Source organism: Trachypithecus francoisi, unplaced genomic scaffold, assembly GCF_009764315.1.
Source record: "Trachypithecus francoisi isolate TF-2019V2 unplaced genomic scaffold, Tfra_2.0 Contig01461, whole genome shotgun sequence".
Lineage (NCBI taxonomy): Eukaryota > Metazoa > Chordata > Mammalia > Primates > Cercopithecidae > Trachypithecus > Trachypithecus francoisi.
This window is the reverse complement of record NW_022681433.1, coordinates 14,549,505-14,693,683: the sequence shown is the minus strand read 5'-3', so window position 1 is coordinate 14,693,683 and position 144,179 is coordinate 14,549,505. Positions and strand designations below refer to the sequence as shown.

Genomic DNA, 144,179 nt, shown 5'->3' with positions numbered 1-144,179 from the left:
AATGAGCCCCAGGACAACCCAGTGAAGAGGGAAATTTATCTTTACAGAAGTATTTCAGCTAATACAGGAAGAAGGACTAAATTGGAATATCACATTTTTTGGAACCTCTGGTGAAATCATTGTTCTTGGCAATAATCACCAATAATGGCTAAAAAGACAACTGTAGAAAAAAGCGTAAGGGGAGAGCTTCACAATATTGGATTTATCAAGGATTTCCTCAGTATGATACCAAAAGAACAGTCAACAAAAGTAAAAATAGACAAATAGGACTACATCAAAATTAAAAGCTTCTGTGGATCAAAAGACAGTCGACAGAATGAAAAAGTAGCCCACAGAATGGTGGAACATATTTGCAATTCATACAAGGGTTATAAGGGGTTAGGATCGAGAATACATAAAGAATTCCTACAACTCAACAAAAACAAAAACAAAAAATTCAATTAAAAAAATGGGCAAAAGACTCAAACAGACATTTCTCTAAATATGATACACAAATGGCCAACAAGCATATGAAAGATGCTCAGCGTCACCGTCACTGATCATTAGGAAAATGCAAATCAAAACCACAATAAAATATAACCTCACACCCGTGAGGATGGCTAATCAAAAAACAAAAAATGCGTAGCAATTAAACAAAAATAAAACAAGTGTTGGAGCAGAGGCAGAGAAATTGGAACGCTTGCACGTTGTTAGTGGAATTGTAAAATGGTGCAGCTGCTGTGGAAAACAGTTCGAAATTTCCTCAAAATATGAGAAGTAGAATTACCTTAGGATCCAGTCATTTGATTTCTAGGTATATACCCACAAGAATTAAATGAACGATCTTGAAGCGATATTTGCACACCCATGTTTATAGCAGCATTATAGTCAAAAGGTGTAAACGGCCAAAGACTGGGCAGATTGACGGATGAATAAATAAAAAAACGTGCTACGCATACAATGGAGGCCCTGAAAGTGAAGGGAATTCTGACACATGCTACAACATGAACCCTGAGAACACTATGATAGTGAAACAAACCAGTCACCAAAAGACAAATATTGTGTGATTCCACTTACATGAGGTACCTAGAGTAGTCCAGTTCATAGAGACAGAAAGTAGAACGGTGATTGCCAGGTGTTGGAATGGGGGCAATGAGGAGCTTTTGTTTAATGAGTGCAGAGTTTTAGTTTTGCAGGTTGGAAAGGTTCTGGAGAGGGATGATGGTGGTGGTTGCACAACAGTGTGAAGATACTAATGCTACTGAACCGTACACTTAAAAATACTTAAGATTGTACATTTTAGGTATATGATTTTATTTTATTTTATTTTTGGCCATAATAAAAAGAAAAAGAGAGAGAAATAACCTGTAACATAATCTTGCCAAAAAAAAAAAAAATTAAATCTGATCAAGCCTCTCAATCTGAGTACCAGTTTATAGAAAATGTGGGACAGAGGAACATGTTACCAAGGTCACTTGGAAGCAATCAGCAAAACCCAGACTGTGGGAAACTCTACAGGAAAAACAACCAAATTTCTTTAATAAATTGTAAGAAAATAAAGTAGAAGGCAGAAGAAACCACAGATTAAAGGATTCTTTTTTTTTTTTTTTGAGATAGAGTCTTGCACTGTCGCCCAGGCTGGAGTGCAGTGGCGCGATCGCGGCTCACTGCAAGCTCCGCCTCCCGGGTTCACGCCATTCTCCTGCCTCAGTCTCCCGAGTCGCTGGGACCACAGGTGCCTGCCGCCATGCCTGGCTTTTTTTTTGTATTTTTAGTAGAGACGGGGTTTCACCATGTTAGCCAGGATGGTCTCGATCTCCTGACCTTGTGATCTGCCCACCTCGGCCTCCCAAAGTGCTGGAATTATAGGTGTGAGCCACCGCGCCCGGCCCACAGTTTCACTCTTGTTGCCCAGGCTGGAGTGCAATGGCACCATCTCAGCTCCCTGCAACCTCTGCCTCCTGGGTTCAAGCGATTCTCCCGCTTCAGCCTTCCTAGTAGCTGGGATTACAGGCATGCATCACCACACCTGGCTAATTTTGTATTTTTGGTAGAGACGGGATTTCTCCATGTTGGTCAGGCTGGTCTTGAACTCCCAACCTCAGGTGATGCACCCGCCTCAGCCTCCCAAAGTGCTAGGAGCCAAGGACTCTGAAAAAATATAAACAGCAAGTGCAATGTATAGAACTTATTTGGATTCCTAATCAAATTATAAAAAATTATGGTATAATCTGGGAACATCTGATAATATTCAGGAATATAATGGCTATTTTAAGTCCTTATCTTTTGGTGATATATATGAAAATATTTATGGTAAAATAGTCTGACATCTGAGACTTGTTTAAAAATAATTGGGATGGGGAAGTTGGAGGGTAAGTATGGATGAGCAAAACTGGCTGAATTGGTCATTATTGAAGGTTGGTGGCGGGAGTCACCACACTATTCTTTCTGTTTTGTGAAATAGAACCCCTCTTTTGGCTGGCTGTCTTACATCTTTCTCCACATCTGGGCGGCATCAGCCAATGTCCGCACAACTTTTAGACAGAAGACAGTCACAGCTGGGGACGGGGTTGAGGTCTGGTTGGGCACACCCACTCTGCAGCTGCTTATCTGGGAGTCTGTCCTTTCGTTTATTGAATGAATGAATGAATGAATGAATGAACGCTATATTTTAAAGCTGCACACTGTGTTTGAAATTCTCTATAATAAAAAGTTTTGTTTTTAAAATAGTAACCGGCTGGGCGCGGTGGCTCAAGCCTGTAATCCCAGCACTTTGGGAGGCTGAGACGGGCGGATCACGAGGTCAGGAGATCGAGACCATCCTGGCTAACATGGTGAAACCCCGTCTCTACTAAAAAATACAAAAATCTAGCCGGGCGAGGTGGCGGGCACCTGTAGTCCCAGCTACTCGGGAGGCTGAGGCAGGAGAATGGCGTGAACCCGGGAGGCGGGGCTTGCAGTGAGCTGAGATCTGGCCACTGCACTCCAGCCTGGGTGACAGAGCGAGACTCCGTCTCAAAAAAAAAAAAAAATAGTAACCTTAGATTCTACTTGAAGTCAGCCTCCTCTTCAAGGAGTATGTATCTCATACTCCTTGCTGTATATCTTGACAGCACCTTGACATAGGAGATAAAGGCATGGAGGGTACACACTTTGCCCCTCCAGCTCCCCTGGACCTACCCTCCTGGGTCGCAGCAGAAGGTGGAACAGAGTAGCGGGGACAGCTCCTTGTTGGGCTGCCCGGAGCAGGGAGGCAGTCTCCTCTCCCTGGATCGCTGTGGCCTTGTGGGCTACAGACACAAACAGTCTGACTATTTGTGAGGCAGGGGTCACATGCTGGGTCTCTCCTGGACCAATCTCTGGGTTTTCTAGATGTGCGTCAGATGCCCTTCCCTACTGCAGCTCTGCAGCATGAAAATCGGGCTCTGGCTGGCGTTAGAGCTCTCTCTGCCCACCTATGGCCTTCACCACAGCTCCTCAGTTGGCCCTGCCTGAAGGACGGTGGCCTTGGATGGCGTACCTAAGATAGCTTAAGTCCAGCCACCTCCCAGCTGTCTGAGAAATTCATGGGCCATTTCTGGGTCAAATGGAGGAAGTGTAGGCTGCCCAAGTGACACACCCTCTTTTGGCTGTCTCTCCTACACGTTTCTCCACATCCGGGCGGCATCAGACAATGTCCGTGCAACTTTTAGACACAAGACAATCAGAACTAGGGACAGGGTTTGAGGTCTGGTTGGGCATATCCACTCTGCAGTTGCTTATCTCGGAGTCTGTCCTTTCGTTTATTGAATGAATGAATAAATGATATGTTTTAAAGCTGCACCTAAAATATGGTCAAACTGAGCATACAATTAAGTTCTATTGGCCCAAGTATTCCAAAGACGGAGAGTCTGGACTTCATGAGATACACAGAATTGGCAACTGCAATAAGCCTATTTCTAATTTCTCTCTGTGTTCTCTTTTCTTTTCTTCTTTTCTCTTAAAGACAGGTTCTTGCCCCTTTGCCCAGGCTGGAGTGCAGAGGCAGTCATAGCTCACTGCAGCCTCTACTTCCTGGGCTCAAGCCATCTTCCTGCCATAGCCTCCTGAGTAGCTGGGACTACAGGTACACACCACCCTGCCTGGCTAATTTTTAAAATTTTTTTTAGAGATTGGGTCTTGCTATGTTGCCCAGACTGGTCTGAAACTCCTGGGGTCAAGCAATCCTCCTGCCTCGGCTTCCCAAATTGTTGTGATTACAGGCGTGAGCCATTGTGCCTGGCCTAAAGTTATTTTGTAAATTACTCAATGTTTTATTAAGAACTTCTAATAACTGATATTTCAACTTCTTTTGGGTTTATTTTATAGCTAGAAAGAACTATAATAGTTCCCAGGAGCATAAAGTTTATATGAGGCCATCAGGGCAATACTTTAATGAATCTTCCTACTATGAAAATGTGTTTCCTAGCACAAAACAAATGTGCCGCATGGAGGAGTCATAAAACGCATATGACACAGTGCCACAAAGAAGATAACAGTGGGTCTTGCTACTAGCACAAGTCTGTTGCATATGTGATATATAACATAGATATAAGTCCTTAATATACGTTACCTGTGGTAAGTCCCCTAACAACCCACACGATTTGCACCTTTATCTCCACGTAGAGATGAGGAAAGCAAAGCTCAGAGAAATTACTTTAGGAAATGATGGAGCCAGTGTTCAACCCAACACTGTATTGCTTAAATCTCAAATGACTCAACCGTATTTAATAAGAGCACACCACGTACCAAGCAGTAAAGAAGGGCTTAGGGGAATTCCCCAGGGAATCACCACCAGTTATGTTTTTTAAATATAGGATTTGTTTGAAGAAAATTTAGAAGTCTCCATGGACATGCTGTTCAGTCAAATTCCTTACCTCCCTGTATCTTAAAAATATTTAAAAATACCTCTCTTTTGCATAACAAACCAGCGAATGATTTGTTGCTTTTGTTTGCTGGAGGAAAGTATACATCTGATGATGCTGGATGTTTTTTGCACAAGATACAATGTTTTGCTATCCATTTATTTTTTAAATACTATTTATATAAAAGGCAAAACCTATTTCTCCTTAAGGGATAACACAGATTTGATGTCTAAGAAAAATAAATTTAATTTTTCTAGATAATCAAAATATCTCAGAAGTTAATTCAGATCTTCTATGTCTTGCCTAAATAAAGCTGGTAGGTAATTGTATGAATTACCTGCTGCTGCATAACAAGTTATTCCAAAACTTAGTGCCTAAAATAATAATAAACATTTATTATCTCGTGCTTTCTGTGAGTCAGGAATTTGGGAATGACTTAGCTGGTGGTTCTGGCTTGGAGTCTGTCACAGGACTGCAGTCATCTGAAGGCTTGACTGAGGCTGGGGCAATCTGCTTCTAAGATGGCACACTCATGTGTTAGGCAAGCCAGTACTGGCTGCTGGTAGGATGCCTCAATTTCTCATCACATGGACCTCTCTATACAGTTGAGCGAGTGTTCTCATGACAAAGTAGCTAATTTTTCCAAAGTAAGTGATCCAAACAAGTGAGGCAGAAGCTGCAAGGTCTTTTTATAACCTAACCTCTGAAGTCACACAGTCATTTCTTCAATATCTTATTAGCTACATGGATCACCAGGTGGTGAGAATCATTGGGGACCATCTTAGAGGCTGGTCATCACAGTAATCAATGTGCGTTAAGAACTAATTTGTTGCTAGTTTCTAAGGATCATGTCTGCGAGTCAGGATTCCTAATCCATAGACAATGGCCCTGATGGGATGAAGCCCGAAGGTGTCATCGAGAGTAACTGGAATGAGATTGTTGACAGCTTTGATGACATGAACCCCTCGGAGTCCCTTCATCATGGCGTCTACCATTAGATGCCATCTACCATTAGATACCAAGGTAGAGCAAGCCATCCTACCTTGTATCAAGGGTTATGATGTGATTGCTCAAGCCCAATCTGGCACTGAGAAAATGGCCACATTTTCCATATCAATTCTGCAGCAGATTGAATTAGATCTAAAAGCCACCCAGGCCTTGGTCGTTGCACCCACTCGAGAACTGGCTCAGCAGACATAGAAGGTGGTCATGGCACTAGGAGACTACATGGATGCCTCCTGTCACACCTGTATCGGGGGCACCAACGTTAGTGCTGAGGTGCAGAAACTGCAGATGGAAGCTCCCCATATCATCGTGGGTACCCCTGGCCGTGTGTTTGATATGCTTAACCGGAGATACCTGTCTCCCAAATACATCAAGATGTTTGTACTGGACAAAGCTGATGAAATGTTAAGCCGTGGATTCAAGGACCAGATCTATGACATATTCCAAAAGCTCCACAGCAACACCCAGGTAGTTTTGCCGTCAGCTACAATGCCTTCTGATGTGCTTGAGGTGACCAAGAAGTTCATGAGGGACCCCATTCGGATTCTTGTCAAGAAGGAAGAGTTGACCCTGGAGGGTGTCCGCCAATTCTACATCAACGTAGAACGAGAAGAGGGGAAGCTGGACACACTGGACTTGTATGAAACCCTGACCATCACCTAGACAGTCGTCTTCCTCAACACCCAAAGGAAGGTGGACTGGCTCACCGAGAAGATGCGTCCTCGAGATTTCACTGTCTCGGCCATGCATGGAGATATGGACCAAAAAGAACGAGACATGATCATGAGGGAGTTTGGTTCTGGCTCTAGCAGAGTTTTGATTACCACTGACCTGTTGGCCAGAGGCATTGATGTGTAGCAGGTTTCTTTAGTCATCAACTACGACCTTCCCAGCAACAGGGAAAACATTTCCACAGAATGAGCCCAGGTGGACAGTTTGGCCGTAAAGGTGTGGCTATTAACATGGTGACAGAAGAAGACAAGAGGAGTCTTCGAGACATCGAGACCTTCTACAGCACCTCCATTGAGGAAATGCCCCTCAATGTTGCTGACCTCTTCTGAGGGGCTGTCCTGTTTCCTAGCCCCAGCCAGAGTTCAGTCTTGGCGGGAGCTGAGGAGCAGCAGGGGTGGGGGAGGGAAGGAAGCCAAGGGATGGACATTTTGTCATTTTTTTTCTTTGAACAAATGTCACTTTTTGAGGCAAAAAAAAGAACGATTTTTTCCAAAAGAAAAAGTTGCTCATATGGAGAGCATAAAACACACTGTAACATATATTCTATAAAATATGGTATGGTAGATTGTTATACTGATGGTTCTCAATACATCACATCTCCCTGAACTCATCTCCTTGCATAGTTCCCTCTCACATTGATGCTCAGTTTGGCGGTGTGACTTGCTTCAATCAATGAGATATTGGCAAGACTGATGCAAGCAGAGGCTTGAAAAGCAACTTACAATGGGACCTACTCTCTCCAGCTGGTAGGGATTCTTCCTTCAATAGGTCAACAGCCCAAGCTAGCCTCCTAGAGGGCGAAAGAACACATGGAGGGAGACTCAGCCAGCCCAGCCATCCTAGCCAAGACCTGGCCACGTGATTGAGTGCTACCAACACCGCTCAGAGCACAGATCAGCTGTCCTAGCTTGGCACGGTCCAAATTACTAACCCATAAATTAGTGAGCAAATGAATAGCTGCTTCAAGCCACTGTGTTTTGAAATCAGGGGTAGGTAAATGGTGTTACTGTTGCTTTTGTTTCCCTCTCGATGACCCTCACCCTCACTGCTGCCTGCCAGGCCAGGTAGTGGTTGTGAGGGAGGAGGATCTGGGAGAAGACCTGGCCGATGACAGAAATAGCCTCATCAGGAATAAACTCACTCCATCTGTACATCCCGATGGTCCTATCAGTTGCTAATAATCAAAAGCCAAAAGCCTTTCACTGTGAACTTAATGGAATCTTCTCTAAAACCCTTTCCACGTACCTGAACACTACCTGGGTCACCGCTGTAGGGTATAAAAGAACTTTATGAGCCCAGCTATGTGCAGAGAAAGAGACCCTTTAAATACTTTTTAGTCCATACATGCTAGCCTGTTATCTTTCCTCAAAGCAATCCATTCTCACCCACATATAGGAAAGAATTGAGTCCCAAACTCATTCTTATGACCATATAATTTTTCTTTATGAAAATATTACTCAGCTCCTTCATGGGGTTGGGGGAGGGGAATGGGATGTCTCAACCCATTTCGTTGCACTTCCTATCGTTCTTGATAGATGAGCACCTAAATGAAAGCACTCACCTATTATCAATAGGGCATATGTATTGAGCTAGTGGTTTAATAGAAGTGATGGATTTTTGCTGCTATCCTCTCTCCTTTGTGATCAACACATGTATGTAGAGAAAGCTCTGAGGACTTTATTCTAAGCAAGTGTGGTGAACAGTAACACCTGCCACTTGGGCTTAGGGAGGCATCAAGAAACAGAAAATGAGATAGACATGATTTGCATAATGGTTCCGGAATTTAGGGTTTGATTTTGGGCAAGCTACTGAACCTCTCTGAGTCTCATCTAGAAAATGAGGTCGAAGCTATGTTCCTCACTGGGTTCAGGCAAGAATCCCTAAGGTGCTGTGTTTAAATCAGGGCCCATGATAAATGGTCTTAGTATCTGTTGGGCTCGCTCCACTTTCCCTTTAGTCACCATATGCATTGTGGGAGCTAAAGGCATCACTTCAGTTCTGATGTTTTGTGTGACCACAGGCCAGAACCCAAGAAAAAACAGAACATGATTATTGGTGGCTCTAATCAAGAATGAAAGGATCCCTTATTCTAGAAGTTTGCAGTGTCAGATGGAGCTCACTGATTCAGACTGACAGCTACAACTGGGCAAACCAGCCCGAGACAAATAGCAAATGTGTTAATTAGTGAAATGTAATGAATAAAGAAATGGTGCAAGAGTTTTTGGTGTGGTTGTGTGACGAATGACCCGTGCATGGCAGGTCCAGACAGGATGGGTTTTAGGGGTGGGGGAAGGAGAGAACCATCATCCTGGTCCCAGTTTACTGGGAAAGGTTCTGTGAGCGAAGTGTGATTTTAGAATTATTTGAATATTGGTAGGAGGGGGCTTTTGGAGTGAAGTGGGTGTTCCAGGTAGAGGGTGTGGCCTGAGACATATGTCAAGGGACAGTCAGAGTAGAAGGAAGCAAATGCCAAGCCACACACGATATAATTCAAAATCAGTAACGAAGGAGCAAATCACAGACGGGGTCTGTGACTTTCTGAAAAGTTGGCAAACTGAGTCTTTCAGAAATGCACAAATACGTTTCCTCTACCATGGGTATCAGTTCAGTTGAGGGCCCAGATTTAGAGTGAGGTGCAGGGGGCTTGGAGCCCTTACAAAGGGGACCAGCAGTTGAGGCCTGCATGAGGAAAAGAAAAAAGGATGGGGCTAGTTCACTGGGGACAGCACATGGTGTAGGAGAGACCTGGTGCCTTCTTATTTCTCGATGATGGCTCTGGAAAACATGGAGTTGCTTCTTCCGCTCCTGTGAATGGCAGAGTGGAAGAAGACTTCAGCGTCAGCAGAAGAATATAGAAGAGACAAGGAAAAATCAGTGTCTCATATGACATGCAGCAAAAGCACAGTTTAATCACAGGCCCACGAAATTTCAATCCTAGGAGTTCTTTCCAGACAGGAGAAATCCGCTCTGTCTTCATGCCTCATTTGTTCATAATCCCTCAGTGTATGACATTCAGTAAACGGACATTTATAAGATCCAAATTCATAAGACAGACTATCACCTTAGCATACTCAACACCCAAGGATTTGCCATGATATATTATTCAGGTCCCCTTGAGCTGAAACTTTCAGGAAACCGGCTCCCTCCCCCTGGAATTTTCTACTGGATTTCCCATAGACTCTGCTGCAGTTCTGCTCTCTCTTCCGCTCAGACAGATCTTTGCCTTTCTTCAAACCAGGAACTGCCTTCCAAGGGGACTCACACAAACTGCAACTGAGCTGCTGGAGAGACATGCCCCTGTCACAGAATGTGGAGGAGGGAGGTTGGAGGTGGACGGTGTCTGCAGCAGCTAGGAGCAAACATATTCACACTCACAATTTTGGGGATCAATTCTTAAAATAGATTCTATAGATGTTACGGCAGAGACTGCTGTATGTTCACCAAATTCTGTCTCTTTTTCCTCCCGGCATACAGTGAGTTGACGTTTTTCAGTTTATCTTGCAGCCAGTGGGAGCTGTATGGTGAATCTTGGGGATGCAGCCGGTGGGAGCTGTATGGTGAATCTTGGGGAAGTAGGAATGATGTGTGCTGCTTCCAAGCCTGGCTCTTAAAAAAACTCCTGCAAGATCCTCCATGTTCTCTCTCTTTCTTCCTTTGACTACTAGCCAGATCCAGAAGATCTAGTGAAGGACAGTAAGCCCTTGAGGACAGCAGACCTGACCATCTGGGTCTGGTCAGCAGCTAAGGGAAAAAAGAGGACTATAAAGCCCAAGGCAACAGAAGAGCCTCTAGCTGGAAGGATACTGAGACCTGAGTGCATGGAACACCCCTTCCCCCACCAACTCACACGGGACTACCATAAGAGAAAAATAAACTTTGATTGCGTAGGGCCACTGAGGTGTAGGAGGCTGTTTGTTATAGTACTTGGTCTACCCTGGCTAATCCACACGGAGATTAGAGACCGCCTCCTGTCTGGGCTCTATACACCAGTGTGTGTTAAAATGGGTGCCTTAGGGGAAGGCGTAGCCAAGCGGCCTGAGCTATGAGGCCAGACATGATTAATGGAAATGAATAGATGTTTAAAGAAATTAGGGGTAGCATCAGGTGAAAAAGTAAGGTAACGCTTCAAAATCTATTCCATGCCAAGATAATTCACTATGGAAATAATATTATTTTCAACAAATGGTGCTAGGACAACTGAATATCCACGCGCAAAAGAATAAAGTTGAATCTTTCCCTTACACTGTACATGAAAATTCCTCCAAATATATCATAGATCTAAATATAAAAGCTAAAACGACAAAACTCCTAGAAGAAAACAGGAGTAAGTCTTTGTGGACTTGGGTTAGGCAAAACCTTCTTAGATATATAATGCCGAAAGCACAACAACAAAAATAAACTGGACTTTCATCAAAATTAAAAATCTTTGTGATTCAAAGGACACAATCAAGAAAGTGAAGACAAGCCACACAATGGGAGAAAATAATTACAAATCATATATTTCATAAGCAACTTGAATCCAGAAGTGTTACAGCTCAACAATAAAAAAGACAACTCGATTTACAAATGAGCAAATAATTGGAATGAAAATTTCTCCGAAGAAGATACACAGATGGCCAACAAGCCCAGGAAAAGATGCTCTACATTACTAGTCATTAAGAAAATACAAATCAAAACTACAATGAAATACCATCTCACACCCACTAGGATGCCTAAAATAAAGAAATCAGATAACGAGTATTGGTGAGGGTGTAGAGAGATTGGAATCTTTGTACATTGCTGGTGGAAATGTAAAATGGTGCAGCCTCTTTGGAAAATATTTTGCAGTCCTTCAAATAGTTAAACACAGAGTTAGCATATTACCCCCGCAATTTCACTCCTAGATAGGTGAATACGCAACATAAATGAAAACTTACACCCACAAAAAATCTTGTACATGAATATTCATAGCAACATTTATTCATAATATTCAAAAAGTGGAAACAATCCAAATATCCATCAACTGATGAAAGGACAAAAAAAGGTAGTATATCCAACACAGGAATATTATGCAGCAGTAAAAAAGAATGAAGTATGTACTGACAAATGCTGCAACATGGATGAACCTTGAATACATTATGTTATGTGTAAGAAGTGGGTCAGAAAAGGCCATCTATTGTATGGTGCCATTTACATGAAATGTCCAGATAGACAAATCTCTGGAGACCAAAAGAAGACTAGTGGTTGCCTCATTCTTAGAAGGCAGAGGAGAGGAGAGGGAAGACTAGGGGGAAATGGGGAGTGACTGCTAATGGGCACAGGGTTTCTTTTTTTCTTTTTCTTTTTCCTTTTTTTTTTTTTTTGAGACAAGAGTCTCGCTGTGTTACCCAGGCTGCAGTGCGATGGCGCGATCTCAGCTCACTGCAACCTCTGCCACCCGGGTTCAAGCGATTCTCCTGCCTCAGACCCCAAGTAGCTGGGATTATAGGCATGAGCCACCATGCCTGGCTAATTTTTGTATTTTTAGTAGAAACAGGGTTTCACTGTGTTGGCCAGGCTGGTCTCCAACTCCCGACCTCAGGCGATCCGACTGCCTCAGCCTCCCAAAGTACTGGGATTACAGGTGTGAGCCACTGCGCCCAGTCCCAAAGTGCTGGGATTACAGGTGTGAGCCACCGCGCCCAGTCCCAGGGTTTCTTTTTAGGGTGTTGAGCATATCCTAAAATTGATTGTGGTGTCAGCTGCAGAATTCTGTGAATATACTAAAATTCATTGTACACTTTAAATGAGTGAATTATATGGTCTGTGAATTGTATCTTATTAAAGCCGTTAACAATCTTTTCTGAATTTTCTATTTCATTATATAATGAAATATTTCCAACTACAGAATGTCATAATGCCCCAGTACACAACAATTGTGCTGCAAATGAAGGGCCAATATTATGGTCCAGCACACATTGCTCAGGATAGCTGTCCTCAGAGGCCACCAAGCTGGACTGCCCACAGCACCCCAAGGCCCATGGAAACTTAAGCAAATCTATTCCTAAGAAACTTCTGAGGGTCTTTTGCAGTGATGTGCTGGTAACTGTTTAATTGCTGACTCTGGTGGGGGTGGGGGAAAAAAAAAAAAAAGGAAAGAAGCCAAAGCCCCTAACTGCAACATTTACGGATTTCCCTAATGCAAGCACTCCCACCCTGGCCAGTTTCAAGCTACCAACGTGAGGCCACTGAGCACAGGGTTGAGGAAGAGACGGCTGGTAAGATTCTATCTATAATATTGCCACCATACAGATTTAACAGATATAAGTAACCTCAAAAGCATAACAAATAGTAAAACAAGTAATAATTAGGAGTGTTGAGCATTGAACACTTCTATTTTTAATATGATTTATTTAATTGTAAGGTTGTATAATTTTTAGTAATGGATGTGTTTATCAGCCGCTTGGTAAATTTCCTGAAAACTTAACAATTGGCTCTCATGAGCTGCTCTCAGCAACCACTGGGCCTCTAAGTTTATTTCAGTCTGTGGCTGGTTACAGGAAGAGAAGGAACAAACGAGCAAAGTTGCTGTCTCTTCTTACACTCCCATGTCAAGCATGCCTTTCCCTTGAATCAACAGAACTCTGCTGCCTCCCTAATCCAGAACCAGGCAATTCGCAGAAGACTGTAAATTGATTGGGAGTTTCCTTTTTCTTCTTATTTAAATGAAATTTCTGGCTTTATGGTTCTACTCAGCATATTCACCTTCATCCCCTAATATTCTGCCCCATCCCAGGTCCATGCCCAAATAAAAATAACAAGGGAACAAGAAGAAGGTAGGCAGGGGCTCCAGCTCATTTAATACCCTCTGTATATTCTTCAGAAGGATGATGCTCAGGTCCCTTCGCTTCACAATCAATGAATTTTGAAGTTACAAGTAATTTGGCTTGAATCTATCACCTCCCCACCCAGAGTCAAACGAACCAAGAGTGGCAATTCCGTGCAAAAGGTCTGCAGACATTTTCAGGCTGTTGGCCCTAAAAGCTTGAGGTAATATGTTTAGAAGAGAATTCAGGTTTGTTTTGTTTGTCTCTTTGGTTTGTCAAAACAAATGGAACCTTTCAGTACAGAGCGAGGGCTGCTCAGGGCCTCCTAGGAAGACAAGGGTACAGAGGCCTCTCCCTTCTTCTCCTAGTGAGCTGGTGCCCATCCCGGACCCCCAGGGAGGATGAAGCAGTCCTACCTTGATGCCCCCAGAGCTCTTTGTTTACTTTTCCATTACTGCACTCAGTCAATAAATAACTTACTGAGAACCCAGTATGTGCTAGGTAGCTAGATATACTGTCATGACATGAACAAGTGTCCTCAGGGGCCCTGGAAGTCTATTGGGAGAGTTCATCACTTTGAAGCCTGGCTCCTCATGCACCTCACATACAGGTTGAAGTTGGCTACATGAGGAGTCCGTACCACACGCCATGATGAGTTTCCAGAGCACTATCGTGGGTACTCAGAAAAGTTTTTTGAATGAATGAAATGGATCTATAGAGGAGGCTATTCCTTGGGCCCAGGTCTCTGAAAGCTCTTAATGAAAGATCTACCCTAAAGGCACCTGAAAGTCTTTAATCTCCCAGAATCCAGACACAAATATCCCAACTGAAATCTTCCCCATGACTTACTCACGTATCCTTAAGCCACAGATTGACTTCATAGCCACAGATCCGTGAATGAATACGTGAATCAGTAACTTAAGAGCAGCTTAAATTTCTGGGTCAGAGACACCCTGAAGAGAGAGCAAAGTGATTGTTTAAAAGACATGTTAAGATTCCTGGAGGCTGCAGGAAGAAGGAGACTTCTGGGAGGGGGTCTATTTTCAACCAGCCATTGCATAAGAACTTAAGAAAAGGGTTTGTTGTTGTTGTTGTTGTTAATTGAAAGAAAAAAGGGGAACCAAAGAATAGATGGGTATTTTCCAAACCCTTTCAGCCATGCCCATATGTCATCTGCATCACTGTAAATATATGGGACACAAAGTCAAACACCCGTGAAGAGATGCGTAAACACTCAGAGCCCATGTACACACTCGCACATGTGCAGTCACCGATGACCTGGAGAACCACGGGGGTCTTTGGATTCTAACAAATGAGCTCTGGAAAAGAGAAAAGTATTTCATAGGCAACACTGAATAGCAATTTTACAGGCATAGTTAGTATAAACCCACTGGACTTTTATTAATTAGGTGCATTCTCTTGTAACACTTCAAATGATCTCCTTGATGTCTGATTTTGCACAAATCAAATGGGACCTGCCTATTTTGGAGCATAGGTTATCTGATGTAGTCTTTTTGTCTCCTTTTGTCTATACAAAAGACTTTTTGTCGCCTCCTTTTGTCTATAGAGAAATATTCTGGAAAGGTCATTGTATGTGTCCTGTCCAAAGTCACTTTAAATCTAATAGGAAAAAATTAGAAAACAAGAATCTATCCATATAATGCATCACATGACTCTACAAACCACTAGATGACTATAGCAATAGTAACTGCTTCACTTGTACAAGGAAGTACTATCTTCATGGTCATTCAAGAGATGGAGCTTTAGGTACTGCAGCTCTGCGTCCATGGGATCACAGAATGAGTTAGAAGGCATCTTACAGGTCTCTTTTAGAGACAGGAGGGCTTAGATTAGAGGAGAGTTGAATATAGGGGACACTTCACAAAGTAAGCAAGGAGACTGAGTATTATTGTATAGGCAAGGAAACTGAGGCCTGCAAAGATTTTGACACTCATATGGTGTCCATCAGGATCCTTAATTAAATTAAATAGGTGTTTGCCTTTGCAAACCTACTCTCCATTTTTCTTCTGCTGTTTGTTCTAGGAGGCCAATCTGCATGGGCTACGTCAGTGGTTCTCAAAGTGTGGTCCCCAGACCACCTCAGAACTTGTTAAAAACACACATTCTCAGGCCTCACCAGAACCTACTGAATCAGAAACATTGGGGTGGGGTCCAGCAATCTGTGTTGTACCATGCCTTCCGGGGAGTGCTGATGTGTGCTGATGTTAGAGAGCCCTGGATGACGTCAGACAGGCCGCTTAGCCACGGGCTTCCCTGTCGGCCTTGGCAGGTGAGGAACACTGGCAGGAGATCCCAGATAGGAGTGAGTTCAGGGTTGTTTTTTCTCCCAGGTTCGTTCCCTGTGGGATTGTCTAGGACTGGCTGCAGCAGGGCACCAGTGTCACTGTACTTCCCAAGGCAGCCACTGAACAATGTGGCCCCTTCCTTCCAGAGCCAGGACCCACTCCCTCTCCTCACCCTGTAGGTCTGGGGATGGCAACAGTCCCAGTTACTTGCTCCAGAACACTGCTCTCTTCCTCACGGTTCGCCTACACTCCACTCTCATCTTGGTAAAGTGTTCCTAGATTTGGCCCTCCTCTAATTCTAATTTAGATGTGCCATCTGGGATATTCACCTGGTTCACATCCAGATAGAAAGTTGCTTGTCTGGGTCATGGGAATGGAGCATGGCGTGGCCCCACAAGACTTCTCTCAGATGGAATAAGAATCTGTCTTATCCCAAATGGCCCTGGGATATTCTTAAATGCCATATTTATAGCAAAAACTCATAAAACGTATTGATAACAAATATGACCATGACATTTATTGTGTCATTGCCAAGACAAAATGTATTTCTCCCCATAGATGGCCTATCTTGAGTTTATTTTTTTCTTCCTCTCCCCTCTCATTGGCAGGTACCATGTGGCAAATAACTTGGCTTGCCCTAGCTCAAGACCCTCTCCAAGAGCCGTGATCGGTCTTTATCTCCTAAACCCTTGGCTCACAAACTCTTTTCTCTTAAATCCACCCTGCTTCTTCTTGTTTGTTTTCATATTGTGATAAAATACACATACTCTACAGTTTACCATCTTGATTATCTTCAAGTGTACAGTTCAGTAGCATTAAGTACATTCACATTGTTGTGTTATCATCCACCACCATCCACCCAGAGAACTCTTTTCCTCTCGTAAAACTGAAACTCTGTATCCATTCAACAACGCCTCACTTCCCCTCCCTAATCCCAGGCCCTGGGAACCACCATTCTACTTTCTGTCTCCATGTACTTGATGACTAAGTACCTCGATATGAGTGGAATCTACTGTATTTGTCTTTTGGTAACTGGCTAATTTAACTTTGCATCATATTCTCAAGGTTCATGCATGGTGTAGCAAGTGTCAGAATTTCCTTGTAAGGGTGAATAATGTTTCATTGCATGCGTGTATCCCCTTTTGTTTATTCATTCACTGTTGAGGGGTACTTGGGTTGGTCGCGTCATGTTTTAGCTATTATGAATAATGCTACTACAAACATGTGTGCACACATATCTCCCTGAGATTCTGCTTTCAATTATTTGGGGTATACACCTAGAAGCGGAATTGCTAGATCATATGGTATCTCTGTTTTCAATTTTTCGAGGAACCGTCATACTGTTTCCTATAGTGGCTGCATCATTTTACATTCCCACCAACAGTGCACATGAGTTCCAGTTGCTCCACATCCTCACCAACACATGTTAATTATTTTTTATAGTAGCCATCCTAATGAGTGTGAAATGGTATCTCACCGTGGTTCCATTTTTATAAATCTGACAGGTTACAACGCTATTTCCTCCACATAGGATGCCATCCCTATGTGCCTATTAAATATCTTGCCAGTTGAAATCAATCTCCTCCAGCTTCCTATTATTTTAACATGTTGTGCTTTTATTCTAACACCTACACCCCCTCCCTTATGCTCTCACTGTTTTTGTTTTTTTTTTTTCATTTGCCTGTCTGCTCAATTTGGATGCAAGTTTGAGGACAGATGTCTTGGATTGTTCATCTTTATATCTCCCAGTGTGTGTTTAGCCCAAGGCAGTACACAGTGTTGTCTCTAAAATCCCAACTGACTTGAAACACTGAAGGCCATCCACTTAGTGGAAAGCCCAAAACCAGACCCAGGTTTTGGGCCTCACTCTTAGTTCAGTGCTCTTTCTGCTGGTGAGGGACATTAGAACCACATTAAAAATAAACATGTGTCATGTTTGAAAAAGAGATGTGACTTCCTGATGTTGATTACTCACTTTCAATTTCTTCCTAAGGTATTCACACACACACACAAACACCAACATTGTGCTTTCAAGCCCACAAAGTTCATGCTGTGGTCCACGAAGATCAGAGTAACGGGCTTTCTGGCAATCAGCTCTAAATTGGTGCCACATCCTGCACTAATGGCCCTGCCTTTAGACCAGATGGAGGCAGATGTTTTGTGGTTTTCCTCATTGTCGCTTGCGCTGGTGTGTTTTGTTTCCATCCTGATGTGTTTCAGTGCACTTCCCCTCCTTTGAGGAATTAATGCGCATGTATCGTCTATCCTGATAAAGATGTCTGTGTTCTCACAGAAAATTCAGAAGCGAAATTAAAGGGCAGGAAGTCGATCTAGCCTGGTGCTAAAGTCTTCTGCGATAATGTGAGGAACTGGCCCAAGCATCTTCCATTCATCTCCCATTTTCCTTTAATCTGGGGAATGGGTTCATTCATTGTTTTGCATTCATGTTAACTCTTCAAGGTTTTATCCACAGGGCTTTCCCAGAGATTAGGATTCAGCCCCTGATCCAGTGGCCAACATCCTGCTGACAAGACTGCCATAAGCCCCAAAGGCCACTCAGATCTTGAAGAAAGCAGCTCTTCTTATCACATCAGGGAAGAGGCCCCTGTTTGGCACTAAAGCACCAAGTGGGGTGTGGTGAGATCACAGGATAAAGGCTACTTCCTGTCTTCAGTCTCTTTAATTTCTTTAAAGACTCTCCAGAGGGACGTAGATAGAGATGGAAAAGCCCACATTCTTCCTTTTAAAGGACTTCTCAGGGAACTCACCACTCTTAGCCGCTGTCCGGGTTTGAGTTAGTCATCTTACTGTTAGTTCCATACACCCTTTGAATAGGCCTGTGACTGTGTTAGAGGTCACACGGACAACCTAAAGAACTTGCATTCAACCATTTCCTTCCTAATTGACATTGCTGGGCCTCAGTGGCAGGGCCATGTGTCAACAGCCAAAACATCTCCATTGTGTTCTTACTTGTAAGTTAATGAATCAATGACTGTTGATTCTGGAGGCATATCTTGATCCTTTAGGTGGGTGCTCCTGCCCTCCCTGCCACCCTAATTTCCTGTCAGTGCTTGTCCCAGTGGGAATACCACACATCTCATCTCATCTGTGTCTTGGAGAGATAGGGCATGACAGGGATTTTCCAGGACTATGCTGCCATTTTCCATGAAAACTTCCAGGCGTTCCGTTATTAGGCATTACTTCCTTTGATCACCAGGCTCCCTCCTAGTCAGGGGTACTTTTCTCAGTCAATTTCAAGCCTCAAGGTCGTAGATTCCTTCATAAAGACTTGCCTCTCATTGTAGCTGCTTCTTGCCCTCATTTCTGAGGACTAGACCGCAAGCCAAAAGACAAACATGGGGGGCGGTTGCCATCATTTGATTCAAAAATACACTGAAGTGGGAGTCCAATCTGAGAGTTAAGGTTTATTCTCTGTACCTTCATTCACTGGTGTGCCCATACCACTATAATAAGACATGGGACAAGAAGAGGAGAGAGGCAATTATGGAACAGGGTTTAAGGGTAAAGGCTTTAGAATCACACTGCCCAGGCTCCCACACTACTTGTCTCTGCCATTGCTTGTGTGACCTCAGGCAAGTCTAAAAGTCAGTTTGTTCATCTGTAAAATGGAGATATCCCATTTAATCTCCATAACAATCATGTAAGCTAATTCAGCTAAAACATTTAGTGAAGTATTAGGCACAGAGTAAGTAGAGGATGTTGTTTTTATCTCCTGTGAAGTCATTAGTCACCTGAAAGAGTGCATATACATAACCTGCCATGGTTCTAAGAAGTCATTTCCAGAGCCCTCTTCCATAGGCAGCTTTGATCACTGGAGCATCAAGCAGTACCCGTCAGGTTTATTCTCAACCCCCCAAGTGTTTGCTGTTCTTGTTTTACACATCCAGTTCCTCTGTTGCCCAAACCTACCCTTGTCCAGAGGCTCCCTGTCCACCCCATTCAGAATCTGATGACTGAAACTGCATCAGTGGGGAAGCTATTCTAAGATGTGAATTAATTCTGTTAGAGCATGTGCTGGCCCCAGGGTGAGACATTAAGGGCACAACCTTGAGCCAGGCAGACATGGTCTCTGACCTCAAGGAGCTTACGGTTTGGATTAGAGAGTAGCATAGTTCCCTCTGCTTCAGCCATAGCAGCTTCTTTACCGTCTCCTGAATAGGTCAAGCACATTTCTGCCCCAGAGCCTTTGCAATAGCTGCTTCCACACTTGAACATTACGCTCCCAGACACCTTAAAGACGTGTTCCCTCCATTCCTTCAAACCTCGAATCAAATGTTCTCTTGTTGTCATTTGTGGGATCTCCATGTGATGAGCCCCTGGTCAGCTGTGGCAGTGTTCTGGCTAAGTCACCTCTGAGGCTACACCTGTGTCTGCACCAGCATTCCTCCCGCATACTTCAGAAATGTCTCCTTGGCCATTGAAACCACCTCCACAATCTTCCTGTCTTCCCTGGAATCTCTTCCGTAAGAAAGGTGATTTCCCTGTGACCCCACCCTGACTAAGTATGTTCCACCCACGATGCATTCCCTCAAATACACCTTCCTTGTGGCTGGCACCAAGTGAATTGTCTGCTGTTTGCCCTTGGTTCCTCCGCATGTCTGTGGGCTGATTTATCAGTATGCTTCCAGAGGTCAAGAACTATCTGTTTATTTATACAAATGTCATTACCAGGTAAATGCATAAATAAGCCAAATGAGAAAACACAGATAAACTTAGCGCCTATCCCAGAGAAGTGACAGTGGAGAGTAGTTACTGGTATTAAAGGACAGATTGTTTTCAGCGATGCAGTTTTTCTTTGAGAAGTACTGTGTGAATGTGGTATTCAAGGTGAATCCTCTCCCCAGCCACTTGTATCCCCATTTGCAGGTGGCCACTGTTGCCTGTTGCATGTGCTCTTTTTTTTTTTTTTTCCAGAGGTTTTATAATGAGCTTAAGTAGGGGTTTCACTATTGAAGACAAATTACTACAATCTGCTTCATAGTCACATGTGGAAATGACTCTCTTTCTTTCTCTCCTCATCCCAGCCGATGCCTTTCTTCACCTTACTGTTGAGTTATTTCAATCCAAAGGAGCAAATAAATCAATGTAACAAAAAGAGTTTAAACGAATGTACCCTCCCCACTGTGGACAACTTTATAAGGAATTGCACTTAGCTGAGAGCAGCAGGGTCCTCCTAGCTGCTGAGATGTTAGCCTGAAGCCAATTCCTCTATGAGACCATGTCTGCCTGGCTCAAAGTTGTGCCCCTAATGTCTCACCCTGGGGCCAGCACATGCTCTAACAGAATTAATTCACATCTTAGAATAGCTTCCCCACTGATGTAGGTTCAGTCATCAGATTCTGAATGGGGTGGACAGGGAGCCTCTGGAAAAGGGTAGGTTTGGGCAACAGAGGAACTGGATGTATAAAACAAGAACAGCAAACACTTGGGGGGTTGAGAATAAACCTGACGGGTACTGCTTGATGCTCCAGTGATCAAAGCTGCCTATGGAAGAGGGCTCTGGAAATGACTTCTTAGAACCATGGCAGGTTATATATATGCACTCTTGCAGTGCATATATATAATTTCTTCATTAATGAAGAGGTATATGGAATTATAATATTGGATATAATTATGTATTTTAAAGTCTATTATAGGCTGGGCATAGTGGCTCACATCTGTAATCCCAGCACTTTGGGAGGCCGAGGTGGGTGGATCACCCAAGGTCAGGAGTTCGAGACCAGCCAAGCCAGCATGGCAAAAGCCCATCTCTACCAAAAAATACAAAAATTAGCTGGGCATGGTGGGCACCTGTAATCCCATTTACTCGAGAGGCTGAGGCAGGAGAATCACCTGAACTCAAGAGGCAGAGGTTGCAGTGAGCCAAGATCGCACTACTGCGTTCCAGCCTGGGTGACAGAATGAGACTCCCTGTCTCAAAAATAAATAAATAAGTAAATAAGTAAGTAAATAAATAAATAAAGTCTATTGTAGGAAAAAATCCATCTACACTAGATACCAGTAAATAAATATATATATATATAAAAGATATATGAATATACATATGCTTATATATAAAGTATATGTATATTTTAAGGTAGTAGGACTATGATTTCTTTTGGCGGGGGTCAGGGATGCAGCCTTGCTCTGTTGCCCAGGCTGGAGTGCGGTGGTGCAATCTCAGCTCACTGCAACCTCCACCTCCTGGGTTGAAGCGATTCTCCCATCTCAGCCTCCCAAGTAGCTGGGACTACAGGTGCATACCACCATACCCAGCTAATTTCTGTATTTTTAGTAGAGGTGGGATTGGCCAGGCTGGTCTCGAACTCCTGACCTCAGGTGATCTGCCTCCCTTGGCCTCCCGAAGTGCTGGGATTACAGGCATGAGCCACCACGCCCAGCCTAATTTTTATATTTAAATTTCATTTTTTGTATTTTTATAATGAAAAATATAGAATATACTTTACAATTTATAATATTTTATTTGATTTAATTTATCTGGCTCTCCCTCTTCATGTGTATTTAAATATTAATTATACTGCATTAAGAAAAGAAAAGTAGGGCCGGGCGCGGTGGCTCAAGCCTGTAATCCCAGCACTTTGGGAGGCCGAGACGGGCAGATCACGAGGTCAGGAGATCGAGACCATCCTGGCTAACACTGTGAAACCCTGTCTCTACTAAAAAATACAAAAAACTAGCTGGGCGAGGTGGCAGGCGCCTGTAGTCCCAGCTACTAGGGAGGCTGAGGCAGGAGAATGGCGTAAACCCGGGAGGCGAAGCTTGCAGTGAGCTGAGATCCGGCCACTGCACTCCAGCCTGGGCGACAGAGCGAGACTCCGTCTCAAAAAAAAAAAAAAAAAGAAAAGAAAAGAAATAAACTCTTTGATTCAAATACATTCAGCAAATAAAATCCATTCCCTTCTCGTCTAGATGTCTGTTTCTTGGGAGCATGGAGGGTACCATACAAAGTGGTGATTCTCTTGCTTGCCTGAATATTGGGATCACCTGGAGAACTTTAGAAAAAGACTAATGTTTAAGTTCCAAGAGCAGAGATTTTGATGTAGTTGCTCTGCAGTGTGGCCTGGTTTGGGATTTTTTACAAACCTCCCAAGTAATTGTAATTTGCATTGAAGGTTGAAAACCTCTGATGTAAAAAACAAAACAGGAATGAACACCATTGAGAATTCATCAGAATAAAGCATCTAAGCGAGTATCTTTATTGAATACAACCCACCTTGTTTTGCAGTTCAAAAATGAAAAATGGCCCAGAATTAAACAGTTTATTGAAAATCCCCGCTACTTAATATGTGCCTGGCGATTTTACATCTGTCATCTGTAATCACCATAAGAACACTGAAAGGTAAGTAGCATGAGGCCCATCTTTTAAAATTAAATAGTTACATAGTTATTTATTTATTTATTTCCTTCCAACTTTGATTTTAGGTTCAAGGGGTACTTATGTGCAGATTTGTTACATGGGTGAATTGCATGTTGCTGGGTTTTGCTGTGCAAATTATTTCATCACCCAGATAGTGAGCATAGTCCCTGATTAGGTAGTTTCTCAATCCTTACCCTCCTCCTACCCTCCAGCTTCAAGTAGGCCCCAGTGCCTATGGTTCCCTTCTGCATGTCCATATGTACTCAGTGTCTAGCTCCCATTTATGAATGAGAACATGTGGTATCTGGTTTTCTGTTCCTGCATAATTTGCTTAGGATAATTGCCTCCAGCTGCAACCATGTTGCTGCAAAGAACATGATCTCGTTCTTTTTCATGGCTGTGTAGTATTCCTTGGTGTATATGTACCCCATTTTCTTTATCCAGTCCACTGTTGATGGGCATCTGGGTTGATCTCCTGTTTTCGCTATTGTGAACAGTGCTGCAATGAACACATTTGTGCATGTGTCTTTATGATGAGTGATTTTTTTTTTTTTTTTTTTGAGACAGAGTCTTACTCTGTCACCCAGGCTGGAGTGCAGTGGTGCACTCTCGGCTCACTGCAACCTCCACCTCTCAAGTTCAAGTGATTCTCCTGCCTCAGCCTCCTGAGTAGCTAGGATTACAGGCATGTGCCACCATGCCTGGCTAATTTTTGTATTTGTAGTAGAGACGGGGTTTCAACATGTTGATCAGGCTGGTCTTGAACTCCTGACCTCGTGAGTGATGAGTGATTTATATTCCTTTGAGTATATATATACCCAGTAATGGGATTGCCAGGTCAAATGGTAGTTCTGTTTTAATTCTTTCAGAAATCTCCAAACTGCTCTCCACAGTGGCTGAACTAATTTACATTCCCACCCGCTGTATAAGTGCTCTCTTTTCACTGTAATCTCTGCTATTTTTGGAGTTTTTAATAGTAGCCTTTCTGACTGGTGTGAGATGGTATCTCGCCATGGTTTTGATTTGCATTTCTCTAATGATCAGTGATGTGGAGCAATTTTTCATATGCTTGTTGCCCATGCATATGTCTTCTTGCATGAGACCCACTTTAAAGATGAGACTTAGAGAAGTTAAGTAATTTGCCCAAGGATATGCAGCTCTACTAGAAGGAGTTGGAGACTTAAACACAGCTCAGATGCAAAGCCTGCGCTTAGCGACTACCCCACATTGCTTTCATCTAAAAAAAAGATGTAACTGTCGTGCAGAACAATGCATAGAGTATGATTTAACTTTTGTGAAAACAAACAGCCCTCAGTGTGCAGGCATCAAAAAAAGTCTGAATGGATGTTCACCAAACAGCCGACACCCTTCTCGGGGGTGGGCCTACCACTTTTTACTTTAAACACTTAAAGTATTTCTGTTGTCTGAGTTTTTTTGTTTTGCAATTAACATGAATTTCATTTGTAATTTATCATTTATAAAAAGTATACATTGCACTAATGACCAGTTATTACTAAATTGGAATACTGGTAAGAAACCAATTATTAGTAATAATAATTGGTAATAATTACCAATTGTTACCAATTGGAGATAACCATCACTACTAGTTACCAATACTAGTTACCTCCATTACCAATACAGAGGTAACTATCACTACTAGTGTGTTGGTTAAGGGCGAATGTCTAGAGCCAGGCCAAGCGGGCAGCATTCCTGTCTCCTTCTACTGCCACTTCCCTGAACTTTGAGCCCTTTACTGCCACTTCCCTAAACCGTTGAGCCCTTTTCTGTCAACCAGGGAGAATCACAGTACCCACCTCAGAAATGTTGTGAGGAATGGATATCCTCACAAAAGGGATATTACCTATATTATATTGCTTATCATCATTGTAGTAATAATCCATGTAGTTCTTTTCACTGAAATATCTTTAAATTTCTTATTTAAACCTGGCAGCCATCCTATGGTCACTCTCATTTTTGCCGATGGGAAACCAAGGTCTAAATCATCCAATACATGAATGGCTATTAAACACAGCTCAGAAGATTCTTAATTCCAAACCTTTCCTTGTGCCAGCCAGTCCTGCTCCAACTCTCTGGGTTCTCAGGAGGTTCCTGATTTGGACAAAGACTATATTATTTTTATTACTTTTTTTTAGACACAGTCTCACTCTGTCACCCAGGCTGGAGTGCAGGGGCACCATCTTGGCTCACTGCAACCTCTGCCTCCTGGGTTCAAGCGATTCTCCTGCCTCAGCCTCCCGAGTAGCTGAGATTACAGGCGCCTGCAACCACACACCGGCTAGTTTTTGTATTTTTGGTGGAGATGGGCTTTTGCCATGTTGGTCAGGCTCGTCTGGAACTCCTGGCCTCAGGGGTTTGCTGCAGGGGGGCTCAACCCTGGTTTTGATCAATTCTCATTTATAAAACCCTCTTCAGCCACCCTCATCATTTCACCAGAAGTGACCCCTGGAGACCAACAACCCACCTTGTGATTTCTAAACATGAGGGCAGGCCCGGGACAAAAGCAGGGACATGCTTTTGTTTTAAGCATGAGAGAACAAACAAGCTTTGCAGACGGCTTGGACCTGGACAGTAAGGATGGGGAAGCCACGGAGACATGTGCTAAGTTAGCAGGAGTTGATATGAGCCAGATGTGATTGTATGGGCAAGACCCAGGGGAAAGTATCTGGTTTTCAACACTCCTTAAAACCCTGCAACTTCTCATGTAAAGGACCCGATATGCAACCACTACTTCTGACATCTCCTGAGGAACACCCGCTTCCTGGAGGAAGTCAGTTGCAAATTAAAGGAGGAAAGAGAAATTGATCTTCCTCTGCAGGAAGCAAGGAGATCCTCCATGTCTCCACGGCCCTTTCATTTGAACACGTAGCTGTGGAAACCGGGGTTTAGGTCGAGTTAATTAGCAGCATCTACGTAGGAGAAAGTTCCCAAGCAGGATGCCGAAGTGGAAGGCGCAGCTGGCCGAGTGCACGTAGGGACTCAGCTGTCCTGCTGGGCCTCGAAGGCAAGTGAGATATGGGATCCAGATTACAACGTGGTGCTGGCATCCCAGACAGAAAAACAGACACGTTTGAGAAAACACGTGCCTTCTCTCTCACACACACAGGGGATGGGAACACAAAACACAAGACCCTGCCCTACAGACCAGATACCTTAATGATAAGAAAAAGATACACGTCCTTGTAAGAGTGAGATCAGAGAACATTGAAAAGTTAGCAGTCCTCTTACATCCATTTAGGACATCTTGGATAAGCGTGATATTGAAGGGCCAGTCCGTTTTTTATTTTAATAAAGGGAGAAACATAGTTAGTTAAGGGAGAGTGTGTGTAAAGGAAGATGAAATCTTTGTGAGCATGAAGGACATTATCAGAGATTCTGTGAACATAGGGGTTTCTGTGAATGAAAGAGCTCATCAAGGAAAGAGGTCAAGGCCTAGGAGCAGGTTCCTGGGATAAGAGAATGAAGCAAGAATCAGAAACGGGGGCAATGAGAGAGAGGGTGATACAGGGAAGACGTGAGAGGCGGCAATTGGCATTTAAGGTGGAGCTCATGTGGACCAGGTGACTTTCGGCTATGTCCTGTATCTTCTCCCCCGAACCTGGGGTAGCTTCTTAAATTCTCTCTAAGGATCCAGAATTCTTTTTTTTTTTTTTTCTTTTCTTTTCTCTTTTAATTTTACTTTAGATCCAGGGGGTACATGTGCAGATTTGTTACGTGAGGATATTACATGACGCTGAGGTTTAGGCTTCTGATGATCCCATTACCCAAGTAATGAGCATAGTACCCAACAGGTAATTTTTCAACCCTTAATCTCCTCTCTCCATCCCCCATTTTGGAATTCCCAGTGTCTATTGATCTCATTTTTGTGTCCGTGTGTACTCAGTGTTTACCTCCCACTTACAAGTGAGAAGATGTGATTTTTGGCTTACTGTTTCTGCATTAGTTCACTTAGGATAACAGCCTCCAGCTCCATCCATGTTGCTGCAAAGGATGTGATCTTGTTCTTTTGCTATGGCTGCATGGATGCAGAATTCTGAAGAACTCAGCGAGGTTGAGTAACGTGATCAGCTTGCATAGTCATTAGAGGGGATAGAGATGGATTTCCAACTCAGTTCTGCCTGATGCCAAACGCCACCGCCATGTTGTTAACCAAGGCGGAGACGAAGCCTGAGACAGCTTAAGTAAACAGCCTAAGAAAGTTGAGAGCAATGTGCAAGTATTAAGTCAGCCTGTGAGTGACCCTGTCAACGACCCTGACATTTTAAGAGGGACTGGCTTGTGCTGGGCCATGCGTGTTCTACGTGACACAGTGGCTGGGTAGGATATTTTAATATTTTGGCATATTGTCTTTCTGGGTGTGGTGCACTATTGTTACACATGCCGCACACCCAGACAACATTGTGTGAGGGTTGCTGCTTACCTGGAAACTCCGGGCACCAGGATTTGAACTGCAATCATGAAGGGGTCCACCCTGCACAGGTATCTTGCTACAATAATAGCTGGAGGCTGTCCTTAACCCAGGACTTTATGAAGATAACAAAAGGAGGTATCGAGAGGGTTTGAACCCATGCTATGAAATAAGACCAATCCAGTTCATTTCCTGTTAACTTCTAATTTTATGCAACAAACCACACATGGTACAGAAAGGCATTTTGGCATAAACCCCCAAATTCTTCTCACTAAAGAATAAGAAAAACTCAGCCTGGAATGGCTAAGGAAATGTTATCTGTTCCAGTCTTGGCTGAATTCTTCTTCATCTTGGGTCTCCAAGTTCTAGTGATTCTGCTAAGCAAATTCCACAATTACCTGGTTTTACCTCTCTAGTAAGGCCTCTGTCTCTACACCGGAACTTATTCAGATTTCACTTTGACCATCAAATATTTAGCAATCATATTCCTAAGGAGGTTTGTTTCTCCTTCCCTTGGGGTTAACCAAAATGCTTGTTGTTTGTGGCGTCTACTTTTTGCAAAAAGCTTCTCCATATTTTTGAGGCCTATCATATTTGAGAACCCAAAGTTCTGGCTAGTTGTATTCGATTTCTTCCTAATTTGTGTGGTCAGGAGGGAATATGTTCAGCTTCTTTTGACAAGAAGAGTGACCTTTTTATGTGGGACCCCTCTCCCATCAAAAACAGGAATACAGAACCAGGCGTGGTGGCATGTACCTGTAGTCCCTGACACCTGGGAGCCTGGGGCTTGAGCCAAGGAGTTTGAGGCCAGCTGCAACATGGCAAGACCCTTCTTGGAAACAAGGACAACAAAAGAAATGCTGGGCCACTTCTTGTGTAGCCCTATGACAAATCCTCTGGGTGTAGCAGCTCAGGGTGTTACTGTTAACCATTTTATCCTCAGTATTGTGTGGGCTGCACTGAGACACACTGCTGCATCTTAAAAGGGTCTGGGTTCTTAAAAAGGAACCATTTAGGTTTTGATGATAGTGGAATTACATGTAGCACGTTTGATTGAACTAAAATGCAAACACCTTTTATGTGCGATGGTACGTTGGAAGCTTCACATACGTGCTTTCCTCTCATCCTCAGAATATCCTTATGAGTGGGTATTCTGTGCCCATCTTACAGATGAAGAAACTGAGACCCCAAGAAATTAGGTGACTTGTGCAAAGTCAAGGCCACACAGTCACAAGGACTAGATGTTGGATTTTTTTTTAACTGAGGTAGAATCATCTAACATAAAATGTACCATCTTAACTGTTTTCAAGGGTACAAGACAACAGTGTTAACTACATGCATATTGTGCAACAATTGCCAGAACTTTTTCATCTTGCAAAACTGAAACTGTACCATTAAACCACAACTCCTCCTTCCTTGTTTTTCCCAGTTCCTGGCAACCACCATTCTACTTTATGTTTCCATGAATTGGATTGCCCTAGGTACCTCGCCTAAGTGGGATCACGCAACATTTGTCTTTCTGTGACTTACTTATTTCACTCAGCATAATATCCACAAGATCCATCCATGTTATAGCAGATGTCAGAGTTTCCTGTTTTTTTAAGGCTGAATTATACTCCATTGTGTGGATAGACCACATTTTCTTTCTAGACCTAGGATTTTAATCCAAGTTTGTGATTCTCCAAATCCCAAACTCTTTTCAGGTGAGTAAACTATGCTACTTTGTCAGTGCTTTAAAGATAATTTAAAGGCAAATGTCACATTATACATAAAACAAATGTGAGCTGAGACAAAGGTGTCCCAGCTCTGTGTTCTTAACTTTCCAACCTCAGAGATGGAGAGACAGGGGACTGAGAAGGTCCTTTGCTGACTTACACATTGCTAAGGGGAGCGCTTGTCTTTCTTGTTGGATAGAGAACAGCTCAGGGCTCCTCCATGCACCTTGCATGGCCTAGAACTGCCTCCCACCATCCTCCTAGCCCAAGACACATCCTGGCCTTCCCTCTTCTGTAAGTCACGTACCAAGGGCTCCAGGACATTGCCAACCAAATACAAATAGGTCTGAGACCTCAAACTCCCCACCCTTCCCTCACCCAGCCTTGCCTGTTGCCCAACTTCTCTGTCCTGGTGAGCTTTTCCAGTCCCCACCGCTTCCGCCAGCCTGCGGCCTCGGTAATCCATGCCGCCTCTCTAGTTTTCATCACACCCCGTCAGCTGCCAAAGACAGCAGCGTCCTTCTCTGCAGCCTGCCTGACAGCTGAGCATATCCTTCCCTTCCCCAGAATCCCATCCTCCTCTCATGACCAGGCCTCTAGGCTTTGCAGTTTGCAACATTATTCTTTATATCTACCCCCAATCTCCACTAGAGGCTGGTGTTGAATGAGCTGCAGCCATTTCTCCTGCTTGACCATGTTCCTCCACTCCGCTGGGTACCTTCGGAATCAATCATCTTATCAAATCAAAGTCAGTGCTGTCCTGCTTGGATTTGTCTTCTGGCTGCTAACCCACTGTCTCCCTCTTTACCTACACCCTCCTTGGGCAGCTTGGTTCTGATCAAGAGTGCTCTCTAGGTCAGGTGCAGGGGCTCACACCCATAATCCTCATACTTTGGAAGACGGAGGTGAGAGCATCACTTGTGTTCAGGAGTTCAAGACCAGCCTGGGCAACATACAGAGACCACCTCCCCCACTGCAAACTCTACAAAAAAAGAAAGAAAGGAAGAAAGAAATTAGCCAAGTGTGGTGGCATGTACCTGTGGTCCCAGCTACTCAGGAGGCTGAGGTGGAAGGATCGCTTAAATCTGGGAGGTCAAGGCTGCAGGAAGCTATGACAGTGTCACTGCACTCCAGCCTGGCTGACAGAGTGTGAATCTGTATCAAAAAAAAAAAAAAAAAAAGATGTTTCAGTGCCTCCCACCCCACTCTACAGTCCCAAATCCACATGCTTTGCTTTGAACTTCCAACAACCCCTGGACAGTCACCTAAACCCACTTCTGGACCTGGGACTCCTTTCTCTTCCACTGCTGCTGTGAATCTCTCCTTTCCTCTCCTCCCTCCCTCTGGATTGCAATTTGCAACCCAGATTAATTCCACCCATTGTCTCATTTGTATCTCTGAGCACTTGGAGTTCAATATAACTAATGTTTCTTTGTAAATATCTCCATAAATTGTATATATATTCATCTTTCTTTTTATGCAAATTCTTTGGAGAATGAACTAGGTCTACCTATCCCCAAATGGGTCCCTCACCCTCATTGCTTATAGTATTCCATAAACAAATTATTCTGTAAGCAAATCAGGAGGGAGAGGATTATTTTTTCTTTTTCATAATCTTTTTAAAAATAGAGAGAAGCTCTCACTATGTTGCTCAGGCTGGTCTTGCACTCCTGGCCTCGAGCATTCCTTCAGCCTCAGCCTCCCAAAATGCTGGGATTACAAGTGTGAGCCACCTTGCCTGGCCAGGGGGAATTCAGGATAACATAAGAGCTGCTTTCTAGCCAAACTGAGTTGAATGGGGCCATAATGGGGAAAAGGAGAATTGAAGGATATGGGGATAGTGTTCAGATGCCGTAAGCCCGAGAAAGGCGCAGTGTCTTTGAAGAAGAGGCCTTAACACAGATCCCAGATGAGTTTGGAGGACGTCACGTTGATACCGAACAGAAGTGCTGGGAAGGGAAGAGCGTGGTCCCTTTAAATGATATGGAAGAGGGGAAGGGAAGTGCTGGGTAGAGGAGGGCATGGTCCCTGGCTAGGGCTCCACCCCCATGGGCCTAGGTGAGGACAGGCATTTCCCGCCAAAATGTTGTATTTCCCAAGACCACCCTGCCCTGCCACACCCCCATCCTGTGCCTATAAAAACACCCTGGAGACCCCAGCAGGCAGACACAGATGCCTTCTGAAGTGGAGAGGAACACGTCAGTGGAGGAACACACAGGTGGCTGGACACGGAGAGGAACGCATGGACAGGCACCAGCAGGCCACCAACCGGCAGAACGACAGGGAGTTTGGCTGGGGCAGTTGGAGGAGAGCCCAGGCTGCTGAGTGGCCCCACTCCAGGGGAAAACCATCTCCCTTCTGGCTCCCCCATCTGTTGAGAGCTACTTCCACTCAGTAAAACCTTGCACCATTCTCCAACACCAAGGCGGGAACACTGGGATACAGAAAGCCCTCTGTTGTTGCGATAAGGCAGGGGTCTAACTGAGCTGACTAACACAAGCCGCCTACGGACAGCTAAACTAAAAGAGCACCCGGTAGTACACGCCCACTGGGTCTGTAAACGTTCATCCCTACACACTGCTGTGGGGTTGGAGCCTCCACAGCCTGCGCGTCTGTATGCTCACCTAGAGGTTTGAGCAACAGGGCACTGGAGAAGCGAGCCACTCCCCCATTGCACACCTTGTGAGGGGCAAGGGAACTTTGCTGATTTCAGCGTCTGACATCGATCTTCATGTTCGGCACCTGAGTAGGAGGGAGGACCCACAGCAGTAGGCCTCAGGGCACCGTGATTGGACCTGCAGGTCAGCGCGATTCCAAAGGAGGTTTCTCTTCTGCAGTGCGCCGGCGCCACCTGCCCCTACCTAGGACGCATATAAGTGGCTGAGAGGCCAGCCATGGGGATGCCACATGCAGGACACTACAACCAGGGGGAAGCCTGGCCATCAGGAGGGATTGAGGGCAGCACACTGGGCCTGGGAGGTGAGGTCCAGCTCTTTGAAGACAATAGCAGCCACAGAGCAGAGACAGACTTGCCCCCACATTGTCAGCCCTGATCCCACCTGGAAGAAGGAGAAAGGGAGGGGCCTGAATTGACGGGGGCCTGCTCCAAAACGACAGAGTTCAAACTGGAAGGGACTAAGTTGCTTATATTGGCAGGTTCAGGTTTCTACCTTGGAGGGTAATGGAGTCTGGGAGCTGGGCTGACTTAGATACCAAGTCTGTGGAATTCCTCCCCTCCTACAAAATATGCACCCTGCAAACAGCCACAGGCCTGGGTGGCTTGTGGCTTGTGAATTTGGCCCTTTGGCAGGGGCTTTAGAGGTGACCTAGGTTGAGCCCATCACCTTTAGTGGCAAAGCCCCAGGCCCCAAGGAGGAGCGGGGAAGCGGCCACAGAGCCCACTCCCCTGCCCCGCAGCCAGTGCCTCCCATCACCTTCACAGCTGCGAGGCTCTGTTCTCTTCTGAGGCCACTGGAAGGAGAAAGAGGAAAGATTAACATGGTCTAATATGACAGCATAGGTTTCAATGAAGGGACTCAGTAATTCCAAATATTGTAGTCTCTGTGTATGTTAAGAGGGCTAAGGTGATATGGGATGAGAGAAGGAAGATAATCCATTGTTTATTTTTACATCAAAATCAAGGTGGGACCAAGTGGGGCAGAGATGTAGAAAGCTTTGTGTCCTTGCTAGGCTTAGATCCAGGTGACTTGGAGGTGAAGGTGGGACACCCTGGGGCCCCTGCCCTGAGAGCCGTGAAATAGTGGGGTCCTTGCTGAGCATTTCTAGAGCTAGAGGGTTAAAAACTTCAATCATTAGCTGGGCACAGTGACTCAAGCCTGTAATCCCAGCACTTTGGGAGGCCGAGACGGGCAGATCATGAGGTCGGGAGATCGAGACCATCCTGGCTAACATGGTGAAACCCCATCTCTACTAAAAAATACAAAAAACTAGCCGGGCGAGGTGGCGGGCGCCTGTAGTCCCAGCTACTCGGGAGGCTGAGGCGGGAGAATGGCGTGAACCCGGAAGGCGGAGCTTGCAGTGAGCTGAGATCCGGCCACTGCATTCCAGCCTGGGTGACAGAGCGAGACTCCGTCTCTAAATAAATAAATAAATAAATAAATAAATATCTCAGTGATAATAGCCAAATGTCTCTATCAATTCCATTGCATGTAATAATTTGGGGACCATGACGCTAATCACTTCTGCCATAATACTTGGAGTACTGCTGCTCTTACATTACGAGATGATACTTTTCAGTTTGTGCATGCACCCAGTCAAACTGTTCCTTGATGGCCTTTTAGGGGTGGGATTGGGAGTGGGAGAGAAGGGAAGGTTGTGGAGACCTGGGGCCTCTGGCTGTGGGGTGATCATGCCCTTGTGCTTATGTCCGTCCTAAACAGTCAAAAATGTGTCCTGCCACAGGTCAGGCCTGGAGCCAGGAAGGGGTATGTGCTCCGTGGTTTTATGCGTGCACAGGGCTGGGGATGAGGGAGTGAAGGTGAAGGCTCATAGCTTTCTGCTCACAATCCTGCAGGCCACGTGACATCCATGCAGATGAGGGCATTCAGCACCATTTCCTTGCATTGAATATTAAAGAATAGCTGTTCGTTCCCTAAGATCGTTTTGAAGGTAACAGCAATAATAATGTCCTTGTGAATGTCATGTTATGCCCTGCAGTTCACACACACTTTCTCATTCACACCATAGGAGGAGGTATGAAAAGCCCCTTTTACAGATTAGGAGTCTCCCTGGGCAGTGTCTAAAAATGCAAGTGGAGACTTGGCCCTTATATATATGCATTGTTTGCTTTCTGTATAACATGAACGTCATGCCTGTTATAGGCCAGGAGCTCTTCAGTGCTTGATGCATGCTAATTTGTTTACTCTTCATCATGGCCCCGAGACCGGTTACTTGCCCAGGACTGTGGCCCTTTAGTGACCGGTGTCTGTCTGTGCCAAACCCTCATTCTACCCCCACCATGCTACGCTGCTTTTCTGTGGGTTAGCCATGCCAGGTCACATGCAGCAGTATGTCCCTCTCCTTCGTAGCCATAACCACCTGAAAAGTAGGTAATTACTGGTCCACTCCTTCTCCAGCCATGTACTCCACAACAGCAAAGACCAGACTTGCTACTTACTACAGTCTCCAAGACTCAACACAACACCTGACAGATAGCAGGCCCTCAAAAATGAAAGACTGCACTTTGGGAGGCCAAGGCGGGAGGATCGCTTGAAGCCAGGAGTTCGAAACTAACCTAAGCAACAAAATGAGATCCTATCTCTACCAAAAATAGAAATATTAGCTCAGCGTGGTAGCATGAACCTGTAGTCCCAGCTACTCAGGAGGCTGAGGTGGGAGGATAGCTTGAGTCCAGGAGTTCAAGGCTGCAGTGACCCATGATGGTGCCACTGCAGTCCAGTCTGGGCTGCAGAATGAGACCCTGTCTCTATTAAAAAACAAACAAACTAAATGGTTGAATTCAAGGATCTGCTTTAGTCATCTGTAATATGTGTAGAACTGAGCTGACTAAATGGACAGTTTTATAACTAATCTTAGTAGTTTTAAATTAATACACGCTAAGTATGAGACATTGCAAAGATCTGAAATAATCTAAAACTATAATTTCGTGAAATACAATTGAGATGACATCTAGTCAACCGAGAGCAATTGAGATAACATCTATATTCAATGCCCTGTGTCTTTCTCATTTAATTATTGTGACAGCTCTATGAAGTAGGCATCATCTTGCCAATTTCACCTTTTTCCCCCAACTTCAGATGCAACAGCTTTGGGTTCATCATAATTCTGGGTTCAGGCCACACTATCATTGTTCCAAGCATGGTCCTCTCTCATTCATCTTTTATTCATTTCTTCATATTTTAAATAATAAAATGAACCGACTGCCCAACCCTAAAACTAGAACATGAACCGTAACCTGCATCCGCATATGGGATCCTCCCACTCTACTCCCTTCCTCTTCCCAAGTCAACCACTATGCAGCATTTTGTAGTTCCTCATTTTTTTCTACTGTATGCCTAAATACTTTATTGTTTCAGTTATTTTGGACTTACTTATTTATCTGTTGACTCAGCGTTGTATTCCTTACACCCATCTATTTGTCACATGCAGCTGAAGTTCATTGATTTCCTCTGCTGTGAAATCGAATGTCCATACCATTTGTTGACGGGTGTTTTAGTTGCTCTGCATCCTTTGATATTGTGAAAAACTGTTTGTCTATTTTACAGAGGAAGAAACAGAGGCACGGAGAAGTTAAGTAAGTCACGTAAGATCTCACAGCCCACGAGTGGCTGAATCAGGGTTTCAACCTCGATTTCTCCAGCTCTAAAAACATGACTCTCACTACCATACAACCTGTATCAGTCCTGCTGTGATGAAAAGACTGTGGAAAGTAAAGAGCACAGTTTCCTTCTTCGCTTTACTGGTTCATTTTACTGGAAAGTTACTCTACTCACTCTTTGCCTACTAGAGAAGAAAAACTTGTTGAGTTAATTAGCCTTTCAAAGAAAACTATTTATCCTCTTGAATGCATTTACTTTCCACTCCTCCTCATTTTAAAAAGTAGCATTGCTGAGTACAATACTTTATCTCCAAAACCGTATGTCTGGTTTGGCTTTACACCTAGATTATGTTTAGGTTTTGGTTTTGTGCTTGCAATAGAACTAGCTGTGTGTGCATGTTTTTTCTTTTTAGTCAAAAGTTCTAAAGAGGAAAATGATGGAACAATAAAGCAATATGTTAGCTTCTACAGCCTGTTATAATGTTCCAAGAGGCAGGAGAACTAAACTGTCCTCTTCAGATTATAAATAGGCTTTATGTGGAAAATAGATCAGTAAAATAAAAGAAGCTCTGATCATATAAAACCACAGATCATAATTTTACAACAGAAATGATTTCACTTATGTGCAAAGGAATTTTCCAGAGGAAATGCTTAGGTACTTGGAGTTTAGGAAAAAATTGGAAAGAATGCATCATATCTTTGCATTTATACAGTTTGTGCTGAAAAAAATAGATATTTCTGTACTTCAGGGCACTAAACAATGTAAACTTTGAATTTATGTGGATTTTAGATGTAGATGAGATTGAGGTCTGGTTTCTACAAGGTTGTGTCCCCTACTCCTGCCTGGCTCCAGCAACCTCACTGTCCCTCTTCTCCCCGCTTGCTTCCTTATAACAGACCATTCCGGAATAGCCCATTTCTTCCACAGCTATTTCTCATTTCTCTTTTCAGCCTCTTGTGCATGTGGATTTGGAGTGTAGATGCTTTTATTGTTTTCTTAAACGTATCAGTCACGCTGGTCCAAGTGCAGTGGTGTTTACCAGTTCAGATTTCTATGTTCCTTTTCCACTCCTACTGCTTCACCTGACTAGCCTAATTTTTTTTTATTTTTTATTTTTTTTGAGACGGAGTTTCATTCTTGTTGCCCAGGCTGAAATGCAGTGGCATGATCTCGGCTCACTGCAACCTCTGCCTCCTGGGTTCAAGCGATTCTCCTGTCTCAGCCTCCTGAGTAGCTGGGATTACAGGCGCATGTCACCATGCCCAGCTAATTTTTGTATTTTTAGTAGAGACGGGGTTTCATCATATTGGTCAGACTGGTCTCGAACTCCTGACCTCAGGTGATCCACCTGCCTCAGCCTCCCAAAGTGCTGAGTTTGTAAGTGTGAGCCACTGCACCCAGCCTTAATTTTTTTTAATAAAGAAATAAAGATAGAAAACAAGAAATATTTTAAAACCACCTAACAACTTTAGGACATTTAGGAAATAGGGGAATCTTACATACTCTCACTGTCCTTATTCAACTCCCACAATTGTTCATTCCTTCCCACCTTAGTCTGTGTGTAAACACATTGTCTACACAGCAGCAGACAGAGATATACCCACATTCCCTATCCTGCTATTGAGGCTGAGATTTTTCCAGATGCAGATCCTGAGAAAAGGATTCACGAGGGGGTTGTTGATTTGGGAAGTTCAGGTAGTAGTGTTAGGGTAGTGGGGAAGCAAAATGCAGAAGCAAAAGTAACCAATAAAGAGGCACTTATGGCTGGGCGCGGTGGCTCACACCTGTAATTCCAGCACTTTGGGAGGCCGAGGCGGGCAGATCACCTGAGGTCAGGAGTTTGAGACCAGCCTGGCCAACATGGTGAAACCCCATCTCTACTAAAAGTACAAAAAGTAGCTGGGCGTGTTGGCAGGCACCTGTAATCCCAGCTACTCGGGAGGCTGAGGCAGGAGAATTGCTTGAACCTAGGAGACAGAGGGTGCAGTGAGCCAATACGGTGCCACTGCACTCCAGCCTGGATGACAGAGTGAGACTCCGTCTCCAAAAAAAAAAAAAAAAAAGAGGCACTTAAATGATGGAAGCTTACTCTCCAAGGAAATTGGAGGACGTGGTGCTAAACCTGCCCCTCCAAATATCCTACTCTAGGAGTGATGGAGCTGGGGCATCTATGCATTAACTGCCCACGGTGATTGTTTGAGGACTGTTCATGAGGAGGAAAGGGGGAGCCAGTGCCTGAGCTGTGTGGGTGTCCACAGCTGGGGGTGGTTAGCTGGAACTTGGCTGGAACACCCTGAGAGCCCTGAGAGACATGGGCGGTCCCAGAGTGTCAGCTATCCTGCTTTATTCACTTAACGTTAATTACAACACAAACACTTCCGTGTTGCTACACAGTCTTTATACTTAGGAGATTAATTTCTGCACAATATTTCATAATAGAATCATAATTTAATTAATTCTAATATTGGATATTTAGGTCGTTTCAAAATGGAATGAGTGAGTTGGCAAGAAATAGCTAACTCTTTTCATTCCAAACACTAAAAGCAGGAGCTGTGTACCAGGGACTGGAAATGTCTTGTGTTTTTAAAGATATTGGAAGTCTTCCAGTCCAGTCCTATGAACCAAGCGGAACACCACACATGAGTGAAAATCATGCACCCTGAGAATTCTGAGCAAGTGACCTATGCAACATGTGCTCTGTTATTTAGGATGACACTTTAATTGCTGGTCTGTGATCATGCAGTAGCTGTACTTTACTCTTCAGAATTTTTAAGGTCTATAAATTTTATGTATCAACACTTTGCATCAGGGCCATGATAGTTGAGAAGCACATAGATAGCTCTCCAATCATTTTGTGCCAAGAAGTAATAATGAAGCAAGAGCCTGGGATTTTGCTATGGTTAACCACTAAGCAACTGTGTCATCTGGAGGAGGCTTTCGTGTGTCTCTGTGCCCCACCTATAAATCAAGGTATGTAGCAGACCAGTCTGCAGCTTCTCCTACAACCATTTCCACCCTTCCCCTTCTTCCTTGCTGACACAAATCTGATGCAGATGCCAGGTGGAGAGTCCCTGTTCCCAGGGAATCAGGTCTGAGAAACCCCAGAGGATGCTGGGCTTGAGTCACTTGCCGTCATTCTATTCTTCTGTGCCACATACTCATGTTCCCAGCCCCCTTTGTAGTTAGGCACTGCCAAATTAAAAAATAATAATTCTTACACAACCTAACAGCTTCCATGGGCTATTCTTTAAGAACTTTATGTATTAACTCATATCATTCTCACAAGAGCTAAGGGTATTATTATCATCCTGTTTAACTGAGAAGGAAGCCCTGGAACAGAGGTTCTCAAGGTCACATGGCTGTAGTAGATATTGGAACAAGGACTCTTATCCAGGCTTGTCTGGCTCCAAGATCCATGCTCCTGTGTTACAGTTAGACTATGCAGGCTTGTCTTCATGTAACCAGAAGCATATCTAAGCATTATCCCTGCATTAGCAAAGGCTGCCCTTGGGAGACATTGACTTTTTCACATGGCCTTACTCATGAGCAGCAGGAATGACCTCCTGGCTTTGGATCATCAAAATTAATAGATTTCTCTTAAATGCCTCATTCTTCATTCTAAACATTAGTCAAAATCATACTACCGAAAAGGTAGCAGGTAGGAATGGCTCTTTCTTTCCTTCCTTCCTTCCTTCCTTCCTTCCTTCCTTCCTTCCTTCTTCCTTCCTTCCTTCCTTCTTCCTTCCTTCCTTCTTCCTTCCTTCCTTCCTTCCTCTCTTTCTCTCTCTTTCTCTCCTTCCTTCCTTCCTTCCTTCTTTCCTTCTTTCTTTGAGAGGAGTTACCCTCTTGTTGCCCAGGCTGGAATGCAATGGCACAATCTCAGCTCATTGCAACCTCAGCCGACCGGATTCAAGCGATTCTCCTGCCCCTTGCGAGCAGCCAGAACTACAGGTGCCTGCCACCAGGCCTGGCTAATTTTTTGTATTTTTAGTGAAGACGGGAGTTTCACCATGTGGGCCAGGCTGGTCTCGAACTCCTGACCTCAGGTGATCCACCTGCCTTGGCCTCCCAAGTGCTGGGATTATAGGCATGAGCCATCATGCCCGGCCTTTCCTCCTCTTTTAAGGCTAGATTGTATAGTGTTAACCCGCATGCAAATTGCTTTCCCTCCAGTTCCACTGTGTTGCGCACGCACACATGCATATGCCCCCCCATACACCCTGCACCCTCCACTGAGTGCCCCATATTAAATGGTTCTCCAGGACAGGTTATCCTTCCATGTACTCAGTCCCCAGCTTCTTTCTTGAAGAAACATTTCCTCAAACCTCACCCCAACCTGCTCTCAACTTTTCAAGTCACTGACTTTCATTTCTTTAGTCTTTACCTTTGATCCTCATTTTGAGGCCTAACACACACTGTAAACTTCCAGGCTAGAAATATGGGTTCTCTTAAGAGAGCATTTTTAGTTTCTGTTTAAGTGATCAGCTTACCCCTCTCCCAATTCCATGGGACCTTTAGCTGTCGCATACTTTGGCCTCAACTCTCAAAGCAGCATCTTCAACTCCAGTATCAGAGATTACAGGCAATGACTCCGTTAAGGAGTCTTTTAATGACTCTGTATATGTTTATTTATATATTTATTAGAGACAGTGTCATTAGGTTCCTCACCCTTGGCCTTGACCTTCTGGCTTCAGGGGATCCTCCTGCCTCAGCCTCCTGAGTAGCTGGGATTACAGGCACGAGCCACCATGCCCTTTTTGTTATTAGGGACACAGTCCTCTCCAGCCAGCACCACTCGTAGAATACCAGTCAGCACCACTACTGTAGAGTACGTAGCTTGTAAACAAACAAGCAAATAAATAAACTATATATATATTTCATATATATGTTTATATATAAATATATTTATATATATACATTTATGCATAAATACATATTTCATAGGTATTGTTTCACCTGAGGCCCTGGTAACCCCAGCTATAGTACTCAGAACAAAATCCCTGAGGATTTACTCGAGAAAGCACCCTCAGTTCTCTTTGAGAAATCATACAGGATGACCGTTCCCAGAACAGCGTTTATAGGTAAACATTGTCCCAGGTTTGACATGGGAGAGGGCTATATTACAGAAACTATAAACTCTTCGGTTCAACCCCTCCTGGACATGGCTGTGGACATTCAGAAAAGAAATCCAAGAAGACTGAAGAGTCAACGTCAATTCACTAAGTGCAAGTCAGGCCAGGCTGACCTTGTTTCCATTTCTGGGAGGGTTGGTACGTTGGAGAAGCGAACCTTCCCCTCAGCTCTCAATACCCTGGTGTGTAACAATTAGTGGAAAAGGGGGAGGGAAGGGTTATAACCTGTCTCCAGAAATTATACATATCTTCAACCTGTATTCATCTGTTTCGGCCCTTTACAATGTAAAACAGAAAGCTCCAAATTGAGCAATTGTTACATTCAAATACTCTTTAGAAGGCTTTGTATAGAAGAAGGGTTAGATTTCAGAGGGCAGAGCCAGGATAAGTGTGTGCGAATTACAGGGAGGCAGTTTTGTACCCCAAATAGGGGAAAAACTGTCTAACACTTAGAACAGTGTTTCTTTCTTTCTTTCTTTTTTTTTTTTTTTTTTTGAGACAGAATCTCGCTTTGTCGCCCAGGCTGGAGTGCAGTGGCCGGATCTCAGCTCACTGCAAGCTCCGCCTCCCGGGTTCCTGCCATTCTCCTGCCTCAGCCTCCTGAGTACCTGGGACTACAGTCGCTGCCACCTCGCCCGGCTAGTTTTTTTGTATTTTTTAGTAGAGACGGGGTTTCACTGGGTTAGCCAGGATGGTCTCGATCTCCTGACTTCGTGATCCGCCCGTCTCGGCCTCCCAAAGTGCTGGGATTACAGGCTTGAGCCACCGCGCCGGCCAGAATAGTGTTTCTTAAACCTGAGTCATGTACAGACTCCCTAATAGAAAAAGTTCTTGCAAATTTCCACAGTTTACAAATTGTTTTTCTCTAACAGTTCTTAATTATGGACAAACATACAACTAGGTATAAAGTTCTTATGCTTACAGTTATACACATTTACAAATTAAGTTTATAAACTGAATTTATAAATATAAACATTACAGACAAGCAAAGCTATAATGTCAACAGTATTTAAATAAACAACCTTCTTTTAATGGGACAGATGATGCTTTGCTGAAGCAAAATCATCATTCAGAGCATGAATATGGTATCGATGCCTTTTGCCTTGGGCAGGTGTAGGCTGCTGTATGAATTGTGATAACCCAAACCAAACCCATTTCTTTTTCTGAACCGTAGAGAAATGTTCATTTATGAGGCATGCTACGATGTTACTTGCCTTCACTAAAATTGACATCACGGTTACCTATTAGGACCAATTCTGTTCTTTTTAAATTCACCCCCAGTTAAAGTGGATCTACTATCCTAACACATAAACAAAAATGAACACTGAAAGATACCTTCCGGTAGCCCTCAGATAAAAAGTGGTTACTACATTCGCCAAAACTCATAGAAAATACAATCAGAGTGAACCCTAATGGGAAGGCTGGACTTCAGTTAACAGTGGTGTATCAGTTTTGGCTTACCAATTGTGATGAATGTTCAACACTAATGTAAGATGTTAAAAATAGAAGAAATTGGAAGCCAGGCATAGTAGCGTGTACCTGTAGTCCTAGCTACTCAGGAGGCTGAGGCAAGAGGATGGCGTAAGCCCAGGAATTTGAGGCTGGAGTGTGAACTGCCACTGTACTCCATCCTGGGCAATGTAGTAAGACCTCATCTCTAAAAAGAAAAAAAAAGAAAAAGGAAGAGGAAATTAGGTATGGAGGGCCAGGGGGTATATGAGAATTCTCTGTGCTTTTTGTTCAATTTCTCTGTAAATCTAAAATCGCTCAGGAAAAGAAGAAGTCTACTAATTTTTAAGAAAGTGGTCACCATAAAGTGCTTATGTATTAGTTCTTTCTAGATTATTGTCCACATGAAAAGATAACTACTTCTAGATCTTGTATGCAACTCTTGGACCTCCAAGAATGTATCTCAGGGTCTGTACCGTAGTTTTTTAAAATGCTGAAATTGGGAGTTCAAGAATGGAATGAGGTATTCTAAAAAGTTGTTAGAACTTCTTTACTCAAAGTGTTCCAGAAAATGCCTAGAAGGTCATCTTTTAGAGAAGTTCTTCTGGGGATTTTTGCTTTTGGAGAGAGGTCAGAGCACATGATCTTTAATTCCAAGATTATATAATTCCGCTTGGTTTTTTTTTTTTTTTTTAAGATTTAGTTTGAATTCATTTATTTTTACTGCGACTTTTCACAGACTGTGCAATGGCCCAATGTCAGAACCATGACGTGATGAAATTTGTAGCTTTCTAAGGATTTTCTTATTCCCATAATCCTGTTCAAATAGCAACATTTCATTTAGGCCAACCAATTGTTAATTTTGGGTCCTGGGAAAGGATAACTAATAAACCTCACATCATTCCAGTGAACCCAGATTGCATTCCTTTCTGATGGCTTATCACATTGCACTCTGGGTTAAACACCATAGTTACAGCTCCATTTACATCTTGGGGTAATCCATTTTCTAACTGTTCTCTTAAAGAAAACCTAGAAAACGTTTCTATTTCTTTATTCCCTTCAGAAAATACTTCCTTGCAGGAATCTAAGGCTAGAATTGAATCTGTAAAAGGACTCTTGTAATTCTATACTTTTTAAAATCACTGTTTGAATTTTATTGAATTCGTATGTGTACATCTTTGTTTAGTTTTAGCAGACAACACTGTCATGATAGAAGTTGTAACATCATAGGCATTGAGTAGCTCAAATCTTTTGGCACTGGGTCTAAAGATTTGATTCCTCCAATTGGGGTAGTATTGCTGAACTGCGGTAGAAATGTTTTCCATTAACAAGTAAAGAAGCTGGGTCCTCATCATAAATGTGAGTAGCTGAGGGAGGAGTGCAGTCCATGTTTTCTGATTTCCAGCCTGTCTTTCTCTGCTAGGCAGCATTCTCCCCCTATCCCATTACATCAGACCACTCACACTTCTGACCTGGAACTTCCAGAAAGAACGGCTGGCTCAGAGGCATGTCTTCTTATCACCACCCACTGTCTGCTCCGAGAACTGCATGAGCATTTCAAACCCACCAGGGCAGGTGACTCTCCCAACCGCAGAAAGAGGAAACGTATTAGAATAGAAAGAAAGAATAAAATGGAAGAACAAATGAGCATCTGAGGAATACACCTGAAAAATGAGTCACCAAGGGAAACCCGTTTCTCTCTTTATTTTGATGTTTCCAAAAGGAAACCTTTATTTATAAAAGATCATAACCAAAGCCCAATAGTCTGAAATGAGATGTTTTCAATATAAAAACAGGATCTACTCATTGCTCTCAAATAGAATTAAAAACAGCAGTTTGATAGCATTCCTATGGAGACATGTAAACTTATTTATTTTTTTCTAATTGTTTCCCCAGTGTGTTCCTGTGTGAAAGCTATTACAAAATTAGGCCAGGCATGGTGGCTCACGCCTGTAATCCCAACACTTTGGGAGGCTGAAGCAGGAGGATCGCTTGAGCCCAGGGGTTCAAGACCAGTCTGGGCAACATGGCAAAACCTTGTTTTTACAAAAAATACAAAAAAAAAAAAAAAGCCGGGTGTGGTGGCACATGCCTGTATTCCCAGCTACTTGGGAGGCTGAGGCAGGAGGATCACTTGAGCCTAGGAATTTGAAGTTGTAGTAAGCCATGACTGTACCACCACACTACAGCTGGGACAACAGAGTAAGACCTTGTCTCAAGATTAGTTAATTAATTAATTAATTAATAAAGCTATGACAAAATTAGCATCAATATATTTTTGAAAATAGCAGCAGTCTTAAAACAGACAAAACATGCCTCCTTGATATGCTGAGATTCTGCTTCTTTTTTCACTTTACTGCTAATTCTTTTTTTTTTTTTTTTATACTTTCACCAGTTTCAGGAAAGGGTGGGTTAGAGTCAGGGGCTTCCTGAAGCTTTTCAGAACAAGAATTCTGATGAAGCAGTGTGTTCAGAGGGGGGTCCCCTGAGAATCATGTTTTGGAACATACCGACCTCATGTAGTATTATCTTTGCTACATTTTGCAGTTTCGTGTGAAACTTATTTTTGGTCTTTAACAAAGCATGCCCATGTTTATCTTAAAAATGCTGAAAAAGTTTAATAGTTTAAAACAAAACTTTTTAAAATAATTAAATATACAATGAATGCTGAAACATAAAAGTCAGACAGAATGTTACCTTAACAAGAAAGGGCTTCCTAAAGATCAAAAGATTGTTGTTTGTTTTATTTGCTGAAGACAAATAGCAAGTACTTTCACTTTAGGGGACTCAGATTGCTATTGAGGCAGCCTAGGCATTTTCATTGCCCCACCCCCACATAGATAAAGGCTTCCTCTACCTCATTCATAGAGTGGGAAACTTGCTTATTGATACTAAAAACATTGACTGTGCATTTAGAAAAATGGAATGCTGACATTTGATTAAAGATAGGACAGGATTCAAGCCAATGGCATTTCTGAGCATATCTTTCAAGCTTACTTAAAATTAGAGGGGAAATGGACACTACCTTGGGCCTTGCCTTGTTCTGTGTATGGGTAGTAAGTAATTAGTGCAGCACTGAACGGAAATGAATTGTACTGAATGCCAGTGCTACCAAGTTCCACCCCCACTCATGCTGAGTGGGATTTGTTTGTTTTAATTTTTTGTAGAGACAGGGTCTCACTATGTTGATCAGGCTGGTCTCAAACTCCTGGCCTCAAGGAATCCCCCCACCTTGGCCTCCCAAAGTGCTGGGATTACAGGCATGAGCCACCACACCCAGGTTTAAGCTGATTTTAATGCTACCTTTAATACAGAAGAGAAGAAATAGGCTTTTCAAGAATAAAAGCCCTCTCTCCCTCTAAATATTTCCAGAGTTGAGTTTGGTTTTTTTTTGAGACGGAGTCTCGCTCTGTCGCCCAGGCTGGAGTGCAGTGGCCGGATCTCAGCTCACTGCAAGCTCCGCCTCCCGGGTTCACGCCATTCTCCTGCCTCAGCCTCCCGAGTAGCTGGGACTACAGGCGCCCGCCACCTCGCCCGGCTAGTTTTTTTGTATTTTTTTAGTAGAGACGGGGGTTTCACAGTGTTAGCCAGGATGGTCTCGATCTCCTGACCTCGTGATCTGCCCGTCTCGGCCTCCCAAATTGCTGGGATTACAGGCTTGAGCCACCGCGCCCGGCCAGATTTGAGCTTTTTTAAAGTCGGTGATATTAAGTCAGTGATGGACTGCTGTGTCAGAATAGGACAAGATGAAAATGTACCCTCAGTCCAATCTGCAGTGGCCTATACGAGATGGGTTTGTATAATGGTGGTCCCTTTCTTTATGGGGCTGTTTGTAATGAGGCAAAGCCACTTTGGATGATGTAATATCTGGTCATTTCCATCTGCAGCGCTCATATGGGCCCTACATAGTCCTGCAAAGAGAAATAACAGTTCTTGTCTTGTGTTACCTGGAAATAGCTTCAAAATGTTTGCTGTTTTTTATAAAAACTTCAACAAATATGTATTGTGCACACGGCTAGATCATGATTTCTGGTTTCGGTTTTGTTTTCACCTCATTGTTGGTGGGTTCTCTACCCAGGCAGTAAAGTTTTTACGAGCTGGAGCTCTAGAATCAGATAAACTGACTCCCACTTACTTATGTGATCTGAGCAGACTAATGAAGCTTTGTAGGCCTCATTTGCTCATTTGCAAAATGGCAAATATTAGTAGTCCTTCGCTTGAAAGGTTGTTGTGAGGATTTAACACGTGTAAGGAGCTCGGCATGGGGCCTGGGACTCAGATAGAATCCATCAAATAATAACTGTTGCTATAATAAACAAGGACATGTATCCAAGCCCTTAAATCAGTTACAAGGAACCTAAAAGACTTTCTGCAGCAGTTGAGGGAATTCTAACACCACTTCTCTTTTCAGCTCACTTCCTTTCTGTTATCAGCACATGGAATTACATGGCTGTTCTCACCAGCATGCATGTTTGTAAGCAGTCGACAGCTCATGTTGTGAGGGCAAAAGATGGAAGAAGGTCATGAAACAGACAGAGTGACCCTAATCCATATAGAAATGACAAAATATTCATGCAGAACCTATCACTCTTTAAGACTCTAATGAAATCCGGCTGAAGGAAATTACAGTGTGTGATAAATGATATTCCATGATTTCAGAAAATCTTACCAGAAAAACCCAAAAAGCTCTCAAGGTTGGCTAAGGCAAAGATTCTAAATGCCAAATACTTCCCAGATCCCCAGATCATGGCTTTGGATTGTACTGAATCAGCAAATTATTTCGTTTTGCTTAATTTACTTTAATGGGAGGCAGTATGGCAGAGTGGTGACATGAGGCAGCTCAATTGTTATTGTGGTTTTAAAAACTGTTTCATAACTTTGCTATCAATAATTGCTTGTGATTGTTGAGTAGCATTCTGTAATTACATGCTCATAAGGACGGTGGGAAAGGTAGTGCACGTGTATCTGAGATAATAAAAGATTTTAAAGTATCAGAGGGCTGGAGGCGGTGGCTCACGCCTGTAATCCCATCACTTCAGGAGGCTGAGATGGGCGAATCGCTTGAGGTCAGGAGTTTGAAACCAGACTGGCCAATACGGTGAAACCCTGTCTCTACTAAAAATACAAAAATTAGCTGGTGTGGTGGCACGTGCCTGTAGTCCCAGCTACTGGGGAGGCTGAAGCAGAAGAATGGCTTGAGCCTGGGAGGTGGAGTTTGCAATGAGCCGAGATCACACCATTGCACTCCAGCCTGGGTGACAGAGCGAGACTTCATTTCACCAAAAAAAAAAAAAAAAAAAAATCACAGTAGGAGACCACTACTTTCTAAAGGAGGAGTCAGAAAATAGGAATAGTATTTATATAGACTAATTCTGTTATGTCAGGCTTCTAAAAGAATTGTTTGAAGAAAGATTTGGGTTTCGATGAGAAAGAGAATGTATGAAAGCTCTAATTTATTATCTATTCAATATGTTTTATATATAGATTTTTATTTGATTTCCAATGAACTGAAAAGATAATTTTAGAAAATCCTTCATTTCCTCCACAGCATGGTTAACGTTAATATTTAGACTGAGTTTATGAGTGTTTTCCCAGCATTGATTTCATAGTTCTTTGTCAGTTCTGGATGTAAAGGATGAGCTTTGATCTGAAATGCGGCTGATTCAGTATGAGGGCAGATTGTGCTACGGAGACGGTTTTATGATATCTCTGTTGGGATGTTCTTTATAGTTACATCCTGACCTGCCAAATTATTACTAAGTAGACAGTCATAGCTCCAATCCCATAACTCGACCACAAAAATAGAATTCGAGCCTCTTTTAATATGAACGTTATCTAGATAGGACTATATCTAGGTCTTTCCTGACAAGTTATATGATTTAGTGCTTTGTTTCTATGAACTAAAGTTAGAAACTCGGAGTGACTCACTTTTCTTTTTTGTACGCATCTAAGTGTACAAGGAAATCAGACTGCTTCTGGTGTTGCTTTCTTTAAAAGAAAAAAAAAAAGGCCTGCTCCTTGTTGAGTATCCTTTTTAGGTCAGCAATTCTTAAGTGCAGGACTTATTGGTATCCGAGCGGAAAGGCCTGAAGCTCTGATTTATCACGACTCCCTGTGAGTGGAGTTCTTCCACGGCTGGAGAAAGGAAAACATTTGTTGTACTAATACTGAACGTGCTTCCTGTGTAAAATAACCTTTAACTCTGTGGAGATCCCCCATTTTAATGACCAGGGACGTAGTGGAAGAAGAAGGAAATCCAAATTCCCCACAGGCAGCCTCTTCCTCAACAGGACAGGCTGCAGCCCTCCTCACGACAGAAATGCCTATGGAGGTAATGCTCCGCTAAGCTCTCTTTCGCCTGTTTGAAGACACGACTACATGAATTGTCCTCAAATGTGTGTGACATTTTGACCCATGAAGAACATTGGGCGACAGCAGTCAGGTATTGTGAGGGAGCTGGACCAGGGGGGAAGAGGGCCGTCCTCTCACGCCAGCTTCAGTTCTGGGCACTGCCGGGAACCTGGCCAAATGCAGAACCAGCCCTCAAACCCCAAGCCAGACTTCAAGTTTCTAAATCACCATATCTTTACTGTAGAAACACTGTTAAGCCTGCAGTGACTGCCTGGCCATGAGAACGCCTCTTTCTTTGCAAAACTTGAAGGGTATTCCCTACACTGGAGGGGAAAACCCAGCAGTGGTCAACATGATTAACAAACCTTTCAAGTCTCTTTGGATTTTTGTTTGTTTTTTGAGACAGGGCCTTGCTCTGTTGTCCAGGCTGGAATGCAGTGGTGCAATCCTAGCTCATTGCAACCTCAGTCTCCTGGGCTCCAGCAATCCTACCGCCTCAGCCTCCCAAGTAGCTGGGACTACAGGCATGCACCACTATGCTCAGCTAATTTTTTAATTTTTTGTAGAGACAAGATCTATGTTGCCCAGTCTGGTCTGAAACTCCTGGACTCAAGCAATCCTCCCACCTCGGCCTCCCAAAGTACTGGAATTACAGGTGTGAGCCACTCTGCCCGGCCTCTTTGGCTTTTTGAAAGTCTCTATAGTAGCCCAGCTCTCTGAGTTCTGTGGAAAGTGCATCCGTGAGATGGGGAAACAGGAGAGTTGGCACATGCTTTCAGAGCTTCCCTAGCACTCTGGCACTGCAGTGTCTTAGTGAGGGACATGATCATGTTCTGTCTCAGCACCTTTACAGTGATCCTGTATTCCCAGCTGCAGTTAGCCACAGACAGACACAAGAGCTTTCCACAGGCAATCAATGGTACACCTACCCCCAAGCTCACTTGCAGATGACTTCTTTTCAAAAGATACACTGACTTTTAAAAGACAACTGAGCTGTTTGAGAGAGAGGAGGAGGAAAGTAAAGGGAACTGGCTATTTTTATAGCCATTCTGTCTCTCTCCTCGCCTTCCTCCCTCTCTGCACTTACATCTACAACTCCCTCAAGCCACATCTCCCAATTCATCTTGACTTTCATGGCTTGGCTCTTCCTAAGAATGAATGATTTGTCTCAGTGAGTGCATACAAACCTTAACAATGTAAGAATCTTGTATTTCACATGTCTTAGACTGTACCAGTGGGTCATGAAACTCCAGTTAAGTCTGACATGGCTGTGGCATGGTAGAAGGAACACTACCTGGTACCTTAGCAGGTATTTGATATTTACTTATCAACCTGTGTTTGATATTTCATGTTTGTTGATGAAAGTGGAACACTGGTTAGGAATCATGAAAGTCAGGCTCTGTCAAGATCCTACTGCTGATTTGATGGCAATTTTTGTCAGTCTCTTGGCCTCTCTGGTTTATGATTTCCTGGCTCCTAAAAAGAACTGTACTTTCTTGATTATTAAAATGGAGTATTTATACCCATACCTAGAAGAATTCAGGATTGTGTCAGGGGATGTATATAGCCAGAAGATAAATATCTTCTTAGAGTATCAATTTCATTTGAGGGTAAATAACCTTAAAGTTTTGTCTTCTGTTGTTGATGAAACCAAACAAGGATCTATTAGGCATTCTTGAAATGTAAAATATGTGTAAATTTTGTGCTAGCCGTCAACAGTTTTGAATCATGCCCAACTACTGCCCCTCCTTCCTCGCCCTCTGTCAATATCCACCTTCTTCTGTTTTTAGGGATTTTTTTCAGTGGAGAACTCTGAAGTGCTGTTCCGTGATAGCTACTTTCCTTTTAGCTCCTGTTTCTTTCCTAAAGTACTTTTTTCTTTACGGGAACTTCCCCATGCCCAAGGCTTTGGTTAACGCCTCTATGCAGCTGTCTCATTTATGTATCTCCTCCAGGCACCAAGCCTGTCTTTCAGCAGTCTACTGGAGATTTCCTTTTGATTATCACAAAGGTGCAAACTCAGCATGTCGAAAGTAAGAACTCCTATTATGTCTCCCCCAAATCTGGTACCTTTCCAGTGTTCCATAGCTGAGTAACTGCCACTATACCCATTAATGCACAAATTAGAAACTTTAGTCATCCTTGGCCATGTGTGGTGGCTCACACCTGTAATCCTAGCACTTTGAGAGGCCAAGGCAAGAGGACTGCTTGAGGCCAGGAACTCAAGACCAGCCTGAGCAACACAGCAAGACCTCATCTCTACCAAAAAAAAAAAATTAAAAATTAAAAATTAGCTGGACATGATACCAGCTACTTGGGAAGCTGAGGCAGTAGGACCACTTGAGCCCAGGAGTTCGAGGTTAAAGTGAGCCATGATTGCACCACTGCATTCCAGCCTAGGCAACAGAATAATACCGTTTCTCAAAAAAAAAAAAAAAAAAACAAGGCCGGGTGCGGTGGTTCAAGCCTGTAATCCTAGCACTTTGGGAAGCCGAGGCGGGCAGATCATGAGGTCAGGAGATCGAGATCATCCTGGCTAACACGGTGAAACCCCATCTCTTACTAAAAATACAAAAAATTAGCTGGGCATGGTGGTGGGCGCCTGTAGTCCCAGCTACTCAGGAGGCTGAGGCAGGAGAATGGCGTGAACCCAGTAGGTGGAGCTTGCAGTGAGCCAAGATCGTGCCACTGTACTCCAGCCTGGGAGACAGCGAGACTCTGTCTCAAAAAAAAAAAAAAAGTCATCCTTGACATCATTCTCATATTCCCTATGGCCAATTCATCACCAAATCTTGTCATTGACTTATGCGTTGCTCTCAAATCCCCACCCTCAAGCTACTCTCCTCTGTTGTAGCCTCCTCACTGTTCTTCTGGCCCCTCTACCTGCAAGACCCTGCACGTTCAGGGCCGTTGCTAACCTCAGACAGCCTTGCTTTTCTGACGCAGCCACAATGGCTTTCTTCTAGTCCTGCAGAGTCACCAGGCACCATCATATCACAGGACCTTTGCCTGTATCTATTCTCACTCCGTTCTTCACTCAGTTAACTTCTACTCATCAGACCAGGAAGCCTTTTCTGACCTCACTGACTCCTCTATGAGGACCATTTATTTCTCTTCTGTGGCACCTGCAAAGCTGCAGTTTTATTTCGGTTTATTTGATCATTTGATTAAGGTGTGCTCCTCCAAGGCTGAAACTCCACGAGGACGGGAACCATGTCTGGCAAGCATTGTGCTCCAAGAAGCTAACACAGTAAACACTTTAGTTTGTAAATATTTGCTAAACCAATGAATAGTTCTTCACTACCCCCCCTTCCAAAAAAAGGGAACTATTGACAAATGCAACAAAAAATGAGTTAATACACATGAAAGCATTTTGTGAGTCTAAACCGCTAGACACAATGGCTCATGCCTGTAATCCCAGCACTTTCGGAGGCCGACGTGGGAGGATCACTTGAGGACAGGAGTTCAAGACCAGCCTGGGCAACACAGCGAAACCTGTCTCTACAAAAAATAAAAAATTAGCCAGCTGTGGTGGCATGTGCCTATAGTCCCACCTACTCAAGGGGCTGAAGTGGAAGAATCACTTGAGCTTGGGAGGTGGAGGCTACCGTGAGCTACAGTCGAGCAACTGCATTGCAGTCTGGGTGAGAGTGAGATTCTGTCTCAAAGAAAAAAAAAAAGCCCAGTGTGGTGGCATGTGCCTATAGACCTAGCTACTCAGGAGGCTGAGGGGGGATCACTTGAGCTTGGGAGGTCGAGGATACAGTGAGCTACAGTCGAGCAACTGCACTCCAGTCGGGGTGACAGAGTGAGACTCTGCCTCAAAAAAAATAAAAAATAAAAAGCCCAGTGTGGTGGCACGCAGCTATAGTCCTAGCTACTCAGGAGGCTGAGACGGGAGGATAGCTTGAGCCAGGAATTCGAGGTTACAGTGAGCTATGATTGCGCCACTGTAGTGTAGCCTGGGTGACAGGGCAAGACTGTCTCAAAATAAACAAACAAAATGCTATTCAAGTATTAGGTTCTGTTTGAAGTGACTAATTGGGATCCTATTTTTCAAATATCAAGTGTAGATCACTTGAATACAGTGTGCAGATTTATGAAGACAAAATGCAAATGGGCATTTGGAGTCAAGCCCTCCAGACTCTTTAACAGAACTGCTGACCTTCTAATGGCTGCTACAGCCAGACATTCAAACAGAAGAGGTGTTTGTATCCATGCACATAACTCTCCGTATCTGTTAACTACTAGAATTCGTTTCCTGCATTTGCATGACTTTTGTCCTAACAAAATAAATACATTTTTCACAGTGTCTCCCTCCAAAAACAAATCTTCCAGAGAATTAATGGCATGGCACTGGGAGTGCCAACAATGAAAATAACAAAAGGATGACACTCAAAATTTTACTTTTAGAATCCAAGACTTTGGTTTAAATAACAATATGAGTAACAACATTAAGTTTAAAAAGAAATTCCAAGAAGTATGGTTTTCCAAATGAATTTTCAGTTGAAGGGGAAATCTTTTAAAGTTGTCTTTAATCAGTGATTAATCTCTTCTTACTGGTCATTAATTTAAACCTATGCTTAAAGACAAAAAACAGATTTCTCCATGTACCTGATACAAAATGATCAGTAGTCATTTGAAAAACATGACTGAACACTTACTCTGTTACAGTGTTCTGGCGCATTTCACAGGGGAAATATTGTGTTTTGATAAACATCATTTTTGGATGCAAAGAATACCTGACCAAAGAGTATAAGTTAAACAAAAAAGGCATTTATGTTTCTTCTATAGCAATCCAGGTGCCTAACTCTAGACTGCTCAGTGACGTTATCAAGGACATAGGTTCTTCCTCTCTCATTTCTCAGTGTTTGTGTTTGTTACCTTATGATTTCAAGATGGTTCTCACAGCTCCAGACCTCATAACTGCAATCAAAGATAGTGGTGGTGATGGAGCGGGAGGAAGAGGCAAGGGTAAAATGTGAGTTTATTTTACAGAGGCTCCCTTATTTTATCATGGAAGTTTTTGTAATGCTCCCAAAATTCAAGGCAGGATAAATAAAAGGCATTCACATCAAGACACACTGTAGTAAAATGCAGACAAACAGACAATCTTTAAGCAGCCAGAGGGAAAAAAATACACATCACCTATAAGGGAAAAATAGACTTTTGGCACATTTATCAATGGCAACAACAACAGCCAGAAGGCAGTGGAATCCAAATATATTTAAATAACAATAAGGGTAAGTAGACTAAACTTTTTATTAGGCTAGGTAAAAGTCTTTTTGCTTTTTACAAGAAACACATGTAAAACAAGTAAATTCATGGAAGAGTTGAAAGTAAAAAGAGGGAAAAACATTTAATAAATATTAACCAAAAGAAAGTTTGTGTGGTTACATTATTATCAGATGAAGAAAAAATAAAGTAAAACGTATTACTAGAGACAGAGGTGCATTAACATATTGATGAAGGTCCAATTCATTAGCAAGATATAAACAATTCTAAATTTGCATATTTCTAATATCAAAGTTTCAAAAATATTAAGCAAAAAATGACAGAACAAGAAAACAAAATTGACAAATACACTATGATAAGGTAGATTTTAATCACATCTTTGTCAGAAATTGACAAGACAAAAATATCAGAAAAATATATGGGTGGTATGACCATTCCAATAAGCAAGCCAGGCCTAATGAACATTAACATAGAGTCCTGTACCACATAACGGGAGCTATGCCTTCTGTTCCCAGGAGCAGTTACAAAAATTGACAATGTGTTAGCTCACAGAGCAAGTCTTAACAGCATCAGAGAATCACTATCATCTAGACCACATCATCTGATCGCAATTCAATGAATAACAAAAATGTAATAAAAAACTTTGACTTTTAAAAGTATAATTGTAGATCAGGCACAGTGGCTCATGTCTGTAATCCCAGCACTTTGGAAGGGCAAGGTGGTGGTAGAGGGGGATCATTTGAGGTCAGGAGTTCGAGACCAGCCTGGCCAACAGATGAAACCCCTCTCTCTACTAAAAATGAAAAAGTTAGCCAGGTGTGAGGTACACACCTATAATCCCAGCTACTCAGGAGGCTGAGGCACCAGAATCCTTTGAGCATGGGAGGCACAGGCTGCGGTGAGCAGAGACTGAGCCACTGCTCTCCAGCCTGGGTGACAGAGTGAGGCTCCATCTAAAAAAAAAGGAAAATTATAATTCTAAATAGTTCCTTGGTCAAAAAAGAAAGCATAAGGGAAATGAAACCTAAATAGAATAGAATAAAGGACATAAAAATGTTAAGAGCATAAATTAATTAAACAAAACACAACATTTAGTAGAAAGTTGGTTCCTTGAAAAAAAATAAAACTGACAGATCTTTGGCAAACTGATGAAGTAAGCAAGCAGCTACAAACAATTTCTTTTCTTTTCTTTTTTTTTTAAATTATACTTTAAGTTCTAGGGTACATGTGCACAACGTGCAGGTTTGTTACACATGTACACATGTGCCATGTTGGTGTGCTGCACCCACAAACAATTTCAAGAATGGAAAATGAAACTGCACATACAACAGCAATTACACAGATACAAATAGCATGAACATTAAATAAATTTTAAAATTTAAGGAAAATGAACAAATTCCTGGAAACACATAATTTACAAAACTAACTTAAGAAGAAAATTAAAATCTGAAATTGAAAATATGAAAGTTGATATTTAGCCTGTATGCAACTATACAGTCATACTGTGTGCTTAGGACCAGGGTCTGTTCTGATTAACTGGTGTAACCATTCTAATCGGATGTTAAATAGTTTATCATCAAGTCTATAATCATTAATGAAATATGGTCAGTAGTTGATTCCCACAAAGAAAATAGCGGCCAGGCGAGGTGGCTCACGTCTGTAATCCCAACACTTTGGGAGGCCGAGGCAGGTGGATCACCTGCAGTCAGGCATTCGAGACAAGCCTGGCCAACATGGTGAAACCCGTCTCTACTAAATACACAAAAATTAGCCAGGCGTAGTGGCAGGCGCCTGTAATCCCAACTACTCAAGAGGCTGAGGCAGGAGAATCCCTTGAACCTGGGAGGCGGAGGTTGCAGTGAGCCGAGATTGCACCATTGCACTCCAGCCCAGGCGACGAGAGCGAGACTCAGAAACAAACAACAAAAAGCAAAACACCAGGTCCAGGTCCAAGTAGTTTTATAGGCAAGTTTACCAGGATCCAAAGGCAGATAATTCCAATCCTAAACACTTTCAGATAGTGTAAAAGAAGAAACATCTCCTAACTCATTTTATGAGACTAATATAACTTCATACAAAAACCACAGAAGAAAAAAATTACAGTCTAACTCCACTCTTGATTATGGATAAAAATCTGAAACAAAATATTAGCAACCATATCCAGATAATGATCAATAGGGTTTATTCCAGAAATGTAAGGTTACTGCACCATTAGACAATTTATTAATGTAATTTACCACATCAACAGATTAAAACAGAAAAATCATATGGTCATTTCAAAAGAGGCAGAAAAAACATTCAAGAAATTTTAACAAGCCGCTTACAATTAAAACGAACAAACTAACAAACTCTTATCCAAAAAGGCTAGGAAAGAACATCCTTAGCCTACCTAATAAAGGGTATCTGCCAAAAAAAAAAAAAAATCTCTGGCAAATATAATTCTTCACAGTAAAAAGAAAAAAAAAAAAAGTTAAAGGCATTCCCTTTAAAAGGATATATGACAAGGAGATAAATTAGTATCATTCCTAATAAGTTTGTGTTGCAGTTCTAGCCATTGCAGAATATCAAAAACAATGACAACAACAAAACACAAAGAAGACTCAGAAAGGCAAAATTAAAACTGTCATAATTTATAAATTCAATAATTCTCTACATAGGTAACTCAAAGAGTCTGCTACAAATGATAAGAAATTTAAAAATTTTGGAGGATTGCTAGACATAAAATCAACAGGCAAAAGTCAATTGCATTTCTACTAACACTAGACAGATACAAAATCTAATTTTAAGGGGATACAATAACACAAAATGTAAAATATCTAGAAATAAATCCAACAAAAATATTTTTAAAATTAAATGTAGAATATTATAAAAATTTACTGAAATACATGCAAACCACCTAAGTAAATGGAGAAACATGCCATACGAACAGAAAAGTTCCATCTTAAGGATGTCAATTTTCCCCAAACTCAATAAATTCAAGAAAAATTCAAATAACCTTTTAAACTAACTTTTATGGCAAAACACCTTTTTTCCCTTTGACCTATTTCTACAAGAGCCAAGATACTTCTAAAGAATAATGTAGAGTCTTGTCCTAAATAAGATCTGTCTTATCCCAGATATCAAGAGATATCGTAAAGCTATAAGAATTAAAACAATACAAAATGTGCATATAGATAGACAAATTAACCAATGGAACTGAAAAGAGAGCCCCAAACAGATATTTGGCAAAGCTGGCATTGCAGATGAGTGGAGAAAATGACAGATTTCCCAATATAAATAGAGCTGGAATAATCCATATGGAGAAAACTGAAAAAGAACCTCATCCAGTATGTGTGTACATGTACGCAGGTGTGTGCACACAATTACAGTTATATTACGGACATAAATGTGAAAGGTAAACCTTTGAAAGTTACTGAAGAAAAATATTGATAAATTTGATTATATCTAACTTTAAAATATTTCTCAAAAACCTACCACTGACCTATATATCAACAAAAAAAGACGAATGAGCAGAAGATATGAATAGATATTTTACAGGACAGAGAATGCATAATGGCCAATAATATGAAAATATACTAAATTTCAAGGGTAATTATGAAAAAAACTGCAATGACATGCAATTTTATACCTGACAGATTGATAAAAATGTAAAGGTTGAATAAGATCACGTATTGGCAACGAGGATGTGGAGTAACGGAAACTGTTAGTTGAAGTGTAAATTGCTTCAAACAGGTTGGTTAACATTTTCATATTATCTAGCAGCTGTGTGTATATTCTACAATGAAGCATTCCACTTCTACTAGAGGAACTTTTTTTTTTTTTTTGAGACAGAGTCTTGCTCTGTCCCCCAGGCTGGAGTGCAGTGGCAAGATCTCGGCTCACTGCAACCTCTGCCTCCCGGGTTCAAGCGATTCTCCTGCCTGCCTGGGATTACAGGCACACACTACCAAGCCCGGCTAATTTATTTTTTTATTTTTTTTTATTTTTAGTAGAAACGGGGTTTCACTATGTTGGTCAGGCTGGTCTCAAACTCCTTACCTCATGATCCACCCACCTCGGCCTCCCAAAGTGCTGGGATTACTGGCATGAGCCACCATGCCCGGCCAACTAGAGGTACTTTTGCACCACAATATACGTACAAAAATATTTGTATTACCACTGTTTATATTAGCAAACCCTGGAAACAATCCAAGGAATCAGTAGAACGGATTTTTAAAAAGAGGGTATGTTTATACAAGGGAATATTATACAACAGGAAAAATGAATGAACTGAAAAACATTTTGAGTAAAATGTCACACACAAATATACCTTTTTGTTTTTATAAAGCTTAAAAACAGACAGAACTAAGTAAGATACGTTATGTTACAAAGAAATTGAGAACTATAAATAGTAAATAAATAAATACAAATCTCTTTTCATACATCAGGGCCAGATGTTTCAACGTCATTTATTATTTTTTAACACTATTTTTTACAGATGGGGCCATGCTATGTTGCTCAGTCTGGTCTTGAACTTTTGGACTCAAGTGATCCTTCTGCCTCAGCTTTCCAAATAGCTGGGATTACAGACTAAGCCACTACACCTGGTTCCATGTTTTTAAAATCAAATCATTCTAGACCATAGAAAAAGACAGAAAGTTCCACATTTAATTGTAGAAAGCCAGCATCATATTAATCTGAATATCTGATTAAAAAATAGTACAAGAAGGAAAATACAGAATGACCTCACTTAAGACTATAACTGCAAAAATTCTGGATACAATTTTAAGAAACAGTATTTCAGAATAAAAAAATATAAACTAGTAGGGTTAGTCTAGGAATACAGGGATGGTTTCCATATTAAGAAGCCCGTCAACATAACTGCTTATGGGCATGCCAGAAAATTAGTGGGGGAAAAATAGTGATTATATAAATAGATGATTAAAAGGCATTTGAAAAAGTTGAGTAGTTATCCCAATTAAAAACTCTTCATAACATCTGACTAGAAGATGTTTTAGTCAGCAGAAGCTATCTCGTCTTACAAACAGCCCCAAACCTTATTGGCTTGACCCAGTAAGTTATTTTCCCTCATGTCATAATCCAGTGTGGGACAACAGTGGAGCTCTCCTACCCACAGTCATTCAAAGACCTGAGATCTTTCCATCAGTAGCTCTTCCATCTAGAAAGATGTCCCGAGACCTCTGCATCTGACTGGTAGAGAAAGGCAGTGTAGAGAATGTGGGAAGCTCAGGGTTAGTACTGGAAACGTAATCTCTCTTTTCCACCCACATTCTTCTGATCATAATTCAGTTAGGTTAGGTCTACATAACCACAAGCAAGACTGGAAAATGTAGTTCATCTGTGTTCTCAGGAGAAAAGGAAAACGTATGGGTGAGCATCTAGCCAGTCTCTGCCACAGAAAGTTACCACCTAAAATATTAAAGACCTTACCAAAAAACTAATAACATTATCATCCCAAAGAGTGAAACACTAAATATACTTACACTGAAATCAGGAAAAAGACTGGGACATTCACTATCACCATTACTTACTCAACACTATTTTTTTTTTTTTTTTTTTTTTTTGAGACGGAGTCTCGCTCTGCTGCCCAGGCTGGAGTGCAGTGGCCGGATCTCAGCTCACTGCAAGCTCCGCCTCCTGGGTTCACGCCATTCTCCTGCCTCAGCCTCCCGAGTAGCTGGGACTACAGGCGCCCGCCACGTCGCCCGGCTAGTTTTTTTTTTTGTATTTTTAGTAGAGACGGGGTTTCACCATGTTAGCCAGGATGGTCTCGATCTCCTGACCTCGTGATCCGCCCGTCTCGGCCTCCCAAAGTGCTGGGATTACAGGCTTGAGCCACCGCGCCCGGCCACTCAACACTATTTTGGAGGTTGTAGCAGGTACGGTAAGATAAGGAAATAAATTTGGGAAAGAAGACATTAAATTATCTTTTTGCTGATAATATGCCAACATATTTAGAAGCTCTAAGATATGCTTTTAAAAAGAATGTATGTTTAATTAACATGGCTGGACACAAGATAAATACACAAAGATACATAAATATGTGAATATACATACACGTGTACATTGTTCGCCATATGTTCTCTTAGTTTGCGTCTATCTAAATAACTCTTGGGGTTTACACAAGCTCTCAATGTCATCTGTGAAACCTACGGACTATTGCTTATGGCAGAAAAATGCACTCACCTTGTGAGCTACTCTCTTACATAACCATGTACTCCACTTTTACCAGATGAGTTGTTTACCAATTTCTAGTTGTGCTTGCTCCTAAACATTTTTATGACAGTTGTACTGTTATTATAAACCAAGTAACTTGAACAAATATTACTGAAGCCAATACATAATAATGTGATAAGAATGAATTTTTGTTTTCATAGACACTGTTGTCTGCTTTAGAAAGAGTCAATAAAGACAGGTTGCAAAAAATGCTGTTGGTTTGGGCATAACAATTGTAAAGCACGAGGAGAAAATTTGAAGATTTTGTATTTGCATTTGTCTACAAGTCTTATTGAGTTCTTGAACCACATTAGAGAAATCCAAACTGAAAACTGTATATGATGCATTATTGATGTTTATGCAAGAAAGATATCATGGTACTCCAAATCAGTAGACCCATACTTAAGAGAAGGACCTTGTCCTACATCGCATTATAGATAAATGAATATATATATACACACAGATATTTTATGTTACAATATCTTAAATATGTATTATTACCACAGCATAACCTACGCTATCCTGATTAAAGCTAGGCTACGTTATATTACAGTAATAAAAAAGTAAAACCAAAAAAACCCTTAAGTCTCAGTGACTTAAAACCACAGACTCTTTATCTGGGTGACATCCACGGCCACTGTCTTCTATATGAAGACATTCTAGCTACTTAACCATTTTGGTACTTCTACATCAGCATATACTTCTATTTATCACTATGGCCGAGAAGATATGGAGAATCATGCTCCAACTTCTCAATGCTTCTGTGCAGGAATGAAGTACACACATCCCTTCTACTTACATTTTCATTGGCCAGGATTAGTCGCATGGCTATATCTAATTTTTTTTTTTTTTTGGAGATAGAGTCTCGCTGTATCCTCTAGGCTGAAGTGCAGTGGTGAGATCTGGGCTCACTGCAACTTCTGCCTCCTGGGTTCAAGCAATTATCATGCCTCAACCTCCCTAGTAGCTGGGATTACAGGCATCTGCCACCACGCCAGGCTATTTTTTTTTTTTTTTTGTATTTTTCAGTAGAGACAGGGTTTCACCATGTTGGCCAGGATGGTCTCGAACTCCTGACTTCATGTGATCCACTTGCCTTGGCCTCCCAAAGTACTGGGATTACAGGTGTGACCCACTGTGCCTGGCTGGCTATATTTAAGAGACAAGAAAAAGTGTCATCTTCTTGCATACTTGAAAATAAGAGAGAAACCAAATATTGCTGAATGGAGATAAATGTCTATTGCATAGGTATCATTTTCTAGGATTTCTCAATCTTGCCAACTTAACAACGAAATATTGTGATACATGGTATTAGTGATCAAAATATTTGCTGCCCTTCAAGTTGAAAGAGTATTGATCCTATCTCACTGGTTATTTCTTAGGTGTCAGGGTTGGCATTGTGACTTGAAGGGCCCTTCCTTGTGGAGAACATATGCATCCCAGATGCTTCAATGTCAGATATGGGCACTTCTTGCTTTGGCTTATAAAGTTTGGGGGAAGTGATGTGTGACACTTCCTGGCAGGAGCTTTAAGAATTAGTAGATGCTATACTTTGACTCCTCTCTACTACAAGACTGCAATGTGCCCGACAGCAATGGCTTCATTAGCCTGGGCCCCGGAGTGAGGGTGATGTGAAGCAGAGCTGCAGCCAGCTTGGGATGGGCACGTAGTATGAGCAGGAAATTTTTTGTTGTTATAAGCCACTGAGATTTTCAGGTTGTTTGTTACTGCAGTGTAATTGAGACAAAACTGACTAATACACATACCATCCTTACCGCATCTGTAGGAATGGTTGCAGTAATAACCAAAAAGGAGTGAGAATGGAAAAACATAGTCGCATGCCGCATGATGACGTTTCAGGCAACAATGGACTGCACATATGATGGTGCTCCCTTAAGATTATAATGAAACACCTTATTTTTATTGTTCCTTTTCCATGTTTAGATATATTTAAGTAAGCAAACACCACTGTATTACAGGAGCCTACAGGATTCCATACAGTAACATTCTTGCAGGTTTGTACCCTAGGAGCAACAGGCTAGACCATACAGCCTAGGTGTTAGTAGGCTATCCCACCTAGGTTTGTGTAAGGACACTACGACATTTTTCACAACGACAAAAATCACCTAATGCTGCCTTTCTCGGAATTAAGAGACATATGACTACATTCTTTCTGTAACAGTGATAAAAGCACAGAATGCTTAAGGCTAAATTTGACAAGACAGGTTTAAGACACATGAAGAAAATTATCAAATATTATTGAAAGATATAAAGCATGTCAATTCTCCAAAAATCAATACATAAATTTCATATAATTCTAATCATAATTCCAATGGTTTCTTTTTTAATTTGATAAAGGCGTTTTCAAGTTCATGTGGAACAGAATTTACCCACAATCATGCTGCCAGGATTAAATGAAGTAAAGTATGTAAAGCACCTAGGACAGGATTTGACATCTATAGTATATGCACTGATACATGTTAGCTAGTATTACTCAGAAAAATAAATAGATCTTTAAAATGGGGAGTGCCAAAATGTATCTTAGTATACATGGGATTTTAATATAGCCATCTAGAGGAAAAAAACTAGACCCCTTTTTAATCCATATCCAAAGTTAAATCCCATATGGATTAAAAACAAAAATATAAAAAAAGTAATATTTTAGAATAAAATTTAACAGAATGAATTTATAAACTACAGGTTAGGAAAACATTCTCAACTGAAATAGTAAACCAGGGAGTTGCAAAGGAAAATATAATTTTTTAAACATGTGTATGTAAAAGATACCATAAGAAAAGAATAATGTTATTATATAATAGACTTCAAGAAATATCTGGGATGTATTAGAAAAAGGTTAATATCTACAGTATGAAATGAGTGACCAAAAATTTACAGGAAAAAGAAAAAAAACACTCCACAGAAAAATGCATAAAGAATGTGTGAATAAGCATTTTCAGAAAAGCAAATCTAAACAGAACATGAGAAAATGCATGATCTGAACAGTAATCAGAAAGATCCAAACGAAAGTAACCCTGAGTTATCACTTCTCACCCATCAGATCCACAAAAGTTAAATTTCTGTTGACAGAAATGTGAATTTAGACCACTTGGAATCACATTTACCATTTGAGGAAGATGTTTGAAAGCAGCCCTTTAATAAATACAGTGGTCAAGGAAGAAATTATTTGGCATTGCAATGCACCAAATATAACTACACTATTTTGAAAGTTCAGTTTTTCGTGCAATGGATTTTGACAAGACTGACTTAGGCTGCTCGTTGTATCTCCCATAGTGTATGTTCCTCTCGGCTCCAAACTCAGAATTTTGCAACTACGTTTGGTCACTGGACAGTGTTTTTTTATTTCATGACCACTCCAACCCTTGACCACACGGTAGCTCCTAATGGCATTGCCTGGCACACCCTAACTACATAAGTTTTGGCAGCCCTGGTTGAACTCTGGCTAACTCGACCTTTTCTGATCTGTGACTTGTATGGCTGTCTACACCTGATTCTGATTCTTCACCTAGTTTCTCAGCCCCTACTTTCTCCACTTACTCCTACTCCTTCCCCACTCCCCATCCTTCTTGGGAATCTCTCAGCACTGGTTACTTACTGCAGTAAATAAATTAGACCAAGTGCTAATTGTGTCCTGGAGCTAATTTCACCCAGTTCCCACCACCACACCTTTTACACAGAGAAGCATAGTTTGATGAACCCACTTACTCTGGAGATGGGGAGAATCACTTCAAAAGCAGGTAAGAGTGGAGGGGGGTGGGGTACTAGCTGAAAGGCTATTACGATGTTCCTAATGAAAGATGACAGCTCCAGAAAGATGGTGAATGGAGTTTACAGTCTAACAAGGACAAGCACATGTGAAAACAAGAGGTACAACAGTGTGTTACTGCTGGTGAGATACAATTACTCATATGTATGCATAAGCAATGAGGCATAAAGGGTCTATTTTCCCCAAGTAGGGAAAGTAGGGCAGCGGAGAAGGTTAGGAAAGGTTCTGTAGAGGAAGTGATGCTTGACCTGACATGGGTTGATAGTGCATTCCAAAAAGAGGGGAGAGCAGGAAGAAATGTATAGGGGTATGAAATCAACATTAACAGAGAATTCCAAGTACTTTAATATGATTGGAGTAAAGAATTTAAGAGTGGGGTTCACAGATCACAGAAAGCCTGTTTCACATTCTAAAGAGTTATAAATTAATTCTGTAGGGCAGGCAAAGAGGAGCTATTCAGGGCTTTAAGGAAAGTAAGCGATTTGAATTTTAGAAAACAACTTTGGCAGCAGTGTGGAGGATGGTTTGGAATAAGCAAGGATCTCTGCTTGTGGCTCAGGTGTCAGGTAATTAATTCTGTTATCCATGATACTCTACTTCTCAACCAGGCAAGTTCATCAAGGAATTTTAGAAACAATACTTTTCTTTCTTGCTCATGTAAAAACACCTAACTAGAATGATAAACAAACAAGGTCTTCTTTTTTTTCTAAACTCTATTGTATAAACTTAGTTGGACACCCTCATTTAATAAATGGGTGAGGCTGAATAGCTTTTGGCATTAATCCCAGATACTGTAACAGTGAGAAAACAACAAAACATGGAACATAATATCCATCCATAACTCCAATTGTATGGTTAGGGTTATTGGAGAATTTTAAGAGTTATGATTTCCCTGGCAAAGTGTCAAAAAAACATACCTTCAAAAATTATTCCAAATAGCCACTTGGCATCTAATCATGCTGACATAATGAAAAATGTTGAATAAATTGCCTACGTGTAATTTCTCATTCCTGAAGAAGGAAGGATGTTTTCTAAGTCTCCACAATGACGGGTTTTATTAAATAACAACATGGTCATAAAAAAGCCAAAAGAAAATTTCCCAGCTCACTTAGAAAATGGAATCAATCTATTTTTTCTTAAAGATAAATAGATATAGTCTGTCACATAGAAGAATGCCTAAGAGGATATCCACCAATACATTTACATTGGTTATCTCTGGGTGATGCGTTCAAGTGTTCTCTATTTTCTTCTTGTTGCCTTTTGGTGCTGTCTGATTTTCTATAGTGAACATGCATTGCTTCTGAAGAAAAAACAAAACAGTCAAATATACCAACCACACAATCAGAATGTCGTAGGCCATCTTTTTCAGCTCTCTGATTCTGCATCGACTTTCTAATTCTGAGTAAGATTAACGTAAACTGCTTTTGAGGTAACCTGGTGTGTTTTGAATATAGGCTAAATTTCTTTCCTCAAGTCTGTATCTTCAGGGAATAAATTTTTGAATTTTCAAAATACAGATATTTCCACTAATTATTCATGCCAGTGGAGGGGAATACTGACACTAGTATCCAAAAACGTAAGGGAATTGAAACCATCATGTATACATGTATATTATATTAGGCTTGGTGAGGCTCTGCACATGATACTTTTGGCAGATATGCTTTCTGAATTACATTTTTATTTGGCTAATATTAAAATTACTCCATGCTCCCACATGTGGGCTGGCAAATGATGGGAGACGGCTACGGTAAAGGAAAGAGGTGTAGAATTTAAAATTCATTGCATATAATCTATGAGCTGTATGCTGTGCAGGCAAATGAATAGAGACTATGGTGAAAATATAAACCAATTTTGAGCACAGACAGACCTAAAACAGGGCTACAAAAGCATGAAAAATGGAATGCTAACTTGTGCCATGTCTGATGCAATGCAGATGTAAAGTAGTAAAATAAAACTCTTGGATTCCAAATAGTCTACTCTAGTACTTATTCTCAAAATCCGGCTTTTCATAATCAGAAGACACTCTTTTAAAAGCAGCTACATCTGAAATCATAGCCAGTAAAATATTTCAGAAGAAATATGAAACACTCATCTCTTAGGGTTAAACAAAAAGGGTCAAATGATATTTCTTCATCTCTTAACACGTAGGAAGGGGCTTGCAAAGAAGATTTGTAAATATGACTTACCCTAGATTATGCATAGTGAACCTTTCCCAACACTGTAAGAATTCAGATAATTTAAAGATTTGGATATATATATATTTTTTTGGAAAAAAATATATTTTTATTATACTTTCAGTTCTAGGGTACTTGTGCACAACGTGCAGGTTTGTTACATATGTATACATGTGCCATGTTGGTGTGCTGCACCCATTAACTCGTCATTTACATTAGGTGTATCTCCTAATGCTATCTCTCCCTCCCCAGATTCAGATATATTTTTTATAACTTACAGATTCTTTTCAGGCCCTTGAAAACCTAGTAATTTTCTTATCGGTTAAGATTTGTGTAATACCACTACCCTCACATGAACTACTCCTCCACCCCCAGCCTTGTAGGGAAGCATAATTTCTCTTTTTTTTTTTTTTTTTGAGATTGAGTCTCGCTCTGTCGCCCAGGCTGGAGTGCAATGGCACGATCTCGGCTCAGTGCAACCTCTGCCTCCTGGGTTCAAGCAATTCTCCTGCCTCAGCCTCCCTAGTAGCTGGGATTACAGGCATGTGCCACCATGCCCAGCTAATTTTATATTTTTAGTAGACACGGGGTTTCACCATGTTGGCCAGGCTGGTCTCGAACTCCTGACCTCAGGTGATCCTCCTACCTCAGCCTCCCAAAGTGCTGGGATTCCAGGCACGCGTCTCTGCGCCTGGCCTGTCTCCTGTTTCTAACAGTTGTATCTTTGTCCTTGATTCTCCCTCACACCTGTTCTGGGCATGTGAGAGGCCATTACCTCAATCATTCCTTCTTGTTGCTTCTCTTCCCTGCTGTTTTCACTCTTGCCCCTTCACCAACTCTTTCTAACATCTGCCTAACAAACTTGGGTCTGTCCAATCATGCACATGAAACAAAAACAAAAGCCAACTTTCATTCAAATCAAAATCCTGTTTCTATTTTTTGAAATGGACAACTTAATGAAAAGAATGATCTATAAAATTTAGCTGCCTCCATTTTCTTCTTATGAATTCTTCATTCCTAACAATCCGGTTTATAGTTAAACTGCTCACCAGAAGATTATGCAAATAACATCCCATTTGCCAAATTCCATTGATCTTCCCATAATCATATCTGACATCACTGGTCATTTCCTTATCTCAACATTGTATCTTCCTTAGCTCTGAGACATTTTCAGACCTCTCTTCTCTATGCCTCTTTCATGCCTCTTTTAGCTTCTCCAAAGTTCTAAAGAGACACCCACTACATACTAGATTTTAAAACCTTTCTGAGGACCTGCCTTAAGTATGCAAGGCACTATGCTGTGGGGACAAAGCAGCTTTTAAGAGGGGTCTAATCAAGCAGGCTGGGTAATAGGGTTTGGGTGCCCAGGGCCAAGCTTAACAGGACTAAAATTTAGGTCAGAAGACTCAAATTCAGTTGACAAGATGAAGTACAGGAAGAGCACCCAAACAGGAGACAGATGAGGTAACAAACGGGGAAAGAGCTAGGAGGGAGGAGGGTTCTTGCCAGATGTGAACGAAGCTGAACTTGTCCTCAGTTGGCCTATCTGTCACCAGACTGACTTAAGAGTAAAGTCAAAGAAGACTACACAAAGTAAAATAAAATAGGGTGCTTGTTCTCATACGATGCCTCAGCGTTTTCTGTGAAATGTGCATAAGGATAGTATCTACCTCACAGGATTAATTGAAACAATACATGCAAAGAACTAAACCCTGGCCTGACAGGTAACAAATGTTAGCTATCATTATTAATATTCTATCCTCTAAGCTATTTAACATAAAGTTTAAGTAAATCTAATTAAATCATTCCAGAATCAAATCTAATTTACTTCTTAAGCATTTAGCATACTCAAAAGTACCCCGTATTAGTTAATACTGTAACAGACCATTTAAAACAGGATATAAACTTGGGTGTTAAGACTCAAGGGGAATTTTCTCCTTGCTGAGCCACTAAAACAACTCTTCACACTGATCACCAAAAGCCTATTCTCAGGGCTTTATGATCCCTTTTTAGCTTCTTTTTAACTACTTTCCAACCTCTCAATACTTTCTTGCCCTTCTGATTCTAAGATGGCATAGCCTTTAAAGCAGGCTCCCCTTCTTCCAGCTGTCTTTTGAAGTCTAGTATTTCTTAGGTTCACTCCTACTTTTTCCTCCTTTTCAAAACCTTTTCCAATATGTGACACTACCTTAGCGTATCATTAGTGGCTTAAATGGTATCCTGGTTCCTACTTTCTCCTAATCTTAGTCTGTCCTTCATGCTGCCACCAGAATTTTTTTTTTAATGCCAAATGTTTGTGAAAAGACCTCCATTATCTCCTGTTGTCTGTAACAAAAAGTCCTAAATGTCAGCATGCCACACAAGGCCCTTCATTTTGGCCCCAACCTGTCCCTCCAACCTCATCTCATTTTGTTCCACCTGCTCGCCCACAGCTCCAGCCACAGGGAAATGTTCTCCATTACTCAGATAGCAGCATGACTTTTCACACATCTCTTGCCTTTCCACATTCCTCTTCCGTGAATGCCGTTTTCTCCTGTTCCCAACAACTTTCTGGTTTAGCCCCTTTCTCTATCAAGCATTTATCACACTGCATTTTATTATTTTATTTTATTATTATTTGAGATGGAGTCTTGCTATGTCACCCAGGCTGGAGTGCAGTGGCGCGATCTCTGCTCACTGCAACCTCTACCTCTTGGGTTCGAGCGACTCACCTGCCTCAGTCTCCTGAATAGGTGGGACTACCGGCATGCACCACGATGTCTGGCTAATTTTTTTTTTTTTTGTATCTTTAGTAGAGATGGGCTTTTGCCATGTTGGCCAGGCTGGTGTTGAACTCCTGACCTCAAGTGATTGGCCTGCCTCGGGCTCCCAAAGTGCTAGGATTACAGGCATGAGCCACTGCACCCGGCCCATGCTGCATTTTAAGAATCTGTTTACATGTCTATTTCCCCAGGAAAATACAAGCATCTCAGGTACAGGGAAATGCCCTTTTCTTCTTTATAGCTCCAGAATCTAGTATATTAAGCAAATGTTCAATACATACTCATTGAACTGTGAGCAATCAGCAAATATTAAAATGATTTTTAAAAAACGATTCACAGTTTTACTGTGAATTTCTCATTAGGTGGAACTGAAAGAAAAAAGATGCAAACGAAACACTCCAACTCAAATCTCAGGATTAATAACATGGTTATTTTGAAGGACCAGAAGACACCTAAAGGACAGCAGGGCAGAACACTTAACATCTGGAACTCCAAAGTTGTATGATCATGGCCGTGGATATACATAACATACATGGCCTTATAATTTCCCTCTCTCAAATCCTTCCATGGCTTTTTAAAGACAAAGCCTCACCCTTAATCTTGCCTACAAAGGCTGCATAAAAAACTTGTAGCTAGGTCCCATGATGCATGCCTGTAGTTCCAACTACTCAGGAGGCTGCAGCAGGATAATCGCTTGAGCCCAGGAGTTCAATGCAGGCCTGGGCAACACAGCTAAACCCTGTCATTATTTAAAACAAACAAACAAAAACAACAACAAAAACCACTTGCCTCCATCTACTTACAACCTCATCTCACGGTACTCTCCACTTTACTTTCTGAACTTTAGCCAGACTTAGGCCTTTTTTCCAGTACCGTTTTTGCACAAGCAGATCTGCACGTAATGTTGTTTTAAATACTCTACCACCCCAAACTAGTTCGCTGTTATCCTTTGACTATCAGTCCAAAGATTCCTTAAGGTGTCTCCATCCTGTGGTAGCAGACTATAAGTCTGTTTTATTACATTATATTTGAACAATACAGTATGAACAATACAGTATAGGGTTATGACCATGGATTCTAGACTCATAAATATGTCCTTAGGCATATTTATTTAACCCCTTCATGTCTCAGTTTCTTCACCTGTCAATTGTACTCGTAAGGTTATTGAAAAGATTAAAGGAGATAAAGGATGTAGGCACTTAGAATTGTGTTGATATGCAGTTCAAAGAGCCCAACACAAGTCGGTCATGATCACATTTACTAATTTGTAGAGTCTCTGTCATCCCCTCCCTCCCCTCCAGCCCCCGGAGTACCCGTGCTCCTCTAGCCCAGAGGCCATACCAGCCTGGTCCTTTTTTGTATTCCTAGCCTCAGCACAGGGTTCGGAACATACCAGAATAATATGTATTTAAAAAATGACAAAAGCCTTGTGTCCCAATTTTGCTTCATTAGCCGAACGATCTCAAGCAAATCACTCAAATCACCTGTGCCTCGTTTACCCTTTTGTGAAACGTAATAGCTATCTCAGCGAGGTTTTGTGTTAAATAAGGCGATGTACCTACAAAAGCACACTGCACATCTTAAAATGCCGTACAGACGGTAGATGTTTATTAATAAACCAGAGTCCCTGTCTTCCCTCCCCTCAGGCACGTCTCGTCCCGACCCCTCCCTCCTCCCAGCCCACACCCTTACTGCGCCCTTGGCCCTCAGTCCCTGGGGATTGCAAGCGTGGGAGACTCGGCCCCGCGCGGCTCCCTCCGGCGTCCCGCGCCCTCCTTCCTTCCTCGTCCGGACGGACGCACTTCCGGCGGATGTGGGGGGGCAGCCCTCGGAAACGGAAGTGAGCAGCGGGTCGACTGACGGTAACTGGGCAGAGAGGGTGTTCGCAGAGCTGCTGAAGATGGTGAGTGGGTACCCGGGCGGCCGGAGTTCCACGCGGGCTCGGGACCGTGGCTCGGCAGAAACAGGCAGTAGCCTCCCAACCCGTCCCCGGGTGGCGGCGGCGGCGGCAGCGTGGAGCTGAGGCCGGCCCTGGGGCGCCATAATCTGTCGAGTCACGGGGTTTGGGTGGGTCATGACTGTCGCCGGGACCTGGCTGCGGCACTGGTCTCACTAGCAGCGGTTCGGCTTCATCCTGCTCCTCTTAGCTCGGTTTGCGCCCTTCCAGCCCTTAGACCCCAGCAGGCCCAGACCTCGTCCCCTTACTTGCCGCAGAAGTGGAAAAGGCAGCCGCGAAAGTGCAACGTTCTGTGGGGTGGCGCCGCCGACCCTTTCCTTGAGGGGTAACCTCTGAGAACCAAGAGTCCTCAGACTCCTCATCTCCCCCAGTCCCCGCCCTGTAACTGCCTGGTAACCGACCCACAACTGTAAGTCGCATTTGTGTAACGCAGCTTTGCTCTACAAACTTTTTTGAGAGCTTGTAGTGTGCTAGGTGTTAGAGGGGAAAAAACCAGACAGTTGCTATTCTCCGTTTGTCAGTATTGTTAGTACATCTCCTCCCTCCCTCTCCTCCCCACCACTTTCTCTTTCTTTTTAACTTAGAAGTTGTAATATTTGAGAAGAATACTGAGTCACCATTGCCACAGACTCTGATATCGGTACTGCTGGTAGGCCATCCATCCAAATCTAGAAAGTTTCTGTTGGTAAATACTGCTAATCATTGTTTAAAAAGTTTTATAGGCACTCTCAAATATAACTAATAGTTAGGTTTTCGTAGATTTGCCTTTCTCGGCTCCTTCCTTTATTAGAAACAGTGAGTACTAATCCTGATATTTTACAGAAGGAAATTGGAAAAAATGACGATAATCTAGAAGTCAGAATTCACCTTTTCTTTGTGCATTGAAACCTTTTGTCACTTTACAATAAAGCAGTCCAGAAGGAGGAGAATGTTCATATAGGGAAGTAATAGAAGATACATTTGAAAAACAACAATCACACAGCTCTGCCGAAGGTCCCCAACCTGTGGTGGTTCAGCAATCTTCTGACTTTATGATGGTGTGAAATCCATACACAGTCAGTAGAGGCCATATTTGAGTACCCATGCAGCCATTCTGTTTTTCACTTTCAGTACAGTATTCAATAAATTACGTGAAATAACCCAATACTTTTTAATAAAGTAGGCTTTGTGTTAGATGATTTTGGCCAACTGTAGGCTAGTGTAAGTGTTCTGAGCACGTTTAAGGTAGGCTAGGCTAAAGCCTGATATTTAGTAGGTTGGGTGTGTTAAATGTGTTTTTGACTTTTGATATTTTCAACTTAAGATGGGTTTATTGGGAATTAACCCCATCATAAATCAAGGAGCATATGTAGTCCTGGTGGGAGTTCAGCTCCTTGGTGCAGATGAGTAAACAAGGCCAGAGAGGTTGGTGCTTTGCTGGCAGTCACAAAGTAGGTTAGTGACAGTCCACACTAGAGTCCAGATTCTTTTCCTCGTCCACCATGGCTTCTTGTATGTAGGGGAGTTAGAACCAATTATGCAGGTTCTTTAGGTCCAGGCTAAGGAGTCTGAACTTTGTACTTCACACATTAATGAACCAACAAAGATTTTATAGCAGTTTTGTTGGAGGAGGTTTCGTGCTTGAGGAAAACCTTGTATGCAGAACTGGAAAATGGGTGAGTCTAAAGGCAGCAAGACCCAGTAGAATGCTGTTGAAGTTATCCTTGCGTGATAGGCTAGGCAAGAGTGGTGTAATGAAGAAACTCTGAAAAGGATAAAACACCTGACCAAATCAGATATACAAACGAATTAAGAAATAGTTCAAAGGTGACTTCTCACAATATTTTCTCCTAGAATGATATAAAATTTGATACTAAACTACCTGTAGCTGCTTTACATTTTTCTGCAGAATTGCAGGGATATTGGACTTGAGCAACAAGTGATTTCAAGTTAGCATCTTGGGCCATGCATGGCGGCTGACACCTGTAATTCCAGCACTTTGTGGGATGCTGAGGCAGGAAGATCACTTAAGCACAGGAGTTCAAGACTAGCCTGGCCAGCATAGTTGAGACCTTATCTCCACAAAAAAAATTAAAAAATTAGCCAGGCGTGGTGTTGCACACTTGTAGTCCCAGCTACTTGAGAGGCTGAGGCAGGAGGATTGCTTGAGCCGGGGAAGTCTAGGCTGCAGTTAGCCATGATTGCTTGACTGTATTCCATCCTGGATGACAGAGCAAGACCCTATCTGAAAAAGTAAATAAATAAATGAAGTTAGCATCTCGTGCTTTGTCTGTTGTAACACAATGTTTTCTTTGCTTGTTTAATGTATCTTCATAAGATGAAGCCCTGGGAGGTAGGCATGTATCTTCAGTATCTAGTGGAGTACCAGACACATAATAGACGGCTAAGAAATATCTGGTGATTGTGCATTTCACAGTAGGGTAGGGTAATAATGCACCATACCAAATGCACTGTCTTTTTTGTTTTGTTTTATACTATCCTGGTTAGATACACATCGTTTTTATAGGTAGTGCCATCTTCATATAGAAACCACACATTTTCTGAAATTCCCTTTTTTTCCCAGCTTCTCTGACTACTTTTGTTTAGCCATCCTGTCTGTTAATCCCATTTCTTTGTTGTTCTTTCTTGTCCTCAAGGAATAGTATTCCTGAGGATGCTATCCTCAACTTTTTTATTCTGTGTTAAACACTCTAACCTAAGGGAGAGGTTTTTCTAGTGGAAACAAATTCAGTCATGCCATAACCTTTCAGAGGCTGTCGGTTTCGGAATAAAACCCATATTTCTTTGCATGTAAGACATTTCACTTTTGTATTTCATCAGCCTGTACTTCTGCCTCACTGGAAACATACATTTAGCCAGTCATCTCAAACTGCCTGAAGCTTGTTCATTTATATTTTCATGGCTTTATTCATGTTATTTTTTCCTGGAATGCCTTTCAAACTGACAGCAGTCAGAGATCACCTCGGGAATCCTTCCCACTCTTCCATTGGTTATTTCATTGTACCATGTGTGTCTCTGTCATATCATAATGTTTAAGGTTTGCTGTAATTGTCTAGTCTGAGGACTCTTTGAGGGACTCTTATTTTTCTGTCTCCTGCTTAAATAATATTTTTGACATAGCTGCTTAGGTGTGTGTTTAAATTTTTTTTCTATTCAATAATGTTTTTTATTTGTGTTGTAGAATGCCAGGGGACTTGGATCTGAGCTAAAGGACAGTATTCCAGTTACTGAACTTTCAGCAAGTGGACCTTTTGAAAGTCATGATCTTCTTCGGAAAGGGTATATGGGGGAATTAAGACTTTGATTTTGTTATGTTTCTGTGAATTATTTTTCACAATATTCTTTATTTTGATAGGCTATACATGTGTATTTAGTTGGCAGATGGCAAGTAATATACCTTACATGGGGTGCAGAGGGGAAGAGGCTTAGATATTTCCTGTAGTGGAAGAAATATCTCATCAAAGTAGTAGGTTCTCAACATAGGGCATCCTCCTAGACAGTGGTGCCCATTAGCATGATTTCGTAGGATTTTTTTAATGTATTTTTTTACTACTGATGATAACTTAGCCATTTGCCTTCTTGTCTTAACTGTTGGAGTAATTCGCTTTTCTTTGGGAGGTGCTAGAACATAGCAGAGAGAGATTAAACTCTGCATTCAGTCGGCCTGTGTTTGGATCCTGACTCTGCTATTTACTAGACGTGTGCCTTTGGACAAATCACATAATTAATGTCTCGGTGTCCTTATAGATAAAATAGGCCTAATAATAGTCTATTATCTTACTTTGAGGAATAAACATACATTCATTAAATTTCTAGATGTAGCACCAGATTTTGGCAGGTTTTCCCTAGTGATTGAAGTCTTGACCACCAATGTCTATAATGGATACATTCTTAAATTATCATGTAGTACTTTTTTTTCTCCTTTTGGTGTATGGATCTATGAATTTTTAGCACATTTATCAATTCATATGACTGTCACTACAGTCAAGATACAGAACAGTTTTGTTACCCCAAAAAACTCTCTCATGCCATCCCTTTATAGATAGGATTTTGAGCTGTGGGTATTGAGTGATATTTAATCTCCTTTAAATTTTTTTTTTTTAATTTCCTTTCAGTTTTTCTTGTGTGAAAAATGAACTTTTGCCTAGTCATCCTCTTGAATTATCAGAAAAAAATGTAAGTATATTATTGTGTCCTTATTTTTCTCTTCCAATAGATAAATACTTTTAGTAATATTGGTTTCATTTTATTAAAACAGTTTTGGTACTGAGGATTTGCCCATGAAGAATATGAGGCCTTATTTTCAAACCCCTTGTAGGATAGACTTAAAAATTATACTGCTCCTCTAAAGCTCCCTTTCTATGCATCCTTCCCTGCCTTTTTAATGTATATCTCCAAAGGGTGATCCACTTCTCCATTCCTCTCACAGGAGTTTTCTCTTTTAATAATGCTGTTTCTTTTATATTTTTTCCTGCCGTTTTTGCTGTTGACTTCCAAGTTTGTATCTCTAGTTTTGACCTCTTTCTCAAGTCCTGCATCTCCGAGTTACTGTAGGACACAGCCACTAGGCACAGTAGGTACTTCGATGAATATGACGTAATCCCCATCCTTAAATAACTTAAAATTTAATGAGGAAGACAAGCAGTGGGTAGGAGAAGACTTCGTAAAATGCTAGAGAAGACCAAGGATGGGACAGCCACCTGTGCTTAGGGCTTTTTTGGAAGGCGTTATAGAAGAGGAGGGACTTTTGAAGAGTTTTAGATCAGAAAGTTTACTCCTAAAGAGAAGATAGCATGTATACATGTCCAAAACACAACTTAATGGATTCTTAAATAAACATTTAGAGGAAGAAGAAAAAAGTTTCTGACTACTTGGGGAAGATGGTGCAGTCATTAGGTAACAGAAAACTGGTCTGTATTTTTTGTTTGTTTGTTTCTTTTACGTTCTAATAAGAGGATAGATCTTCCTATAAGAAAGAGTAGAACAAAATGTAATTATGAAATTGAAGTTCAAATTAGATGAGAAAAATAAAAAAGTTCCTAGTCAATTTAAGTGAATTCAGGTTTCAGGTACAGAAGTTGACAACCCAGAGTATACTTAAAAGTATGTAAGTATGATTAAAAAGCACAGTTGATCATCTTTGAGAACTAATGGGAGAAATGATAATTGCTTGTAGATGGATACATATTCCACTTTTGTATGAAGGATCTTACTGAAAAATAAGATTGTCTGTGATAACACTGATCCCTGAAACCGTTTCTTACGTGGACTGTTGAGTGAGCTGTGAGCATTTAATAAAGTTTAAGCAGTGATCATCAGCATCTGAATGAACTCAGCAAATTAATTTTAGTTTACTCTTTTACTAAATTGCCAAATGGGTCAGTCAAGGGATCAAATTACCTGACAAGGGATAAGGTTGAGGATTATATGGTGGATTATGAACCAAGTGAAAGTAATGTAGGGTAAACTATATGAGGTTGATAACTACCCAGAGAACAGTGATTAAGAAGTAGTCAATTTGGAGGGAATATTTCGATAGGACTTTTTGGCCTCTGTCTACATCTTAGGTACTCAGATGGGCACATAGGAGGGATAAGTATTTTTCAAGGACTTATGGGCAACCAAAGAAAGAATGTATATCAAGTTTTTGGAAAAAAGGTTGAGAAGGATAGTTCATTCTGGTGAATAATTGAAATATATCATGATGATAAAATAGACCAAAGTCTAGACCAAAATTTAAGGAAAACATTTATAGAGGTGAGTGTGAAGTTCTGCATTTGGATTCGAAAAATGAATTCTACACCTTTGGGCAGGGTAAAGTGACTTGCTGTGTAAAACTTGACTATTTTAATTGGCTGTATACTCAGTATAAGCCAGTAGATTACATTAGTTACTAAAAAGAAAGGTTAATGCAGTCTTGGGCTTTCTTTTTTTTTTTTGAGATGGAGTCTCGCTCTGTCACCCAAGCTGGAGTGCAGTGGCCAGATCTCAGCTCACTGCAAGCTCCGCCTCCCGGGTTCACGCCATTCTCCTGCCTCAGCCTCCCGAGTAGCTGGGACTACAGGCGCCCGCCACCTCGCCTGGCTAGTTTTTTGTATTTTTTTTTTTAGTAGAGACGGGGTTTCACCGTGTTAGCCAGGATGGTCTCGATCTCCTGACCTTGTGATCCGCCTTGGGCTTTCTTAATAAGATGGGGCTCAAATCAAGGGAGATTATTTTATTTTCCTGTGTATTAATCTGGCTATTAGATTTGGAATATTGGTTTAGTTCTAAGCAATACATGTTAAGAGAAACTGACAAATCTGAGTGAGACTGGCCGGAACTGGGAAGAATCTAGAAACTTCAGAGATCTTTTTGAGACTTGACTTATATCTACTGTGTCTCTTCTTTAATCATTTAGGTAGCTAATGGCAGTCTGACTCTTTATGTGACACTTACTATTATAAATCCTTTAGCATGGATTGTGTAGTTGAACTATTTGGGCATTCCACTTTGCTAAGTAAACTTGGGGCATATTGCTTGATTTTCTTTAAGCCTTAGTCTTCTCATCTGGAGTTAGTATTACAATAGCCCATCCTTGGCATATTGCTGGCCTCTAGTAGCTCTGCATGATTGGGAGCTTGAGTGGTGATAGTAAGGGAAGATGACCATCATCATTTGCACCAGTGGTTCTCAACTAGGGGAGGATCGTCCTCCTGCCCTCTACGAGGGAACAGCTGGCAAAGTCTGAGGACATTTTAGGTTGTCACAAGTGGTGCGGTGGGGGTGGGGAGATGTAATACTGGCATCTATTGGGTAGAGGTCAGGGATGCTGCCAAACATCCTACAGTGCCCAGGACAGCCCGCCACAGTGAAGTATTATCTGGCCCAAGAAATCAGTAGTGTGGAGGGTTGAGAAGCCCTGATCTATACATAATGTCTTCCAAACTGGATTATAGTCTTCTCCAAGGCAGACTGTTCAATTTTGTTGCGTTGTGTGTTGCCACAGAGCCTAATTTTGCACACGGTTGCTAACTTACATGTTGATTGATAATTATAGTATTAATATCACATTACAAGATGGCTATATTCATCAAAATTTACATACATTGAATTTTGAATTTTTATACATAAAATTACATTTACTGCTGGGTGTGGTGGGATGTGCCTGTAGTCCCAGCTGCGTGGGAGGCTGAGGCAGAGGATTGCTTGGGCCTGGTAATTCCAGGCTGTAGTGCTCTAGGATCGTGCCTGTGAATAGCTACTGTGCTCCAGCCACATAGCAAGACCCGTCTCTTAAAATAAAATTGTATTACGAGGATAGACCAATATTTAAAGCAAACCCTTCACTTAGAACTTCAGATCATATACCCATAATAAAATACTGTAGGTTTTCCCTAAGGACCATCTGTCAAAATTTGCTATGTCAAGCTAAAGTAATTAAAAAGCATTTTGATAGTCACCTTACTTTCAAACTTCATAGTCATATCCCAAGTAGGTGCTAATCTCTCAATAGATTTTTGATTTAAAATACCTTTTTATTCCTATTAGAAGACAGTGTTATCAAGAGAGTAGCATATAATAAAAAATAATGACAAGAAGTGACTTTACCTCATTATAATCACCTTAGCTCAGATAAATCTTTGTAACAGTCTGTTTGCATGTCACATTCACTATCCTTAGGAGCCATTTTTGGAAACTGTTTTAGAATCCATGAGTCAAGTTGATTCATTTTGCCTGAAATACATTAAGTTATGGTCAAAATTCCCTAAATGTAATATCAGTACTTAGTAAAAGTATGATTCCAGGAAAAAAAATTACTGACTTTTACCCAATACAAATTGAATAAACTTTTGAGAGATGTTTGTTTTTCCCCGAGGCAAATGCCAAAAATAAGTGGAGTTTATAGTTTAATTAACAGGATGATTTAGTGGTTGGATTATTGATTTTGCTGAATTCTTTTAAATATATACCTTCACACTTAGAAGTTAACTATTTTTGTCAGTGCATGTGACATTTTCTGGATCTCAAATTATGCCTTTGCTAGTTTTGCAGTACTTTTAATCAAAAGCACTAAAATATGATTATGTATTGTAAATCTACTCTTGAAATAGGAGACACATTCCTTAATTTATTACGTTTATAAATTTGGAATTTTGGTAGTAATTTTACACTTGTAAAAGTACACCTGCATGCTAAATAAAATATAGACATATGTAGTCTAAACTTTATCAGAAAAAATTACTAAAAATACTTAGTTTTTATTACAGGTATGGATATTAAAATTCTTCATCTAACTATTGTGTTATATATATGCCACTTGCTAATTGTTTTGAAAGCAGAGTATTGAGTGTAATGTTTAAAATTACATTGTCTTTTGTAGTTCCAGCTCAACCAAGATAAAATGAATTTTTCCACACTGAGAAACATTCAGGGTCTATTCGCTCCACTAAAATTACAGATGGAATTCAAGGCAGTGCAGCAGGTGAGTTGATGGATCTCTGTTACATATGTGTCGATATCAGTCATGAGGACTCTTCTGTTTTCATAACAGCTATTTATACCTTATCTACCTTACAACCTATTCTACTTCCCTCTCCCTTTTTAGGATATGATTTCTGCTTCATAGAGGGAAAAAAGAAGTCATTAAATGGAAAACTTCAAATTACAGGCTTGGTGTCTGAAAACTAACTGCATCTGCTTTCATGTTTTTCTGTTTTTTTGTTTTTTTTTTTTTTTTAAGGGATTACATTGAATTTGAGATCCCTCTAAGAATATCCAAGTGGAGGTGTCAAGTGTACAATTTGTATGTAGTTGGATATACCTGTTGCTAAGGAATCCGTACTTGGAAAATATCCTTCCAATTTTTTAAGAACTGCCCTTCTACCTGTGCTTTGGATAATATCCTGTTACATTACTTCAGGAAAATTCCTTTATCAGTGATCCTTTCTAAAGCTGGTATCTTCAACCTCTCTCTGCTTGCCCTGTCTCAGCAGTAGTATTTTAACCTCTATTGTCTTTTAAAACAAAAAAAAATTGTATCAATTTCAAATTCCTTTATAGTAACTTGTCTCTCATTGAGTGTGTTTTTGCTTCTTGAAAAGTCTACATTTGTTTTCTGTACTTCTTTCCCTCCTATTTATTTAACCCACTATTTCTGTCTCCCATGACACCAGTGAAGCTGCTCCTGAACAATGTGGACATTTTTACCTTCACTTTACTTGATATCCCTGTAGTATTTGACACTAATAATGGCTTCTTCCTCTTTCCCTTGGCTTTTACTTTTTTACTTTGTATTTAGTTTTTTGAGACGGTCTCATTCTGTTATCCAGGCTGGAGTGCAGTGGTATGATCATAGCTCACTGCAGCCTCGAACTCCTGGACTCAAGCAATCCTCTTGCCTCAGTCTCCTGAGTAGCAGGGACTACAGTCACGTGCCACCTTGCCTGGCTAGTTTTTAACATTATTATCATTATTTGTAGAAACAGGCTCTTGCTACGTTGCATAGGCTGGTCTTAAACTCCTGGCCTTGCTGGGCGCGGTGGCTCAAGCCTGTAATCCTAGCACTTTGGGAGGCCGAGAGAGGCGGATCACGAGGTCAGGAGATCGAGACCATCCTGGCTAACACGGTGAAACCCCGTCTCCACTAAAAAATACAAAAAACTAGCCGGGCGAGGTGGCGGGCGCCTATAGTCCCAGCTACTCGGGAGGCTGAGGCAGGAGAATGGCGTAAACCCGGGAGGCGGAGCTTGCAGTGAGCTGAGATCCGGCCACTGCACTCCAGCCTGGGCGACAGAGCGAGACTCCGTCTCAAAAAAAAAAAAAAAACTCCTGGCCTCAAGCTATCCTCCCACCTCCTTGGCTTTTAGAATACCACACTTTCCTGATGTCCTTCTTTCTGAATCCTTATTCTCAGGTGTCTCTGTGTAGATTCCATTTGTTTTGTCTGTTTCCCAAAATGCCAGTTTTGTTAGTGCCCCATCTCTAGTCCTTTCCTCACCCTCTTTCCTACTTGTGGCTTTAGTTATCAATTATATGTTGATGATTCCAACTGGACCTGGTGCCTCAAGCCTGTGATCCCAGCACTTTGGGAGGCCAAGGTGGGTGGACCGCTCGAGCTCAGGCCTTCGAGACCAGCCTGGGCAACATGGCGAAACCCCATCTCTACAAAAAAAAAAAAAAATAGAACAAATGTGCCAGCCTTGGTGGTGCACACCTATAGTCCCAGCTACTCAGGCGGCTGAGGTGGGAGGATCATTTGAGCCCGGGAGTTGGAGGCTGCAGTGAGCTGAGATCGTGCCACTGCACTCCAGCCTGGGTGACAGAGTGAGACTCCATCTCAAAACATAAAATATGTTGATGACCCCAAAGTTACAATTTTCATGAGCTATAAGCCTATAAACTTTTCCAATTGGAAGTCCCACAGGCATCTCCAGTTTTACATGAACAAGTACAGAATAACTCATAATCCCCCACATACTCCTTATCCCATATGAATAGGTTCTGCCGAAGGCAGAAATTGGATAATTAGTCTTGGTTATGTCACCTAGCACCCATCCTAACCTCCTCCCCTGCTCCCCGAAATCATTCATTCAGTTTATTACTTGCTCTCCCCATCATTGCTACTACGTTCGTTCTTGCCCCTGCCAGACTTCATCTGGATTACTGCAGCACTCATCCCGGCTGCCCCCCAATCCTTGTTAACACTCTAGTCAGAATAATCTTTGTAAAACACAGATTTGATTATGTCACTCTCCTCACTTGACCCTCAAAATAAAAATAAAACCCAACGCCTTCGTGTAGCTCTGTCTGTGAATTGGCTTCTTGCTTCCCACCACACTTCATATCCTCTTAAACTACTTGCAGTTTCCTAATTCATTAGGTTCTTTCACTGTTAGGCATTTGCACACATTTCTCCTACTGGTGTGGATTCCTTTCTCTGACCTAGCTAAATTGTCTTTTTCAATAAATTCTGTTGGCCATGGGGGATGGCTGGCTCATGCCTGTAATCCCAGCACTTTGGGAGGCCGAGGCAGGGTGGATCACCTGAGGTCAAGAGTTTGAGACCAGCCTGACCAACATGTTGAAACCTCTGACCAACATGTTGAAACCCCATCTCTACTAAAAATACAAAAATCAGCTGGGCGTGGTGGCACACAACCGTAATCCCAGCTACTCGGGAGGCTGAAGCAGGAGAATTGCTTGAACCCAGGAGGGAGGTTGCAGTGAGCCAGAATCACACCATTGCACTCCAGCCTGGGCGACAAGAGCAAAACTCCATCTCCAAAAGAAAAAGTAATAAGATAAATTCTGCTAATGCCATCAATTGTATTTGGCTAAGTCATTCTGGAAGCTACTCGTTTTCCAAAGATAAAGCTCTTAAAAAGCATGGTTTTAAGTCAGAGCGACCTAAGGCTGAATCTTGGCTTATCCATCTACTAGTCTTAAGAACTTGAGTAAGCTGGAGAACTTTCTGAACTTCAGATTTTTTAATTTAATGCGAAATAAGGAGAACAGTAAGAGTAGCATAGGATTATTCTGAAGGTTAAATGAAATTACGTTTGGCACAAAATTGTTAGCTTCCCTTTTTATTTTCCTCTTACTCAGATTTCAACTACAGATTGCTCAAATTTTGGACTTAAGTTTTTAATACGATTTGATCTAAATATCTTTACCCAGAGTTCTTTTTTTTTTTATCTCTATACTTTTGCAGTTTTGGGTTGTCAAGATGTGTAACAGCTGCCTGCTCCTCCCTGCTTTTGATGCATTCTTAGGACTGTACCTCTGATCTAACTATGAGACCCCTTGCTGTCTGGTTTAATTTACAGGTTCCTATTTTTGTTTCTTCCTCTTCCTCCTCTTTCCTCCCACTTCCTTTTTTTTTTTTCTTTTTGTAGGTTTGACAATCTAGAGAAATTTTTCCACACTATAAAGATTTTAAATATCTCTATAGGACATTAGTAATTGAAAATAATATATTTAGTCTGGATACATTTTGTGGAGGGGGGGAGAAATGTGAGAAACTGCCCTCTTAGGTTCTAAAGGTGTGATTATTTTTAAAATGCTAATATCATTTAGTCAAAGACCACCTATTTTGGTAGTCTTTGGCAATATCTAAAATTATCTGCATTAGCTGGTTTGGTGACATGGACGTGTAATCCCAGTTTTAGTGGGAGGATCACTAGAGCCCAGGAGTTTGAGACCAGCCTAGGCAACCTATTGAGTTGGACTTTTCTTCAGAAATTTGATCATCCCACATATATCAGGAATGAGGCGTGATGTTAAGCTCTGGGATTTTGCATTTCATCACATGGTATGTGCTGTAGTTTTCCTGAGTAGAAGCAAAGCCTCAAAATACATGCACACCAGGTAGGATTATTAAGTGTTAATAAAAAGTATCATTTCAGTGTCTTTACAACTTAGTTTGTGTCTAAAATATGAACTAGTGTTTTTTTCTCCTTGTTAAATTGATCTTTTATTTGGTTTTGTGAAATTTCAAACAAAGAAAAAAGAACATGAAATTAGACTATATATTCTGTCATTTTCCCCTAAGTTTTTTCTAATCTTGTCCCTTCATGCTTTTCCCCAAAGGTTCAGCGTCTTCCATTTCTTTCAAGCTCAAATCTTTCATTGGATATTTTGAGGGGTAATGATGAGACTATTGGATTTGAGGATATTCTTAATGGTAAGTGTCATTCAGCACCTTTTTATGGAGCCGTTGTAATTTAAAAGGCAAACAACTGCAAAAAGAATAGGCAAAATTCTTGTCCTCATGGAACTTAGAGCTGATTGGGTTAACTTGTGTTTTTTCATTGCATTAAGATAAAATCTAATGGTAGTAACTATTCTTCAACTGTTTTTGAAAGTGAAGATTTGCTGGGTGCAGTGGTTCACACGTAATCCCAGCACTCCAGCACCTTGGGAGGCCGGGGTAGGCTGATCACCTAAGGTCAGGTGTTTGAGACCAGCCTGGCCAACATGGTGAAACCCTTCTCTACTAAAAATATAAAAATTAGCCGGGCATGGTGGCAGGCACCTGTAATCCCAGATACTTGGGAGGCTGAGGTTGCAGTGAACCGCGATCGTGTCATGCACTCCAGCCTGGGTGACAGAGCAAGACTCCGTCTTTTTTTTTTTTTTTCTTTTTTTTTTGAGACGGAGTCTCACTCTGTCGCCCAGGCTGGAGTGCAGTGGCCAGATCTCAGCTCACTGCAAGCTCCACCTCCCAGGTTCCCGCCATTCTCCTGCCTCAGCCTCCCGAGTAGCTGGGATTACAGGTGCCCGCCACCTCGCCCGGCTAGTTTTTTGTATTTTTAGTAGAGACGGGGTTTCACCGTGTTAGCCAGGATGGTCTCGATCTCCTGACCTCGTGATCTGCCCGTCTTGGCCTCTCAAAGTGCTGGGATTACAGGTGTGAGCCACTGCACCTGGCCAAATCTGTTATTTTAAATAAAATTCTCTGAATAATTGTAAGTGAATTTAAGTAAGAACAATACATGCAGCATCCTCTATTTTTTCTGGTCCTGAGGAAGATAAATAAATACAATCCTGTCCAATGCTACCTCTGCTCACTATGCCCCAACAGTGCAGGAGAAACAAAAATATCCAACAGGATTAAGTTTTATTAGTTTTGCTTGGCTGCTGATGTCCGGTAAGGAAATGCTGTGGACATAACAGAAGTCTAGCGAGCCTCCTTTGAGAATCTTCCCTGAGGGAGCATTTTTCATGCAGGAAAAGCTGGGATTCTTAAGCTTTTACATTGAACTTAGACCTTATTTAAAACTACTAAGGTGATATAGTTCAAGTCTTTAGTTATAAAAGCATTCATTTAAAAATCTGCTTCTGTAATTCTGTTTAAAGAAGGGGAGAGGGACTTAGGAACATTTAGCTAGTCAGTCAAATATTATGTGTCAGGCACTGGGCTAGGCTCTGAATATACAACTGTGAACAAAACAAATATCTGTGCTTTCAAATGGAGATAAACACATTAACACAAATATACGATTTGATAATTCTAGGAAGACAAAGGATGTTTTTGGGTTGGGAGGGAACATATCTCTGGGAATATAACACATAAGTTGATTCCTGAAAGAAACGTGAAATCATTGACCTAGAAGTAGAGGGAGAATATTTCAGACAGAAGAGATCAGTATGTGCAGGGTCTGTAACCTGAGAACAGCTGAAGAACTCTGAACAGTTTGAGATCTTACTCTACTTTCAAGCTAATTGTTAACCTGCCATGAATTCACGAATGCTAGCAGAAGACAAGAGACTCCTAAAGGACATTTTCTTACTTGTAGCAATAGCGTAGCCAGAGTATCAGCATTTCTTTTGGTTCCCTTAGCCCCACTTCCTATGGGGCAGCTAAGAAGAGGGTAAGGTGATGCCTTGTACATTGAGTGTGTTATGTTAGAGGAAAGGAACTCCAAGTTCAGGCCACCTCAGCCTTATAACTGGCAGTCACCCTGCCTGTCCTGTGCTGCTTTGTCTTCTGAGGCTGAAACGGCTTTGGAAAGATAGCCTAGAACAAAGGCAGTTTAGTGTGTCTGCTCCCAGCTTGCAGAATGGAGAGACCAACAGAGAACTGTCTCTCAGCACTTTAAGAAGGCCCATATAGCTGACGTGTTTTGAGTAAAGTAGAGAATAGAATAAGGTTGAGATAAAAAGCTAAGCAAGGAACAGATGAACCAGGGCCTACAGACCACGAAAAGAAGTTTAGAATTTCTTCAGAATGCAACAGAAGGCCATTGAGCAGTTTTAAGTAAGGATGTAATGTGATGGAATTACATGTTTAAAAAGGTCACTAGCGGCCGGGCGCGGTGGCTCACGCCTGTAATCTCAACACTTTGGGAGGCTGAGGTGAGCGGATCACGAGGTCAGGAGATCTAGACCATCCTGGCGAACACAGTGAAACCCCGTCTCTACTAAAAATACAAAAAAATTAGCTGGGTGTGGTGGCAGGCGCCTGTAGTCCCAGCTACTTGGGAGGCTGAGGCAGGAGAATGGCGTGAACCCAGAAGGCGGTGGAGCTTGCAGTGAGCAGAGATCACGCCACTGCCCTCCAGCCTGGGCGACAGAGCAAGACTCTGTCTCAAAAAAAAAAAGATCACTAGCTGGTCGGGTGTGGTGGCTCACATCCATAATCCTAGCACTTTGGGAGGCAGAGGTGGGAGGATCAGTTTAGCTGAGGAGTTTGAGACCAGCCTGGGTAAGATGAGACCCTGTCTCTACAAAAGTGTTTTTAAAAATTAATTGGGCATAGTAGTGTGTGGCTGTAGTCCCAGGTACTCAGGAGGCTGAGGCAGGAGGATCACTTGAGCCCAGGAATTTGAGGCCGCAGTGAGCAGTGATCATACCAGTGTACTCTAGCCTGGGCGACAGAGTGAGACCCTGTCTCAAAAAAATAAAAAAATAAGCCACTTGCTATCTTGTGGCTTATTTTAAAATTAAAATTAAAAATAAGCCACTTGCTATCTTGCTATTTTAAAATTCATTCCTTGTGTCTCTTTAAGGTAGCTATTAGGAAAAATCACCTGTTTAGGTAGATTTTTTTTTTTTTTTTTTTGAGACAGTCTTCCTCTGTCGCCCAGGCTGGAGTGCAGTGGCGCAATCTCGACTCACTGCAACTTCCAGCCTCCCGGGTTCAAGCGATTCTCCTGCCTCAGCCTCCCAAGTAGCTGGGATTACAGGTGCCCACCACCACGCCCGCCTAATTTTGTGTTTTAGTAGAGTCAGGGTTTCACCATCTTGGTCAGGCTGGTGTCAAACTCCTGACCTCCAGTAGTCCACCCGCCTCAGCCTCCCAAAGTGCTGGGATTACAGGCACCCAGCACGTGAGCCACCACGCCCGGCCAGGTAGAGGATTTTTATCACAGTGAGACCACTGTATTTGGGGTAGTTTTTTGCTTGTGGGAACTGTGACTGCATAATATATGGATAACTTAGGGCTTCACCTTAGGGACCTGAATTAGCTGTTCCTTTCTGCTTCAAATAGTTTACCCTCATTTTTCAGATCCCAACCTAAGTATTACTTTTTCAGAGAGTCAGTCCTCCATTAACTACTGTTAGTCTATTTTTGCATTGCTATAAAGAAATACCTGAAGCTGGTATTTCTTTGGCTTATGGTTCCTCAGGCTGTACAGGAAGCATAGTGCTGCTGTCTGCTTCTGGTAAGGGCCTCAGGAAGCTTACAATCGTGGCAGAAGACAAAGGGGGAGCCAGTGAATTATATGGCAAGAAGGAACAAGAGAGTGAGAGGGGGCTGCCACACAGCTTTAAACAACCAGAACTTGTGTGAACTCAGAACAAGAACTCACTTATCCAGGGGGGTGGAGCTAAACCATTCATGAGGTATTCAACCCCATGATCCAGTTACCTCTCTCCAGGGCCTACCTTCAACACTGGGAATCACATTTCAACGTGAGATTTGGAGGGGACAAACATCCAAACCATATCAACTACCTAATCTAAAGTAGTCCCTGCTCTGTCACCCTACCTTATATTAATTCTTTGCATAACACTTATCTGATATTTTTCTTATTTATTATTTGTCCAACTTAAATACACATGTCAGGAGAGCTGGAGATTTTTTCTTGTTAACTGTTGTGTTCCCAGTACCTGATAGGGTGCTTGATCCATAGTTAAAGGTCTTGTTGACCACATTCTTACCACCTTTGACATAAAACAGTGTTAAGTCTGTAATCAGAGAGTAGCTTGTTAATCTAAATACTGTGTAAAGACTATAACAGTATTGGAGATGATGACATTTTTGCCTGCTTATCAGCGAAGTACTTAGGCAAGTTAATCCTGTACATTTTACAAGATTAGGAAGGACATATAAGGACACTAGTAAAATCAAAAATGTACTTTTTCTTAATGCTGGAAGGGAACTTTCATGTACTCTAATCCCCTAACTGGAATATGAGTAAATGGAAGCTCACAGAGGCTCAGTCCTCACTCAGAGTCTCATGGCAAGCTCTTGGTACAACAGGTGCAAAACCCGTCTCCCACCAGTGCCTTGCTTACATCATGTGCTGTCTTTTGGTGCAAGTGATTTATTTAATAAATGCACTTTATTAAAGAAGCTTTAAAAAGCATGGTGTGGAAGAAAGTTTAGTTACATAAATGAGTATATTCTTTGTGCAAAAATTTGAAATAGTCCATTGAAACTTAGATTTTCTGTAATGACCCTCAATCCCATTTTTCTTGTTCCCTAATTTCCTGCTGTTTTAGTTTGGTTTAGTCTGTCCTTCCAGACTGTTCTACGTGTCTTTCTACAAATACTAACATATATAGTAAAAAAATAGTTGGCATTGCCTTTTTTTTTAAGTTGAGGTTTTGAGTGCCTTTTATATACACAGCAATTTATTAATCTCCAGTCTCTTAGGAGGTCCAGTGAGGAAACATCCACATTGGTTTCACTGAACTGTTTGTTCCTCTCGGTAGCCATCATTATTATGTGCAGGGTTATTCATTCTTACTAAGTGATTTTATGATTTAGTTCATTAGGTTTTTATTCTGTTTCTAATCCTATGTTGAGGAGTAGAGGACAAAGAAAAAGGCTCTGTCTTTAGGAAGCTTACTCTTGTTAATAATTTTAAAAGTTCTTTTAGGTGTATAAACATGGTTAAAATAAGACTTTGGTCTGACTCATCTGTAAACATAAAAGGGACGATTTTTAAAGGTTTTCTTTCTTAAGAATTCTTACTTACATTTGTGTGTATACAACAGGTCAGAAGACAATACAGATAAAACGTTTTTGTGAATTAAGAGATTGTTTCCAGTCATGTGGGAAGCCACTAGAAAACTTAAGAACTTTGAAAAAAGAAAACTTTGTCAATCTTTTTTCTTTTTAAATCTACTATTTTGAGATATTATTGGCATACAATAGAGTACACCTGTTTTTAAGTGAACAGTTCTGTGAGTTTTAATCAACGTACAGCCGGGTCTCCTAAATAAAGGAGTAAAATGTTTTCATTGCCTCACAAAGTTCTCTTGGTCCCTTTGCAGTCAGTCACCCCACTCCAGCCCCAGGCAATCACTGGTTTGTTTTCTATAACTTTAGGTTAGTTTTGACTGTTCTGGATTCTCGTGTAAGCGGAATCATTGAATTTCTCTCTTTTTTGAGAGTCTTTTAAAATGTTTGTTTTTGTTTGCTTTCAGATCCATCACAAAGTGAAGTCATGGGAGAGCCACACTTGATGGTGGAATATAAACTCGGTTTACTGTAATAGTGTGCTGTTCATGGAAACTGAGGGCTGCATCTTGTTTATAGTCGTCTTTGTACTGTAATTTGATGTACTCAATATTAAAAGTACTGACACCTGAGAATTTCTGCTCAAGTAGTATCAGTGATCATTTAAAATTTGGGAGCATCTTTGGTTTACAGCCATGTGACAATTAAAAGCACTAAAGGGGGATCATATTAAAGCTCTTAAATTATATTAAAACAATAGCCTTTGTCTTTAAAAAAAAATGTTGCTCATGAATATTATAAAGTGATCTACAGGTTTCAGTTCAACCTGTTTTCTAAGTTTTCTGTAAACTTAGTTTGAATAAGCATTTGAGTCCGTAAACTTTGTAGTAGCATCTTTCAGAATAAACATTTTTAATTGATTTCAGTGGCAACTCTTCAAATTGAGTACAATATGAGATACATCAGTATCGTCCATTAACACTCATAAGAATAATATTTACTGTATCAGTGCTGTTTTAGGGTTATAGCTATTCTTTGATTCAGGGTTGAAAAGTAGAAGTTCCAAGGTTTTGATTTTGGTCTGCTCTTTAAGTGAAGAATTAAAGCAACCGGTAGATGTAGGTTAAACTTTTACTTCATAGACTTATTATGTAATTAATGTATTACCAAGCAACACTGTTAAAGAAAAGTAAACTCATTTTTTCTTGTTGTTAATTTATATATTACAACATACCATAAGATATTCTGTATGAAATTGGTATATACAAATTTACATTTTTAGAACATTAGTGAATGAGTCATCTTTTACAATTAAAAGTATATTTTGATTATCAATTTCTTGGGAGCATCTTTGATTAGATAAATTACTGATTTGAAACATTTGGCAATGTCTAGAGACATTTTTGGAGTCACAACTTTGGGGGTGGGCTGCTACTGGCATCTAGTGGGTAGAAGCCAGGAATACAGCTAAAGATCCTACAATGCACGGAACATCAGCACAATTTATGGTCTTGTAACTAGTTGAAGACACTAAAGGGAAATGAATTTAAAACTCACAATTTATATTTGTACAGTAGCATTCTATGTCTTTAAAAAACTTATGAACATTCTAAAACCATCTACATACAGAGTTTGCACTCTGCAACCAAGATCATTTGGTTCAAAATGTCAGTAGTTGTTAAAGGGGACAAACCTTGAGAAAAGTCAAGTACACTTAAATTTTTTTTTGAGAGAAGGTCTCACTGTCACCCAGGCTGGAGTACAGTGGCGAGATCATGGCTCACTGCAGCTGAGACTGACCAGGCTCAAGCAATTCTCCCATTTCAGCCTCCCAAGTAGCTGGGAGTACAGGGGTGTACCTCCACGCCTGGCTAATTTTTTATTTTTTTGTGGAGATGGAGTCTCGCTATATATTGCCCAGACAGGTTTTGAACTCCTGGCCTCTAGTGATCCTCCTGCCTCGGCCTCCCCAAAGTGCCAGGATGACAGGCATGAGCCATTGGTCAATTACACATTTTTAAAATAGGTATCTTGCTCTTGACTATTAAGTTTAGAATCGTCTTTGCTAACACAGTGTTCTCCAACCCACTTTATACTTAATAAGCAAATGTAGAAATAATAAAGATTCACTAATTGCTTCTACGTATATTCTCTTTAATAATAAGGAAGTTGGAGATTTCTTCTGTACCTTAAACCTAGGAATAATAGCCGCCCTTCCTGACCAGTAGAGGGTACTGTGTTTAAGAGTGTAGTGTAAATGGAAAATGTGAGGCTTTAATATAGAACTTGGTAGTCATGAATAACACTTTGTCTTTTTGCCTCCTCTCTCCTCTTTTAACCTTCTTTGTGTTTATATCAGTGGCCCTCACCCCGGATGCTTCGAGGAATCAGCTGGGAATCTTTTGAAGAAATTTTCGTGTCAGGATTTTAATCTCATAAGTTCCAGTAGGACTAGTCTGAGGTGGATCCCAGAAAGTATATTTTTTGAAAGTGCTCCATGTTGAGAAGCTTTTATATGCTTTATTCCCTTTCTCTGCTTGCTCTGCCTTTGTGTTAGTGACAATTGCGAATTGCAACTCCCAGGTTGTGACCTGTGCTTCTGACCGACTGCTTGTAAATTGGGGTTCCCACTGTCCCTCTTCTTGGGTTCCATAATTTGCTAGGGCAGCTCAGGGGAACACTTTACTTACATTTATCCTTTCATTATAAAAGGTACTGCAAGGGCTACAGATGAACAACCAGATGGAAGTGATGCATAGGGCAAGGTAAGGGGGAAGGTGCTAGGAGCTTCTGTGCCCTCTCCTGGCACACCACCCTCCAGACACCTCCACGTGTTTACCAACCTGAACATTCAGGGGTTTTGATGGAAGCCTCATCTTGTGGGTATGATCAATTCTGAACTTATTCTCCAATCCCTCTCCCCTTCCTAGACGATGAGGTTGCAGTTCCAAGTGAGGCTGCAGATTCCAAGCTGCTAGTCATGATATCACAGTCCTTGGTTAAAATTGATTAATACTAAGATAAAAGAAACATACCTAATGGGAGTACAATCTGATTTTATATTAAGCCTTTAATATATATGAGAACAAGGGAGTTGGCGGGTATTACCATCTGGAAGTGTTGGGGATTTGCTATATAATGAACACTGGGAGTCTCGCACTGTCACCAGGCTGGAGTGCAGTGGCGTGATCTCGGCTCACTCAACCTCTGCGTCCCGGGTTCAAGCGCTTCTCCTGCCTCAGCCTCCTGAGTAGCTGGGATTACAGGCACACACCACCACGCCCGGCTAGTTTTTGTATTTTTAGTACAGATGGGGTTTCACCATGTTGGTTAGGCTAGTCTCGAACTCCTGACCTTGTGATCCGCCCGCCTCTGCCTTCCAAAGTGCTGGGATTACAGGTGTGAACCACTGTGCCCAGCCAACTTTAAAAACTTTTAAAGATGAAAAATTAAGTTTTGAAAGCTTAGGGTTTGCTTTCAGATTTGAAGTTACTTCTGGAGCCAGTAGACCTGCTTTGTCAGCTGTACTTTGCTTTCCGCTGCTTTTCAGTGTCTTGGCTTAATGGAGACAGGAAGAAGCTATATTGTTCAGCACTGTGAGAAAATAGAGGTCACGGAGGATATAGCTTTGGGTCAGTGGAGGATCAGGTAGAATTCTGCTTTGACTTTTGCCACACTTTTGGAGAGATGAATTGATTTTAACTCAAGGCTTTTGTATTTTTAAAATTTCAAAGTTAAGAGAAAATCTGGAAGAACAATACCAAAAAAAAAAATACAAAATGAGCTGGGCATGGTGGCACACTGTAGTCCCAGCTACTTGGTGAGGCCGAGGCTAGAGAATTGTTTGAACCTGGAGCAGGCTAAGAAAGCAACCAGGAAGCAAAACAGCAGAGGGAGGCAGAGGTTGCAGTGAGCCTAGATTACGCCACTGCACTTCAGCCTGGGCAACAAGAGTGAAACTCCGCCTCAAAAAAAAAAAAAAGAAAATTTAAGAGAAGATGGAGGAAACTGATAAGGCACAAGGAGTGGTGCACATTTGTTCTTCTTAAACTTTTTACTATGGAAAATTTTCAATATCCAGAAGTAGATAGAAAAATACAACATAATCCCATGTCCCCATCATCTGTCTTCAATAATGATCATGTTTCATCTATATTTTGCACCCATTGTTCCCCTCAATATTGCCTTAAAAGAAATTCCCCACATCTCATGTGTAAATATTTCAGTTTATAACACTAGCATAACCATAAAACTATTAACAGCAATTCCCGACAAATACCCATCGTTCACATTTCTAATGGTCCAATAAGTGTCATATATAAATTGTGCCAATTGTCCAAATATATGGGTTCCACCACCATCTCATTTTTCTTTTTCTTGCTGGTTGTTGGAAAAACCAAACTGGTTGCTCTATAGTTTCCCACAGTCTAGATTTCACTGTCTGCCTGTTTGTGATATAGTTTAACATGTTGTTTTCTTTCCTTAGTATTGCCTATCAACTGCTAGTTGAATCTATTAGCTTGATGAGGTTCAGGTTCATTATTTTTGAAATAGTCACTTCACCAGTGGTGTATTCTTCCACAAAAAGACACCTAAGGCGTAACCATCGCCCATTTTGTGACAGTGGTGGCCATTGACACACAATACATAGATTTATTTATTAAGGCTTGCAAAATGATGATTCTACATGTCATTTTTTCTTTTTTCTTTTTTTTTTTAGCCAGAATACTGTCTTAAAGAGAATCTTCCTGTTATGTACAATCTGGTTACCCAGGGGTAGAGTTAATATAGGAAAGGCAGAGGGAATAAACTTAATTCTGTTATTTCTAGCAATTTTCAAAATAGCAAAAATTATAATTATACAGTAATATTTATATAATTAAAATTGCATTATGTAGTAATAAAACATGGGTTATTCTGTAACCAATTCGTTTTTTTTGTTGTGTCATGAAGGTGCATATTGTTTAATCAATGTTTTTGTTTTGTATGCTTGTTTTTCACAAAGATAAAAAGGGCACGAAACAACTTACCATTTTTGGGACTGGCTTAAGAAGCCCTCTCTTGCCTTAATACAACAAAAACTGCACACCTCCAGGGTTTAGTTTTGGGGAAAACATAGGTAAGGTCAGCATCCAGATTCCATTACCCTCTATTTCACCTTCTCCTTTGTAGAACTCATTTGTCTTCTTTTGGCTGTCTGGCATTCACCCTTACTTCCCAGCAAGATTAACACCTAATTCTTTAGAGGAATCACCTTTCTTCCTTGTGTGTGGTCTTGAGGAGAGAGCGCATGCCCCCTTCTCGAATTCTAAGAGGGCGCTCTCTCTTCCTTGTCTGCTTCAGGGGCCTACAGAGGGCAGGCACGGGACCCACGTCAGCCAGTTAAACTTCTCTCCTGGGACTGGGGCCCCTGAGCAAGGACATGGGGAGGACAGTGAGGTGCTACATCACCAGCAACAGCTGCTCTCATGCCGCGTCATCATTGCTGTAGGTGCTGCTTCTTTGTGAGTGCTGGTTTGCTTCCTGGTTGCTTTCTTGGCCTGCTCCTCAGCTTTCTACTGAATCGGTGAGTCTGTTATCATTAAGTCAAGCCTTTTGTGCTTAAGATAAAAGTACATTCTGTTGCTAGCAATCACAGTCTCTGAATGAGTAATTGACCTCAGACAGTTTGTGTTATGGGCAGAAGCCTCCAGCATTTTGGCACGAGGGACCAGTTCCACGGAAGACAGTTTTTCCACTGACCTGAGAGTGAGGGGAAAGGTTCTGTGATGAAACTGTTCCTCCTCAGATCATCATTAGGAGATCCTCATAAGGAGCGTGCAACCTAGATCCCTTGCAAGTGCAGTTCACAGTAGGGTTCACGGTCCTATGAGACTCTAATGCTGCCATTGGTCTGACAGGAGGCGGAGCTCTGCCGTAATGCTCACCAGCTGCTCACCTCCTGCTGTGCCACGCAGTTCCTAACAGGCCACAGAACAGTAGCGGTCCGCATCCCAGGAGTTGGGGACCCCCGTTACAGGGAACAAGTCTCCAGAGAAATGTGGGAATTGGAAACTAGTTACCTGACTGAGAGGTTAGGCAGTGAATCTAGGTAGGAAATCTAGCTGTCTCTGGCAGGCAATTGTAAAATAGCTATCCTATCTGGTCACAAAATCACAGACCCATTTTATAGCAAGGTTCTGAACAATCAGAACACCAAAAAGTCAGGGTTCTGGGATGGCTACTTCTAACAACACTGAAAAGTTTAAAGCAAGTGAGTAACAAGCTCCAACCCCCAAACCAACCTACAGCAGCCTAAAGGATCTCATTTCCTGCAGCTATAATACTCCAAAAATCAAGATCTCAGCCTCCAGAATCAGCACAGCAGTCGAAGCCGCGACCCCACCAGATCTACTGTATGAAAATTGGAGTATTCATTAGAACCAGTAGTATCCTGATAATGGAATTAAGTGGGAATATGACTGAGGAAGCAGTTTCCTCACCTCAGGGAGTCAGTTTATCAGAGAAAAGCAGTTCCCCTCTTGCTAACTCCCTCTGTTTCCAAACCCATAGCTAGTGTTGAGTCCAGCATGCCCCCCTGGAGGCCAAATCCAAAGAAAGCTAACATGATAGAATCTGTGGACTTTGCCAATTTCTATCTATAAGAAATTCAGGGCATGGTCATCTTAGCACTTTGAGAGGTCAAGGCTGGAGGATCACTTGAGGCCAGGAGTTTGAGACGAGCCTGGGCAACCTATTGAGACCCTATCTATAAAAAAAGTTTCTTTTTTTTTTTTTAGATTTTAATAATGTGGGGGGTACAAGTGGTTTTTGGATGCACGGATGAGTTCTTCAGTGGCGAATTCTGAGATTTTACTGCACCCAGCACCCGAGCAGTATACACTGCACCCAATATGTTGCCTTTCATCCCTCATCACCCTCCCGTCTCCCCCACAGTCCCCACAGTCCATTATATCACTGTATGATTTTGCAACCTCATAGCTTAGCTCCCATTTATAAGTGAGAACATGCAGTATTTGCTTTTCATTCCTCAGTTACTTCACTTAGAATGGGCTTCTGGTTCCATCTAGATTGCTGCAAAAGACATTATTTTGTTCCTTTCTATCGCTGAGTAGCATTCCATGGTGCATAGATACCATGTTTTCTTTATCCACTCAAAGGTTGATGGCTACTTAGGTTGACTGCATATCCCTGCAATTGTGAATTGGGTGGCTATAAACCTGTGTATGCAGGTGTCTTTTTCATATAATGACTTAGTTTCCTTTGGGTGGATACCCAGTAGTGGGATTGCTGAATTGAATTGTACTTCTTTGAGTTCTTTAAGGGATCTCCATATTGGTTTCCATAGGAGTTATACTAATTTACATTCCCACCAGAAGTGTAAAATGTTTCCTTTTCACCTCATTTATGCCAACATCTATTGTTTTTTGACTTTTTGTTTATGGCCATTCTTGCAGGAGTAAGGTGTTATCTCACTGTGGTTTTAATTTGCATTTCCCCAATGATGAATAATGTTGAGCATTTTTTCATATGTTTGTTTTCTGTTTGTGTATCTTCTTTTGAGAAATGTCTATTCATGTCCTTTGCCCACTTTTTGATGGGATTATTTGTTTTTTTCTTGCTGATTTGTTTGAGTTCCTTGTAGATTCTGTCCTTTGTTGGATGCACAGTTTGTGATTATTTTCTCCCACTCTGTGGGTTGTCTGTTTATTCTGCTGATTATTTCTTTTGCTGTGTAGAAGCTTTTTCGTTTAATTAGGTTCCATTTATTTATGTTTGTTTTTGTTGCATTTGCTTTTGAGATCTTAGTCATGAATTCTTTGCCTTAGGCAATGTCCAGAAGAGGTTTTCTAAGGTTATCATTTAGAATTTTTATGGTTTCAGGTCTTAGGTTTAAGCCTTTGATCCATCTTGAGTTGATTTTTGTATAAGGTGAGAGACAGGGATCTAGTTTCATTCTTCTACGTGTGGCTTGCTAGTTATCCCAGCACCATCTATTGAATAAGGAGTCCCTTCCCCAATTTGTGTTCTGTATGCTTTGTTGAAGATCAGTTGGCCGTAGGTATTCGGCTTTATTTCTTGGTTCTCTATTCTATCCCATTGTTCAAAGTGCGTATTTTTATACCAGTACAATGATGTTTAGATAACTATTGCCTTGTAGTGTTTATAGCAGTGGCAGCCCATCTGGAGCAGCTGCCCAGCCGGGCTGTGGACCTGAGCATCCCTGAGCTCTTGGAGACTCAGGAAGCCCCCTTGCCCCTGCCGGCTTGGAAGTGCCTTCTCCTGCTGCCTGTCCTCTGGCTGCTCCCAGCACCTGCTCCAATTTCTGAGCAAAGTTGAGGCTGAGCCTGGGCACTGTCACAACTCCGCCGGGTGTGCATGCTCAGAGTAGCGCTGACATCCCACCCCCCTGCCACCTAGGCCCTCTCCAAACTTCAGGTGCCAACAAACATGGCAGGGAGGCCAAGGTGGTGCTGAGGGTGGCTTGGCATGGGCCTGCAGGTGGCCCTCCGCACAAAGAGCCTGGGAACCATGGATGACATGATTTCCGACAGCAGGAGGCAGACAGGCTCCTGGGCAGAAAGGGGCGTGTCCCCAGTGAAGCCCCCCATTCAAGCCAGGGATGGCCTGAAGTGTGGGGGCTGCGCTGTCAGTTCTGTGAGGAGTCTGCAGCCTGGATGGAGTAAGAACTTAACGATGCTTTTTCTGGGCCGGCCCGTGGCTGCCCATGGACCAGTCAGCACACACTTTCTCCCTTCTGATGCCCAGAAAAGCACTAGGTTCAGCCAGACTTGCAGAGATGTAGGGACCACCTGCCTGCAGATAGGAGCTACCAACTCTGTATCTCCTCTCTGCTGAGGGCTGCACAGACATCGGGATAACCTGCCTGCAGAGAGTAGCTCCCCTCCATTGAGAGCTGCACTCATTCAGATGACCTGCCTGTGGAAAGGAGCTACCCATTTCAGGTTTCCTGAGAGCTGTACTGTCACTCAAAAAAAGCATCTCTTTGCCTTGCCCACCCAGTTGTCCACGTACCTCATACTTTCTGGACATGGGACGAGAACTTGGGACCTGCCAAATGGCAGAACTGAAAGATCTGTAACACAAACAGGGCTGAAAGACACCCCCAACCCACTGGCCACGTTGTGAGAAGGAGAGAAGAGCTGTGACCCTTTGGGGTGCCCAGACCCAAGCCAGGGCTGTGACACCCTCTTTGGGACCCTGTGGTTCCTGGCATCTCCGAGCTTCCAGATGCCACCACATTTCTTGAATCCTGCCTTGGAAGCTGCCTGTGGTACGCCTGGTCCAGCCACAGCCTCACACAGAGCCAGTGCCTGTGTGGGTGCCTGGAGGTGTCCACCCTGCCACAGCAGCCAGTGTGCCTGCCTGTGCAAAGTGGCCAGACCCCGTGCTCGCTCACTCACGCTCCCCTTGCCACACTGTGCCTGGCTCGCCCTTGGCAGGAATGGGATCTGGGCTGGTGGCACAAGCCAAGCACAGCCTGCCAGGCCACGTGGGCGGAATGAGCCCGGTGGGCCCAAACAAAACTCTCCCAAAGGCACCACAGCCACTGAGGCTTCCAGCTGGAAAAGCGACACCCTAAGGATCCTGTGACAGTATAATTTGAAGTCCGGTAACTTTATGCCTCCAGATTTGTTCTTTTCGCTTGATATTGCTTTGGCTATGTGGGCTCTTTTTCGGTTCTATATGAATTTTAGGATTGTTTTTTCTAGTTCTGTGAAAAATGATGATGGTGTTTTGATGAGAATTTCACTGAATCTGTAGATTGCTTTGGACAGTCTGGTCATTTTCACAACACTGATTCTTCCCATCCATGAGCATGGGTCATATTTCCATTCATTTGTGTCATCTGTGATTTCTTTCAGCAGTGTTTTGTGGTTTTCCTTGTAGAGATCTTTCACCACCTTAGTTAAGTATAGTCCTGGGTTTTTTGTTTGTTTGTTTGTTTTTTGCAGCTTTTATAAAAGGGACTGAGTTCTTGAGTTGATCCTCAGCATGGTCATTGTCGGTGTAGATCAGTACTACTGATTTGTGTATGTTGATTTTGTAACCTGAGACTTTACTGAATTCATTTATCAGATGTAGGAGCCTTTTGGATGAGTCTTTAGGGTTTTCTAGGTATACAGTCATATCATCAGTGCATAGTGACAGTTGGACTTCTTCTTTTCCAAATTGGATGCCCTTTATTTCTTCCTCTTGCCTAATTGCTCTGGCTAGAACTTCTAGAACTATGTTGAGGAGAAATGGTGAAAGTGGACATCCTTGTCTCGTTCCAGTTCTCAGAAGGAATGTTTTCAACTTTTCCCCATTCAGAATGATGTTGGCTAGTTGGCTATGGGTTTGTCATATATGGCTATTATTACTTTGAGGTAAGTCCCTTCTATGCCTATTTTGTTAAGGGTTTTTATCCTAAAGTGATGCTGGATTTTATCAAATGCTTTTTCTGCATCTGTTGAGATGATGATATGATTTTTATTTTTAATTCTGTTTATGTGATGTATCACATTTCTTGACTTGCGTATGTTAAACCATCCCTGGGATGAAACTCACTTGATCATGATGTATTATCTTTTTGATGTGCTGCTGGATTCAGTTAGCTAGTATTTGGTTGAGGATTTTTGCATCTATGTTCATCAGGGATATTGGTTTGTAGATTTCTTTTTTTTAATGTCTTTCCCTGCTATTGGTATTAGGGTGATACTGGCTTCATAGGATGATTTACGAAGGATTCCCTCTTTCTCATCTTTTGGAATAGTTTCAGTAGGATTGGTACCAATTCGAATGTCTAGTAGAATTCAGTTGTGAATCCATCTGGTCCTGTACTTTTTTTGTTGACAATTTTTAAATAAATGATTCCATTTGCTGCTTGTTATTGGTCTGTTCAGGGCTTCTGTTTCTTTCTGATTTAATCTAAGAGGGTTCTGTGTTTCCAGGAATTTATCCATTTCCTCTATATTTTCTAGTTTGTGCACATAAAGGTGTTCATAGTAGCCTTGAATGATCATATGTATTTCAGGTGTGTCAGTTGTAGTATTTCCAGTTTCATTCCTAACTGAGCTTATTTGAACCTCTCTCTTCTTAATCTCACTAATGGTCTATCAATTTTGTGTATCTTTTCAAAGAATCAGCTTTTTGTTTCATTTATCTTTTGTATTTTTTTGTTTCAATTTCATTTAGTTCTGCCCTGACCTTTGTCATTTCTTTTCTTCTGTTGGCTTTGGGTTTAGTTTGTTCTTCTTTCCCTATTTCCTTGAAGTGTGACATTAGATTGTCAGTTTGTGCTCTTTCAGACTTTTTGATGTAGGTATTTAATGCTATGAATTTTCCTCTTAGCACTGCTTTTGCTATATCCTAGAGGTTTTGATAACTTGTGTCACTATTATCATTTATTTCAAAGAATTTTTAAATTTTCAACTTGATTTCATTGTTAACCAAAAAATCATTCAAGAGCAGATTATTTAATTTCCACGTATCTATCTAGTTTTGGCGTTGATTTCCAGTTTTATTCCACTCTGATCTGAGAAGATACTTGATATGATTTCAATTTTCTTAAACTTACCGAGACTTGTTTTGTGGCCTACTATATGGTCTGTCTTGGAGGATGTTCCATGTGCCTATGAGAAGAATGTATATTCTATAGTTGTTGAGAAGAATGTTCTGTAAATAGCTGTTAAGTCCATTTGTTCTAGATTATAGTTTAATTCTGTTGTTTCTTTGTTGGCTTTGTCTTGATGATCTGTCTAGTGCTTTCAGTGGAGTATTAAGTCCCCCACTATTATTATGTTGCTGTTTCTCTCATCTCTTAGGTCTAGTAGCAATTGTTTTATAAATCTGGGAGTTCCAGTGTTAGGTACATATAAATCTAGGACTGTAGTATCTTCTTGTTGGACTGATTCTTTTTCATTATATAATGTCCTTATTTGTCTTTTTTTTTTTTTTTTTTTTTACTGTGGTTGCTTTAAAGTCTGTTTTGTCTCATATAAGAGTAGCAGCTCCTGCTCACTTTTGGTTTCCATCTGTGTGGAATATCTTTTTCCACCCCTTTACCTTGAGTTTATGAGTCCCTATGTGTTAGGTGAGGCTCTAGAAGACAGTAGATATTTGGTTGGTGTATTTTTTTTAATCCATTCTCCCATTTTGTATTTCTTTTCTAATTCATTTTTTTTAATTATAAGACTTTAAGTTCTAGCGTACATGCGCACAATGTGCAGGTTTGTTACATAGGTATACATGTGCCATGTTGGTCATTTACATTAGGTATTTACATTTACATTAAATATCAACTTGTTATTTACATTAGGTATTTCTCCTAATGCTATCCCTCCCTCTGACAGGCCCTGGTGTGTGATGTTCCCCTCCCTGTGTCCATGTGTTCTCACTGTTCAACTCTCACTTATGAATGAGAACATGCAGTGTTTGGTTTTCTGTTCTTTTGTAACTTTGCTGAAAATGATTGTTTCCAGTTTCATCCATGTCCCTGCAAAGAACATGAACTCACCCTTTTTTAATGGCTGCATAGTATTCCATGGTGTATATGTGCCACATTTTCTTTATCCAGTATATCATTGACGGGCATTTGGGTTGGTTCCAAGACTTTGCTATTGTGAACAGTGCTGCAATAACATACCTGTGCATGTGTCTTTATAGTAGAATGATTTATAATTCTTTGGGTATATACCCAGTAATGGGATTGCTAGGTCAAATGGTATTTCTAGTTCCAGATCCTTGAGGAATCGCCACACTATCTTCCACAATGGTTGAACTAATTTACACTGCCGTCAACAGTGTAAAAGCATTCCTATTTCTCCACATCTCTCCAACATCTGTTGTTTCCTTTTTAATGATCGCCATTCTAACTAGTGTGAGATGGTACCTCATTGTGGTTTTGATTTTCATTTCTCTAATGATCAGTGATAATGAGCATTTTTTCATAAGTTTGTTGGCTGCATAAACATCTTCTTTTGAGAAGTGTCTGTTCATATCCTTTGCCCATTTTTTGATGGGGTTGTTTGTTTTTTTCTTATAAATTTGTTTTCATTCTTTGCAGATTCTGTATATTAGCCCTTTGTCAGATGGATAGATTACACAATTTTCTCCCAATCTGAAGGTTGGCCGTTCACTCTGATGAGAGTTACTTTTGCTGTGCAGAAGCTCTTTAGTTTAATTAGATTCCATTTGTCTATTTTGGCTTTTGTTGCAATTGCTTTTGGTGTTTTAGTCATGAAGTCTTTGCCTATGCCTGTGTCCTGAATGGTATTGCTTAGGTTTTCTTCTAGGGTTTTTATGGTTTTAGGTCTTACATTTAAGTAGTTAATTCATCTTGAGTTAATTTTTGTATAAGGTGTAAGGAAGGGATCCAGTTTCAGCATTCTGCATATGGCTAGCCAGTTTTCCCAGCACCATTTATTAAATAGGGAATCCTTTCCCCATTGCTTGTTTGTGTCAGGTTTGTCAAATATCAGATGGTTGTAGATGTGTGGTGTTATTTCTGTGGCATCTGTTCTGTTCCATTGGTCTGTATATCTGTTTTGCTACCGGTACCATACTGTTTTGGTTACGGTAGCCTTGTAGTATAGTTTGAAGTCAGGTAGCATGATGCCTCCAGCTTTGTTCTTCTTGCCTAGGATAGTCTTGGCTATGCGGGCTCTTTTTTGGTTCCATTTGAAATTTAAAATAGTTTTTTTCCCGTTCTGTGAAGAAAGTCAGTGGTAACTTGACGGGGATAGCATTGAATCTATAATTACTTTGGGCAGTATGGCCATTTTCATGATATCGATTCTTCCTATCCATGAGCATGGAATGTTCTTCCATTTGTTTGTGTCCTCTTTTATTTCCTTGAGCAGTGGTTTGTAGTTCTCTTTGAAGAGATCCTTCACATCCCTTGTAAGTTGGATTCCTAGGTATTATTCTCTTAGTAGCAATTGTGAATGGGAGTTCACTCATGATTTGACTCTCTGTCTGTTATTGGTGTATAGGAATGATTGTGATTTTTGCACATTGATTTTTTATCCTGAGACTTTGCTGAAGTTGCTTATCAGCTTAAGGAGATTTTGGACTGAGACAATGGGGTGTTCTAAATATACAATCATGCCCATCCAGTATGAGACTGACTGTGGGTTTGTCATAAATAGCTCTTACTATTTTGAGATACGTTCTATATCTCAATACGTAGTTTATTGAGAGTTTTTAGCATGAAGGGTGTTGAATTTTGTCGAAGGCCTTTTCTGCATCTATTGAGATAATCATGTGTTTTTTGTCATTGGTTCTGTTCATGTGATGGATTACGTTTATTGATTTGCGTATGTTGAACCAGTGCTGCATCCCAGGGATGAAGCCGACTTGATCATGGTGAATAAGCTTTTTGATGTGCTGCTGGATTCGGTTTGCCAATATTTTATTGAGGATTTTTGCATTGATGTTCATCAGGGATATTGGCCTAAAGTTTTTTTTTGTTTGTTTGTCTCTGCCAGGTTTTGGTATCAGGATGATGCTGGCCTCATAAAATGAGTTAGGGAGGATTCCATCTTTTTCTATTCATTGGAATAGTTTCAAAAGGAATGGTACCAGCTCCTCTTTGTAACTCTGGTAGAGTTTGGCTGTGAATCCATTTGGTCGTGGCCTTTTTTTGGTTGGTAGGTTATTAATTATTGCCTCAATTTCAGAACCTGTTATTTGTCTATTCAGAGATTTGACTTCTTCCTGGTTTAGTCTTGGGAGGATATATATGTCCAGGAATTTATCCATTTCTTCTAGATTTTCTAGTTGATTTGTGTAGAGGTGTTTATAGTATTCTCTGGTGGTAGTTTGTATTTCTGTGGGGTCGGTGGTGATATTCCCTTTATCATTTTTTATTGTGTCTATTTGATTCTTCTCTCTTCTCTTCTTTATTAGTCTGGCTGGTGGTCTATCTACTTTGTTGATCTTGTTTAAAAAAAATCCAGCTCTTGGATTCATTGATTTTTTTGAAGGGTTTTTTGTGTCTCTATATCCTTCACTTCTGCTCTGATGTTAGTTATTTCTTGTCTTCTGCTGACTTTTGAGTTTGTTTGCTCTTGCTTCTCTAGTTCTTTTAATTGTGATGTTAGGGTGTTGATTGTGGATCTTTCCTGCTTTCTCTTGTGGGCATTTAGTGCTAAAAATTTCCCTCTACACCCTGCTTTAAATGTGTCCCAGAGATTTTGGTACGTTGTGTCTTTGTTCTCATTGGTTTCAAAGAATATCTTTATTTCTGCCTTCATTTCGTTATTTACCCAGTAGTCATTCAGGAGCAGGTTGTTCAGTTTCCATGTAGTTGTGTGGTTTTGAGTGAGTTTCTTAATCCTGAGTTCTAATTTGATTGCACTGTGGTCTGAGAGACAGTTTGTTGTGATTTCTGTTCTTTTACATTTGCTGAGGAGTGTTTTACTTCCAATTATGTGGTCAATTTTAGAATGAGTGCAATGTGGTACTGAGAGGAATGTATATTCTGTTAATTTGGGGTGGAGAGTTCCGTAGATATCTATTAGGTCCACTTGGTCCAGAGGTGAGTTCAAGTGCTGGATATCCTCGGTAATCTTCTGTCTCATTGATCTGTCTAATATTGACAGTGGGGTGTTAAACTCTCCCACTATTATTGTGTGGGAGTCTAAGTCTCTTTGTAGGTCTCTAAGAACTTGCTTTATGAATCTGGATGCTACTGTATTGAGTGCATATATATTTAGGAGAGTTAGCTCTTCTTGTTGCATTGATCGCTTTATCATTGTACAATGCCCTTCTTTGTCTCTTTTGATCTTTGATGGTTTAAAGTCTGTTTTATCAGAGACTAGGATTGCAACCCCTGGTTTTTTTTTTTCTCCATTTGCTTGGTAGATCTTCCTCCATCCCTTTATTTTGAGCCTATGTGTGTCTTTGCACGAGAGATGGGTCTCCTGAATACAGCACACCAATGGGTCTTGACTCTTTATCCAATTTGCCAGGCTGTGTCTTTTAATTGGGGCATTTAGCCCATTTACATTTAAGGTTAATGTTTGTATGTGTGAATTTGATCCTATCATTATGATGTTAGCTATTTATTTTGCCTGTTAGTTGATGCAGTTTCTTCATAGCATTGATGAAACTGTTGGCATGTTTTTGTCGTGGCTGGTACCAGTTGTTCCTTTCCATGTTTAGGGCTTCCTTCAGGGTCTCTTGTAAGGCAGGCCTGGTGGTGACAAAATCTCTAAGCATTTGCTTTTCTGTAAAGGCTTTTATTTCTCCTTCACTTGTGAAGCTTAGTTTGGCTGGATATGAAATTCTGGGTTGAAAATTCCTTTCCCTAAGAATGTTGAATATTGGCCCCCACTGTCTTCTGGCTTGGAGGGTTTCTGCCAAGAGATCCACTGTTACTCTGATGGGCTTCCCTTTGTGGGTAACTTGGCCTTTCTCTCTGGCTGCCCTTAACATTTTTTCCTTCATTTCAATCTTGGTGAATCTGACGATTTTGTGTATTGGGGTTGCTCTTCTCAAGGAATATCTTTGTGGTGTTCTCTGTATTTCCTGAATTTGAATGTTGGCCTGCCTTGCTAGGTTGGGAAAGTTCTCCTGGATAATATCCTGAAGAGTGTTTTCTAACTTGGTTCCATTCTCCCTGTCACTTTCAGGTGCAGCAATCAAATGTAGATTAGGTCTTTTCACATAGTCCCATATTTCTCAGAGGCTTTGTTCGTTTCTTTTCACTCTTTTTTCTCTAATCTAGTCTTCTCACTTTATTTCATTAAGTTGATCTTCAATCACAGGTATCCTTTCTTCTGCGTGATTGATTCGGCTATTGAAGATTGTGTATGCTTTACAAAGTTCTCATGCTGTGTTTTTCAGCTCCATCAGGTCATTTATGTTCCCTACACAAGTTATTCTAGTTAGCAATTCATCTAACCTTTTTTCAAGGTTCTTAGCTTCCTTGAGTTGGGTTAGAACATGCTCCTTTAGCTTGGAGGAGTTTGTTATTACCCACCTTCTGAAGCCTACTTCTGTCAATTCGTCAAACTTATTCTCCGTCCAGTTTTTTTTCTCTTGCTGGTGAGGAGTTGTGATCCTTTGGAGGAGAAGAGGTGTTCTGGTTTTTGCAATGTTCAGTCTTTGTGCACTGGTTTCTCCCCATCTTTGTGGTTTTTATCTACCTTTGGTCTTTGATGTTGGTGACCTACAGGTGGGGTTTTGGTGTGGATGTCCTTTTTGTTGATGTTGATGCTATTCCTTTCTGTTTGTTAGTTTAAACTTCTAACAGGTCCCTCACTGCAGGTCTGTTGGATTTTGCTGGAGGTCAACTCCAAACCCTGTTTGCCTGGGTGTCACCAGCAAAGGCTGCAGAATAGCAAATATTGCTGCCTCATCCTTCCTCTGGAAGCTTCATCCCAGAGGGGCACCTGCCAGATGCCAGCCAGAGCTCTCCTGTATGAGGTGTCTGTTGGCCCCTATTGGGAGGTATCTCCCAGTCAGGCTACACGGGAGTCATGGACCCACTTGAGGTGGCAGCCTGTCTGTTATCACAGCTCAAACACTGTGCTGGGAGAACCACTGCTCTCTTCAGAGCTGTCAGGCAGGGATGTTTAAGTCTGCTGAAGCTGTGCCCACAGCTGCCCCTTCCCCCAGGTGCTCTGTCCCAGGGAGATAGGGGTTTTATCTATAAGTCCCTGACTGGGACTGCTATCTTTTGTTCAGAGATGCCCTACCCACAGAGGTGGCATCCAGAGAGGCAGTTGGCCTTGCTGAGCTGCAGTGGGGTCTGCCCAGTTTGAACTTCCTGGCAGCTTTGTTTACACTGTGAGCATAATACCACCTACTCAAGCCTCAGTAATGGTGGACACCCCTCCCCACCACCAAGCTCCAGCATCTCAGGTCGATCTCAGACTTCTGTGCTAGCAGTGAGAATTTCTTTTTTTTTTTTTTTTTTTTTTGAGACGGAGTCTTGCTCTGTCACCCAGGCTGGAGTGCAGTGGCCGGCTCTCAGCTCACTGCAAGCTCCGCCTCCCGGTTCACGCCATTCTCCTGTCTCAGCCTCCCGAGTAGCTGGGACTACAGGCACCAGCCTCATCGCCCGGCTAGTTTTTTGTATTTTTTAGTAGAGACGGGGTTTCACCGTATTAGCCAGGATGGTCTCGATCTCCTGACCTCGTGATCCGCCCATCTCGGCCTCCCAAAGTGCTGGGATTACAGGCTTGAGCCACCGTGCCCGGCCAGCAGCGAGAATTTCAAGCCAATGGATCTTAGCTCACTGGGCTCCGTGGGTGTGGGTCCCACCGAGCCAGGCACTAGAGGGAATCTCCTGGTCTGCCAGTTCCAAAGAACGTGGGAAAAGCACAGTATCTGGGCAGAAGCGTACCATTTCTCCCCATACAGTGTCTCACGGCTTCCCTTGGCTAGGAAAGGGAAATCCCCCAAGTCCTTGGGCTTCCTGGGTGAGGTGATGCCCCGCCCTGCTTCGGCTAGCCCTCTGGGCTGTTCCCACTGTCCAGCCAGTCCCAGTGAGATGAACCAGGTACCTCAGTTGGAAGAGCATAAATCACCCATCTTATGCGTTGATCTCACTGTTAGCGGCAGACTGGAGCTGTTCCTATTCAGCCATCTTGCCGGAAATCCCCTTTTGTATCTTTTAAGTGGAGCATTTAGGCTGTTTACATTCAATGTTAATATTGAGATGTGAGGTGCTATTCTGTTTATCATATTAGTTGTTACCTAGATTCTTTGTTTTTTCATTATGTTACTGCTTTATAGACCCTGTGAGTCTGATGCTTTCAGCAGGTTCCGTTTTGGTGCATATCAAGCTTTTGTTTCAAGATGTATAACTCCTTTAGCATTCCTTGTAGTGCTGGTTTGGTAGTGGCAAATTCCCTCAGCATTTGCTTGTCAGCAAAAGACTGTTTCTCCTTCATTTATGAAGTTTAGTTTTGCTGGATACAGAAATTTAAAAAAAAAGAAATTCAGGTATGTGTGATGGAATAGATTTTTTTTTTTTTGACTCAACACCACTCAATGAAGGAATAGATTTTGAATGTGCTTTTAGAATATTGTATAGTGTCCTTATGTAAAATAATTCTAGACTCAAATATTTCAAGGAGCTGGATGTGGCTTAATACTCTGTAGAACTGGATTCAACACAGGCACACACTAAGTGAAATGGGTATGCCAGAAGTCCTTGACATAGAGTAGACCATCAGTTCTCAAGCTTTTGTGTGCACCAGAATCATGGGAGGGCTTTTAAAAACACTGATTGCTGAACCCCACTCCTGGAGTTTGTGATTCAGAAGGGTTGAGTTGAAGCCTGAGAATCTGCATTTCTGACAAGTTTGTAGGTTATGGTAATTCTACTAAACTAAGGACCATACTTTGAAAGTCACTAGTATAGAAGAAAGAAATCAAATAACTTTGAAGGACAGGAATGTTGGAGTGCTTTGCCTATGTAAATCCCCTCTTCATTTGCTACTTGTCTTTCCCAAAAGGGTCAATATAACCTTTTGAACTTCATTGAGATATAATTTACATAACACGGTGTATACATATATTTTGACAAATGTATATAACTGTCTAACCGACATAATCAAAATGATTGTCCATCATTTTGATGGACAATCAAAAAATATGTCCATCATCCCGGAAAGTTCACTCCTATCACTTTTTAATCCCTGTATCTCCTGCCCCAAGCCCCAGGCAACCCCTCATCTCATTTCTGACACTGTAGATTAGTTTGTGGTTTTGTTTTTTTTAAGAATTTCATGTACATAGAATCATACAGTATGTAATTGTTTTGTATTTGGTTTCTTTTGCTTTGTATAATGTTTTTAAAACTTATTCATGTTGTTGAATATATGAGTAATTTGTCTTTTTTATTGCTCAGTAGTATTCCATTGTATGGATATTTATATTTTGTTTATTCATCTATTGAAGTTTATTTGGGTCATTTCCAGTTTGGGGCTATTATAGATGAAGCATCTATAAACATTCATAGACAAGCCTTTGTATGGACATGTGTTTTCATTTGTCTTGGGGCAAATGACATACATAGGAGAGAGCTGCTGCATCATATGGTAAGTGTATGTGCATTCCACTTGCTTAACAGTGTCATCAGCTCTCGGTATGGTCACTTTTTTTTTTTTTTTTTTGCAGGCTGGAGCGCAGTGGCCGGATCTCAGCTCACTGCAAGCTCCGCCTCCCGGGTTTACGCCATTCTCCTGCCTCAGCCTCCCGAGTAGCTGGGACTACAGGCGCCCGCCACCTCGCCCGGCTAGATTTTTGTATTTTTTAGTAGAGACGGGGTTTCACCGTGTTAACCAGGATGGTCTTGATCTCCTGACCTCGTGATCCGTCCGTCTCGGCCTCCCAAAGTGCTGGGATTACAGGCTTGAGCCACCACGCCCGGCCTGTCACACTTTTTAAACTTTAGCCACTGTAGCGAATATGTGATAGTGTCTCATTGTGGTTTTAATTTGTGTTTCCTTGATGACTAATTGTGTTGGAACATTACTGTATTTTTTGTGTGACTTGTCCTTTCCAATCTTTTGTCCAGTTCCCTACACTCTTTTTAAATTGGTTTGTGTCATTGAGTTGTAAAAGTTTTTAACATATTCTGGTTATTAAACATTTGTCAGGTATAATATCTTCTGGAGTCTTAGCTTGCTTTTTTCTCTTTTTTCTTATCTTTTTCTTTGTTTGTTTTTGAGACAGGTTCTCACTCTGTTGCCCAGGTTGGCACATTCCTGGCTCACTGCAGCCTTGATCTCCTGGGTCCAAGTGATCCTCTTACCTCAGCCTCTCATATAGCTTGGACTACAGGTGCACACCACCACGCTCTGCTAATTTTTGTATTTTTTGTAGAGATGGGGTTTCATCATGTTGCCCAGGCTAGTCTTGAACTCCTGGGCTCAAACCATCTGTCTGCATTAGCCTCCCAGGATGCTGGGATTACAAGTGTGAGCCACTGCACCCACTTCTTTTTATTTTCTTAACTGTGTATTTCAAAGCAGAACATTTTAATTTAGATGAAATCCAATTAAACTATGTGTATGTGTTTTACATCTTTGGGGTCCTATCTAAAATCTTTGCCTAACCCAAAATTATGAAGATTTTCTTGTTATTTTCTTCTAGAAATTTTGTATTAACTTTCATATCTTAATGTTGAGTCTTCTAATCCATCAACTTGAATTTCTTTCCATTTATTTAGGTCTTCTTTAATTTCAGCAGTGTTTTGTAGTTTTCAGCATACAGGTGTTGCACATATTTTGTTAAATTTATTCCTAGGTATTTTATGTTTTTTGATGCTTTTATTAAATGGTTTGTTTTAACCTTAATTTTTTCAGTTGTTTGTTGCTAGTTTACAGAAATACAACGATTCATACATATCGACTTTATATTTCACAGCCTTGCTAAATTCATTTATTAGTTCTAGTAGTTTCTTTATCTCAATGAAGGTTCTTTAGAATTTTCTATGTCATGTTATTTGCAGATAAACAGTTTTACTTTTTCCTTCCCAATCTATATCCCTTTTATCGCCTTCTCTTGCCTTATGTCTAGGGTTTCCAGCATGCTGTTGAATAGGAGTTGTTAGACTGGATACACTTGCCTTATTCCCAGTCTTAGAAGGAAAGCAGCCAGGCCTTTTACCATAAAGTTTCATTAGCTGTAAGGTTTTAAAAAAATAAAATAGATGCCCTTTATCAGTTTGATCCCTAGTTTCTTGAGAATTTTTATCATAAATGGATGCTGAACTTTGATAAATATCTTTTCTGCATCTATTGATATGATCGTGTGGGTTTTTTCCTCTTTATTCTGTTAATATAGTGATTAAGTAATTTTTAAATGTTGAGCCAGCCTTGCATTCACAGGATAAACCTCGCTTGGTCAATATAGATAATCTTTTTTATATATTGCTTGATTTGTTAATATTTTGTTGTGAATTTTTTATTTGTGTTTATGAGGGATACAAATTCATAATTTACTTTTCTTGTAACTTCTTTGGTTTTACATGAAGGTAATGCTGACTTCATAAAATGAGTTGGGAAGTGTTCCTTGCTTCTATTTTCTAGAAAAGCTGTAGGTAATACTAATATGTTTATTCCTTAAATGTTTAGCAATGAAACCATTTGGGCCAGGCCCCATCTTGATCATACACAGCTGTGCCCATTTATATTTGTATGGTCTTTGGTTACTTTGTGCTACATTGGCAAAGTTAAGTAGTACAACAGACTGTATGATCCACAAAGCCTAAACTGTTTACTCTCAGGCCCTTTACAGAAAATGTTTTCTAGCCCTTGACCTAGAGTAGTGATTCTTAACTCTAGCCACCTATTGGAATCACCTGGAGAATGTCTGAAAAAAATACTGTCTGGATCTCATACCTAGAAATTCTAATTTAATGTATTTGAGCTGAGACTAGGCCATTGGAAGTTTCAAAAGCTCCCCAGGTGATTTGACTCGGCAGGTTGAGAACTGCTGGATGAGAATAAGACTTTGTGTTTGTATTCATTTTTCTTCCCACCACAACACTGATTATTCTAATGTGCATTTAGGGTTGAAAATCACTCATCTAGGACAGTAGTTTCCATGTCTGGATGTGTATCAGTCACCCAGGGAGGTTTTAGAAATACATTACAAGACCTCACTGCGGAGCTACTGAAGCACAATCTCCAGTACATGAGGCCAGAGATTTTTATTTTTACCAATTAATTAATTAATTTTATTTTTATTTTTTAATTCTTCAGATAGTTCTCATATATGCAGGGATTTCTTTAAAAGAGTACCGAACCCAGGGCACATTATTCTATTGTCAAGATTCTTGGACATTGAATGAGTAATTAGAGAATTATGAGAGGTGAAGCCAGCTGGACTTTCTGGGTCAGGTGGGGACTTACAGAACTTTTCTGTCTTATGAGAGGATTGTAAAATGCACCAATCAGTGCTCTGTAGCTAGCTAGAGGTTTGTAAAATGGACCAATCAGCACTCTGAAAAATGGACCAACCAGCACACTGTAAAATGGACAAATCAGCACTCTGTAAAATGGACCAATCAGCAGGATATGGGTGGGGACAAATAAGAACATAAAAGCTGGCCACCCCCAAGCCAGCAGCCACAACCCACTCGGGTCCCCTTACCTGCTGTGGAAGCTTTGTTCTTTCGGTCTTCACAGTAAATCCTGCTGCTGCTCACTCCTTGGGTCCGTGCCATCTTTAAGAGCTGTAACACTCACTGTGAAGGTCTGTGACTCTATTCTTGAAGTCAGTGAGACTGTGAACCCACCAGAAGGAACCAACTCCAGACACAATTATTTAGTGAGTATGGAAGTAGAGAAAAGGGATTTAGATGTTTGAGGCCATGCAATGCAGGCTGTGGACAATCTCATTGACTAGTCCTCTGTAATAATGAGAATCTTCATTTCTAGTAGATACAAGTCCTTTGTACACTGCTGGATAACATGGAACATGTTTTTTTCCTCTTTGGTTTATCTTTAAATGGGCTCCATAAAGACACGTCCTTCCATTAACATTCTTTCTTCAGATAATTGGGTTACATGATGGGAAATCAGATTTTTTTTTTTTTCATTTCTGTTTTGAGTCTATAGTTCCCCATGCCATCAGCTTGCATGCTTCTCTCATCTCTTCAGCACCACATTTACTAATTGTCTCTTAGGCTAGACACTTTGGAGATAGCCAGGTTCATTTGTGCTACATTTTTGCCCTTGGCCACCTCAATCTAATCTCCTGATATACTTGCTACCTCTCAAATCGAGTTTTTGCTCAACTGAGAAACCATCTGTTAACCCTTCAACTGTATTACACAGTACCTCTTCAGTTCAGATGAGATGTGTAAAACCATGGGGTGTTGAGCTGGAAGAGACTTTATAGACCATCTTGTCTAAACTCAGAAAAGATAATTATAGGCAGTTAGTTGGGTACAGTTTTTTTGTTAATGTGTTTTTGATGGATACATCATGCTACACATAGGCAATTCTTCCTTTGGGGTTTATAATCTGTTACTGCAAACCCTGGCTATGAAGAACGTCAGTAGGGTCAAGTCCATTCATGTGTAATACTGATAGGCAGTGAATAACCACGGTCAAGTTAAATCTCTTTGAGATTTACCTTCCTCTTCCGTAAAATGAGGAGAATGAATATCTACTTTATAAACTGTAAGATACTTTTTCTTTTGGTTTGGGAAGAACCTTGGACAGGAAGGAAAACAAAAATGTATCAGTCAATCTGAGAATCACTTAGTTATTACATGGGCCCCCAAGCCCAGAAGATACTAGCTTAACCTAAAAGGAACGATCTTGGAAATAAGTATTTCTAGTATATTAAATGTGCTATTCACTAGTCAAGCAATCACTGATTTCCTTAAAGTCCTAAGCAATACTATAAAACAAAAGATCGTATCTGCTTTCAAGAGATTACAGTGAAGTTAATCATTTAGTTGCACTTTAGGGCATTTGTGTTATTATTTATGGTAACTTAGAAAACGGGAGGTATTAAAGGACCTATGAAAATACTGTAAATCAATTTTAAAAGTGTATAAGCTGGCATATTTTTCAATTTGTTTGCAAGGCTGGCTTAACGATTGGCATGAAAACAGTGGTTACTCTCATAAGGCGTTACATATATAGATTTAAATGATTTTTACAAGTAAAAATAAAATTTTGTAGTCATTTAGTTTAGTTCAACAAACATTTATTGAGGATATGAGTAATCAAAGGTTGTCCCAGTACTCAAGGCGATGATTGTCAGGTAGAAGAAACAATTACAAGTTGATGGAAAACGCTGGGATTGAAGTACGCACAAAGAGCTGTGGAAGCCCTGTAGGGACTGGGGAGTAAGAAGGGATGTCAAGAAGGCTGCTATGCAGAAGCAGCAATGTTCATTCAGTTTTTTAACTTCTTTAGAGCAATTTTATTTATAATCTATTTTTCCCAATTACCCATTACATTAGAAACATTATCATGCCTGTCACTGATGAAACATATTAAGAAAAGAGAAAAATACATATTCTTTAAAGTGCCTCCCTTTTAAGGATTTTGTATCAGGGAAGCACTGATTGTGGAATTCGTGTACAGTCTTCAGAAGTCACAGTATATAAGCTCTGACTATCAATAGCAGCTTAACAGGCTCTATCAAACCAAGCATTACCAAGTATAGGTAAAATTACACATATTTGAAACTTATATCATTATTTTCCTACCAATGAGTGATTCATTGTAATTTTCATTATGCCTTCAAAAATCCCTGAGAGAGGCCAGAAACCCATTCTGCTGATGAAGAAACTAAGGTAAAGATTTCTCTTTGGTCTCAGTGTAAGAGCCTGGAATATGTCAGGGAGATTATTGCTTTTGACCTTATCAAGTTTCTTGATCCCACTTTACACCCTTAAGTTTTAATGTTTCTCTTCTGTATCCAAAAGTGAGGCATATTTGAGATTTGTTCTGTGTATTGCAAGTATATTGCATGATACGCACAAAGTGCTCAAAGTGTGTGGTACCGCAAGAAGCTAAAGCCAGGAGCTGTCTCTCTGACTGTCCAGTTTAGGAGAAAAGATACGTCAAATGGGTTCTCAGTGAAGCACTGACTGTGGAATTCATTTATAGTCTTCAGAAGTCACAGTATGTGATATGTGCATTCATAGATTTTTGTTTGTTTGTTTAAATCACAGTCATCTGTCTGAAGCATTCTTCACTGGATTCTTCTATTGAATTAACTGGATTGAATTAACTTCTATTGTCTTCACTGGATTCTTCTTGTATAAGAAGTTCATAGCTTCCCTCATTCCAGCTGATACACTTGACAACACTATAAAAGGAAACAAGACATTTTAGAGTTGACATTAAGACAATACATAAATAAGTAATGTGTTTTCCAACTTTTTTCCCAGTTATACAGCTTTTAATAAATTATGCAGATTATTAGGAGGAGTATCCTGGCATTTTGAATCCAGCTGATTCATGCATGGTGTTCTTAAAATAATTTAAAAACGACATGATTTTTTTAAATCTTCTAGACCCCTAAGATATCCCATCTGTCCCACTGTTAACTCTGTGTAGTCCCCATAAACTAGTTATAACTAAAGCTATTAAGGAAGTTCCTGTTCGATAGCTGTAACTGAAGCCCAGAAACTTTGGAGGTAAGACAGCATGTAATTTTGATTTTTAAAATATTGAGCAGTGTAGGGTTAAAAAAAAATCTCAGAAGCCCATCTACATTTACCTTATTATTAAAAGGACAACTGCCTTTTATCTATTTGTTATAACAGAATTTATAAATATATGAAGACTAAAATTAGAATTACCTATTATTCTACTCACCATGTATGCAATTCTTTTCTTTAATTTAAATTTTATTTTCCTACTTTTAAAAAAAATCTTTATTTCGGGTAAAGATGGGAGTCTCACTATGTTGCCCAGATTGGTCTTGAACTCCTGGCCTCAAGTAGTCCTCCTGCCTCAACCTCCTAAAATGCTGGGGTTACAGGCATGAGCCACGGTGCCTGCTACAATTCTTATTAGTTATTTTTCATGAAATGGCTGTACCATCATTTACTTAAACATTCTCCCACTGTTGGATAGTTTGGTCATTTAAAATTTTTTTGCTATAATTAACATTTTTATATATTAATTTTTGACAACATTACTGATTACTTCTTTAGAGTATGTTTCCAAAAGGAATTGCTGGATCAATCACTATGAACTTTGAAAAAAGAGCTTTTGATACATTCATGAATTGCTTTATGATACAGCTGAATAGCACTATTATCAACAATGTGTAAGATCAGTTGTCTCATGTGCTCACCAGCGCAGTATGTATTGGTAATTTTGTTAATTCAGTAGATGAATAGTCTCTTTTTAAAAAAGATAACTAGTATAAATAACTTTTCATCAAAATTAGAGGAACTGCAAATACTGTTGTTCTCTGTCTGACACAGATCTAGGTATCAGAATTCAGTAGAAACAATAAGTGAGCCGGGCGCGGTGGCTCAAGCCTGGAATCCCAGCACTTTGGGAGGCCAAGGCGGGCGGATCACGAGGTCAGGAGATCGAGACCATCCTGGCTAACATGGTGAAACCCCGTCTCTACTAAAAAATACAAAAAACTAGCCGGGCGAGGTGGCGGGCGCCTGTAGTCCCAGCTACTCGGGAGACTGAGACAGGAGAATGGCGTGAACCCGGGAGGCGGAGCTTGCAGTGAGCTGAGATCCGGCCACTGCACTCCTGCCCCGGCCACAGAGCGAGACTCCGTCTCAAAAAAAAAAAAGAAACAATAAGTACTAAGCTCCTACTATGAGTAAGACATGAGCCGGCCAGTTCAGGAGTTTGCCGTCTTGGCAGGATGCTTAACACCTGTGCGTATAGCTACTTTCCTCCCTAACTCAGAGCCTTACCCCAAAGTGCTTAGGAGAAAGCAGAGAAGGCCTGGCTTCTTGTGCCCCCACTGCCTTGGTTCGCATCACTGTGCTATGTTATCAGTCACATGAAATGTACAGGGCTCAGCAGAAACAGATTAATGAGCTCTTCATTAATGTGTCAAATAAATTTGCTTGGACATTTCAGCAATCATTCATCTAGCCAGCTCACATTTTTTGTTAAATAGAAAGCAAAAAGAAGGCATAAATATTGCTTTTATATTTATGCTTCTGATCTATCCATTATATGTACTATTCATAAATGGAATTTTGTGCTTCTTTAATTGGAATATTTAAATTTAAAAACATTTAAACAGAAGTTTAAACAATTCATTAAAATAGACAAAGTCATTAAACAAGCCACCTCTGGAAAGAGAACTCAATAGTCAGCACATCCTATCTGCTTTTGTCATTTATACAAGAATCCACGTGAAAGTCAATCTAATTACAGCAATATTTGACCATCAGGGGATATTGTACTCTGGGAAATCATAGTTTAAGGTATACATCTCTAATCTTAGATGCTAATTTAATCAATGGTTTAAAGGCAGGGAGTTTTAATGAACACAGTCTTTCTTTGAGTTCTTTACGCATGTCACTCTCTTTTTCTTCCTAAGTCTCCCAAAATTGTTGACAGATGCTTTCACATATTTTTATTTATTTTAATGACATGGGGGTCTTGCTATGTTGTCCAGGCTGGTCTCAAACACCTGGGCTCAAAATGATCTTCCCGCCTCAGTCTCCTGAGTAGCTGGGACTTCAGGCATGCACCACCATGACCGGCTCTCTTTTTTTAATTAAAAAAATGTATTTTATTAAAATATGAAACACTTCATGAATTTTCATGTCCTCCTTGCACAGGGAGCATGCTAATCTTCACTGTATCATTCCAATTTTGTATATATGCTGCTGAAGCGAGCACTTCATGTCTAAAAGTTCTTGAGAAAAGCACATTCTGAGGCAAAATTTCAACAGATCTATGTAATTTTACTGGTGAGGTTAGGGAATTCACTTAATCCATATACCCTTTGATAAAATGATTAAAAATAATGACGTACCATAGACTGATGGCTGGAAGTAGTAACAGACCAGCAGACAGCAGGAAAGTGAAGCCAGGATACCAAGCAACAGTGACTGAGTAAATTCCATTAAAAGTAGAAACTGCAGTGACTCCTCCAAGTGTTTCTAAGAAAGCAATACAAGCAAACAGGGTACCTGTTTGGGGTAGGGGTATAGAGGGAGAAAAAGAAAAGGCAGAATTACAAAACAACGAACACAAACTAACGAAGACAACTGTTATTCATTGAAAACAGTAAACATGAGGGCACTGCTTGGTGAATGAAATGCACGTTATTCCCTCAAAGCCCCTAGGAAGTCAGCAGCCTATTCTGCATCTGAGGACACTAAGGCAAAGGTTCTCCTTGGACCTGATGTGAGAGATGTTGAAAACTCCAGATAGCTGAGTTCCAGTGACCACAGGGCAAAGCTAAAAAGACAATGCAACTGACTCTTTTGAAAACTGCAGGTCTCTCCTCTCTGCCACAGCCCCAGGCAAAGCCACACCTACCCCGACTCTTCAGGATGCTGTTTCCCACCCTCAGTCCCTGTCCCCATGCTAATCTGTGACGCCTGAAAGCGCAGGATGGCTCCTAACAAGCAATGCTTCCTGCAAGAGCCTTTTGAAAGGTAAAGAAAACCTTATCTGCTCCTCAGTCTGGCAAAAGTGACAGCTGCAGGCAAAGAGAGGAGATTCTCTTTTTTTTTTTTTTTTGAGGAGGAGTCTCGCTCTGTCGCCCAGGCTGGAGTGCAGTGGCCGGATCTCAGCTCACTGCAAGCTTCGCCTCCCGGGTTCCCGCCATTCTCCCGCCTCAGCCTCCGAGTAGCTGGGACTACAGGCGCCCGCCACTTCGCCCGGCTAGTTTTTTGTATTTTTAGTAGAGACAGGGTTTCACCGTGTTAGCCAGGATGGTCTCGATCTCCTGACCTCATGATCCACCCGCCTCGGCCTCCCAAAGTGCTGGGATTCCAGGCTTGAGCCACCGCGCCCAGCCTGAGAGGAGATTCTTATCATACATTCTGCAATTGGAATTTTATCCCTCTCTTCAGTGTGACCAAAAAATTCCATCACCACTAGATTCACATGTTTGACTCATCAAATTAACCATCCTGTGCTCTAGTGAAGGTTTATGCCACTGTTTAATGTTAAGTGATTCTTGAAAACGCATGTTTCCACCTTATTGCTTGCAACTGCCTCTGCCCTAAGGTGCCTTACAAGATGAAGAATGGGGATTCTGCCACGGTCACACTTGCTATACACCAAAGCTGGTCAAGGGTAGGTCACTCAGCATTGTTCATGAAGTCTGCATGGTCAGTACAAGCTCACAATCAGAAACAGACAGTGTTCTACCTAGGTTTAGTTTTGTCTGGAATCCAAGACCATGTCAACTGAAGAGTTAAACCTCCCAAACACAGCCTGACCATCTTCATGTGCTTTTCTTCCTCTTTGTCAAATTGCTCATCACCAGATATAAAATTTCATGACCACTTTCAGTCAGCTTGATCTGGCTTTCTTGGTCTCGGTTCCTATATATGTATCTTCTGCTTTCTGCAGATTTTGTCAACAAGCCACTATGCTTGTTCTCCACTTTGCCAAGTTTACTTTTCCATGATAAACCGCAATGCATTTTTCTTATTGACAATACACATCATGTAAATAATTGTGTTTGCTTGGACTGATAGGAAGGAAAAGGCGAAGCTTGAGGATTATCTTTCACAAGTAGATATGATTTATGTCTATATTCTAATTTTCCCCATGGTCTTGATCTTTTAGACTGTGTATTGATTTTTATCTATTTAAACTTTTTCATTTTATTGTACATATTCTCATATGTTGCTTCAAATTATTCACTGAGTGATAGGACATACCTTCATAAAACATGCATCTATCTCTGCGAAATATCATGTGATCACTTATGTGTCTTCTTTTGACTAAAATGAAAGCTTTGTTGATCTGCCTTGCTCACAGCTGTATCCCTAGGGCTCAGCTGTTCTGGTGCATGGCAGGCATTTAATAAATATTTGTCAAATGAATGAATAAAAGCTTAATTCAGGATCCCACTTACCAGTCATCAAGTAGCATGCAGACTTACTGCCTCCATGATTTATGATAATACATTAAGTCAGTTTAATTGGAAGGATGCTCTTCTACTTGTCTAACTACATTATTTTCTTTTATTTCTGATCTCTTGCTGCAGCCAGGAATAGTGCTATGGAAAACAGACTGCACAGCACTAGTTCTATTATATAAGGGTTTTAATCTATTCTTGATGGGAAATAGGTCAGACACTGCACCATCTGTTCTGATGGAACCACACTATTATGAAGTAGCATTAGCTTATTGCCCAACTTCTCTGAGCAGTTCAACTTCTTTAATAGTTGCCAGAGACAAAACAGGATTAAAGGATAAGTCCAACTGAGTTCATCTTCTAAATTCTGTTTTTTTGTTTTTTTTTTTAATGGAATAGACCTCAAAAATCAAGTCTGTTTTACTGTATCCCAATTTATAATCACAAGGAGTATATGGGTGATACCCAGGTAAAATAGTCCAAGGCAGCTTCAGCTATGAGTTCACAGTGGTGCAGAGCATAGAGATTTCAAAATAATTACCGAAATTCCATTTTCTTACCTTTCTTATTTAAGATAATAGAAACAATGAGAGGCTCCTGAAAACTTCGGCAGTATTTCCCCACTCCTCTCATTATTTAAAGTGCCTAATATTTTCACAAAAATGGCCAATGTAAATAATAATGAAGGATGGGAATACATTTAGTTATAGAAATGTTGGCATCATCCAAAAGATTGTTTAGTTTGCAGTTAAGAACAAAATGAGTATCCCAGAATAATGAAGTCACAATTCACAGTTACCGGAATTCAGAATAAGAAATGCCAAAATGTAAACATTTTAAAATATTACTGTATTTAACAGTATGATATGACTTTTTTATTTTTATTTTTCATAGAGATAGAGTCTCCCTCTGTTGCCCACGCTGCTCTTGAACTCCTGGCCTCAAGTGATCCTCCCACCTCGGCCTCCTAAAGTGCTGGGATTATAGGTGTGAGCCACTGCACCTGGTGGAGATGACTTTTTAAAAGCCTTTGTAAACTAAACCAAATATAAACAAAAATAAACTTTACACTTGACACCTCTATTTTAGCTCTAAATCAAAGCAGGTAAATTTTTTTTTCCCAACAGCTTTATTGAGATATAATTAACATCCCACAAAACTCACCCTTTTAAAGTCTGCAATTCAGTGGTTCTTAGTATGTTACAGAGTTGTGCAACCATCACCACTATCTGTGGAACATTTTCATCAGCCCCAAAAGAAACTGTATACCCAAGCCGGGCGCGGTGGCTCAAGCCTGAAATCCCAGCGTTTTGGGAGGCCGAGACGGGTGGATCACGATGTCAGGAGATTGAGACCATCCTGGCGAACACGGTGAAACCCCGTCTCTACTAAAAGATACAAAAAACTAGCCAGGCGAGGTGGCGGGTGCCTGTAGTCCCAGCTACTTGGGAGGCTGAGGCAGGAGAATGGTGTAAACCTGGGAGGTGGAGTTTGCAGTGAGCTGAGATCCAGCCACTGCACTCCAGCCTGGGCGACAGAGCCAGACTCCGTCTCAAAAAAAAAAAAAAAAGAGAAACTGTATACCCATGAGTAGTCATTCCCCTTCCCCAGCCCCAGTCAAGCCCTAATCGAATTTCTGTCTCTATGGATTTGCCTAATCTGCACATTTCACGTAAACAGAATCATATTTAAATGACAATATGTGGCCTTTTGTGACTGGCTTCTTAAATTTTGCATAATCATTTCATAGTTCATCCATGTTATGGCATGTAACAGAATGATACTTCTTTTTATTGCAGAAGAGCACTTTGCTGGATGGATAAACCACATTTTGTTTATCCATTTATCAGTTCATGAACATTTGCTAGGTTTCACTTTTTGGCTATTATGAATACTGCTGCCATGAACAAGATTTTGTGTGGACATATGCTTTCACTTCTCGTGGTATGTAAGTAGCGGAGGGACTGCTGAATCATAAGGCAACCAACTTTCCTGAGGAACCGCCAGACTGCTTTGCACAGCTGCTGCACCATTTTACGTTCCCACTCGCCGTGTACGAGGGCTCCAATTTCTCCACATCCTCATCAGCACTTGCTATGGCCTATTTTATTTTGCCACCCCAGTGGGTCTCACTCTGTGGTTTTGCTTTGCATTTCCCTGATGGCTAATGATATCCAACATTTTCATGTGCTTATCGGTCATTTGTATATCTTCTATTCAAATCCTTTGCCCATTTTTAAATTGAGCTGTCTTTTTGTTGTTGAATTTTAACAGTTCTTAAATATGCTGCATACGAGTTCCTGATCAGAGAAATATAATTTGCAAGTATCTTCTCCCATTCTGTGGGTTCTTGGTTGCCCTTTCTCTCCTTCCTTCCTTCTCTCCTCTCCTCTCTCCACTCCTCTCCCCTCCCCTCCCCACCCCTCTCCTCTCTTTTCCTTTTCCCTTTTCCCTTTTTCCTTTCCTTTCCATATTTTTAGTAGAGACGGGGTTTCACCATGTTGGTCAGACTAGTCTCGAACTCCTGACCTCAGGTGATGAACCCACCTTGCCCTTCCAAACTGCTGGGATTACAGGTGTGAGCCACTGCGCCTGGCCTCACTTTCTTGATGTTGTCTTTTGAAACATAAAAATTTTTCAAAGGACAAACTCTGAATGAAATTTTCGGATGAAGTCTAATCTATCAATGTTTTCCTTTGTTGTTGTGCTTTTGGTGTCATATCTAAGAAACTATTGCATAATCCAAAGAAGCAGATAGATTTTTACATAGTTTATATAAATTTTCCCATTCTTTAGTGGTTTTCAAAGTAATCATCATCACATCATCTATAAACAAATGCATGAATATAAAGCTTCATCTTATGAGTGTAAAATAAGAGGTCGGGCACGGTGGCTCATGCCTGTAATCCCAGCACTTTGGGAGGCTAAGGTGGGCCGATCACCTGAGGTCAGGAGTTCAAGACCAGCCTGGCCAACATGGCGAAACCCCGTATCTACTAAAAACACAAAAATTAGCCAAGCCTGGTGTTAGGAACCTGTAATCCCAGCTACTCAGGAGGCTGAGGCAGGAGAATTGCTTGAACCCAGGAGGTGGAGGTCGCAGCGAGCCGAGATCGCACCATGGCACCTCAGCCTGGACAACAAGAGCAAAACTCCGTCTCAAAAAAAAAAAAAAGAAAGAAAGAAAGAAAGAGAGCGTATTTTTAATTTATTGAATTATGTAGTCTTCTCCAGTGTTGACTAAATGGGTAAAAATACAGTAGCATAATTATGAATTATTCATAAATCAAATAAGTACATTCACAGCACCGGGCTAAGATATGACATTAAAGAAAGTGCCAATGTCTAATAAGATTTATATGATACAAAAGGGAAGGAGGACAACCACATATGCCTGATATCTAACTAGTAACTAGTTCTCACTGAAAATTTAATTTTTGTCTTTGCTGCATCCTGGTTATTCTCTGCCCACCCCTTCAACTGTTTGACTTTGTGTGCCCTGCTCTGTGCTTGGGAGGCTGACCCCACAAATTGTATGACTTGGACTTTCTTGCTGGCCTGAGTTCCCACTGCACTTGGTTAAAAGGGTGAAACGGGGGAAAGGTTAAGGTGTTTATTCTCTGCTTCCTATCTGGGGCATCTCTCTGGCTGCCCTGACAGTGCCCACTCTTTATGATGGCCTTCATGAAAGTCGCTTGATTGAACCAGCTGAGTGGGACCACGTTTTCTGCCAGGACTCTGAGTCAGGCCCAGCTGTGACATTGGTAGGGGCCAGTGTAAGAACATGACTAGAGGCCTCTATATTATATTCCAAGGATTTTAAAGTTATTTGAAATCTGGCTAACAAACTGTTCACTAAAATATATTATGCCTTTGTACTGTGAAAAATGTCCCTTTGTAATGAATGATCTAGAAGACCAGCACACACTTAGGCTTCTCAGTCATTTTCAGAGTTCCATGTAGGTACAGGGTGGCCCAGGGTGAACTGGCCCTCAGCCCTTGGTGCCCAGCTGGAGCCCACCCCCATTCTGCTCTACCCCTTGCACCACCCTACTCAGAAAGGGTCATTTACATGTGGGTGTAGAGCACCCCCATCCTGCGATTCCAAGGTCCAGCCAGACCCTCTATAAGGAGTCGCCCCTTGGCTCCTTGCCTGGCCTACAGGTGAGCACACTGGGCACCGTCCACCCTCAGGAGAAGGTGGCTGAGGAGGAGGATCATCCAGGCCCTTACTGGACATGAGCCCAGAACTGTCTGGGCTGGGAATTGCAGGGACCCAGGTGGGCAGAGTTCAGTCTAGAAGGAAGGAGATGTGGCGAGCTCCCAGTGGGCCTCTCCCACCTGGCGCTGAGGTCTCCTTTCTTCTTAGGGCGGGGCACGGCCCAGAGCCCGGCGAGCTCTCTGAAGTACGAGACCCCAGGCAGGGGCTCCCTTACAAGCCTGTAAGCCTTTTCCTCACAGAGCTTACCACTTTATTCAAAAGGAGATCCGTGCATAAAAAGGGCTGTAGGATATTCTGAAGCATTAAACACTGTACACAGATTTGAGTTTGTAAAGATGGTAGATTCATATTTCTTAAGCAAATGAAACTCACCTTGTTCAGTCGAATGAACCACTTTTGACAACATGGACCGGAGAACAGAGAACGGCACAACAGTGAAAAGGAAGGGCACTCTGGCTGTGGGAGAAAGGACTCAAAATCACTGGCTGATTCTGAAAGCTCATGGCCAATGTAAAACAGGAAACACTTTCACTCTGTCTAAATATTTCCTTTTCTACAAGCATGCTAACTCATTGTATCTAAAAATTGAATGAATTAATTGTAGAACTCTGTTTGATGAATTAAAGTAGACTATGGACAGGTCAGTTTAAGGTTAATTTACTTGAGAATTCCTATTCCAGTACAAAGAACAAGAAACCATGTAGTTTTTAGGTCTAGATCTATTTCTATAATCTGCCGATTAAGACTGATCTGCTGGCCGGGCTCAGTGGCTCATGCCTGTAATCCCAGCACTTTGGGAGGCCGCGGCAGTTGGATCACCTGAGTTCGGGAATTCGAGACCAGCCTCACTAACATGGAGAAACCCTGTCTCTACTGAAAATACCAAATTAGCCAGGCGTGGTGGCACATGTCTGTAATCCCAGCTACTTGGGAGGCTGAGGCAGGAGGATCGCTTGAACCTGGGAGGCAGAGGTTGCAGTGAGCCCAGATCGCACCACTGCACTTCAGCCTCGTGACAGAGTGAGATTCTGTCTCAAAAAAAAAAAAAAAAAAAGACAGGTCTGCTTATTTTCCTGATTATGTATTAACCTCTTATTTAGCAAATTGTGACTGCGAATTCGTTTTTGTTTGTGCTTTTTTCAGACTTGGCACTCTCAGTGTTAGCATGTCTTTATTATATTGATTCATTTATTGGTAAACTGGTTCTTTATCATCTTGCCTGTCCATCTTTGTGGCAGAATAACTTCATAAACACAAATTACCTCTGGTCTTCAGTTATGACCCTTAATAGTCAGTAGTTTTAATTACATCATAAAATAGTAAAATATGAAAATATGACATTAGCAGATCACTTTACAGTTCTCAAAGCGTTTTCACATAGGTTAACTTACTTGGCCTTGGCAGCTCTTAGGGGGACAGGGAGAAAAACTGGCCATTATTGAATGGTAGGGATTGTGCTAAGTGAGTGCTTGACAGCTACCTAATATTCACTGTAATCCTCTAAATTAGGTAGTACCGTGCCCATTTTACAGATGAGAAAATTAGGGCTGAGAGTAGTTCAGTAACTTGTCCAAGACCATCTAGGACTATAGATGGAAGTTGGGCCCAATTCTGTTTGGCGACACTGCTTCCCTGCAAGATAATCAGGGGTTAACACCTTTATTAGAGGAAAGAGTAAACTGGACCTTTCCCAGAGTCTCATTTTATAGTTCCATAGCCTTTTCCAATGCAGTGTCTCACTCGAATCCTGCAAAAACCCTTATGAGGTAGGTAGTTAAGGAAGCAGGCTAATTTGCCAACCAGCAATTCATCAAAAATCAATTTATGAAATGGCCAATTTGCTGAAAGATCAATTTGCAAAACCTGTCTTTAAAAAATTTCTTCTTGAATATATTAAATTGACATAATTTTTTGTCTTGTATTTTTAGTATACCATATATCATTGTCCTAAATATTTTTATGGAAAGTAGTCTTCTTAGTAGCATTTTAAGAAATGTTCACTTTAGGGCGGGCGCGGTGCCTCAAGCCTGTAATCCCAGCACTTTGGGAGGCCGAGACGGGCGGATCACGAGGTCAGGAGATCGAGACCATCCTGGCTGACATGGTGAAACCCCGTCTCTACTAAAAAATACAAAAAAACTAGCGGGCGAGGTGGCGGGCGCTTGTAGTCCCAGCTACTCGGGAGGCTGAGGCAGGAGAATGGCGTAAACCCGGGAGGCGGAGCTTGCAGTGAGCTGAGATCCGGCCACTGCACTCCAGCCTGGGCGACAGAATGAGACTCCGTCTCAAAAAAAAAAAAAAAAAAAAAAAGAAATGTTCACTTTAGTGAAAGCTATATTGAAGAGTTGACTCATAACAAGAACATTCCTGAAAACAATTTTGTGGCAAATATACAAATTTGGGAAATGTGGTTATTCAGTGAATTAAATTTTTAAAAGCAAATTTGGCTTTCAGCTTATTGACGCCTGGCAAACTAGCTATTGCCCTTTAATTGCACTAGAATGGCTTAAATAGAGGGCTTTATATTAAAGTTTCTCCCCCAGTAGACAATAATCATTTTATATGAATATCAAATACATAGTTCTAAAGCTACACTTGGAACTCACCTAAAAACATCATCAGTGTTGTCTTGGCAAAGGCGGTCATAGCCATTCCTGTCATCGTGGTAAAAATCCCAATGAAGGCCATATGAATATCTTCCATACAATAAGAAAAAAGCCATATTCCTAGGAAACTAGTCAAAAAAGAGGCACTATTCAAAGCTGATCCATAACCTATAAAAACTTCATTCCAGCAGAGTGGTGAATCCAATTCATAAAGGATAAAAATTGGGGAAATGCCAATTACCACAAAAAAATAAGTGATCATTGTAAAAAGTAACAAACAGAGTAAAAGTCGTCTCTTACTGGAAGCATTTTTAAAAAGCATGTAAGTTCGGTAAAATAGGTTTTTGAAGCCTTCACTACATGGCATAGTAACATTCTGAGATGAAAACTCTTTCACTGGATCACCAAGAAAAAATAAAATATAGATCAAATTAACAGCAAGAGAAACAGCAATAATTAGAAACGACCACCCAAAACCTAGCCCTCTAATAAAATAGCCAGATAGCAGTCCCGTTAGTCCAGTAACAAGTCCAACTAGAAAGTCAATGATAGCTATTCGAATTGTTTTTTGTTTGTGTTCTTTACACTGATCAACTATATAAGCAAAGCAGGCTCCCCAAAATGTGGTATAATTGCCACAAAATGCACCAACGAAGGTAGATGCAATCAAAAGCTGGAATGGAAAGGCAAAATAGCAAAGCAAACAGAGCCAAACGCTGGTTGCAAGAGCACCAACAGAAGACAAAATCATAGGGAATTTTCGCCCGTAGTGATCACTAATAGACAGAAGTATGAATGTAGACACCAGACCAGGAATTAATCCACTTATGTCCATCTGCAGATTAAAACGTGACACTTTTTTCTGAACTTCCTGCAAAGAAATAAAAAGAAATGTGTTTACAGTAGTTTACACAATGTGCATACAAGTATCATGGTGCATGCTTTTTGCCCTGTGGCCAATAGGTTATGGATGAGGAATCTCTAGTGCATGGGCAGGACTAATACAGCTTACATTTTCATCCAGTTTACAAAGCAATACAGACTGAGTATCCCTTATCTGAAATGCTTGACACCAGAAGTGTTTCGGATTTTGGATTTTTTCAGACTTTGGGATATAAGGAGATACCTTGTGGATGGGACTCACATTTAAACAGAAAGTTCATTTATTTTTCATATGTACCTCATACATATAGCCTGAAGGTAATTTTATACAATATTTTAAACAATTTGTGCATAAAACAGTTGCCACTGAGTACTTGTGTGTGGAATTTTACACTCTGGTAAAATGTGGTGATCAAAAAGTGTCAGATTTTGGCTGGGCGTGGTGGCTCATGCCTGTAATATTCATATTTTGGGAGACCAAGGCAGGAGGATCACTTGAGGTTAGGAGTTTGAGACGAGGTTGGCCAACATGGTAAAACTCTTGTCTGTACCAAAAAATACAACAAAATTTTAAAAAAATTAACCTTTATTTAGGGAGAGCTTGGCTGTTGCCCTTTTTTTTAAACCTATGTCTTCACAGATAGATTAATGAGAAACATATTCCTTCATTTACTAAATAAAAGAACATTTAAAATAAGATAAAATTGAAAGAGGAGCCTTACAGTGTCTACAGATGGTAGCGTGCCATGGCTGAGTGTGGTGGCTTATGCTTATAATCCCAGCACTGTGGGAGGCCGAGGTGGGAGCATCGCTTGTGCCCAGGAATTTGAGACCAGCCTGGGCAACATAGTGAGACCCTGTCTCTAAAAAAATTAAAAAAAAAAAAAAATAGACCAGGCGCGGTGGTTCACGTCTGTAATCCCAGCACTTTGGGAGGCCGAGGTGGGCGGATCACTTGAGGTCAGGAGTTTGAGACCAGCCTGGCCAACAGGGCAAAACCCTGTCTCTATTGAAAATACAAAAATTAGCCAGGCGTGGTAGTAGGTGCCTGTAGTCTCAGCTACTCGGGAGGCTAAGGCAGAAGAATTGCTTGAACCCGGGAGGCAGAGGTTGCAGTGAGCTGAGATTGTGCCATTGCACTCCAGCCTGGGTGACAGAGTGAGACTCCATCTCAAATAAATAAAAATAAAAAGTAGATAAAGGTGGTAGTATGTCATGACCTGAGGAGTAAGATAAACTCAACTTCTAAGGACCAAAATGACAATGACAGATGACATACACACACAGATTGGAAGATGTATCAGTCATTACACTAGTTATTTGATGGAAGGAATTTTGCATGATCTTAAAACATTTTTTGCTTGCCATTTCTCTGTATTTTCCAAAGTCAATATAAAGTGTGTACCATTTGTACACTGGGAAATGCTAAGCTGATTTAAAAAAACAGATTTAAACCTTTTTTAGTCATTGAATGAATCACTGAAGGCAATGGTGGTGCCTCCTGGGAAATAAAAATGTTCCTTTGTCCTAAGGAGCAAATGGAGTGTAGGCCACCACTCCAGCATGGGTGGCAGGGTGAGAGTAGGGGTGGTTTCTGGTTCCCGGAGGTCTAAGAGCACCAACTTTAAGGGAAGGGATCCAGAGTAGCAGGTTCTCTTGAATATTAATCCAATTAAGAAACAATAAATGAAAAAGTCCATTTGAAAATTTGGCTAAAATCTTTGACATGAGACCACTGCTCTGGGCAATAGAGGCCTGTCAGCAGCTGGGCCAGGCTGGAGGTGGGCCAACACTTGCCACCTGTACGGTTGCAGAAGCCACCAAGCTGGCTGGACCAAGGCCTGTCTTCCCTCACTCCAAGAGGGCAAGAGCAGCAGACTTTCCCAGACATTCTAGTCCTCTCCTCCCAGGTCCCTCCCACTGCAACCAGGGGGCCTGCTCCTAGGGGTCAGCTGAAAGAAAGCACAGAATCAAACACAGAAGTTGAAGAGCCTATAAGAAGAGATTTGCTAAAAGATACAAAATTAAGCTAGACAGGACGAGTAAGTTACAGCGTTCTGTAGCACCACAGGGTGACTGCGGTTAACAGTAATACATTATGCAGTTTCAAAGAGCAAGGAGGATACTGAATGTTCCCAACACAAAGAAATGAGAGATGTTTGAGCTGATGGATATGCTAATTAGCCTGATCTGATCACTATACATTGTATGTATCAAAACACTACTGTATGCACCATGAATATGTACAATGATTATTTGTCAATTAAAAAAAAAAAATAATGCCAGGCACGGTGGCTCACGCCTGTAATCCCAACACTTTGAAAGGCCCAGGCAGGAGGCTCACTTGAGGCCAGGAGTTCAAGGCCAGCCTGGGAAACAGAGCAAGACCCTGTCTCTACAAAAAAAAAAAAAATTTTAATTAGCTAAGTGTAGTGGCAAGGGCCTGTAGTCCCAGCTACTCAAGAGGCTGAGGTGAGAGGATCACTTGAGCCTAGAGTTCAAAGTTGCAGAGAACTATCACCACACCACTCCAGCGTGGGCAGCAGAATGAGACCCTGTCTCAAAAAGTACCATACGTGCAGAAATACATAATAAACAAAAAACACTTCAGGTGATTCCAACGTTCAGTCAAGGTTAAAAAACACTGTGTGAGAGGTTCCAGGATGGGATTCAAGTATGTATACTAACAAACGTCTCCAAAGCCAAAATCTGAAGAGCATCCCTACCGCAGGACCCCAACTTTGAAACTAAGAGGATTTGTTAAACTCTATTCTGTTTATGTGTTTTTCTCAACCTAGAGAGACTCTGGGCTTCTCAGGTTCAGAGCCACTTTGCCTATCCTAGTCACCACAGGATAATGTGTTCTGTGCCAGAACCTTGATGTCTTCCAGGCTGTTCAGAAATAATCACTTCCAAGAAAACATTTCCCATGGGAATGAGGAAATGAGTAAGATTAGGGGTTGTGCCAAATTGCCTAGCCTCACCCCAGCAAGGTTCCACCTGACACCTCGGGAAGTGCTAGAATCTTGCCTCTAGGGCGATTTGCCATTTCCTCCTTCTCAGGCTCTTCTCCCTGTCACAGAGACTCACAGAGCCAGCAGGAGGTGACTCAATTCCTTTTAACTCATTCTCTTTCACTGGGAAGGCAGCACCACTCCTTTACAATCACAAAATATCCCCAAGAAGAAGAGTTTAGAGTTTACAGGTGTGATTTGTTTTTGAGGCATTGTAAGGAAAAAAAAAAAAAAACATTTCCAACCCTGGATACTATCTCTTTGCATTTTGAAATGGTAGACTTTTGTCAAAAACTGCCCAAGGGACCAGGAGAATGGTGAAGTGCATCCTGTTCTACACACCAAAGATTGGGGAGGTGGCTGGAGAGGGAAGAAGAAAGCCTCCTTAATAGCTGGCTAAACATTTTTGGTGTCAACGGGGGATACTCCGCACTCCAGATGTCCCCACACAGCTGCTCCTTAACATGTGACAGCCAAGGCTGATTTGACATGACACCACCACCAAACAATAAACGCTCCTTCACCCTACCCTATGACAGACACTGTCCCACAATCTCAGTGATGGGCCACTTTCCAGAGTCCCTGAAAACTGGGACATGCAGAAACAGTAAAAGGATTGGGGAAGAAGAGAGCAAGGGAGAGAGAGATGTCTCTCTCCCTTGTTTCAGCCACCCCTGTCCACCAGGTAGCCCATTCCAACCTGCCCTGCCCCAATTTTCAGACTTTTTTTTTTTTTTTGGACAAAGGAAGGAGACAGCCACAGAGGAGATGACACTGTGGTGACATTTTCCAAGAGAAAGGAGAAGAGCTAGTGTCGCAGAGGAGGAGGGTCTTTTAAGAAGAGGCAGATTTGAAAGGTGTCAGGAAACTTCAAATGGGGTGAGATCCCAGTAAAGGCCATTAGGTTTGGGATTTAGGACTTTGATGGCTGCCCTAGAGAGAGCAATGGATGACGAGTTCAGGGTTCTCTGACTCAAAAGCCCTGTACACATTCCCTTTTTTAAAAAATACTATGGATATTGTAATTTCTTACCTCCTGGAATGCAAAAATTGGACTGCTTTTGTTTTTTTCACACTCAGAAATATTGCTATCAGATGAAAACGTGTAGTTGCCAGTTTCTTCCCATATTCTCCGATAAACATATTGCGTTGTCAGCGGACCAGTCAAAGTCATAGCAAATGCACTAAGGAAAATGGCAGGTTCTACAAATAAAATCTTCATATTGCCTGGGTAGGTAGCCGTATTCTATAAAAAGTGAAAACAGAGAAAGATCATCTGTCTCATCCCAGAGGCTAGATATTCAAAGATGGGGAAGTTTGAGAAATTTCGTGGAGTAAATGTTAAGCAAACTAGAGAACAGAAAAGGCAGTAAGCACTTTCTCAGAGAATAACTTTTACTTTGGAGTAGAGTACTCTGTAGCAACCTGAGGCTGCAGTGCTTTCCATTTTTATGATTACGACATTGTAGGACTCAAGCTGCCCTTTGAGTCTTTGAAATAATAAATTGTCACCATCTTGGTTAGCCAATGATCACAGTACAGTTCCCACACTGTATACTGCCAACTGGTTTTTCATAAGTTCAACAATGAGGTTCCTTTTGGGAAGCCACAGTTGCACAACTGTTATTGTTATTTTGCTGCGTATTAACAACGGACAGGGAGGGGGCGTTTTAAAAAGCAGCTCCCAATCGGAAGGGCCTTATTTTTAACTCACCCCACGATTACAGTCTTCCTGCCAGGCTGGGCTCAGGTCGGGCCGTGCCCGGGGCTGTCGCCTCGGATGCCCTGCGCTCGCGCGCGCCCGGGTTCAAGGGCAGCCTCTGGACTGGGGCAACGGAGGACGCTCCGGGGACAGTAACCTCGGGCTGCGCGGCTGGCGCTGGGTGGGGAGGGGACTTTCCCGTCGAACTCGACCAAATTACGCTAGTCGGGGAGTCTCAAGCGTATTGTAAAGCAAACCACGGCAAGCGCACTTCCGTGTCCGGAGTGACACCTGCACGGTTCCCCGCGCAGCCCTCGGCTTCCTCGCGGCTCTGCGGACTTGGCCTCAGCGAGGTGCGGCGGGGCACGGGGCGGCTGCTCCTTCTGCGCAGCGGACACTTGGCCGATCGGTGCCTCTGTCGGTCGGTCCGCGGCCCGGCCAGCGCTCGGCGGTGACTCTGCCGCAGCCAGCTGAGCATCGCTGTCCGCCCAGGAGGCGGGGTCGGCTGCGGCGTTGCTGTCACTGTTCTACCCGGGTCTCCTGCGATTGGGCCCAGCAGCCGGTGCCCCAGCGGCGATTGGTCCACCCCGACGTCACTCTCCCCCGGAGAGTGGCTAGTGGATCGTGCACCCACCCTCGGAGTGGATCCCGCGCTGCGGAGCAGCCACTCGGCACCGCTGTTGGGTGCTGGGCCGCGCCGCAGGCTCAAAGGCTCTGAAGTTGCAAAGCGTTTCTGAATCCGAATATCGTTTCTCATATAAACACATAAAATAACTGTTGCAAAAGTAACATGTTTGGGCTGTAGCCCCCAGCAGGATCCCGGTCGGCCGGGCAGGTGCCCGCAGAAGAGGGGAAGGGGCGCGGTGGAGGGCATAGTAAAGAGAGTGTTCAATGCAGAGTTAGTGGAGGGTTGGAATGTGGTCGCTGGCTCTTCCTGGGCCGGAGGGAAGGGGGCGCTCTTGGGCAAATCGTTAAATTTTCATGAACCTCCATGTCTTTATCTGCCACGTGAGGATAATAACAGTCTTACAGGGTTGTCTAATTAAACACTCAGCATGTATACACAACATAGCCCCTGGACATAGGAGGAGTTGTCAGTGCTCTCCAATACACCCACCAGGAACACGCTTGTAGTGAAAGAATTGAGCTATTACTTCTTGAAACCAGGAGGAATGCATGCGTGAGGAACCGTGGGGGCATCTCAGTAAGAAGGTGTTAGATTTTACTATGGGCTTGTGTTATGTGATTTTGGGAAGAGTTCAAGAAAGCAAGGCCTTACTCTGGATTGGTTGCTGTAATTCTATGTGGAAGTGGCAGTAATTCTATGATTGGGTATCTTAATAAGTCTTATTTAGAAGGGGTCAAGACTAGACAGAGGCTAAAGCCATGAATGATAAAGAAGCAGCAGTCACACATATTTGTCATTTTTGTGGTTTAGTCAATGCCCAAATTTTGTCCGTGTTCAGACAAAATTATGACGTGGTCTTGTTTTTGTTTTGATCATGGTTACAGAATGCTCTTGTCTGACTTTGGTGTTCTGTGAAATTGTTTTCATTCGACAGAACACCATGGTCCAGAAAAGTTCTTAGCAACACCAAGGCCCAGCTGATAGTTCCAGCACCTGGATGTCAGAGCTGCTTTCTCTTCCTCAGCACTCCTTCAATGACAGTTATGTCACTGAATGTAGAGTTAAACGTCTTTGGTTTGAGTCCTAATATCTACTTAGTAGCTGGTAGACTTGGACTTGCCACTTAATCTTCTCAGCTTCTTCAAATCAGCATTTATGAAGCACTTGTTATGAGTTTCAAACAATGGAGCATGAATATTGGAAAGAAGATATACAAACACGAGTAAGATATAGTTTGCAAGGAAGACGTAATATTTTAAATTGTAGTACTTTGTGCTAAGAACGAGATTATTTTAAATGGCACTTAGAAGATATCTTTTTTTTTTGAGGTGGAGTCTCGCTGTGTCTCCCAGGCCGGAGTGCAGTGACAGGATCTTGGCTCACTGCAACCTCCGCCTTCCGGGTTCAAGCAATTATCCTGCCTCGGCCTCCTGAGTAGCTGGGGTTACAGGCGTGCGCCACCACGCCCGGCTAATTGTTGCATTTTTCGTAGAGGCAGGGTTTCACCATGTTGACCAGGATGATCTTGAACTCCTGACCACAGGTGACCTGCTCGCCTCAGCCTCCCAAAGTGCTCGGATTACAGGCATGCGCCACTGCGCCTGGCTGAAGATGTCCTTTCTTATGGGGCAAAAATAATTAGCGTCCAATATACTTCCACGCTTTGCATTCCTACTCTTCCACATGAAGAAGAAAGCCAGGTCTTCTTAATGAGTTCTGCTGCTGATCTCTATGGTGACAACAGTCATTATGGAAGCCTTTCTTTTTTTTTCAAGTAATATTAAGTGCTTCAGTATGTATTAAAGAAGCCTTGACTCTTTTGTCACTCTATTGGGCACAGTGGAGTAAAATTCTAAAACCAAGTATATGGAAACCATCAAGACCTGTCACTCCCATTTCTCCACAGCTATGGTTGCTCCTCACAGACTCCCACTCCAGCCTTCTTCCTTCAAAGACTCTGAGAGAAGAAATAAAAAATAAAAGCAAGTGCGCAAGGAGCAGTGGCCATTCACCAGACATAATCTCCCTGGCCGTGTTTCTGAAATGTAGATCAAGAGGCGTATTCTTTGGGAAAGGAGTCTCCAGGATTTTGAAATCTTATGTGTTCATTTAAATGACCTAGAAATTTTAATGTTAGCATATTATGAATTGTCTTGTAATCAAGTACTGACATTTTATGTCAGTGTCTATATTTGTATTTCTGCTTATGGTCACATTGGCTCCAAGCAGCCATACCTAAATGATGTCCGACTAATGAGAAAATAAGTGGACTAAATATGTAAATGATATGCCCAAACTAAGTGAAGTCCAAACAATGTCATATCATGCTGTTCAAGAGAAGTTTCCATAGTATTCCAATAAGAGGTATGGATGGGAGACTTAAGTCATCGCCTTACACACAAATAGACATACTGAACTCAGAAGAACACATACTGTGCTGGGCAGTGCCATGGTCAAGTGGCAAAAGCCAAAATGGAATAGAGTAGCTGTGAGATTTTGTTGGTTTCAAGAAGAAAGTGACTTGTTTACTTCTGATCAAATCAGCAAAGTAAGATGTGATGAAAAGATTTCAGTTATACCAATTACTGCTTAGTAGATGATTGTCAAAATGGCTCTGATAAGAGTAATGTGATACAACTCCAAGCACAAATTGCTGAAGGAAAATGTGATCTAATCATATGACTTGGTCAATAAGTTTCCAAAATAGGCCTCAGTAGGTCTTATCTACTTGAGAATTTCATAACCTGATGTCAGCCTTGTCTTTCTTGACCTCTGTTGCTTTGGACATTGTGAAATAGATTTCTCCTTCTGGAAATATTTTCCCCCCTTGGGTTCCATAACCTGACTGTCTTCCTGCTTCCCTGAGAGCTCCACCTCAGTTTCCTCTGTGAGCTTGCTTCTCGGATGGTGCTGTGCCTCAGGCCCTATCTCAGCTCTGACCTCTTCCCAGTCAATTTCGTATGCACTTATGATCAGCTACCACAATTATGCTGACCATTTCCAAATCTCTTATCTCAAGCCCACCCTCTTCTCTTGAACTTAACACCCAGAACTTCCTTTTATTTGTATTAAAAACAAAAGCAAAAAACAAAAATAAAAAAACCCAAACCCCACAAAACTGTACACTTTAAATGTATAAAGCAGATATCATTTTCCTCATACATCTGATACCCTTTCATAATCTTTGTTTCAGTCAGTAACATCACCTGTCCAGTTGACAGATATGGAGACTTTGGACTCATCCCTGACTTTTTGATCATTAAATGCATTGCAAATATTTTACATCATAAATAGAATTAATATGATCTATACCTTTTTCAGGTGTGTGGCTGTAAGGAAAGTAGGTCCCTGCTTTAGTAGCATTCAGACTGAACATCTCTTTTTTGGCTTGGCTAAGGTGATGGGCTCTGTCTTGCTATTGGCCTATTGCTGAGTGGCTTTTGAAAGTTGCTGGAGAGGTGAACAAAATGCAAAGCGATCAAGGAGTTCCCTTGTAAATCAGAACTCCTGACCCTTTCCCTCTAAGGTCTCAAGTTATTACAACACTTCTGATGGCCTGGGATGGCCCTAAGAAGGCTCAGTTGTCAGAAATGTACAATAACAGCCCTCGAGGAGAAATCCACCACGGTGGTGGTGACGGTGGTGGTGGAGTTGGTGGTGGTGTCTTATCCTGAGGGAGGGTCAGTGAGGAACAGAGTCACGTGATTGCACCACAACCTGATCTGCCACCTTGGACCCTGAGGTTCGTTGAGAGAAATGGCTGATTAACTGTAAATACAACTATCTGTCACTAGAGTTGTAACCAGGAATCTGGTGTCCCATGGTGTGGAGTACCCATTGCTACAACCTTTATGCCTGGGAGCTGAACATCTTGTTTCTGGTACCAGCCTCACCAGAGCAGTGGTTGGAACCTTAGGCAGAGTGACTGGACTTCTCAGTTTCTTTTCTGCCCAATGATGGTAAACAGGACTACCTCATTTGCACTAAGTAAGCTCCTGGAGGATTTTACTTTTCAAGGAAGGAAGAGCTCAGAGAATGAAGAACGCACTTCTTACAAGCAGTAGGATGGAAGCTCAAATTTGATTTGTCTGTGTAGTGATTTAAATTTGGCTTATTTCCGGCTGGGCGCGGTGGCTCATGCCTGTAATCCCAGCACTTTGGGAGGCCGAGGTAGGCGGATCACAAGGTCAGGAGAGCGAGACCACCCTGGCTAACACAGTGAAACCCCGTCTCTATTAAAAATACAAAAAATTAGCTGGGCATGGTGGCGGGCGCCTGTAGTCCCAGCTACTCAGGAGACTGAGGCAGAAGAATGGCGTGAACCCAGGAGGCGGAGGTTGCAGTGAGCTGAGATCGCACCACTGCACTCCAGCCTGGGCGACAGAACCAGACTTTGTCTCAAAAAAAAAAAAAAAAATTTTTTTTTGGCTTATTTCCTATAGCAGCAGGTAAAAGCTCCTAGAACAGGGGATGGTAATTGGTGGGTATTCAATAATGTGTGGATTTGAATCTCACTTATGCTTAATCAGACACACCTCGTACTATCTTTGAGAAATTATAAAGCACAACCTGGCCACCACTCCAAACTGACATTTCCCCTGCAGAAGAGTCAGTCCAACCTTAACGGGCTTGGGAATAGCAGGAAGAAAGGGTTTAAAGCCAGCGAGTAACTTAAAGTCCCATGCATGTGACTTCACAATATAGCCCTTGTTTAGAAGGTTAGCCCACCTGTTTCCACCTCCAGCTCCTTACCCTTACGCCATGCCACCACTCTTTCTCACTTGCATTGCTGCACTGTTTCCTACCTGGGCAATACAACATCTTCTGAAACTGTCAGTGGCCTCCCCACTTGAATTCAGAATAACATTCAACCTCCTCACCATGACCTGAAAGACCCCAAAGGATCTGGCCACATCTATTCTGCACCCTCAACCGGCCAAACTCCCTCCCACATCAGGATTGTCACACTGCTCCTTCCCTTCCTTTAGGTGTCAGGGGAAATGTCACCTTAAAGTATTCTCTTACTGTCACACCCAAAGCAGGAAAGTGCTATTCTCTAGCTCAATAGCTTCTTGTTTGATTTTTTTTGAACACTTCACATTCTATATTGTTTTATATATTTGTATGTTTGCCTTTTGTGGTCATCTGTGCCCTGTACTACAATGAAGCTCCATGGATGCAGGGACCATGGCTGACTCTTGTATGACTGTTTCATATCTAGAATTGGGGCTGGCATGCAGGAAATCTTAGTCAAATGGATGAAATGAGGTGGTTTTGTTCAGTACTCCTAAATTATGGAATTATACACCTTATCTGCCCATGGGAACCACAGAGAATAATTGTTTGATGTATTTATTTTTTTAAGAAGCTGAGTTTATGACAATAAGCTCTGTCTGGCTGAATCACTTAAAATACATGTGTATCAGAACATTCAGCAAACTATCATGACAAACAATATTGACATATGATATGTAATAACAGAAATGGAAAAGGTTTTATTTGTAAAACCAATCTAAAATGTGTCACTCCCAGACTAATTGTAATTCTATCTGAAATTTCATTCTCAATCAGAAAGAGGGACAAAAATGTCCAACCTTGCTAGTAATCAAATAAACACACACCAGGATAACAATTAAGGTATGATCGTTCACGTTCAAAATGAGCAAGTAGTTTGTTTTAAAGATAAAATTAGCTGGGCACAGTAGCTCATGCCTATAATCTCAACTATTTGGGAGGCTGAGGCAAGAGGATTGCTTGAGACAGGAGTTCCAGACTCGTCTGGGAAACATAATGCAACCCCATCTCTCAAACAAAACGAAACAAAACTGTATGTGTGTATATGTATACACATACATATGTGAACATATATATTCATTTGGCTAACCTGAGATAAAATGAACCAAGTGTCATATATTGCTAGTAAAAAGTGAATTAGTAAAACTTTTGTCAGAATTATAATTTAACAATATGCACTAAAATCATTATACGTTGTCGGCTCAGCAAGTCTTACTGACAAAATAATGGAAATTTTCATAGCAATTTAGCTATTTAGATTTTTATCAGGCTGTTTGCAATTTGAAAAGATCTAAATATATACCAAGATATAACTATAACTATGTATATATATAAACCACATGTTCTGTGACATGGAAAGAAAGAAGAAATATATAGATATACAATAATAGGGAACAGTGCATACATATGGTTGTATGTTGAGAAAGGTCGTTAGATTATTTTCATAGACTATTTAGTTACAATGAAAAATTTTCAGCCCATGATATTGAGTGTAAAAAAGGCAACAAAACATATTTGGCATAGCACATCCCAATTTAAAGAAATATATATATATATGTATAAATGCATAGAAAAAAGCCTATTAAGTAATATATCAAATGTTACTAACAATTGTCTCTGAGGGGTAGGATTATTAACAATTTTTGTTTGCATATTAAATACCATAGACAGTATGACTTTCTATATTGTCCACCTTTTTAGCAATGAATATATATTAATTTATAACCAGAAAAAGTTTAACTAAGAAGAAATGCGAGAGGAAAACAATAGAACAATTACATGCAAAGTCATTCCTACTTGTTAAAATGCTTTCGTCTCCTAAAACCTAGACCTTCTCAAAGGTTGGTACTTTCCAAGTGGTTCTACAAGCTTTAAGGCTGAATCAGCAGCGACATGGCAAAGTGACCTTCTGGGACGGTCATAGGTAGCCCAAGATAAGAGGATGGTGGATGTTAACTACTCACTAGCAGTCAAGAGTCCTTGATCTCGAAAAGTAAAGTCAAGAATGGAGAAATGACTGTTCTCAAGTGAAGGGAGGAACTGGGGGAACCTTTTGTACTGCCTGGATCAACCTATTTAAAACCAGATTCAGAATCAGTGAGACTCACGGCATGTGGAAATGTGCTAGTCCAGCCCCCTCACCCTACCCATAAGAAAACAAAAGCCACAGGTGAAATGACTGTGTTATCCGCCACGGAACACATTGCCCTGCCTTAGGCCTGTGCCCGGAGACTATGGCTGGGGTCCTCCCTGTAACCCAGTCCCTGCTACCACCCATCTGTCCACCTTCATTTTCCACCTTCTTTTTTTTTTTTTTTTTTTGAGACGGAGTTTCACTCTTGTTGTCCAGGCTGGAGTGCAATGGAGCAATCTTGGCTCACTGCAACCTCCGCCTCCGGGGCTCAAGTGATTCTCCTGCCTCAGCCTCCCGAATAGCTGGGATTACAGGCATGCACCACCACAGCTGGCTAATTTTGCATTTTTAGTAGAGATGGGGTTTCTCTATGTTGGTCCGGCTGGTCTTGAACTCTCAGCCTCAGGTGATCTGCCCAGCTCGGCCTTCCAAAGTGCTGGGATTACAGGTGTGACCCACCGTGCCTCGCCAGAAAGTGGAGTTTTTAAGGAGCAGTTTAAGGAGGCAGTTAAGAAACTTAAGTTTTGAGAAAGAGGAGCTCAAATTGCTGCTCACACCACAGGAGGGTAAAATGCCCTCTTATCTTTCCACTCCTGCAGCTGCTCCCATGTTACTCAGTTTTTACCACTGGTGTCCTCGAGGTCACTGCACTGCCCAGGGTTATGAAAACAGGACAGTCACCAACCAGCTCAGGGAGGGAGAGCTGCGTCCTTGGTTATCTTTAAATGAAGGGAGATGGAATTTGTCTGGTCAGCATTCATTCTAATCCTGATCAATTACGGTTCACTTTATTTCTATATCCCCGCAGCCCTGATGATAGATAGGTTTGCAATATGCAGGAAAGCTGTATGTAATCAGAGTGGAATCTACAAGTATTTCCTGCCATGCAACTTGTAAGAAAAGAAAAGAAAAGAAAAAAAAAAGGATCTGCAAGTATTCAGAACACAACTAAGCAAAACTCTCCAATTTTTCTTTTCTTTTTAAAAATTATTTTATTTGGTTAGGTGCGATGGCTCATGCCTGTAATCCCAGCACTTTGGGAGGCTGAGGCGGGCGGATCACGAGGTCAGGAGATCGATACCATCCTGGCTAACACGGTGAAACCCCGTTTCTACGAAAAATACAAAAAATTAGCCGGGCTTAGTGGTGGGCGCCTGTAGTCCCAGCTACTCGGGAGGCTGAGGCAGGAGAATGGTGTGAACCGGAGGAGTGGAGCTTGCAGTGAGCCGAGATGGTGCCACTGCACTCAAACAAACAAAAACAACATATATATATATATATAATATATAATTTTATTTATTTATTTCATTAGTTTTAAAATAAATAGAGACAAGATCTCACTATGTTGCCCAGGCTGGTTTCAAACTCCTGAGCTCAAGCGATTCTCCTGCCTGTGCCTCCCCAAGTGCTAGGATTACAGGCGTGAACCACCATGCCGGGCTGGCTTTTTCTTTTTAAAAAAATGTCCTTCCCCAAATAACCTGCTATCCCACACTATTCCCCATGTAATGTTCCACAAGCCGTGGCTGTGTCGAATTTTCCTGAAGACTCGAGAGTCAGTTTCCTAGGGCTGCAGTAACAAAGCACCACAGGCTGGGTGACCTACACAGCAGAAATGTATTCCCTCCAGTTCTGGAGGCCAGAAGACAGGAATCGAGTGTCACCAGGGTTAGTTCCTTCTGGAGAGTCTGAGGGAGAATCTATTCCACGGGCATCTCTTAGCTTCTGGTGGCTGCTGGCGATCCTTGACATCCTCTGGCTTGTAGCATCACTCCAGTCTCTGCCTCCATCATCACAGGGTATTCCTTCTGTGTGTCTGGGTCTCTGTGCCCCTCTTATAAAGACACCTGTCATATTGGATTGGGGCCCACTCTAATCCAGTATGACCTCATCTTCACTCATTATATCCTGTAATGACCCTATTTTGCAAATTTTTCAAATGAGGTCATATTCTAAGATACTGGGAGTTAGGACTTCATCATACTTTTTTGAGGACCACGATTCAACCATAACACCCGACATCTTCTATATTGGCTTTCTTTCTGATTCGATGGTTTACCAAGGGCAGGGAAGCAGGAGTGTTCTGCCCAGGTCCAGACAACAAGGAACAATTGTCTGTAAAGGATGTATAAATGTAATAAAAATGACTAAAGGATCCTCTGCTTTTTGTTATCTACTTGTGCCAGCAGTTCTAAACAATATCTATGAATAAAATAAGTACTCTCACCAAATCTGTTTGTTAGTTCTAAATAATTGCTGTGTGTGGTAGTTTAAAAATATATCTACAAATTTTTCCATACTCTTCCCTTCCAATTCCACTCACTTGAACGTGAGCTGGACTTAATATTTTTCTTTGGTAAGCAAAGGTGTTAGTTCACACATAACATATTACAGAATCTTTAAGTGAAAATTTATTATTTTTATTAATTGCTTTAAACTAAAGAAGGAATCAAGGAAACAAGCAAAAAATTAAGTATAACCATGAAATTATTTTTAGTAATTACTGAAAATAGTTTTATTGTTCACAGCCAAGGGGGTGTGGAAGAATGATTTGATATGGTTGTCAAATATGCTAGGCACTAGGCCACTGCTTTTACAGCATTGAAACTTGAGACTTAGAAAGAATTATCTGAGACAGTATAAAATGTCTCGTATCTAAAGAAGACCACCACATTTTCTTCATCATGACTCTTTCTGATGTCAGAGAGTTAGATCATCTAAAGACTGAAATTATATCCCTCCTTTAGCTGATGATAAATTCATGAAAGATTTCTTTTTTATTATTATTATACTTTAAGTTCTAGGGTACATGTGCATAACGTGCAGTTTTGTTACATATGTATACTTGTGCCATGTTGGTGTGCTACACCCATCAACTCGTCAGCACCCATCAACTCGTCCTTTACATCCGGTATAACTCCCAATGCAATCCCTCCCCCCTCCCCATAATAGGCCCCAGTGTGTGATGTTCCCCTTCCGGAGTCCAGGTGATCTCATTGTTCAGTTCCCACCTATGAGTGAGAACATGCGGTGTTTGGTTTTCTGCATGAAAGATTTCTTGAGAATCAACTATGTGCTTAGAACACATCTATGGACGAAACAGACTTAGGGAACGGAGACAGCAAACCAAAAGGTTAAAAGTAGCTGGGCAGGTGGCTCATACCTGTAATGCCAGAGACTTGGGAGGCTGAAGTTGGAGGATTGCCTGAAGCCAGGAGTTTGTCACCAGCCTAGGCAACATAGTGAGACCCCATCTCTTAAGGAAAAAAAAAAAAAAGGTTAGGGAAAAAAAGTCAAGAAAAGGACGTGAAGGATGTGCATGCTGGGGTGGGGTAGAGTGGGCAGGCTGTAGGATTATGCATTTGACGAGGGCAACTCTTGCTGAGGAGAGAGACTTGAGCGGAGACTTGCCGGAAGCCAGGCAGTTTTTCATGCAGATAGCTGGGAGAGCATTCCAGGAAGCAGAACAGTGAAGGTATGGCCTGTGTGGATGTGTACCTAGCATGCTGGAGGAAAGGCAAGGAAACCAATGCAGGTAGGAGCAAGAAGGAGAGGGGAGAAACTGCCCAGGAGGAGGGCATAAGCTTGGACGAGGCAGCGCTCTTCCATGGGGGATTGCCTGTAGGCCAACTGGGCTGACAGCCCTAAGGCCCCCACTCCCAGCAGCTGGGAAATGAGGCTTTAGCCCTGAAAAAAGGCTCAGGGCACCACTCCCAGCATCCCCTACAGAGCTGGATTTATAGGAGTCATTCCATTTGGATAGAGAGTTAAAGGACTGCCCAGGTTTGGAAGAGAAATTATATTTAAGCGGGGAGCGGGCGTGGTGGCTCATGTCTGTAATCCCAGCACTTTGGGAGGCCGAGGCGGGCAGATTGTTTGAGCCCTGGAGTAACATGGTGAAACCCAATCTCTAAAAAAAAAAAAAAAAAAATTAGCCAGGCATGGTGTATGTGCTTGTGGTTCCAGTTACTCGCAGGGCTGAGATGGGAGGACCATCTGAGGCCAGGGAGGTCAAGGCTGCAGTGAGCCGAGATGGCACCACTGCACTTCAGCCTGGGTGTCAGAGCGAAATCCTGTCTCAAAAAAAAGAGAGGGCTCACCCTCCTCCTCATCTATATCCTATAATTTGTTGCACAGCCTATTTGTTATCCTTAACTCAACTATTTAATTATTCCACACATTTCCTGGGAGTGGAGGATACACCCCCGGGACAGCCGTTGTTGGGTGTGGAGTTAAGATGCCCTTGGGGTCCCTGCCCCTCGCTCAGGGCTATGCTGACCATTCTGGTCTCTGCATTGAATGTGCCGTCAGTTTCTGCCCTCATCGTCATTGCCTTTTCTGTAGCCTCCTTTAATTTAAAAAAAAAAAAAAAAAAAAAGCCTGGCGTGGTGCCTCACGCCTGCAATCCCAGCACTTTGGAAGGCCGAGGCGGGCAGATCAGGAGGTCAGGAGATCGAGACCATCCTGGCTAACATGGTGAAACCCCCGTCTCTACTAAAAATACAAAAAATTCGCCTGGCGGGCGCCTGCAGTCCCAGCTACTAGGGCGGCTGAGGCAGGAGAATGGCGTGAACCCAGGAGGCGGAGCTTGCAGTGAGCCGAGATCGCCCCACTGCACTCCAGCCTGGGTGACGGAGTGAGACTCTGTATCAAAAAAAAAAAAAAATTTTTTTTTTTTTGAGACAAGGTCTCATGCTGTCACCCAGGCTGAAGCGCAGTGGTGCGAACATGGCTCTCTGCAGCCTTGACCTCCCAGGCTCAAACAATTCTCCCACCTCAGCCTCCCCAGTAGCTGGGACTATAGGCGCATGCCACCACCATGCCCAGCCAATTTGTGTATTTTTTGTAAAGACAGGGGTCTCACCATCTTGCCCAGTCTGGCCTCAAGCTCCTGGACTCAAGCAATGCCCCCACCTTGGACTCCAAAGGTGCTGGGATTATAGATATGTCACCACGCCCGGCCTGTAACCTCCTTTTATTACTACGGATCAATTCTGCTTTGGAATTCAGTATTCTTGCTTAACTCTGCCTCCACCCACCTCTCCTTCTACTTTGACCTGCTATAAATTATGAATCCCATATACCAGACTTGCCAACTGGGAACGTACGGTTGTCCAGTGAATTAACCACTGTTTGCCAGGGATTCTAGGTTTGAGGAAAAAGTAAATTTGAACACTTCTAATAACTCATCTAACTCCAAAACGTTATGGTATTAAGCCCTGAAAATGACACTAGGTAATGTAACATACAGTTATGGACTGAATTGTTCCTCACAATGCACTGGTTTGAGAACTTACCTCAAATGGGGCAGAAATACTTGGAGAAGGGTCTTTAAAGAGGTAACTAAGATTAAATGAGGTCTTTAGAGTGGGTCTTAATTCAAGAGGACTAGATGTCGTCATAAGAAGAGGAAGGCAGGCT

The 144,179-nt window shown here is 41.6% G+C and overlaps 2 protein-coding genes, 1 non-coding gene and 1 pseudogene across 5 annotated transcripts; 2 read left to right on the top strand and 2 right to left on the bottom strand.

Annotated features, from left to right (window-relative positions):
- The first annotated feature begins 5,710 nt into the window (after positions 1-5,710).
- LOC117096528 lies at positions 5,711-7,064 on the top strand (annotated as a pseudogene).
- Positions 7,065-70,336: 63,272 nt separating this feature from the next.
- On the top strand, positions 70,337-88,969 carry POMP (proteasome maturation protein). Its single transcript, XM_033236408.1, has 6 exons — positions 70,337-70,514; positions 73,750-73,847; positions 74,684-74,744; positions 78,931-79,032; positions 83,139-83,232; positions 88,710-88,969. The coding sequence occupies exons 1-6, from the start codon at positions 70,512-70,514 to the stop codon at positions 88,775-88,777; spliced, it is 426 nt and encodes a 141-aa protein (XP_033092299.1). The 5' UTR covers positions 70,337-70,511; the 3' UTR covers positions 88,778-88,969.
- Positions 88,970-112,915: 23,946 nt separating this feature from the next.
- SLC46A3 (solute carrier family 46 member 3) lies at positions 112,916-131,731 on the bottom strand. Of its 3 annotated transcripts, none has more exons than XM_033236394.1 (6): positions 131,215-131,731; positions 130,534-130,746; positions 125,605-126,475; positions 123,371-123,454; positions 116,710-116,866; positions 112,916-114,045 (listed from the first exon to the last, which is right to left on the bottom strand). In XM_033236394.1, exons 2-6 carry the CDS (start codon positions 130,720-130,722, stop codon positions 113,964-113,966), a joined length of 1,383 nt encoding a protein of 460 aa, XP_033092285.1. In that variant the 5' UTR covers positions 130,723-130,746; positions 131,215-131,731; the 3' UTR covers positions 112,916-113,963. The 3 variants fall into 3 exon arrangements, with proteins under 3 accessions (XP_033092285.1, XP_033092269.1, XP_033092279.1); XM_033236378.1 differs by having other exon boundaries at positions 131,474-131,721; XM_033236388.1 differs by lacking the exon at positions 116,710-116,866 and having other exon boundaries at positions 131,474-131,723.
- On the bottom strand, positions 116,468-116,573 carry LOC117098628. Its single transcript, XR_004443501.1, has one exon. It is a non-coding gene; the product is annotated as a U6 spliceosomal RNA (small nuclear RNA).
- Positions 131,732-144,179: the final 12,448 nt, after the last annotated feature.

Bases quoted from the DNA above. Each gene is read 5' to 3' on its own strand.
- POMP (XM_033236408.1), top strand. The intron at 73,848-74,683 runs GTATATGGGGGA...ATTTCCTTTCAG, and splicing joins CATGATCTTCTTCGGAAAGG to TTTTTCTTGTGTGAAAAATG. The intron at 79,033-83,138 runs GTGAGTTGATGG...TTTTCCCCAAAG, and splicing joins AATTCAAGGCAGTGCAGCAG to GTTCAGCGTCTTCCATTTCT.
- SLC46A3 (XM_033236378.1), bottom strand. From the start codon at position 131,680: ATGCTCAGCTGGCTGCGGCAGAGTCACCGCCGAGCGCTGGCCGGGCCG. The intron at 126,476-130,533 runs GTAAGAAATTAC...ATTTCTTTGCAG, and splicing joins CAATTTTTGCATTCCAGGAG to GAAGTTCAGAAAAAAGTGTC. The intron at 114,046-116,709 runs GTACGTCATTAT...TTCCTTTTATAG, and splicing joins CTTCCAGCCATCAGTCTATG to TGTTGTCAAGTGTATCAGCT.